Source organism: Sprattus sprattus, assembly GCF_963457725.1.
Source record: "Sprattus sprattus genome assembly, chromosome: 8".
In the NCBI taxonomy this organism is placed as follows: domain Eukaryota; kingdom Metazoa; phylum Chordata; class Actinopteri; order Clupeiformes; family Clupeidae; genus Sprattus; species Sprattus sprattus.
Window position 1 is genome coordinate 15,883,039 of NC_137927.1, and position 142,414 is coordinate 16,025,452.

The window sequence follows — 142,414 nt, forward strand, 5'->3', positions numbered from 1 at the left end:
ATATTGTTAAGTGAGTTTCCCGACTGGACCAGGATGTCTAGAGTAAATTCAGCACGTATATCAAAGAGGTGGTTTAAGGACTCATCCCCCCATTACCACGGCTACAGCTAAAGGTGAAGTGCGAGGCTTCATCCTAATCATCAGAACAGGAATATTGTGAACACCATTTTATCAGTGCTACACTGAAGTTTACAGTAAGTGTAACGACAACCCCCACATATTACTCGAACTTCAGGCTGCTGTATTGAAAGGAGTCATTCATCCTTGAGCAAACCACAAACGGCAGCACCCTAAAGCCTGCTCTGTTCAGATATCTTTGCCTTAACTGGGCTTATCCACATATTTCGAATTGTGTCCATGAGACAAAATATGGTTGGTATTTAGTTTCATGTTGTGTTGTGTTATAAAACTGAATAAGACAATCAAAGACAGAGCTGCTAATCACTAAATGTTTCCTGCATCAGCTTATATTGGTTGTTTGTGATTGGTTATTAAATATGTAGGCGGATGAATGACTGGACAGCACTCTTCCCAGCTAACACACCCCTGCACTCCTCTGATTCTCATGAACACATCTCTCCCCACACTAAATGAACCACACAGGGTAACCAAGCTTACATGTGTAGCCTACATGGGGGTTGTCCTATAAATAGAAATAGAATAGAAAAGCCTGTATTGTATTCGCATTAAACGAAACGACCGCAGAGTTAACTATGAGATACCAGCTAAGACAATAAGCCTATTGCTCATCATATTCGGACCATACAATTTAATGGTGCAACCTAGTTTTGCTTCAGATCCACAAGGATACAGCTATTCAAAAGAGCTACAAAAAACATAAAACGTCGGTTAAATAATATGTCTGTACATAATAAACTGACCCCTTTTGTAAGCTAAACACTTTAACTTAAGATTGACAACTATTAAAACTACTACAGCCCATTATAAGTTAATTATGAGGAAAAGGCTAGTAGCATTCTAGCTAGGTAACTTAGCTATCTTGACCATAAGGTATGCTAACAACTACAACCAGAGAGGATGGAAGAATCTGCTATAAGCAACTAGCTAGCAAAGTGCTCAATCTAGTCTAACAAGCTAATATATAAGGCAAGCGCAAAAATTTGCTCATACATTGTAGTGTTTGCGAAAATGTAGGCTAACACATCTATTACTATCTACTACTATTTAACTTAATACCTAACAAACAGTAAATAAGGGGCTACCGCTAGTTAAGTTGGCAAGCAGTTAGCATCAGATACTTAATTACCTAATTTCAGCGGTTGACTCACAGGGTGCATGAAATATTTGACTTGTACATCTGCAAGTGTGTAGTATACAATACTTGTTATATTTCTCCTGAACTGAAACTCATAATACCTGATAACCTGTGTTCCAAATGAGAGAAACAATTAACCCCACGCTAATGAGTTGCACCTCCAAGGTTTTCCCTACGTCACCTTTCCCTCCTAAATAGGAGATAGCCTAAAACCAACCAACCCCTAGCGGTGCTACAACGTTCCTTTGAAGTTAACCATCTATCATTTTCAGTTACTTGTAGGAATTAGTTATGATTGGGTGGATGGTCACATGTCGGTCTGAATTGTGTCATTATGTCAGCATGGAAGTATGACAGTGTGTGACAAAGAGGAACTTGTGAAGTGTTTAGAAGCCTGCCCTTTTGAGATCTAGCAGATATTAAACTAAGCCATGGCAATAGTTCTTTCAGAGTTGGATTGTGTCAATTCAGAGAAGCAATATAGTTCAAAAAGGTCCCGTTAATTAAACCAGTCTCTCTCTCTCTCTCTCTTTTTTTTTTTTTTTTACATTTACACAGGCAAAGACATAACTTGGGATAGCTCAGGAAATGGATAATAAGGCTAATAATTTCTTTAGGCAATATGGTTGCCAGGATCAGATCTGGTCTGTAAGGCTCGTGTCCTTGTAAATGTTTCCCTGTATGATAACTCCTCTCTCAACACAGATGTCGGTATCTCCATGCCCACTTTGGAATGAATAACACACTCCCTGAATCCTTTTCCGACAGTGTGGTTTATCTTGCTTTCAACACAAGCAGAAACCTGTTGAGGTCCATGGTGAGAATTACAGATTGTAATTGTTTTGAATGATTTACCCCTTTGAAGAGTATGGCAGATATTGGGCAGAATATTTACGTGGTTGTGAAAAGGACTGTGTACTAGCCCACCATGCGACTTGGTACAAAGCATATCCTCAGATTGTCATCACACTCAGACATAGCCAGAGGGTGTGATGACACGTCATTCTGTAGACATGTTTAGTCATCAGAAGCATACAAATCTAGCTTAGTTTCACTTATTGCCCTGCTGGGCCAGACTGTATCAAAGCACCTTCCCTCTTGATTGCTGGAATCCCCCCACCACCATTGAGAATCATGCAGTCGTCACATCAAAAACCTCTTGAACATACTTTGTCTGATTATGTTCTGAAAATGGTAATTCTTGACTAAACACAGACAAATCACAGTCAGATCTTCTTGAACCCTGCCTGAAAATAATGTACCAGTAATTATTATTAATATAAGTTATGAAAATAAAAACAACAAATTCCAAAAAACAGATATTTAATCACTGCCATTACATAGTTTTAAACTACTCCTGCGTAGCAAGATTACTGGAAACATCCAATTTATGAAAAACAGATACAAATATGAGGATTTTCTCTGGAAAATTGCAACATAATTATTACAAATCTTAAGGATTGTGTAAAAGTTTTGTATGGTGGCAACAGTCTTGCCCGCAATCTTGGGTAACTTATGAGTCATTTACATGTGTTCTCCATGAGACTCTGACACTGGAATAAGCGCCTTTCATTTATGGTTGTATGTTGTACAAAGTCAAGGCTTGTCTACTCTCACACAGTTCTCACACAGACCTACAGTCTGTGGCTGAAGAGCCTGTTAAAAATTAACTAACATTCAAAAAGCAAACATTGAATTTCTGTGAAAGGTATGCAAACATTGATGTCTTGCAGAATGTAGGCCTAATGGTAAAAGTAGGATGCACATTTCAGAGATGCAGGTAGCTTTGTTTAATATTATTAGATAAAGTGAAAAGTAATTTTACTTTTATTCAATGTCTTTTTGTTTGTCTCCACCATGCTAATATTAAAACCGTACATTTTCATTATAAATCTATCAATCTCTGTCTGTCTGTCTGTCTGTTGATGTGTGCTGTAAGTCTGTATCAGAAACGAGAAGCCTGTGGATGGTGTAATGGTGTTGTGACAAATGCTGTGATCAGCAACATCTCATCTGGGTGCGCATTGATTGACTTCTCTCTTCTCGGCAGCAGCCTTAAAAGCCCATCAAGGCCCAAGCGAGGCTGTTAGACTCCATGAAATGTTTATGCTTGCATAATACTCCAAACCTTGTTAGCTTGTGGAGTCGTGTTTCCATACACATGTGAGTGCCTCACTTTTTTCCCCCGATTGTCTGGCAATGTCCTTGTGCATGTTCAGATTTGTCAGGAGCAACTGAATCTGGTTACACAGGAACCCAGACAAGACCTGTCTTGTGTTGAGCTGGGCTTTTGTGTCTCTGGAATGTATGGCAGACCTTTCAACTCCTTCTAGACCAACTTAAGCCACTGCCCTGGCTGTTTGGGCTATTCGATTGTGACTCCTCTTTAGGGTAAACAGTCTACACTACCCACCTCCCTCCCCCTTGGCTAATGTGTAATGAAGCAGAGACATGAAATGGTTAAATGACAGGGCTCCAGGCTGAGGTAGCAGCTTAGTTTCAGCCCAAAAGTGTGTGCATTCCCAATGGATTGTGATGTCACAGGAGAGAGCTGCTGGGGCAGAAACCACATTAGAGGACTTTTCATAGGGGCCAATAGAGCAGGATCGTGTGAAACAAAGCAACGTGTCACCCAACTCCAAATTCCAGTTATGGGGGTGTTTCTGGGTGTTGACAACTTTGTGTGTGTGTCTGAAAAAGAATTTTGTGTGTTTTTTGTGAAGGATGTGCCTTGAAGCATTTCATAGTTTCCCGTGTCACAGCTGTGGCACTCATTCACTGATAGTTTCCCGTGTCACAGCAATGGCACACATTCACTGCAATTTGTTGATGGTAAATAATGTCCCTCAACACCCACCTTCATCCCCCACCACCTAAAGATGTACACTGATAGCTCTATTTACCTAGTCAGCAACAACAAAAGCAAGGAGGGAGTGTTGACAATAGTCCCCTGGGGTGAGGTTAGCATTTAACCATGGGTAAACTAACCACACCCTTAGATGTCTGCAAGCCAAGTGTTATTGTCAGCCTACAGTGAATGATTATGCCAGGTAAATTGCAGTCTAAATTTGCACTCTAAAAGCTTCACAGAGTAAATGTCCAGTGAACTATCTAGTGTTAGAGAAGTAGAAATGTTCTGAGGGGGAATTTTTTGATGTTGAGAGGATTAAATATGTTTTTAGGTTTAGTCAGTTAAATGTGTGAACAGTACGGTTCAATTTTGGACAGTACATTTGAAAAGAAACAGGAAAACAGCTCTGGGTGAGTACAAAGTCTCAAATGACTTAGCTGATTCAGTACAGAACAAATGCAAATTGCATGAGAAAGGTGTGTTCCCTGCCTAAGTTCCTGAACAGGTATTTCCTGTTGAGACAGAGTAAACAAGCTCAAAGATCCATTGTATAAGCCCACAGGCAAATGTGCACTTATCAGCTGTTGGTATCATATTACATACAATTAAAATGGGCTGTGTTTCACTGAAATGTGGGTCAAGAAATATACATACTAACACAAATATGAATAAATGAAAACTGTCAAACAGCAAAGATATTAGCAACAGTTGCTGGCATTTTGGCTGTGAAACACAATTTCCCTTCTTCAGAAGACAGTGACGTTGTAGTTACTGCAACAAAGGATTCAACCTGATTTGAAAATAACGTGGAAGATGACCTTCTCAAGTTCCCATTTGTCTCATTTTGTCAGAGTGGCTATATTTACATTTGCAACATTACAAATATAATATCCTATTATTGTCCTTATCTATGTCAATAGTAAATCAAGAAATTATGAATAAACAGTAGCGTGATAATGTGACCACATTGTACATGTTTTATTGGTTATTTGTATCAAAAACTCTACTCTAAACAAGAACTTGATATGGCGCACTTTGCTTTTTAAAATCTATTCAATATGAGAGTTATTAATGCCTTTACTGTCTCTAAATGATTTAATTGAATATGATTGAATACTTGGAATGTTATCTGACATGTTCTGATGACTATACTGGATTTGCAGTAGCGGAGTGTTACAAATTTAATAGAGGAGGCCCAACACATTCTTTTCTTTCTACAGGTATACGATGTTAAGCATTACCGTGGTACACTTAAACTATAATGTTTCAAACGTTGTGTCTAATCACTTTGCACCACGATAATAAGCTGTTTAATACTGTCTGTTCCATTGTCCAAATCAACTCATCACTTAATATAAAACAAAGAAAATGTGTTTCAAAGATCAAACTCAGAACGATATAATCCAGGTGACTAATTCCACTTTTTTCAATGACCCCGGTTCAGACTCTAAGAGCAGATTCATTGTGCCCACGAAATGTTACTTCCTGTTCTCCCATGTACAACACCACACTGATTAACCATTATCTCACGGTTGTTAGTCATCTGGGTAATGTGCTTTTGGACGCGTATGGCAACTGCTTGATCGGCCAGTCCTTACTAGCCAAACAGCTTTAATTTAAGACCAGTTGACGGTCAATTGCTCTGACTAAAGTCCATAAACCTGCTAGTAGCAGTTAACCATGCAGTCTTTTAAATGTTCTGTCACCATAATCACTATAAATTATGTAATAGGCCACTTAAAGTAACACTATGCAACAATTTTACACTTTTTGAGGGAAGTTTTAAATGGCAACTAGTTTTGGTACAATCCTCAAATTAATTTTGATAGCATATAGTCATGTGAAGGTCAGATAAACCCATGTGTCTTGAACACCAGCCATCCAGGATATGCCCTATGTAGTTCTGTGTTCCGGGCTGAAACAACTTGCAAAAATGGAAGAAAAGCTTTTACAGCAAGACATTGCCAGCTCTACTGCCAAAAGACACCAGTTAGTGTGTTGGCAAGTTTCTATTATTGTCAACTGGGCTGTTGGTGGTGTTTGCAAAGTTTTTGCGTGCCCTTTAGGTAGCCTGCTAGTTGTAAAACAGAACTGCTTATTGCTGCTTTAATTCAAATTGGAATATAATCACGTGATATGTTTCATTACAATTTATTTTTAGTGTTGTAATTGTTATAGAGATTTTCAAGAAGGTCACTGTGAAATCGCACTATGGTTAAAAGGAAAGTCAGTAAGTATGCTTACATGTTTACAAATACACAAAAACAGAAAAGGCCACAGAGTTATTTAGCTGATGTTGTTATTGCAGTAATTTACAGTGACAGTAGGCATTATAGTTTTCATTACAATTTCGGCTGCCTTGATCAAACCAATGAAATTGCACCATCATAGTTTAAACTACAGACTGATTTAGTTGGTGCTGCTGTTATAACTCATTTGTAAAACAGCTTAAATCGGAAACAAACAGCATCTGCAAAGGAATAAGTGGACTATACTTTAACCAGCCATATATTAGACTATTTACCTTCTTAGGCAGCATTCATACAGACTGTAGGCCTAGTGTCACTTTGCCAAGGTATTGCTACTTCCAGACCAGTTAGAAATGAATGAGGGGTCTACAGAATAGATTCAATCAAGAAGTTTAAGCAAAGACTGCCACCTTTTGGCAAAGATTGTAGTTGCAGATAATATGAGAATGCAAAAGACTAGAAAATAGCTAATTTCTGTGCATAACAAATAGCAATTGCCTTATCTAATTCAGAATAAAACGAGAAGCAAGACTTTTATATTCACATAATCCCATTCAATTCTGACAAATTATGCACAAATGAGCGTGGAAAGTAGGTTAAAACAACAGTTCCATAGGGAAATGCTACTTTAATAATTTTCAGAGGACAAAAAGACAGCAAAAAAAAAAAATACAACAACACCTGTTTAACCAACCAACAAAACATGTTAGACTCTGCTAGGAACGTGAGGAGAATTTAGCTCAATTCGACGGGAAACGTTATGGATCATAATCAACAACTAAAACTTTAAGATAACTTCTGTTATTCCATGCCTTTCCAGACCATCCGTATCTGAAATCTAAAAATAACTAAGTATAGTGACAGTGGAAGGAAATATATGAGAAAGAGAAATTGTCGATAGAAAAATAACCTTTTAAGGTGTCATTGAGCGTGGGGCACATGCGCATGCGTACAAATGTATAAGGAGTGGTATTGTGAGACTGACGGGCACAGGGACAACACCTGCATGTGGGAAAGACATGAACATGGGGTGTCCCGGAAGTCACATTTTCAGATAATTATAAAAGCAGCTAAGGAGACTTGGCATGTTGTTAGTGTTGGACATGAGAATTGCTTATGATATGTTTGGCGAGGCTGCTAGGAAATCCAATTGAAGACAGTGTGACTAATCTTGTGTGTGGGTCAGGAATTACTGCGGTAAGTGCCGAATAGGGAGTCACACAAAGCACATATACAAGCTAGCTAGCGAGCTAATCCATTTAGTAATGTGGGATGCTACCTAGCTGGCTGTTTGCATGTATGTTAGGTAATTCAAAACAGCAGTCTAATATAAATCAAATTGCTATGAGAGAAACGAAATTCAAGCATTCTTTATAATGTGCTTCTACGTGTAAGATATGAGCACGTCAGTGTGTTGGAGTTGTGTTTAGGAATAGCAGCATTTCATACTGGTCTCTGTCAACGACAGACTGCTGACAACTAAAGGGTAAACATAACCGGTTAGCTAAGTGTTGGCATTAGACGCTAGTTCCTGTGATTTTGTCAGCTGGCTAAGTTAAGTAACGTCAGAGACACAACGTTATTTAGATTAGTGGAGTAGATAGCTAGCTAGCTTGGTCAGAGACATTATAAGGACTGGCTTGGTCGGTGTGTCTTAACTTGCCTCAATGCAACACTGTTCAGCTAGCTTGCTAGCTAGGTAAGCTATCAAAGTTAAGTTAACTGAACGTTCAGTGTATTCTTAAAAGGCTTCGGGAGTTGATTGTAGTCTTAACATTGAATACGGTTCGTGAATAACGTCACAAGAAAGATTTAACACATATTTGGTTCAAAACCCTAATCGATACATGTAGCTGATCATCCAGCTAGTTTCTGTTCATTCTCTGTGACCTGCTCATTCATGTGGTGCACCATGCGATGGACTGTTATAGGAATATACTAATTGTGATGGAAAATGTTGTCCACACAATGCGTCATGTTGAAGTTAGAATGTATGTTTGTCTGTGCGGATGAGAGAGAGGCAACAGTAAAGTGGTTAGGATTAGGCGGTTTCATCGCCACAATGTAGGTGCTTTACCTCCGGTTTCTCTGATCTGGGTCGAAACTAGCCCTTTGAGTTAAAAAAACAAAACAAAAAACAGCTGTGTTCATGTCCTTGAGACAGTCAATTTATTGTCAGTGGATACAGAACTGTGCAGTGAAATAACCTGCCCCGAAACTTTCAAACGCGCCAGCGACATATAAATAATAAGAGCTCTTGATGTAATTATTAGCAATGCCACCTGCGGGGTCTACAGGAGGCTCGAGTCAAGTGCAGGACTATCCAGCTCATAGTAAGCAACATGTTAAAATCCTTTTACCTGTGCATACTTTGCTTTGCCTTTAGTCCAAAGGTGATGTATTTGATCTCGAGCACACAAGTTGTTATCTTGTCGGAACAAGTTTAGCCGATCTTGTGCGCAAAAGATGATGGCAATCAAGTTATAAGATAACAACAATGACCTCTCCTGTCATAAAATGCACAGGAGTGTGGAGATGAACTTTCCTTTTTTAGCCTTACAGTCAATGACATGGATTGAACGTTCCCAAATTTGGCTTCCCTTTACAAAATGCATGTGAGAGTACTGCACTCAACATTAAAACTTTTCCATGCCGCCATGTGAGGAGTGCCTCGCAACTTGCACTACTTTTGCGCTGTAAGCGTCTACAAGTTTGTGGGAATGAAGTGTCAACATGTTGATGTTGTCTCAGAGCCTATAGCACACTGACTTTGAATTTGAAATAAAATACTGGCTGTTAGCCTTTTTAAGAATCCATCTGTTGTACAGTCATGGACTAAAATATTGGCACCCCCGCACTTTTCCTTTAGATAATGCACAATTTCTCCCCGAAAATTGTTGCAATGACATGCTTTGGTACTCACATGTTTGCATTGGAAAAACATAAAAAATCTGAGAAAAAATGCCAAATCTGACTTGATTCCACACAAAACTCCAAAAACGGACTGGACAAAATGATTGGCACCCTCAACTAAATATTTGGTAGCAAACCTTTTGGAAAAAATAACTGAGATCAATCGCTTCCTGTAATCATGAATGAGAACTTTGAACTCTACTTGAATTTTGGACCACTTTTCTTTTTCCAACTACTCCAGGTCTCTCATTTGAAGGTCTCTCATTTGAAGGGTGCCTTCTCTCAACTGCTGTTTTGAGATCATGACACAGGTGTGCTATGGGATTAAGATCTGGACTCATCTTGGCAACTTCAGAACTCTCCAGTGCTTTGTTTTATCCATGTCTGGATGCTTTTTGTAGTGTGCTATGGGTCATTGTCCTGCTGGAAGACCCATGACCACTTACGGAGACCCAGCTTCTGACACTGAGCCCTACATTGCGCTTAAAAAAAAAAAAAGCAACCCAAAATTCTTCACTCTTCTTTCTTTTGTCCATGCTCAGTGTGGTATACACAGACCCATAACACAAAGGTTGAGTCAACTTTGCTCCATTTGAACTGGTTGCAAATGTGATTTTATATGGTACCAGCATCTGTGACTTGCCACAGGTGAGTTTAAATGCAAATTTAAGGAGCGTTACATGCTTGAATTACAATTATTTCTTACAATTTTGAAAAGGTGCCAATAATTTTGTCCGGCCCACTTTTGGAGATTTGTGTGGAATCATGTCAGATTTGGCTTTTCTTGTCTGCTTTTTTGAGTTGTTCCAAGGCAAAAAAAAATAGAAATCAGCATGTGAATACCAAAACATTTGTAATTGCAACAATTTGGGAGAAGTGGTACATTATCTGACAGAAGTGGGACATTTCTGGGAGAAGTGGTACATTATCTGACAGAAGTGCAGGGGTGCCAATATTTTTGTTCATGACTATGTTAACAGGGACGCAATTTATTGTAAAAAAGAATTGTCATGTTAACGCAGTTTATTAATACAATGCATTTCTACAATTAATATGTTGAAAATGTAATTGGTTTTGTATATTTACCTTTGTCCTATGCCCACAGTTCAGTTGGTTGTCATTTAGTGGATCATTGATTTAATTTCCCACCAAACAAATTGAACTTAACCCAAACTTAGAAATGGCCTACTTCAGTGTACAGGTTTTTCTAAGTAAACTATCAGGGGCAGCGCCCTTTTCCACTGACTGGCAATTATCACCAAAGACTGTAGTCTCTACATACTAGGGTCAGGAATCTCTTTGCACCTCACGATTCGATTCCGATTCAGGGGTCAACGATTCGATTCCAAACCGATTATCGATTCTAAACCGATTATCAATTCTAAACCGATAAAGCGATTATCGAGGCATTTCGACTTTTAAAACATTCGAGTTTGATACTCGAGTCTAAAATCACTTCCTACTTTGTGTTTGATAATCAAAGAAAATCAACAGAAGAATTACCTTCTCTATTTAAAAAAAAGCTTTTCCCTGTCACAATTTGTATTTTCTATGAACAATGCAACAATCGATACAGCTTGCATTTCAACAGAAAATTGAAAGTTTGAATTTTTTTTATTCCAAAATCAAATATGAACTTTTCTTAATCGAGACATAATCGTTTTTAGAAAGAATCGAGTAAAATCGAATAATCGATTCCCCCCCACCCCTACTACATACAGTCAATGATTCGCACACATCAGCAGGAAAGCCGAGTACGGCCCCTGACTGTAACACTTCTAGCACACAACTGTCCTTTTTGTGTGTCAATTCAAATGTCATCCATCCACGGTGATTGAGCACGTTGTTTGACAAGCTCTCTATTCATTGTAGTTAGATTTTATCAAAGTGGTGGGTACAAAATTGGGGGACGTGTCCCCAGCGTAATTGACGCCTATGATTTAAGTCACTGAATTAGAACAAAAAACTGTGTGTGTTTGCTGTCCTGGGTCTTACTCACTGAACAGAGCGGAAAGTGTTCGCATCTGATTGATATGGGGATTTTTCACGGCATTAACCTACATTGTATTCGATTCATTTTAATAAGTATATGAAAAGAAGTGACTACGTAATTGAATAGGTTCGTTGCGTCGTTCTCAAAGTGTGGTCCGCCAGTGCCCCATAATGGTCCGCGACGGCCAAAAGCAAATTATTGCGACATTTCTAACATACAACTCTGAACGAAGAGAACACAGCCAGTAGCCTAATCTAATAAACAGTTGCCTTATCTATTAACAAGGTCATGAATTGGTGGCTAAAGACAGGGACTATGAAAAGAAAATTAAATGAGAAAGCCTCTGACATGCACAGACAAGGAGAAGGTGCAACGACGAGATGGGTCAGCCTTATTATCCCGCCGCGGAGCTGCATTCAAACAGCGTTTATTTCTCCCGCTGCGGAGACAACAAGATGATAACTATATTTTGTGTTGTGTGACGTTGGATAATGACAGCTCTTAATTCCGAAATGATGTCTACTTGGATGCATGTATTAATTCCAGTGGGCTAGCCTGTTGGTACTGAATTACTGCGGTCGGTATGCGCATCGTTTTGTTTTGTGATGCATTGGCCTGTCTGAGTGTGTGATGGGAGTATGAGGAGGCTGTGAGCGAACTATAGTTTGTAACATAAGTCACACATGGAGCAGGCTTCCAGATGCTTTGCCTTGCGCATTGTCATATCTATAACCAGCCTACCGGTACGTAAAAAAGGAGAAATTCATGTGCCGCTAACAATTGTCTGGCGCCAGGTCTGTTGTTCCGGGGATTTATATTTAGTTAGATGGTCCGCGAGTTTTTTTTTATTGGCTAAGTGGTCCTTGGTCTGAAAAAGTTTGAGAAACACTGCTCTATTGTTACGTGTCAATTAGGGATGTCATTTATCTAATCACAACATTAACATAACAAGGTTTTGACTTTGGTCATTCTGCTAACTCCAGTTTATGATACCAAGTTTATCGGTTTTTTTTTCATTCTGAGCAGTTTGGGTGTGTACATACTGATGTTGCACAATGGCTGGTTCCTTGTCAGTGTAAAGGTTCAGAAGTGACAGTTGAAAATCAGAACTGACTTAGAGTTTGTCATTGCAATGCATTTTTCATTCTGATCACACCTACAGTAACTGTGCTCTAAACTGCATGTCAAAACTACTGTTGCATTAGACATGTTCTCCCAGAACAGTCTTATTTACATTTTGCTTATGCATCATTTTTGACAAATTTCTTTCCCATGATGCTTTGAGTCAAGAACGGAACAAACTTGTCATAATTCCTCATATGATAGTGCTGAGCCTTAAGTATTTGTAGTTTACAAGATACAAGATCTTCGCTATTATGTGTCTGTTTATGTGACTGCATAAGCAAAGTGCGGGACCTCATTTTCAGTACACTGTGTGTGACTGGGGAGTATAGTTAATGCTGATTCTGGTCACTCTGATCTGTCTAGGGCATTTTTGCCAACCCACTTATGTAGGTAGGGCGCTACACTGTGCTGCAGTGGTGTAGCCATTGACATAGTTTCTGCAAAAAAATGTTTAACCATGCGTATTTTTAAAATGTGCGCTTCCACATCTCATGCAGGTGTCTCCGAGGAAGGGGGTGGTGCCACACGTGTCCCCACCAATGAAGACGTGAGGATCATAGGCGAAATGCTACTGTAGGGTAGATAGTCAAAGGTGAGTAAACAAGAAAAGAAGAAACCTACATAAAATACTTTTGTTTTCTATTTTGGTCCATTTTTATTTGAGTAAACTGAGGAGTCTACTACTATTAAATTATCACTAGATTGAATCAGATTTCATGGCATGTAATTTATATTGAATATAAAAATATTTTATCCCTAATCATTCACGTGTCAGTACAGTGTATCTCTGCCAGAGGTGTCCTAAGAAAAGCACAGCCAGGAGAACCAGAGAGGAACATATAGCAGGATGGAGGTGCACTACCCCTAAGTAGAGTGCTTTTAAACTTTTATTTTTGAAAATCATGGTCCTGCATTTTAGCCATCAATGGAATTAATGGGCATGCTGGATAATTCATAATGGGCTGTATTCTCCCATCCCATTCTCCCAAGTAAAAAAACTAAATACTAACATTGTGCTATTTATGTTATGTAGGTAAATGATTATAAACTGATTTGATTCAAGTAGGTTATGAATTCTAAGACATGTTGAATGCCTGGACCTGTTTAGAAGGGAGTTCCTGTTTTCCCCTTTTTTCCTCTTGCTGAGTCTTGGCTTGGAGTGCAAGCATAGCAAGTTGTCCCAGTTTCCTCCAGGCAACATTTACTTGTCTTTTGATTCAAATTTGCATCTGAATCGCTGTTTGAAAAGTGAACGCCCTGAGTTGAAATGAATGGAAAGCATAATTAAAATTGACCACCATACTCTCAGAGAGCATTTGGCATTAGACATCAAAGGACATTGCAGTGTTGCCAGATCTTTGGTGGATTTAGAATATAGTTTGGTGTTTCATCTCTTCAATGACACTTATCTTTGACAATTGCTCACCAGCTCCCATAGTCTTCAGGATTAAAATAAGAATAAGGCTTGAAGGTTAGATTTATAGTTTTGTCCACTGCAAAAGTGAATAGCTTGCTTACAGGTTTTTTTTTTAACACACTCTGTTGTGTGGGAGAAATATATCATTTTCCTGTACATATACTGAACAATTATGTGAGATGTTGGCGTTATCAATGCTTTTTTTCAAGTTTGTGATAGACCCTTATAAACCCATCAATGTTCTATTTCTAATGGGTTATTTATAATCTCTGTGGTGTTCATTTCCAGAGCCCCAGGATCCATATCCTGGAGGAGCCATTCTGTTATTGATTTGTGTTTCATGACGTCTGCCACTCTGGCGGAGAGTGTTTCCTGTGCTCTATTTGTTCTGTCGGGGTCTCTGTCAGTCATGGCTTTCTCTCTCTCTGTCCCTGAAGGAAATAATGCCGTCCACAGGCCATCGGCTACGAGATGTGGAGCAGCATCACCCCTTGCTGGCCAGCGAGGAGGAGGAGCACATTAAAGGGGTGTGTTCGGCATCAGGGGGGCGTCTCTGGTTCATCCAGGACAGCTGTGGCATCGTGTGCGCCGTGATGACCTGGTTCCTGGTGTTCTACGCCGGGTTCGTGGTCAACTTTGTCATGCTGCTCCCTTCTAAGAACTTCTGGTTCTCGTTGGTCAATGGGGTGGCATTCAACTTCCTGGGTGTGCTGGCGTTGTCATCGCACATACGCACCATGCTTACAGACCCGGTAAGACAACATTTCAAGCCACCAGTCACAAGCTAAAGTAGGCTAACCACTAATGTAAACTTTGCATGTCATTAAAATGATGACATGTCACCCAACCATCATCACTTTCTACGTCTTTTTTTTTTCCTTTGTTTTTTTTGGAATCCATCCTGGTTCGCACACCATATTTTGAAGCATTCAAATTTTGAACAAAAAGAATTTTGAACAAAAAGAAATTTGTTCGGAACTTGAAAAGTTGGTTCCCAGCTGAAACAAAAAGATAGCTGGCTTTTCCAATGTGAAGCAGTTCAACAGTGACAACTGTGAAACAAAACTTTCACAAACCATTTGTCAAAGTAAAAGTCTTTGACGTCTTCTTATCATTAGTAGTTGGTCCATGCTTGTTTTTTAGAGTAAAACGGATATCTGCAATAGCAGAACAAAAGCTTGTAGTTAATCAATGCCATCCGCCATCTTTGCAACTACTGTTTACTTCTGTTGTGCATTGTGCAGAAACCTTTTTTGATGACTGTTTTTATTCCCCTGATGGAAATGGTTTCGCTCAAAACTTGTGGCTGGTTCTTTAGATGGCACCAAGGTTCAAAGAATCCTGAACGGAAACGCAAATGCTATGCTATGCAATACAATATCTAATTACCCCCGATATCTCTGACCCCAATGCATTTACAGCTACTGCCACACTCTGCCTCTCCTGTTTTCTGTTGTTATTAATGCCAGATGACAAATTGACAAATACAATTCAGATTCAGATTCTTGCCTTTACATCAGATAAGAGCACTTCCACCTAATTTGGTTTTTAGGTTGATTTGCTGCTTGCTTTTGCTATTACATTGCAATCTGAACATCGGGGTGGCCAAGGCCTATTTATTTTCATTAGCATATTCAAATTAGTGTTATTGAAATAGGCTGGAGTGAGGTGTGTAAACAGCTTTCCAGTGGTTTGTGCACATGTCATGTTTTGGTATGAGTTCTACCCAAGGCTTTGTGCATGAGACTCCAGGACAGTTGAGCTTTAACCATGGCAACTAACAGAGATAAATCACAAGATTACTTGGTACCTGCAGTAGCTGAGCCAAATATGCTGACTCACAACCACATCATGTCTTACATAGACCCACTACTATGACTCCTCTTGTCCTCTGCAGGGAGCAGTCCCCAAGGGCAACGCCACTAAAGAGTACCTGGACAGCTTGCAGCTGAAGCCTGGCGAGGTCATCTACAAGTGCCCAAAGTGCTGCAGCATCAAGCCTGAAAGAGCCCATCACTGCAGGTACTCAACTTGCCATATCCTGAATTTTACCATCTTGCATGTAATAGAGACCAATCATGGCAGATGGTGAAGTTTTGTCCCTAGAAGGGGAAGAAGATTTAATCCAACAAAAAATGACTTCTTCCGTAATATGCAGGTGGTTCAGTTATAGAAGACCAGATGTGAATCACACGTCTGTGATTTTGTAAAATGTGTCAAAAAACCCATAATAACAAAGGGTGGAAACGCATCAGATTTGTTCTAGCACCTCAAGCAAATACACTGATTAGAATATAAGGAAAGCCAAAAGTTGCGTGAAGAAGTTAGCAAATTCCTTTAATTAAAAAAGTAAACGCTGGACTAAACTGATGGAGGTGGTGGCATTTTACTTAGTCAAAGACCAAACTGTTGACAAGTAGGATTCAGACTAATAATCCAGAGAATGGACAGTAGAGACAACATGTATGTAGTTTATGAATAAAGGCAGAAAAGGTGTTTACATTTCAAACTTGACTTTTTTGCACTTTTACTGAAGCATAATATTTAGTTTTTCCTGGGGTTAGATTATGAAGTATTGTTATGTTCTGCATTTTCATTGGAATTTGAATTTGTGAAATAAAATTCATATTTTTTTTTAGCCAACTGAATTGGTACAGTATTTGATGATGGTCAGGATTAAGTTTTACTTTTATGGATCTATGGTTGTGTTTGCATGGCCTTTAAAGGGATAGTTCGGTTTTTAAGACATGAATCTGTATGGCTTCCCCGTCACCAGTGTCATGCAATCATGCATCACTTACCCCCGACAGCGTCCTGTGAGCAGAGTTCTCGTCCGAAAGTAGTCCGGCAGGTTTGCTAGACCCAGCAAAATAAAACGTTTCTCTTCACAAAACATTATGTGTTCAAAAGAGTGATATATTTGCATCCCAAAAACATTGTAGTGGAAAAAGTCACACCTCGTTATCACTTGGCCCTATTTTCAATACGCTTGATACTGCACCCTCACAGCTAGAGTCTACCTGTTTGATTCGCGAAAGTTGATTCGCGAAAGTTTGATTCACCAAAGTTGCCTGAGAGAAACGTCCGTCACAGGAAAACGATGAAAACTGAGACAACATTTGATAAAATTGACATAAAGCATCGTTTTCCCGTGACGGACGTTTCTCTCAGGCAACTTTGGTGAATCAAACTTTCGCGAATCAACTTTCGCGAATCAAACAGGTAGACTCTAGCTGTGAGGGTGCAGTATCGAGCGTAATGTTTTGGGAAGAGAAACGTTTTATTTTGCTGGGTCTAGCAAACCTGCCAGACTACTTTCGGTTTGGCCAAAACTGGACGAGAACTCTGCTCACAGGACGCTGTCGGGGGTAAGTGATGCATGATTGCATGACACTGGTGACGGGGAAGCCATACAGATTCATGTCTTAAAAACCGAACTATCCCTTTAAGACTGCATGCTGATGTGAATTGTGGCCCAAAAAATACCATGAAATACCGAGTTCTAGTTTTAAATCTATTTCGCCCACCCCTACTACATAATAATGTGAACTTCTACCTTTGTTTGGATGGTGTTACTTGTTTATCCTCTATTATTCACCCGAAGAGAGAAACACGGACAGTGAGTGACTGGATGTAGTCTACTTGTCAATCCCTCCCATCTGCATTAGTCACTCCGATATGCACATTTCCCAAAGTGTAGAGCAGTTGGGAGCAGCCCATCGCCAGGCTTGGTTGGGTGTTCTCTCTGTGGAGGGCCTTATGATGACAGTGTCTCTGTGAATTCTTCCCCTGCAGCATTTGTAAGAGATGTATCTGCAAGATGGATCACCACTGTCCCTGGGTGAATAATTGCGTGGGCGAGAAAAATCAGCGCTTCTTTGTGCTGTTCACTGTGAGTATGTGGTGTTTATTTCAATAATCTGTCTTCTAGTTTATCTAGGGTGTTCAGCGGTTGGTTGGCTGGTTTCTTTTTTACAGCAGGTGCTAAAACACTACCCATTGTATGAAAATTGCAGGTACTTCCTTGCTCTATTGTCTAATGGTATTGGATACCCTGCCTGGGGTCTTAAAGGGCACTCTTTTGCAACCACTTACAGCAGTCAGATGTAAGACAAGCTAGCCTTGGGAATGTAGCCCTTTTGGTAAGATGAGATCAATTGGCCTACAAAGGGAAACGCACAGGAATGAGTGCGGACCGGCCAGGCTGCATTCTTTTTCTGTTGTCATGCCAAACATTATTTGAGTTTATCTGATGGCCCATGATGGTGAATACAGGAGCATTCCCAGCATGTGATGTGTTCACATAATAGAGGCCACAAATGAATCTGTCTGCCACAGACTAATAACCCTCTCCCTCTGTCCTCGTAGATGTATGTAGCCTTGATCTCAGCCCATGCACTGTGCTTGACTGGCCACCAGTTCTATGCCTGTGTCAGAGTCCAGTGGAATGGTAAGTTGGGTGACATGAGCCATCTCACCCAGTATAAATCAACATAAAGCCTTCTGTGCCTATAATGTTGTACTACTCAGTATATAATTCAATGTGCTGCCATCTCCAGCACTGTAGTCTTACTGCTATTATATTCAAACATTTGGAAATGTCACAGTCACAATGTGACACACCTGAAATATTTGACAGAGTGGGATGTTTTTGGAACATTCCGGTCCGAAGCTCAGTCCTTCTCCATTTTCCTTCCCTTGGCAGAGTGCAGTGACTTCTCCCCTCCCGTGGCTGTCATGCTCATGATCTTCCTCTGCCTAGAGGCGCTCCTCTTCCTCACCTTCACCGCTGTCATGTTTGGCACTCAGATCCACTCCATCTGCAACGACGAGACGGTAAGTCACACTCAAGGATTTTCTGTGTGTTCTGTAGTAGATAACGAGTCTTTCTATGATCCATCTGATGTTTTGGGTTATTACTGACAGGTTTGGACTTTTATGACCAATTGCATAGATCTTAATTGAGAAGGATGGGCAGTAGGTCTCATAACATATCCAAGGTGCTCTATGTGTTTGGCCTCTTGGCCAATGGTACGTTCAAGTGAAGTTCACCTCTGTGCCTGTTTGAAAAACTGTTACATTGATGATTTTCCTACAAATTCATTATGCTGATATTTCATGAATGAGGCTCATTTAGCTCCCTGAAGACCACATTAGTGGAGTGGTGGGGTGTAATTCAGTTCATAACTGTACATGTCTGTAAGTTATGTATGTATCTAGGCTGACCTACTGATATAATGTCTGTATTTCTAACATTTTGGTTCATGCTGACCTCCAATCCCTACCTCCTCTGCGTGTCCATCAGGAGATCGAGCGGCTGAAAAATGAGAAGCCCACGTGGGAGCGGCGGGTGAGGTGGGAGGGCATGAAGGCAGTGTTCGGCGGGCCTCCTTCACCCATCTGGTTCAACCCCTTCGCTGGGTTGCAGCTGCAGCGCCTCCTGATGGTCAGAGCGCGCAAGGGCGGAGCAGAGTTCTCTGTCTGAGGAGAGAGACCAATCCTGCTCCTCCCCCTAAACGCAACACACTATCAGCGTGTCATGCCTCAGAGACTGTACCATCAGACTCTGGGAGATTCTTGTGGCATGTCCCTAAAGGTTTTAAACTGGGGGTAGCTTTATTTGTTTTTGTTGAGAAAAATTGTCAGGACTACAGGACAAAAGAGCCTATTGCTACGGTGGGACTGGAGTGCAAAAACAAAAACAAAAACAAAAAGGAAACATGAAACCAAAAACTTGCAGCCTGGAGGTGCAGATATCACATGCAAAAACAAGAAGCGGTGGTCCTCAGGAGCAGAGGGAAATGTAAAAAAAAAAACTAAAATTTGAAATCTGAAGTGCAGCGGATGACATTTTTATGTATTCTTTTTTTTCATGCATTTGCACCTCAGGACTTTTACTTTTTTCTTGTTTTGCACTTCAGGGCTGAAAGTTTTTGTGTTTGTCTGTTGCATCTGCTCCCCAGGATCACAGGTTTTGGTTTTATATACTATATCTGCACCTAAGTTTTTGGTTTCATGTTTTTTTTTTTTTTGTGCTTTGTACTGTACGTTTGCCTAACCCTAATGGAATTCATCTAGCCGTCCGGTCGCCTCACTGTTACAGCTATGCTGACCTGGCCCCAGACGAGCCTACAGTAATGGGAATGTGCGTTTCTCTCCCCCTTTTAACGTCTCTTTTTTTAATTTATTTTTTAAGTAAAGCCTGCGGTGAACAGGTGTTCCATCAAAACTAAAGCTGTAGAGTCCTTGATGCTTAAGTGTTGATTCAAAGGTTGTCTGGAGTTGCCATGAGGTTCAGACCAGTGCACCTCTTTGCTGGTTATCATGAGGGAATGTTAAACCATGCAGGGTGTTGGCACGGCACAGCTCCTATTGGTTGCCCTGGATCTAGTCATGCATTACTTCATAACAGTGTAGGTTAGCTGTGGTAACTCAGTCACCTGAGCTCCAGAAGACAAGTATTTATGCAGATCTCAAACTACAGATAAACCATTGCTCTATGGACGCAGTGATTCTGGCAGTCACTTTTTGTTGAAAAACTAACTGTACTTTTTGTGATGACCACTAATGAATGACTAAGAATGATGATAGATTATAACTGCATCACCCTCCACACCTGGGTGAAAAGATTTTGTACAATTGCAGAGGCTCATTATGCAATGCTAGTGGATGCATTTTGAATACAAAATGTGGTGCAGATCCTTTCCTGAAAAAACTACTGCCCAGCTTATTTGGGTCAAATCCAAAGTGGCCAATATCCCTGTTATTTTCTGTCTAGGAACTAATTGAGAAACTGAGCAATCTTAACAGGCCCTCGTACACCGAACGCTTAACTCCTTCTTATTCTTTTGTCATTTGGGCTTCTGGCTGTGAATGGTCTTGTTTTGGTCTTCAAAAATGTCATAGCAAAAATGACTTTACAGCCTAGAAAAAACAGCTAAGATCTAAAATAGTATTTAAAGTAAGCCTCCTCTCATCCCACCTCTCACTTTTTCTCTAAATACTGCATTTCTTACACACTAACTGCTTGCACAAATACATTCAAAAACACATCAGCTCATGATTTACTGTGTTTGTTTTCAGTGTAAACAATCCTAGTTTTATATCTGCACAATCATGCAGACATAGAGGGAATCTCAGTCTTGCACAGAATTTCCCTTTTTTTTTTTAAATAAGGAAAAATACGATGTCAAAACACTCCAAAGCAGTGCAGAGATCAAATGTTGAGATGCTGACTCCCCCACATATCTGTATGCATCCACACCTCAGATCCACCCAGTTATATTAAACTATTGAAGAGAAAATCTTTAACTGATTTTTTTAAAACTTGCCTTTAAATTATTGTACTACGAATGTATGATTTGAACATTTGGTCTCTTGGTTTTCCTGAGCTCATGAAGGGATATGTCTAAGGTTGAACAAGCCTGAACTGTTTTCAACACTACAAGCAGTATTCGTAACTTCCTGTAATTGAGAGAATGTGTGTAAGTCTTAGTTGCTTGGAAATGCTTGCAGAATGGTAACCTGTTTACCATCTGCATATTACTGCACCTCAGTGGATTAAACTGTACATGCTGGCAAAGTGTGGACTTGGGACAATTTACCCATTCCAAAATCATGACTTGCATCATAGTGGTGATTCTATGATGGTAAGCCTTCGCTGAGCAGCGATAAGAATTCAGGTCCACAAATTGTTATTTCATCAACATTAAACCTACAGAATGGATTATTTGCGCTTTAAGAACTTAAATGGCCAATTGCTGGAATTTGTGAACATATCTAGTGTGTTCCTGTCCGGATCTTACTGAGCTTAACTCTCAGTAATCAGGGTAGAAACAAAGAGAATGTGTAAACATAAATAAAAACCGTTACAATTTGTTACTGGAAAGCATAAAGGTTTCTTATTTACAGTATATGATGAATATAATGATATTATCAAAATAATTTTTTAACATGTTAAATTGTGCATTGTCTTTTGAATGTGTAGTTCTTTTGCATAAATACATTTCTTGAAAGTGATGACAGAATTTTTTTTATTACAATCAGTGTTTATGAGAATCTTCATATTAAATGTATTACATTTTCACATGTTTGACAAGACAATAGAATACAAGTATGAAAACTACATTTAGATTTTAAGGGTTTTGAGGGTACTTTGCTTAAATGCGCAGAGGAGGAACACTACTGACATCTGCAGTAAATTTCAACATGTTTACAAGTGATAGTCAAGTATTGACTAGCCAATGGTCACATAATGGGTTGTGTGTAATGGTGGAACAACACAATTAAGCCTTTGGTCAAAGACCTCTGAGACGGTCTCCTGAAAGTACTTGCGGTCCATGGTGGTCACAACCAGAGCTGCAAGCGAGTCCGTTTTATGTTTCAGATTCCATCTTACGTTAGCACGTCCTCGTTTCTGATGTAGTCGCCTATGTCTGCCTGATGAAACACAACAATTGCCATGGGGTCCACTCGCCGACATTCTTGTGTAGTCTTGGCCGCAACACCAAAGCCCTGCAGAGAATCAGAGGTTAATAAAGGTTATAGCAGTTCAGCTGCATACAGGAAGATTTGCATTTGATGATGGACAGTTCCAAAGATGTTTATGTTCAGTACCCTAAACCTTCTACCTAGTGCGGATATACACATTTGACTGATGAAGTATTCATGCCAAGGTCTAGGGTCTTTTTTTTCAATTGAATGAAAGGCCTAGAATCTTTTTTCAATTAAATGATTCAAAAGCTTACCAAAGGAACATCAGCCATAGAATACACAACCACTCCCTGGTACTGAGCAGTGTTTTCTGTGATCCTGCCCAGACCGGACTTCATGATATGATTTCCATAAAGAAAAGATTGTTCTCCTCCAGGTTTCACCCAAACCTTGAACTGGTGTTGGAAAGGGACAAGACAAAATTAATTGTAAGGAAACACTTAAAACACTGTCAATTATGGGCAAACAAAAAGTCTGTAGCAACCACAGAGTAAGACAGACATGCTTACCTTAGCATATGGCGCAAGGAAGTCCAGAGCAGTGATGGCCAGTCTGAACAGTTGTGTCTTAGTGAACTTTCCAAAACATGTGCCGACGGATATCAGCTTGTCTCGAGAGATGTTTGTAGCTAATTTCAGAATTTTCTCACTAACATAAAAGAACACGGCGTAGTTAGGAATGGGGTGGCATGGCATGACATGGGTAACAGAAGCGTCTGGTGGCTTAGCATCCCTATAAAGGGGAAATGAACTTACCTTATATAATACACGCGGTCATTATGAAGTCTGAAACAATAGGTTCCGTCTGGCCGTTCTATCAAGAGTTTGATATTCTCTCCAATGCTGCTCGGGAATAACAATGCAAATAGAAAAAGTCAGATCATCTAAATCGGTATACTGGGTAAACCTCGAAACAAACATGAGCAGCGAACTAACTAAGTTAACGAACACGTTCCCCTTATTTTACTGGCGTAAATGATTATTTGTGTACTTACTATTTTGAGAGCTTCTCAAACATTGTCTTGGTTTCTTCGTCCGTTAAAGGTCGCATGGTTATATCAAAGTAAAATCTTTAACGTTAAAGAAAAATACAATTCATCACAGAGAACCTTAGCCACGTGAAAGTTACTCCACTAACAGGAAGTCGCATGTGTATGACGTATGACATTTTTTCCTGGGCCAACGTACTTCCGTCAAAGAGTTTCTACTGACATTTCGAGATGGCAACCGTAGACGTGGAGGATGAAAGTATTCTGGCATCTATCTTCAAAGATAGTTTCCCAGACAATTGGAGAGAAAATCCAGACTTCACAGCTTACTTAACAGAGCTCAGCTCGTATGGTGTGGATACGTTAAATCGAGAACCTGAGAGGTTGGCAGAAGAAAGAGCTCAGATATTGCAGCTGACTCGTGAACTCGCTTTCTCAAACTACAAGACCTTCATTCGCACAGCTGACTGCACTGAAGAAATATACCGAGACTTCGGACGTGTTGAGAGAAGTGTTTCCAAGCTCCTTGACAAATTACCGAGCTTTGGCGAAAGATGCAGGTTTGTTGTTGTATGTTTTAACCAATTATCGAAAAGTGTCAGTGAATGACTCATGTAAAGCGCCAGATTGTTTGCAGCAATATGCAGTGATGAATTATGCGATTAAGATGCGTTTAATGGATGTATGTTTTATATATTCTTCACCTCCCATTTTCATTGTATCTGTAGAGGCTTTATGAAGGAGGCGGAGGAGATCGGGGCCAGTCGGCGCATGAACAGCTTGACACTGAACCGACACACCGAGATATTAGAGATCTTGGAGATACCTCAGCTAATGGACACCTGCGTCCGCAACGGCTACTACGAGGAGGCTCTGGAGCTCGCAGCGTACGTCAAAAGGCTAGAGAAAAAGCACTCTTCAATACCTGTTGTTCAGGTAAGATACAATTATATTTGAAAGATTTAACTGTCTGTTTTACATTCTTAGTGACTGAATTTCTGTTAACAGATTAATAACTTCGAGAGACTGTAAACTATGACCATTTTAAATGATTTATGCTTGTACATTATTATTGGTTCACTTGAATTCATAGGGGATTGTCAATGAAGTGCGTCAGTCTGCCCAGCTTATGCTCAACCAGCTCCTTCAGCAATTGCGCAGCAATTCTCAGCTTCCTGTATGCCTGCGTGTAATTGGCTACCTGCGCAGGATGGATGTCTTCACTGAGGCCGAGCTGAGGGTGAAGTTCTTACAGGCTCGGGGCAGCTGGTTACACTCCATGCTGGCAGCAATTCCTGATGACGACCCGTACTTCCATATCACCAAAACGATTGAAGCATGTCGAGTCCACCTGTTTGACATCATCACTCAGTATCGGGCCATTTTCTCAGATGAAGACCCCCTCCTGCCACCAGGAGGGCAGATGGTCAATGAGAGCGCTATCTTCCACGGCTGGGTGGTTCAGCAGGTCGCACAGTTTCTGGAGACTCTGGAAAGGGATCTTCAGCGGGGGATAGGGTGCCGCCTGGACTCCCTCCTGGGACAATGCATGTATTTTGGCCTGTCCTTCAGTCGAGTTGGTGCTGATTTCCGTGGTCAGCTGGCGCCGATGTTCCAGCGGGTAGCCATGGATACATTCTGCAAGGCGGTGCAGGAAGCTGTGGAGAAGTTCCAGGAAGACATGAATATGTACACGCTCATCTCTCTGCCCTCTATGCTGGGCAATGCCATCCCCCCTGTTGCACCCAGCACTCAGCCTGGCACCCTCCAGCCTCCCATGGCGCTGTTGAATTTTCCTCCACTTGCTTGCTTCCTCAATAACAATTTGACAGCCTTCAATGACCTTCGACTCTGCTGCCCCATTGGCCTAGCCCAGGATGTCACCAAACAGCTAGAAGATGCACTTCTCAAGGTACGTAAGGCAGAACATCTCAAGATGCACAACATCATCATGGGAAACAGTATTTATCATATTTGGAATTTGATGCAGTAGTGTTGTGCATTGCTTACATTGCTTTGTGTCAATGTATGTGTATCCATTCTTTTTTTCTGACACTTGCAGGTGACCAAGCTCATCTTGGTGTTCCACCGAGCAGAGGAGTCGGCTTTCAGTAGTAAGGAGAAGGAGTTATTCGTCCAGTTCTGCTCTGCATTTGCAGAGGACATGGTGCCTTTCCTGAACCGCTGTCTACAGGTCCTCTTCCCCCCTGCACAGCTGGCAATGATCCTAGGTAATTATTCCCACCTTTTTTCCTTTGTTAAAACAAAAAGTTCACCTATTCACTATTATGTGTATAGGGTTCATTGCATGGCAGCCATAGTGACATGAAACCAGTATCTATACATGTTGGTGAATACAAAGTAAGAAAGTTGAATGCCAAAAACAGAATCTTATGGTAGTTGTTGGGGCCATGACCCACTTTTAGCTTCAAAGTTTATGTACCACCTTAAACATTTTTTGAGCTGTAAACAAAATAATATGACTGATAAATCAGTGGTGGTGGTGTTAACATTGACCATTCATTTATAGAAAAAGTGTTGTGTGTTGAAAATGGCTCAACACCATCTACTGTTTAAAATGGTCCTGAAACTTGCAAGACCGACAATGACGTAGTGTCAGCCGCTTGGTACATCTCTACGTCATGATATACATAATCTCTTAGACCCTTGACGCCTTTTTAGAAAATATGAAGTGGGTGGAGTTAGGCTCAGAGCTGTGGGTAGACTTAATAACATGAAAATGTAGAGTTGTTTTTCACTAAAGTATTTTTAAAAATGTTTAATCTAGGTATTCCTCCAACACAAGTGCACAAGTATGGGAGTCTGGGTTGTATTGATGTGAAAAATATACTGGAGCCTCTGGAGTTTGTCTTACCCAAAAGAGAAGTGCCCATCCCTGTAGAAGACCTCAGTGATGACCTAAGCAGCCTGACCACAATGGAGTCAGAACTTCAGGAGAAACTTTCTGAACCTTTGCAAACCTCTGAAGAAACCAAACCACCTCCTGATCCCAAAGTAACCATAGAGCCTTCATCAGACATACCAACTGGAGATCAAACAACTGACACTGCAGACAATCCTACAGAAGATGCTAACTTAATGGACATTGACAAGGAGTTTTTATCTGGTTGAAGAAAAACATACAGTTTGAATGCATTTGGGTAGGGGGATCTCATCACGTAATCCATCATACATACAACAGATTTAAATCTCTGAAGAATTACGTACAGTACAGTTCTAATTACAAATTATAGTATGGACCAATCTACCAATGTTACTGTAAGTACTTGTACATATGAACATATTGGGTTTTAAATGTTTAATAAATATTGTTGTCTTGTTACAATGGAAAAGGGATAATCTCCAGACTTGAAACAATGATGGTTTTGCCTTTGGATGCCATGTCTACATTTTTCTTTCCCCTCTTTTTGATATGTTACATAACCACAAATCTTCTAATATGTTTTAATAATCCTTGGATCCGAAGTCAAAATGTTGTATAATCCATTAAAACCTTGTAAATCTTGCATTTTATGTTCTCAAACTTGTCTCAAACTGTAATACACTTAAGCTGTAATATCGATAGAATAATGACATTTTACACCATGATACCAGGGAAATACACCCATTGAAAAACATTGGATAAGTCCAAAGGTTGAGTTTTAAATGAAAACAAATATTGAATCTCTACTCATCCAGGTTATGTTTCCAATTGTAGTTCTCATTTCTTTTTGACAAACTTCTTGTGAGCAGCATTGGGGTTAGCACGACGGCGGCCACCACCAACACCCTGGGTGTCCCTAATTTGCAAGTTGGCAGAACGGCTGTAGACATCATTTTGAATGAATGGAGAGTTGCCAGCCAGGTAGTCTGGGTCGAAAGCCTCCGTCTTCTGCCGTGCCTTTCTGGACACCCTCTGCTGGGGAAACTGCTGGTCCTCCACCAGGTGGGGATTACTGGCGTGTTTACCACCTTGTGGCTTTGGCAAGGAATACTACACAAAAGGCAATCAACAGGAGAGACATTAGGATTTAAAAGTGCACATCATACTAGGTATTGCTGTTGACATGGATTTTTGAGAGAGGAAAAATAGGAGTAAAAACATTGAAGATGTGGCCATTGAGGGTTAAAATATTTCAGTGCAACATCTTAATAATCACAGTCATAGATCCTTAAATCTCTGAGCATTGATTGGATATTAAAAGTAATGAATTCTCGTACCCTCAGTCCTTTTGGGTTCAAAACTTTGGGGTTCCTGGAGAAATGCATCTGCGTGCTCCCATCCTCATTGATGGTAACAGCCACCTTCCTTAATGTGGTGTTGCCACAGTGTGGACAGAACGCCTTGTTCATGTTGGTTGTAGTCCTTCAAATAACACCAGAGACATGAAAATATATCAGGTCACAGAATAAGTGGAGATTGCTCATGAAAAGTATCCAGTTACAGATCACTCACTTGAAACATGCATGGCAGCGCAGAATGTAGTTCCTCGTCTGCTTGATGAGCATGCCATTCACAGACAGGACATTCAGTCCCATCTGAATGAGAACATTCTGACAAGAAAATAAATATTACAACATTATCTTCCTTGGCTTGCTGATGCAATGGGCATCAACTGCCTTGCATACATAAACAACAGACCGATGGAATGATTGAAGAGGCTGAAACAAGCAAACAGGTAGCTAACTTGCAAACCAATGTTTTGGCAATTCATCACTGCTGCAAAGGCGGTGAATACATTTTTACTGGGTTCTGTACACTGAACACAAAACTGCATAGGAAATAGCCTGGGTGGCTAGTAGTGATGCATTAATCGACCCCTATCCCACAGGTTGCAGGTTTTGTATACAGCGTTTGAGGTTGAAGCCATGGTATTTATTATTACTTTTCAGGATTTATGGTTAAGAATCCTTGGACCTTGCTTGACATGGGAATTGTGTGAGTTCGTCTTTAGCTATGTGCTTCTTTGCACTGAGGTGGAAGTTTGGAGCGTGACTCATTACAGAAAAAGGATATGCAAACTATTGAAAGTAGAAAATTGTATACAGCAAAACTGAAAGACAGTACCTCAGTAATAACCATAGATCAATAGTTTTTCCATTCATTTCATAAATATAGAGTGACTTTATTGTAAGTGGACAGGTTAAGATCAGTCAACAAGCCAAGACTTTGAACATCTCTGCTTGAAACTTGGGTTTGAAGTTAGTAATGGCTCTCATATTTAGAAGAGTTCTAATATTCATGTAATTTATATTCACATTTTGTAATGTAATTTTTTATTTTAAGTTATTAGTAAGATTCAGAATTTAATTAAAGCTCGCTATATGAAGGCAAATGTTAATATTGCCTAAAGTTATAGATGGCAGCACATAGTGCTAGAAAAAATAATTGAGTTGTTCTTGACAGATGCAATTATTGTAAAGTAATACATTTTTCTTTAAAAAAAAATATATATAATAAAGAAGGCTAGTCCGTGGTGGTAGCTCCAATTGTTTGTGATGACATTTAAATGGACATTATTTCTCTTGAAATGTTAGTACAGTTTCCACTGTAAATATTTTTGGTCCATGTTCACCTATTGATGCATTTGCCTTTTCTCATTAAAGCGATTATGTTAGTGCAGGGGTTTTCAACTGGTTTTGTCCCAGGGACCACCATTCTGACTAGAAAGTAATCCGCGGCCCACTTATGTGCCAGTGATTCTCAAAACATTTTAGCCCTGTACCCAGCCTTCTTTTTCATGTTTCTAACCGCCGCTGCCACACCCCCTCCCCCGCACACATATTCTGTCTATAACACTTAAATATGCGAAATTATCCAGGAAGGTCGCTAACCGCCACACCTCCTCCCCCCGCACGTATTCTGCCTATAGCACTTGTCAGTGTAATTTCTTCACTGACTTTAGGTCAACATCAGTAATTTTGGCAATGTAACTTGGCTATTCAGACTATTTAGATTGATATAAATATGTCTACAGGCCCAGGTATATTTATAAAAATATATGCCATCGCCACGGCCACGGACCCCGGTTGAAAACCCCTGGGTTAGCGGAAACATTTTCAGTGGACTGATTAGACTTTATGTTAATTATCCGTGCCGTCAGGCAAACCCATCAAGTTTTATCCTTGAGTGTCAGATTTTTCATGTCTCACGTATGTCACACTGAATCTCACAGATTTTTACACTTAGTAGTATTAGTCCAAAGATGAACTGCTGCACAGTGCTAGTAAGAGACTGCCTTGTCCACACTGTGCAGCTCATTATATCTGGGTAGCAGCTATATGCTACAAATCAACAATGACTCAGCACCACTTACATCACTTACATCATATCTCTATGGGGTCAACACAGACCTGTTTCTGAAATGCCGCACAAATGTAACAACAGGGTTGCATGTGTTGTCTCTTTATGTGTGTGTGTGTGTGTGTGTGTGTGTGTGTGTGTGTGTGTGTGTGTGTGTGTGTGTGTGGGCAGTAAGGGGTGGCTCACGGATTCCAATCACTGACCTCGCACGTTTTAATCATGCCAACTTGACAGGTATGCAGGTGACAAAAATGTGATAATTTTTATGATCACATTATATCATATAAAATAGTTTCATTACAACTTCAATTTAGTTGAGCAGACTATATATTTTAGAGAATTCCTGCAGCAAATTCAGTCACTTTTGGCCGCAACAACTACAACAAACCCTTGCAAGACCCTGGAAGGACTGAAACATTTGAAAATTGTACCTGCATTGCGAAGTCAGTGGTCACACAGCCCACTTTAACATCTGCTGCAGGTTTGCCATGGCTACCATCAAATTTGAGCTGTCGGATGTTGCTTGGAGTGATCCAGCCGCCACCATCATCCTCATCATCAGCCTCCTCCCTCTCTTCCTCGCTTCCTTCTTGAGAGCCAGTGCTGACTATGTCTAAGTCTTCCCCCTTTCCAGAGTCAATGGAAGTGTTTTCCTCAGACTCCAGCGTCTCAGACACCTCACCGCCTCCAGCAGAGATGGCATCTGCACCCTGTACCACGGTAATAGCAAACGGCTGTATTATAAATCCTTATTTAATCGTTTTAAGTATGTGCAGATTTCACACACAGTATTAAGAGACCCCTTTAGATAAGTGACATCTGATTGACTACATTTTACTTACAAGTAGTTCCAAAAGATCAGAGTCAATGCTAGGTAGAGGAGCTCTCCAGAACTGAAAGCTGTTAAACGCTACAGTCTCAGAGGGCAAAGATGTCACATCTTGAGTCTGGGCTGGACTCTGGACATTTGGCTCTGTAATGTCTTTGATATTCTGTTTCAAAGAAAATAAACAGACACCAACTTCTGAAACACCAGCAGCTTCTACAATGGTCTGACTGACAGCCATCTGCATCGTGTTTAGTATTAATACTCTAGATGTGGGAGGTATGAAAAATCACAGTAAGAATTCTCCCTCACCAGCATCTCCAAGATGTCAGCTTCAATGTTAGGTAAAGAAGTCCTCCAGAACTGGGCGCTGCTAAACTCAACATTGTCAGAATCCTGAAAGTGTGCATAGGTCTCTCTGTTGGCTTGGCTATGGACATGTGGCTCTGAGGATTTCTACTCCAGGAAAAAAGACAAAATATCAATGCATTTTAAAGCATTAGAACAATTATTATTTCAATACTGATGTGAAAACTACTATACAAAAAGCAACCTTACCTTTTGGGGAAAGTGAAATCCAGCAATGTTATCTGGAGCCTCTGGATGTCGCCGTGTGCTGCAAACTTGAACCTGTATGCATCATCATGAGTTTAGATTCACATGAAATGCAATTTTGAATCATTGTGTATATCTTTGTTATTGCATTACCTTTACAACGGGTTCAGATCTTAAGTGGCTGGAACCGACTTTCTCCAGTTCAAGCTGGTAAGTCAAAGCCAAAACTTTGATGTCTGTGGCGGAGAGGCTAGGGTAGTCTCCAGTCTTTTTGGCGAATTCGGTCACTGTAACATTACACAAGGAACACACAAAACATATAAACTATTGTTACAATACCTTCCTGGACTCTAGAAGGAAATGAGAAGGTTATGTTTGAGTGTGTGATTGTGCAGTAAAACAAATAAATCCAAAATAGTCTGGTGTGTCAATCCCCTACCGAATCGTATGTGCTCTGGAAAAGGGTCCTTGAAGATAAGGGTGTAGGGTAGGAAGGATAAACTTCTTTTCGTTGGTTTGTCCCGAATTTCATCCACGACATCCTTCAATGTGTAGATGTTTTGCCCAATTTCCTAAAATGTCACAAACATTCAGTCATCCAGTGAGGACCAGAGGTCCAAAGCGAGTAACAATAAACACATGCGTCATTGACATTAGCCGCATTATCCCGCTGCCATAAATAGTTGCATTAACTAATTATAACATTAGTAAACACGGAAAAGGTGTTGACGATCGCTTAGATAGGTATGGTAACTGGCTACTTCTGAGAAACAGTTTAATGATGGATACGAAACAGTTTAATGATGGATACGAAACAGTCACGTAGGTAACGGCCATTTTTATAATGACAGAGCAAATAATTACATAAAGCAAATGTCTCTGCTTTTTATGCCTACGGCAATGTGGAAGCTCTTAAATGCGGCGAAATACATGAGGAAACAAACACCTGAAGTGGGGTCTTTTTCAAAAACGCTCCAGCATCTGCGACAACATGCTCCACCGTGGCGGCGTCCATCTTGAAATGAACTGACTTCTCACGTCTCGCGTAACTTGAGATAATGCAGGATGTTTTGGGATTTTTTTTCTTGAAGCTCTATGGTTATTTTCAACCTCGTGACTTTGTTGTTATTGTTAAAGTGAAAGAAATATGGCGGCCCGCTGGAGCAGTGAGAATGTGGTGGTGGAGTTCAGAGATGCACAGGTAGAATACTTTTGTTATAATGGCTTATTTGTGTATGATCCGAAGGGTCAATGAATGCACAGCAGATGCTGTACAAGTTTTATTACAGCTCAGCAGATGCTGTACAAGAGTTATTGTCGTTACAAGGACCGCAAAGGTTGCAAATCCTTTCGTGGAAGAACATGGGTAACTTAGCTCCTTGCAAATACTTTAGCTACTTAATGTTATTTTTGCTAAACACCGTAGCTAAGTGAGTTAAAAGGATGGTTGGCATAATTGCAGTGTTTTATCTGTGCTTTGAATGATATTGGCAATGGCATGCAACTAAAGCCACCACACTTCACGTAGGCTATAACCTACCTGTATATAGCTACATTTCATATCTTGTCAGTAGTCGTAGATATAAGTAATAATCATATCCGTAAATGGAACTAGCGTCCATTTGAAATTCAGATGGTGTCCTTATCCTGTGATACGCATACTTCATGTTGTTTGCAGAAATAATGACAAACATAAATGGTTCAGATTAACCTAACTCCGTGTAAATGGTTGAGCAGGCATTTAACTAACGCAATACGTTTTGCGTGTATCCTAGACTTTATTTTTTTTTATTTACTATCGAAGGCTGTATTTGTGGGGTCCATATGTAACAGTTGTTGCATTGTTAAGTTACTAGTTATTGAAAGAATGCAGTCATGTTTGTAATAGTACAAAATGGGCGGTAGTACTTAAACTCTGAAGTTGTTGTGTTTTTATTTTTATTGTTTATTGTTTAATGTTGTTGTTTTACCAGTGGCTTAATTTAATGTAAAGCAAGCCTTTCTGATGTCTTTTCAGGCTACCGCCATGTCAGTGGATTGCCTTGGTCGCCATGCTGTACTGTCAGGGTGTGTACCTACAGAATCTAACACCATAATGTGAAAATTACTCTCAATATAGCTGAGGGAAAGTTTTAAGTAATTCAGTGATTGGAGTGATGATTTATACGAGATTTGTTTGATTTGGAATGTCATTCAGTACTCGTGAACATAATTTCACTTTTCTGGTTTGGAAATCAGTTTACACTGAATTGTTTTATTCTTTAAAGTAATCATGTTGTTATAATTCTAGTCCTTCTTATGGGTCTCTCTTGTGAGGTTTTAGTGATTGAGCGTGTGTTTCTCTCAGACGGCGTTTCCTCTACATGGTTAACTTGGAGATTCCTTCAGAGACCCCACGGAAGATTGGGCGACAGAGCAAGTGGGACGTGGGCACTGTGCAGTGGAATCCACACAAATCAGAGGCACATCTTTTTGCTGCATCTGTAAGTTTGAGACCCACATTCTCTTTCAGTAAAAAACCCTCTAATGTGTTAGGAATCTAAGGAAACCAATGGTATTTTGATCTAAACAATTTAAAATCATAATAAAGTTGACTGTGTTTAACATTATCCATGCCTGTTGTTAGTCTGTTCCAGAACTTCACTAACATGTTGATTGCACTAGGATGATGTCAAGGAGATTTTTGCAATAACCCACCATTGTTGTTTTTAGAGTAACCAGCGTGTGGACCTCTATGTCTGGCGTGATGGGTGTGGGGAGGCTAGCACATCTCTACAGGGTCACACACGTGTAATTAGGTAACACAGGCTGTTGGGCAGGTCTCCTTATTTGACATGAAATCATAATATTTTAAATTGTTTATCTATGTTGAATCAATTACTTTAATTTCACAGTGATCTAGACTGGTCTTGGTTTGAGCCAGAATATCTTGTGACTAGCTCGGTTGACACATACATCTACATCTGGGACACAAGGTATGACTAAGAATGTCTGGGAACAAAGGCAGGTGTGTGTGTGTGTGTGTGTGTGTGTGTGTGTGTGTGTGTGTTTGCGTGTGTGTGCGCATCCTGTAATTTATTTCCTCACTGAACCATGAAATTGGATTATAAAAATGCCATGCGATTTCAGAGACACTCGGAAGCCAACTGTGGCCTTATCTGCAGTGGGTGAGTGTCCTTTTTGTATGGTTCAGAGTATTTCTATCTGTTAGATATAGAGTATCAAAGTGAAGTGTCAAATAATTGCATTTCCTCTGTTATCTGTCTGGTTTGATTAGCTGGGGCATCCCAAGTGAAATGGAACCGTCGAAATCCAAGCTGCCTAGCTTCTAGCCATGATGGAGACGTAAGAATCTGGGATAAAAGGGTGAGTGTCACACACAGCAGTATTAGCATTGTCCTCTTTATGATGTAAATGTAACAGCTTTGTTGAATTCACAGTAAGAACGAAATAAACAACAGGCTGAAGAAACATTTTTAATCTTTAAATAGAACTATAATTAAATGTTAATTTCATTTGTCACAGATTAAAATAACCCAAATGTTAGATCTGTATTATACCCAGTTGTTACACTTTAATGTGTAAAGAGAATTTCTTGATGTGTTGCAAACTTAGATGTTATTTGTATCCATAGAGTGGGCATGGCAAATCTTTTAGTACTCCATGCAAGACATGGCTTCCCACTGTCTATGTCTGAGAGTATATGTTAATTCCCTTTAGAAACCAAATACTGCTGTGGAGTATGTTGCAGCCCACTTGTCAAAGATCCATGGCCTGGACTGGCACCCAGACAATGAGTATATCCTGGCAACATCAAGCCAGGACAATTCTGTGCGGGTAGGGACCTCTTGTAGATCTTGTACAGATTTGACGAACATTGATATGGCTTGCGTGTCGGGCAGGTTTGTCATCTCTTCTATTTCATTCTACAGTTCTGGGACTTTAGACAGCCTCGGAAGTACCTCAACATCCTGTCTTGCCAAGTACCTGTGTGGAAGGCAAGATACACGGTAAGCTGATTCAACTACACCATGCCTAAGATGAAGCCGTCTATATCATCTGTGGCGCTCAATATAAAGTGCATCTCAAATGTTAGTGTAGGTGTTGAAATGTGTGAACTCCTTGAAATTCTAACATTATTTAACCTACATTGTGAAATGCTGGATATTAGTGTATTTTGTGAAAAAGTGTTTTCACATCTTGTGGTATGTGTAATTGGTTGGAAATAATGCTTCCATTGTGTTGCTGCTGCTGATGCTGCTGCTGGCCTCCTATCTCCTCTGCAGCCCTTCTCTAATGGGCTGGTCACAGTCATGGTGCCCCAGCTGCGACGGGAGAACAGCTTGCTTCTCTGGAGCACATTAGATCTCAATAGCCCTGTGCACGCTTTTGTGGGTCATGACGATGTGGTGCTGGAGTTCCAGTGGAGACCGCAAAAAGAGGGTAAGCCTCAAAGCAAATAATTTCTCTGATCACTTGTATTCTTTTTCTATTAGTACTTTTGGATAGGTTGATTGGATGTTAGTGAAGTGGAGTTGTTCAGAGATGCAAAGTTAGAACTAGCTTCAACCCAAGCAAGCAAAGCAGTCTGAAGAGGATTTGGTCTTTGTTACATGATATGAGAAATGCCTCAGATTTACCCTTCTAAGGAAGTGTCTGTTTTCATTTAGGTTCCAAAGACTATCAGCTAGTCACATGGTCCAGAGACCAGACTCTGCGCATATGGCGCGTGGATCCTCAACTACAGAAGGTAGGTATCCACTCTCTTTTGGGTTACATATTCTTAGCATAAATGCACCATTCATTCATTCATTCAATTCATGTTTTTTTTTATTATTATAATTTATTTTTTGGTAGAATGTCTTAAGAAAACTAGTCCCTACAAATAAAAGTGGAGGATGAAGGATTTGAGTTTTTTTTTCCTGTGCTGACTGATTCTGCAGTTGACCATGTTTAATCAAGTATCACTGTGACTAATTCTATTTTATTAATTCTAATTCTATTCATTCTATTATCTTCTGGAGCTGTGTGCCAATGACATTGTGGAGGATCTTGTGGAGGGTATGGCCCTGAACACAGAGTCAGAGAAGACCTTGCCCTCCCAGGATTCTGAGCCCCCGCTGAGCCCAGGCCTCTCCTCAGAGAATCTGCAAGGTAGGGTGTAGACATGGGCTTTCAAATGAGATCGGTGGCAGTGGAAACGGTGCATTACATCCTACCTGAGAGAAGCTCATGTCCACCACGACCCTTCAGCTGGAGTCGCTCCTGTCTGCCGGCTAATATTGCTTTATGATAAGCCACCAGTTCCATGAGCCTTATTGTCAGAACGAAATGTCAGGTTGGTTTGAATGTATCCTCTATCTCTCCCCAGACCAGCAGGAGGGCCTGCAGGCTGCAATGATGGGCGGCGGACGGCAAGATGCTCCTGGCCTGCCCCAGACCCTACAGCAGGAGTTCTCTCTGGTCAACCTCCAGATCCGCAATGTCAACGTTGAGGTGCAGTGGGATGTGCTTTTGTAAAGAGCTTGTCTGTGATGACACTCACTCCATTTTCTTCTATGTATTTTTTTAGCAACTTGTCCAGGAACAAATGGCACATAGGGCCTCTTTGGGTACTCTAGCATGAGGTGTTTGGGAAAAATGACGACATTTCCTCTATTGTCTTTTTAACCCTCTCATCTCATGATGAGGGTTTGGTGGACACCTTCTGTGGCCATCATATTCCAATCTAGGCAATGACTAGCAACCTTCCCATGCCTGTGTTTTCTTTAATTGGGCTGGACTTCATAAATGATTCAACAACATAAGTAGCTTCCACAGATGCCACTGCTCTAGTTTTGGGGAAATCTACACTGCCCTCCGCAATTATTGGCACCCTTAGTGAATGTGACCAAAACAGGCTATGAAAAATATATCTTTGCTGTTTATCTTCTTGGTCTTTCCCCCAAAATATTCACAAAAATCTTACCTTTTCATTGACGTAAAATTCTTGAAAGAATTTATTTTTTTGACATTACATAAAATATTTTTCTCCAAAACATGGGTGCCACAATTATTGGCACCCCTAGAAAATCCTATAATTAAAATCTAACTGAAGTATATTAGCAGTCATTTTTTTACATTTTTGAGTTCACCTGTTTGATTAGGAACTCTTAAGTGGTCAAACATGGTTTCTTGCTTCACAGAGGTATAAATATGAGGTGAAACAGGCCAAATACCCTTAGTCATTCATCAAGATGGGAAAGACAAAAGAACTCAGTGCAAAAGTGCGCCAAAAAGTTGTTGAGCTGCTGGAACCCGGATTAAGTGATATAAGAAAATATCTAAACAGTTGGAAATACCCACTTCCACAATCAGGGCAATAGCTAAGAAGTTAAAAGCAACAGGAGATGTAAGGAATCAGCCTGGAAGAGGACCTATCTGTAAATTGACCCCACGCACCGTGAGGACGATGGTTCGACTGGCAAAAGAATCTCCAAGGATCACAGCTGGATAATTGCAGAGGTTAGTTAAGTCCTAGGGTTGGAAAGTCTCCAGAACTACCATCAGACTGCACCTACATCACCACAAGTTGTTTTTGAGGGTTGTCAGAAAAAAGCCTCTGCTGTCAATCAACAACAAACTAAAGTGCCTACAGTTTGCCAAATGTAAGTCAGACTTATATTAGAGTTATATGGTCAGATGAGACCAAAATAAGGCTTCTTGGCAACAAACATCAAAGGTGGGTTTGGCATAGACAGAAAGATAGCCATACAGAAGAGCACCCCATACCCACTTTGAAGTATGGTGGCGGATCTCTGATGTTGGGGGGCTGTTTTTCTTCCGAAGGCCCTCTACATCTTGTTAGGATACCTGGTATCATGGACTCCATCACATACCAGCAGATATTAAATGAAAACCTATCAGCCCCCTCTAGGAAGCTTAAAATGGGCCGTGGTTGGACCTCCCAGCAGGACAATAATCAGAAGCACACCTCAAAATCAACACAAAAATGGTTCACCGACAGCAGAATAAAGGCTTTACCATGACCATCACAGTCCCCAGACCTAAACCCCATACAAAATCTGTGGAAAGAGCTGAAACCTATTGTACCAGCGTTGACCTAAGAATCTGAAGGATCTGGAGAGATACTGTATGTAGGAATGGTCTCAGATCCGTGCCATGTGTTCACCAACCTCATCACGCATTATAGGAGAACACGGAGCTGTTATCTTGGCAAAGGAAGGCTGCTCAAAACATTAAATTAAGGGGTGCCAATAATTGTGGCACACCCGTTTAGGAGAATAATATTTATTTAATGTAAAATTAAAATGTTTTCTTTCAATAATTTTATTTCAATGAAAAGGTAAGATTTTTGAGAATATTTTGAGTGAAAGACCAAGAGGATAAACAGCAGACAAATATTTTTTCATAGCCTGTTTTGGTCACATTCACTAAGGGTGCCAATAATTGCGGAGGGCACTGTATGTTTATAAAATACAGGCAGTTAGAGGAAGGTGGCAAATGACTGGATCTCACAAAAATTCAATGTCATCCATGTCATGCAGAGCTTGACCGATACATTTGGAAGTCACACTGCAGTGTCACACAGAGACAGGGGGACAGAGCAGCTGGCCATTCTCAAATCATCCGACTAATGTCAAAACTAATCACAGCATGCCATGATAATGTCTTCCCTTATCTCTGACACCCACTGTAAATGAGAGAAGTGAAACAGAATGTTTGGAACCATGTCAAGTATTTATAAAATTCTGACTAAGGTTCATGGTAAATGTAGATTCCATCGGTGAATGAAATAGAAAAAAGAACTGCTAGGTCTTGGTAGATTAAAATGCCATTAATTATTTTCTTCCAGAACATCATTGTTGTATATCTGATGCTGACCCAATTCCTTTCCCGCTGTCCTTAGCGCTATGCCTGAAATTTGCATGCTTTCTATGCCTGCAGATGGATGCTGTGAATCGGAGCTGTTTTGTGTCGGCACATTGTGGTGCCAACCGAGTGCGGCTGGTGGTGAAGTTCCCGGCTCAGTACCCCAACAATGCAGCACCCACCTTCCAGTTTGTTCCCCCAACCACCATCTCATCTTCCATGAAGATTAAGATCCTGAAGGTAGTAATGGTTGATGTGCGCCATCTTAATGGCTTGCTGTGTTGAATCTAGTGTTACCAATGGGAAAGTAATGGTTTGGTTTTACCAGTATCGTTTAACCTCTGCATCAAGCAATGTATTAAGTACTCCCCCGCAGATATCCCAGTCATACTGAACTCCAAGAGATCCCTACAGTACTATTTAATAACTACAGTACTATTTAATAACTGTTATAAGCAAACAGTATGAAAACTCTGCAATGTACTACTGTGGTTCATTTGTGGTCTTATTTGATGTATTTTATCGGTGTTGGTACTGAGTCTTTTTCTTTCTCTCTTGTACAGATTTTGACAGACACATCTCTGCAGAAAGTCAAAAGGAACCAGAACTGTCTGGAACCATGTGTCAGACAGCTGGTATCATGCTTGGAGTCAGATATGGTATGTATGCCTCACAGTGGACTCAGTGGAGTCTACACTGTCTGGTAGGCACCACACTCCTAAATGCACTACTTAAGCTGTAACCGTTAGGTCAAGTTAGGTCACGTTAGGTCACGTAGGTCACGTTAAGTTCTCCCCACTTTTATTCAAGTCATCCTCGATAAGTTTGGGCTGATCAGATATGGCCTCCCTGTCATCCCACCCCACAGGAGGACGGCACAGCAGCCAACCCTTATGTGCTGTCCAACCCAGTCACTCCTGCCCTGCCTGCCTTCCCTCGCGTCACCAACACCTACGGCTCCTACCAGGACGCCAACATCCCTTTCCCACGTACCTCCGGAGCTCGGTTTTGTGGAACAGGTGAGTGACCTTCACAGCTCTTACAGGCGCAAGGCAAGGCAAGGCAAGGCAAGGCAAGGCAAGGCAAGGCAAGGCAAGGCAAGGCAAGGCAAGGCAAGGCAAGGCAAGGCAAGGCAAGACAATGTGCTTCACATACAGTACATAAATACACAATGGCATAACAATGTGCTTCACATTAATAAAAGCAAAAGGTCAGTACATGATCATAAAAACAGTAAATTATAGGAAATAAAAGCATAAGAAAATTTATGGAATAAAAACAGTAAAAGATAGGAAATAAAAGCATAAAAAATAAAAATTAAAATCACTAGTCTACTACAGTAAGCAATAATGCTTAAATAATAATAATAATAATGCTTACGGGCTCTGTAGAGAGCCCGTACGACTGACAGGAGAGAAGTTACCTTTAGCCCCTGTCAGCCGTATATGCAAGTTTTGTTGCAGCGAGAGTTGCGCTCTCTCCCACAGGTTCCCTGGTGTATTTCACTCGTCCCACGACTATGCATCGCTCACTTCCTCCGACAGAACCAACTCCCAGGTACATCTTTTTTTCTCTCTGTATAAATATCCACAGCATTCACCAGATATGCCATTTTGTTCACATGAGTCACATCAATGTCATGAGGAAGTTGACACTAAATTGAAAAACTAAATGTATTACAGTTCTGCTGTTGACAATCCAGTGAGGTACACATAACAGACAGAACTGCAATATTATCCTAGAAACAGTCTTGCATATACAGTGCCCTCCACAAATATTGGCACCCCTAGTGAATATGAGCTAAACAGGATATAAAAAAATATATCATTGCTGTTAATCCTCTTGGTTTTTCACCCAAAATATTCACAAAAATCTAACCTTTTCATTGAAATAAAATTATTGAAAGAAAACGTTTTTTTTTTTCATTAAATAAATACTTTTCTCCTAAACAGGTGTGCCACAATTATTGGCACCCCTTAATTTAATGTTTTGAGCAGCCTCCCTTTGCCAAGATAACAGCTCCAAGTCTTCTCCTATAATGCGTGATGAGGTTGGTGAACCCATGACACAGATCTGAGGTCTGACACTTGCAGATTCAGCTTCAGCTCTTCCCACAAATTTTCTATGGGGCTTAGGTCTGGGGACTGTGATGGCCATGGCAAAACCTTTATTCTGCTGTCGGTGAACCATTTTTGTGTTGATTTTGAGGTGTGCTTCGGATCATTGTCCTGCTGGGAGGTCCAACCACGCCCCATTTTAAGCTTCCTAGAGGGGGCTGTTAGGTTTTTATTTAATATCTGCTGGTATGTGATGGAGTCCATGATACCAGATATCCTAACAAGATGTCGAGGGCCTTCGGAAGAAAAACAGCCCCACAACATCAGAGATCCGCCACCATACTTCAAAGTGGGTATGGGGTGCTCTTCTGTATGGCTATCTTTCTGTCTACGCCAAACCCACCTTTTATGTTTGTTGCCAAGAAGCCTTATTTTGGTCTCATCTGACTATATAACTCTAATAAAAAAGTCTGACTTACATTTGGCAAACTGTAGGCACTTTAGTTTGTTGTTGATTGACAGCAGAGGCCTTTTTCTGACAACCCTCAAAAACAACTTGTGGTGATGTAGGTGCAGTTTGATGGTAGTTCTGAAGACTTTCTGACCCCAGGTCTTAACTAACCTCTGCAATTATCCAGCTGTGATCCTTGGAAATTCTTTTGCCAGTCGATCAATCCTCCTCACGGTGCGTGGGGTCAATTTACAGATAGGTCCTCTTCCAGGCTGATTCATTACATCTCCTGTCGCTTTTAACTTCTTAACTCTTGCCCTGATTGTGGAAGTGGGTATTTCCAACTGTTTAGATATTTTCAGCATTTTCAGCAGCTCAACAACTTTTTGTCGCACTTTGACACTGAGTTCTTTTGACTTTCCCATCTTGATGAATGACTAAGGGTATTTGGCCTGTGTCACCTCATATTTATACCTCTGTGAAGCAAGAAGCCATGGTTGACCACTTCAGAGTTCCTAATGAAACAGGTGAACTCAAAAATGTAAAACATGACTGGTAATATACCTCAGTAAGATTTTAATTATAGGATTTTCTAGGGGTGCCAATAATTGTGGCACCCATGTTTTGGAGAAAAATATTTTATGTAATGTCAGAAAAAATAATTCTTTCAAAAATTTTACTTCAATGAAAAGGTAAGATTTTTGTGAATATTTTGAGGGAAAGACCAAAATGATAAACAGCAAAGATATATTTTTTCATAGCCTGTTATGGTCACATTCACTAAGGGTGCCAATAATTGTGGAGGGCACTGTAAGTAGTGAATTACATGATAACGAACACAGTCAAATCAACAGAACTTAATACACTCACACATTAAAATTATTTGGAAAAAGCTTTGTTTGTGAGTGTATGTAATTGTCTTGAGTGAGTAGTTCAGGCACGTGTGTTCTGAAGGTATCTACTGAGATCCCTCTCCTGGAATTGGCCGCATGCCAACTGTGTCCTCCTCTAGGTCGCTGTCGGCGCTCTCAGCCTACCACAGTGGGGTGCTGACGCCCATGAAGATGCGCACTGAATCGCAAAGCTCTCTCCGGCTGTACAGCGGCAGCCCCACTCGCTCCGACAAAGAGCAAGTTTCCATCTCCTCTTTCTACTACAAGGAGCGGGTAGGGAATCACGTGCGCAAGTCTGACTGACTGACTGACTCAGTGCCAGTTGACAAATTGGTGTTTGAGAGGAGCTCCAGGCTGGTTTCTTTTTTATTCAATAGTTTGGGTGTCGCCCAGTTTGTTTGGCTTGCTTGACTTCTTGGTGTGTGTGGGTTTTTTTTGTCTGTTTGTTTCCTGTTCACACCCATGCTTGTTTTTTATCGTGTGTTCTCACAGTTTCTCCTCTCCTCTGTGTGTGTGTGTGTGTGTGTGTGTTTGTGTGTGTGTGTGTGTGTGTGTGTGTTTGTGCATGTGTTTGCATGGCGGCATGCGCCCCTCTCCCCCCTCTTGTCTGCTCCTGTGGTTTTGTTCCTTCCCTGTCAGCAGAAGCCTCCTCAGTCCATTCTTCGCCGCTGGTCTGTGCAGGCTATTCATGACTGTCCGGTACTGACCGCCCCCTTTCTCTTTCCGTATCTCCCTCTCCCTCTTTTTATCTGTCTTTTTTTGATCACTCCTTCATCCTTCATCTCACTTCCCTTAACCTGCATCAAGTGAAAATGATTCCTTTTACCTCAATGTGCTTGTTTTTTTGTGTTGCCTAACTAACAAACCATGTTGAAGGTGGCTGAATGAATTGAAACCATGGTGTTCCATAACTTTTATTTTTAGTTTAATTGATTTGTAAAAGATTTCATGTAATTCCTAACTTTTCCATTCCTTGCAGTTTAATGTCTAATTTTAGAGATTAAATTGTAGGCAGAAATAGACTAACCAATTAATTTCTTTTAAGTACAGTTTTAAGTCTGGGCAGCGTTTCAATTGGTATATTTTCTTTGTAGTTGGTTAATTAAAAGGAAATAATTCATAATATTTTTTTTCACAGGGTGGAATGTAGACTTGGGTGACACATATTCTGAGATAGATTTGGGGGAATGCCACATTTCCAGTTTCTTACAGTATTCCCGTCTTAGATCAGGGTTCAAATAAATAAAGTATTTTTATTTCCGGGTTAAGTCACAAGTCTGGATTCAACTCTTTTAATGGCAAACTGTTTTCTAATGTTCAATTTGCTAACCTCCATGCAATCAGCTTCTGAGTAGACTGTAACTTAGACAGCTGACTTGGGCACAGTAATTCTGGTTCCTATGTGTTATTTACCCAGTTATTCTCAAGTTAATTTAAGATGCAGAAAAGTGCTTCAAGACCTGCAATGATTATGTTGTTTAGAGATCTTGACTTACAAGAGTGTCCCAATGTTCCTGTGCATTCTATGCATTCTGTTTAATTACATGTATGTACATTGTTCTATGTCTCAAAACTAAAACGGCTAAAATAAAGAATCAAGGTGCATAGAACACATAGGGTTTTTGGGGACCATCTTATTTCAAGTTCCTTTAGAATTACATCCGTATTGTAGGTGACGAAGCACTTTTATGTTTTTGATAACAAAATCTGGAAACGGCATCTTTAAAAGCGTGTCTGATTTTCTCCACACAATGTTTCGAGAGAAAATGAGTTAACTTGAGCCAGAATTTAATCGGGCATTTCTGTTGCCAAAATTCCAGTGGGGACTCCAAATGCCGGTGGAATGGAATGAAATGGTGTCCCCACCCAACCCGCAGTGCTCCCTGTAGCATAGAACAGAAACATTTGTGAGAAAATGAGAGTCCATTTGCTGGGCCTCCGTTTTGGAGAAAAGGCACGTGTACGTCACGCATACCTGCAGTATGGGGAAATCGGCACAGCTGAGATTAGTCAGAAACAAAGTGGAAACCTGCCTCAGTCCCAATGTCATTTTGTTCTTTCTGCTCTTCCTCTATTTTCTCCACTCTGGCAATCTTTTCCTGCAACAGAAATCACGCCGCTGGAAGAGCAAGCGTGAAGGTGGCGACTACGGCAACAGGCCTATTAAGCCGGCAGGCAAGGTCATCATCCAGGAGATCTCCTGCCTGCTGCCCGTCCACAAAGCCCTGGGGGAAACTTACGTGTGCGTGTCCATATCTTCAAACCTTTTCAGTCAGACCCTTTTAAGCCTGTGACTCAGCAACAATCAGATCGCCTTGGTCTTATTATCAACCCAGAATAGTAACATAACCCATTTTTATACCACTAATAGGAATCCTATTTCCCTTTTTGTAAGGCACAATAATGGCCTCTGCTTACGTCTTTTCTATGCTTTTTCTAGCCTTTATGGTAATGTTCCTTTTGTTTGGTTATTGGAAAGATAGCCAATTTGATTTCACTAAATTCTGGGATAAGAAAATTACCTAATTTTGTGCTTGATAAATTGATAAACATTCCCTGAGGATACATTGTAATGTGATGCTGATGTGACTCTCTCTCTCTCTCTCTCTCTCTCTCTCTCTGTGGCACTTTAACTTCTATACACCCCGTCTCTTCCTCTTCAGTTTGAATGTGAATGACATACAGGACACGTGTCAGAAGAATGCAGCGGCTGCGCTGGCAGTGGGGCGGAGAGACTTGGCCAAGGTACAGACTGTCACCACCTTACTCCTTTGTCATCACACTCAAACACACAAACATGATCTCACCATCCACTTATATTGTCTATGATGTGTTGTTCATGAAATGTATGAGAATGTTTAATGCTCATTGTCTGAGTTTTACATGAGATGCTCCCCTCTGTCTCTGCAGGTGTGGGCCTTGGCCTCTGCGGCCACCAGTGTGGACCTCAGTCCAGATTCTGACCCAGATGCTGACACCCCCTGGGCCAGACACCCCTTTGGACGCCACCTGTTGGAGACATTGTGAGTAGCAGGCCTCATTCTTAGCAAAGTGTTCTCACTCAATTGAGATGGTGTTGTCCAGCTCTCTACCTCTCTCATTTTTTTCTCCCTAAACCTTTTATCTATATTTCACACACACACACACACACACACACACACACACACACACACACACACATACACACACACACACACACACACACACACACACACACACACACACACACACACACACACACGACAGACTGGACCACTACAGTCAGATGAGTGACGTGCAGAGCCTGGCTATGCTGTGCAGTGTGTTCCAAGCCCAGGGCAGCCCACAGGACTACTTCACTCTGTATGGACACCACGTCCCTCGCTCCGCCATCTTCGCCCCCCACCACTCGCGCTACGTAGGTGTTCCACTCCCACCCCACCCAACCCCACTGCTCCAAGTGGCCAAATGTTTGCGCTCTCCGAATAGAACCTGGTTGCCAGGAAGAGTCTATTTATTCACATTTATGCATGCATCTCTGTCTGTGTGGGGTGCAGGAAAAGCAGTAAATAAGGCTAATGTGAAGCTGCAAAAAATTAGCTTACATTACAGCCTACAGTTATAGCTTACAGTTAGTGTCTTCTGAATAGGTTTGGTGGTGCACCAGCAACACCAGTCATACAAACTTGTCATACTTTGCCGCACTCAGTTTTTGGCCTTGAATAGGACCACATTTCATTCATATAATTTAATACATTTTCATTCACTTTGGACTGAATTGTAAGTTTTATAGACACTTACTGGATTTGTTTTTCTTTCTTAGTCACTGTGCATCAGTTGACTATTTGATATTCACAGTCACTCCAAATGCAGCTTTGGAGTTTCATACATTGAGCCATCATCTGATTAGCAGTGAAACTTGGCATATCTCAGGATCTGAATGATGTTATACTTGACAAGCAGTCATTTTAGGCTATGAATAGATGATGCCGCACGATGAGTAGAGATACAGAATGGCTGCTTGGAATTAAATTATTTAAATCAGAAGAGGAGGTACATTATGTTGATAATCTGATTATTATTCAGATCAGCGAGTATGAAAAGCCACTGTGGGGGAGAAATGAAATTGGCACAAAAATAGCCCAGAATACATTTTAGCTGGAGGAGGGAATTTTGGGCTCAATTGTGAGTTCATGATAATAAATGTATGCCACATTACCTTCTATAGTGCTTTTCTAAACCTCATTTTAAAGTGGATGTTTTTCACTCTTATTTTCTTTTTTGCTTTATCCCTTTTCTCTCCCTCATATGTGTATTCCTTGCCACACCTCTTCTCATCCGTAATGTCCTTCCTTCTCCTCCTCTTACTTCCTCTCCCCGGTTCTCTCCTCCATCAGCCCAGCTACACCTCTAGTTCAGTCACATCTGGCTCGTGCTCCAGCACAGTCTCAGACTCCACCACCACTGCCTGGAATATTGGTAAGAACTCTGCATGTTGTTAACTAGTGGTTTAAGTTCAAATTGTCAAATGTATTATTATACTGACAAATTATTAAAACAAATAGTTATGAAGTCATTTGTGGTGGTAGTCCTAAAGTCACAATATTTTTATGATCATCATGAATCTGTTGCACTCAGCTGGTCGAGACCCTGAACATGCTCCACCCTGGGGAGAGTCATCCCCAGACGATTATCGCTATGCCAACCAGGTGTACAGTGACCCGCGTGAAAGGGAGAAAGAACAGCATGACATGAACAAGAGGTGATCAGGCAGCTTCAGATGGACCGATGCACCATGTTACCTTGGATACAAAAGACTCTTGACTTGACGCTTTTCTTCTTGCGCATTATTTTTTGCCCATCGACAGGCTCCTTGATCCAGCCAATGCATTGCAGTTTGATGACTTTAAGAAGTGCTACGGTGAAATATTGCATCGCTGGGGTCTTAAGGAAAAGAGGTCTGAGGTCCTCAAGTTTGTATCCTGTCCACCAGAGCCACACAAGGGCATTGGTAAGTCTCAGAAGCACATCACTTAATAGCCAGGCTATGTGGGGATTGCATCTGTTCAAGATCTCTTGAACGCCCACTGTTACTTATTGACATTGTTTGCAATAATGTTACCATTCAAAGATAATTCATTTCATAGATTTTTCTGGTGTCCAACATCTGCCTTTTTCATCTTGTCCTCTCTCCCTCTCTCTCTCACTCGTGTGCCCCCCAGAGTTTGGTGTGTACTGCTGTCACTGTCGGAGCCAGGCCAGAGGCACCCAGTGTGCCGTGTGCAAGCGCTTCACTTTCCAGTGTGCTATTTGCCACGTGGCAGTGCGTGGCTCCTCAAACTTCTGCCTCAGCTGTGGACATGGCGGGCACACCAGCCACATGATGGAGTGGTTCCGTGTCCAGGAGGTTTGCCCTACTGGCTGTGGGTGCCATTGTCTGCTGCAGAGCACCTTTTGAGAACCCCCCACCACCACAACACAGCTGGGTCTCTGCCTCATTAGAGCCTGTTGGACTCCCATCACACATGGAGAAAAGGCCGTGGAGATGACTGAATGTCGGATTGGTCATACAGAGTTTAGTGTTTGCGTGACGGAACCACGCAACTGCACTGCTTGGTGAGCGGTCACATTAGATGGCATCCCACTTTGTGACCTCAAAGGCCTATTTAATTTATATCTTGAATTCATGGTTTTCTGTGGTGCCAAGATGTTTATTTATGGAATAAGTGGCATTGATCTAGTGCCTACGATGTTTGTTTGACTCTACTTAATGCCTATTGTTGGCAGATTGTACCTAACTTTTAGAATCACTCACCTTTTGTGACTAAAACTTTTAAGAATCAGACCCCTATGTTGGGGGTTGCTTGAATCTTCACATTTTCATAAAGGATTGCCCAGCATACAGACTGTCTGCCATAAGACGATTAAAACAATGTTCAAATGCATGTTTGTCTCCTGCTATTTGAAAACATTCAAGAGCTGATTTACTCCAGAGTACAAATATACAGAAGAGGTATACCAAAAGAAGATTTACTAATTGTTTTTTCAGGGGATGCTTTTGAATTCCATGTCAGTATGGGGACATGGTATTTCACTATAGATGGTGGGGAGGCTATCTGAAGAATAGATTATCTCTTGTTATTTGTTTTCTATACAGTGGCTGCTCTGTTGACTCATTTCTCATGGTCACGAAGATTTCCTTCATATCAGTCGTAGACAAATCAATTCTTAACTGGATATTTAAAATTTTATCCATAAAACAGATTTTCATTTGCTGTTTAATGCCTATGAAGATACAATGTGTGTATATACCATCTCTAGTATGCACTTTGAAGAGGGATCCTGCTAAGCAGTACCATTGCAAACTGCTTGGAATGAATCACCCCACTGTAGCGCTGAGTCAAGCCAAATAGAAGCAGGTGTTTTATAGTGTAATGATGATAAAACAGTTAAATTCACAATTGAAAAATTCTGGAGACTAAGAGTAGCAGTAACTGCTACTTATTTTGTTTATGAGGTAATTACTAGCTTATGGCAGGACACCGGACTGTATCCGTCAGTATTAGGAGCCTTTTATACACATTACATTTGTATGTGTACAACACCAGCGCATGTTTAGTTATGTACAAAGTCAGAAAACAAGAATAATCAGTTCAGACATATTTATGTAATGACTGGTCATTTATCCTAAAACCTCATGCCAACAAATGCAACGAAACAGACCGACAACATGTGTGATGGAATCAGCATGCTTCGTACAAATTTTCAGTTTATGTCATAGTTGGAGTATCCTCTGCATCCTTAAATCACCCACAATCCTATGTGCACTTACCAGAGTAGTGCGTAATTTGAAGGTGGGACCATTTCAGTGACTCACATCTGCCACGTCATGATTAGACTGTTACATTGTTTGCTCACTGAATACTAGGAGGCAGTCTTGCCTTGCCTCTGAGGGACCTGACTTGGAAGGACTCAGAAGGACCCATCCTCCTTCCCTAAGGGAATTCAACCAGCATTTACTATGGCTGACACTTAGATACTTATGGGTCATTTCACTTAGTAAGGAACCTTTCTAAGCGAGAAAAAAAAAACGAACCGAATGGGCCAAGGGTTAATCGGTTGTTGTTGCTGCTGCAGGGAATTGTGAGGCGGCATTATCTTCATTCTTCTTTTTACCTTTTTTTCTTTTCGTAAAGGACGGTCCAGTGTTCCCTATGCTAAAGGAGATAAGTTAGGAAGCTTTGAAACACCTTTCCTTAACATTAAATTTTGAGAATTCAAACAGCACTTATCATGGCTGCTACTAAGATACTTTCAGGTCATTTTCACTCATTCACGCTGTGACCACAGCCTTGAAACACATATCTAATCTGATTTCCTGTATGATAGGATCCTAGTCAGGTAGCCTACACTCTCAAATCACACAAAGGACAAAACATGCAAGGGGTTAGCAAGGCTTCTGCATTGCTTAGTAAAGAGATTATGAGTGATCTAGCATGCTATGTGGTAAAAGAGTTGGAACGGAAATTCTGTGTTTCATGCCTCCCTTTTGTGTGCAGTGTTAGCGTGTGTGAGTTTTGCTGTCAGTGACATGTACCATTTAAAGGCACCCAGTGCAACTTTATGTAAACATTCAATGAAAAATAAACATTCAATTTCTAGTCTTTTTTACACGTAGTAAGTTTCAATAACTCCATACCATTACATATCGTCATTCAAGGAGCAAAGATGAGACGTCGTTGTGTGGTGAGAACTGATAGAAAATCGTAAACAACAACAATCGCCGGTGGGGAGAGGCCATTTTTCCATTGACTGGAAGCCTGCTGTATTTATTGTAGGTTACAAAAAATAAAGAAAATGGCGGCGTTGTTGTTGTTATCGATTTTCTATCAGTTCTCACCACACGACGACGTCTCATCTTTGCTCCTTGAATGTCGATATGTAATGGTATGGAGTTATTGAAACTTACTACGTTTAAAAAAGACTAGAAATTGAATGTTTATTTTTAAGCCTCGAAAGTTGCACTGGGTGCCTTTAATGCCCGAGTTAAGGCCTGTATTAGTTAGAGTTATTGTTTACTGTATGTAAGTCACCAAATCATTTGACAGAAATCAGCACCATAAGCAGTACCATCTTAAATGAAAGTATCTTAGAATTCACCTCCAACAATGGCTTAAATAATGTCTAGGGGTTTCAATATTGGCAATGTATCAGATGAATCAGCAGGACACACAATACAGTGTGTCTGTATATGTGTAGAGTGAGCCAGAGATGAAGGCATGGGTGCTCCCTATATACTGAGCATACCTAATCAGGTGACCAATTAATCAATAATCTCTCCCTGCCAGACCCACAGGCTCTGTACTACCACTGCAGGACCACTGGGGGAGCAGGGGGTCATAACACCTCCCTCCCTAAAAGAGCTCCTTCATGGAGACAAAAAAACACACACACACACACAAAGACCTCCTGAAAACTCCTAGCACATTGGGCCAACAAGCTAGGCACAAGACCATATATAACTCCCATAGGGACCTTTAGGACAGGGATCAGACTGAGAAACATCACTCACCACCTGACCACCATGTGGATTGAACACACTCAAAAAGTCTCAAAGTGACACAATTGTCAAATAACTAGGCATTGGTCTCAATGTAATGCAGTATCTCACCAGCTAACTCTGATTCCACCAATCCTTACACATATAATGAACACACATTTCTTGGTTGAAATATACAGCCGCGGAAAAAATTAAGAGACCACTTCAAAATTATCAGTTTCTCTGGTTTTACTATTTATTGGTATGTGTTAAAGTAAAATGTACATTTTTGTTTTATTCTATAACCTACTGGCAACATTCCTACCAAATTTCAAATAAAAATATTGTCATTTAGATCATTTATTTGCAGAAAAATGACAATTGGTCAAAATAGCAAAAAAGATGCAGTGTCTTCAGATCTCGAATAATGCAAAGAAAACAAGCTCATATTCATTTTTAAACTACAAAATACTAATGCTTTAACTTAGGAAGAGTTCAGAAATCAATATTTGGTGGAATAACCTTGATTTAAAATCACAACTTTCATGTGTCTTGGCATGCTCTCCACCAGTCTTTCACATTGCCGTTGGGTGACTTTATGCTACTCCTGGCGCAAGAATTCAAGCAGCTCGGCTTCTTTTCATGGCTTGTGACCATCCATCTTCCTCTTGATCACATTTCAGAGTTTTTTTTATGGGATTCAGGTCTCGAAATTGGGCTGGCCATGACAGGGTCCTGATCTGGTGATACTCCATCCACACCTTTACTGGCCTGGCTGTGTGGCATGGAGCATTGCCCTGCTGGAAAAAACACTTCTCAGAGTTGGGGAACATTGTCAGAGGCTGAGGTTTGTAAAAGACCATAAGGATTGAACCAAAGCGGACTGGAGGGTCTCCTAGTTCGTCTTCTCTGATGAGTCCAATTTTCAGCTTTGCCAACACATGGTCGTCTGATGGTTAGACGGAGACCTGGAGAGGCCTACAAGCCACAGAGTCTTGCACCTACTGTGAAATTGGACTCATCAGAGAAGACGAACTAGGAGACCCTCCAGTCGGCTTTGGTTCAATCCTTATGGTCTTTTACAAACCTCAGCCAGGCAAAGTACAACGTTGTCCCGGAAGAAAAACTTGCTTCCTTTTGCTCTGACAATGTTCCCCAACTCTGAGAAGTGTTTTTTCCAGCAGGGCAATGCTCCATGCCACACAGCCAGGCCAGTAAAGGTGTGGATGGAGTATCACCAGATCAGGACCCTGTCATGGCCAGCCCAATTTCGAGACCTGAATCCCATAAAAAAAACTCTGAAATGTGATCAAGAGGAAGATGGATGGTCACAAGCCATGAAAAGAAGCCGAGCTGCTTGAATTCTTGCGCCAGGAGTAGCATAAAGTCACCCAACGGCAATGTGAAAGACTGGTGGAGAGCATGCCAAGACACATGAAAGTTGTGATTTTAAATCAAGGTTATTCCACCAAATATTGATTTCTGAACTCTTCCTAAGTTAAAGCATTAGTATTGTGTAGTTTAAAAATGAATATGAGCTTGTTTTCTTTGCATTATTCGAGATCTGAAGACACAGCATCTTTTTTGCTATTTTGACCAATTGTAATTTTTCTGCAAATAAATTATCTAAATGACAATATTTTTATTTGAAATTTGGTAGGAATGTTGCCAGTAGGTTATAGAATAAAACAAAAATGTACATTTTACTTTAACACATACCAATAAATAGTAAAACCAGAGAAACTGATAATTTTGAAGTGGTCTCTTAATTTTTTCCGCGGCTGTATGTACCACCACTATTTCTGATTTAATATGGCAATATAAATCCCGGTGTTTCTTTTTTTGACTCTTATTGAACACGGAGAACACTCACCTTGACACCACAAACCGGTCCTTGTGTCTGAACATGTAAAGGAACAGGCAAGAGATTCACAGGGTGAGTAAAAGAGTTCAAGTCACTTAATAAAAAACACAGCTGTCTGAGTTGAAAACAACAGTTATTAAATTAAAAATAAAAGCTTGGAGTCCCTGGGAAGATGTTTTCCTCAGGTGAGAAGATCATATCGCTTCTGTGCCATAGAGGTGGGTGATAAATCCTGGTAATGGCTCATGACAGTCTCACCAACTGTAATCTATTAATTAAACTATTTGGTCACATTTTATTTGCATGGCCCCCTATAGACTATCTACAGATGCTCAGATTATAAACCAACTATTTGTTGTAACTCTATTTACCACAAAGGGTTAAGGTTAGGGGTTAGGTTTGGTTAAGGTGATGTTCAGTGAAACAATAACAAAGACTGAACTTGAATTTCAACCAACCATTTATAAAGTCTCTGTAGGCTGACTATCCAAATAAAATGTTACCAACTATTTTGTATGACTATATAAAACAATCATACAATTTATATTTTTAGGCAAAGAGCTTGATAAATACATTGGAAGCATTCAGAAACACAGTGGTTTACCCTGTTCTCTATTGCCTACCTATATCAGGTCAAGGGCTCAAGATTGTTCTTCTGATATGTCTGAACAAGCTATGGTGCCTCTCCAGAAGATGGCATGAGCTGACCAAAAAAAAAAAACAGTTAGATGATTGCATTATGAAGGTTTTTTTTTTTTTGTAAACACCTATGGCTTATTTTGTTATAGGCTTGACTGCATCAATGTTGGACTGTGAGACTATTGCCTCCAGTGACAGTTGGGAGAAAGTTAGAGAAAATCTAACCAGCAATGGGTATCAGTGATTTATTTCTCTACCTCCTGACTCTGAGACAGGTTCATTTCCTCCAGAGGTTTTAAGATTACGTGAAGCACTAAAACAATTGACTGCCCAGTAGGTCACTGTACAATGCTTAATTGGCTAATTCACTGCCTGATTTCACTAAATCCTTGTGGCACCACTGCACTGAAAAGCTGCCAGTGACGGCGTATACTCTGATAATTGCTGTCAGAACTCAGAGTGGGACGTTACAGTGAGAGTGCACTTGAAATGCAGGAATCCATTACCAAACAGCAAGCAAGTCATGACTTTCAAAAGAGTGCATTAACAGTCACTAGAATGTTTGCAGTAGAAACTAAGATAACTAACAACACTGCCTTTTCTCTCAAACACACACACACACACACACACACACACACACACACACACACACACACACACACACACACACACACACACACACACACTTTCATTTATTTTGGCACAGATAACTCTTCCACACAGCCGGTCTACATCTTTATTTACAGATAAACTCACAGGCAATAAAAAAACAAATAAAAACATTTTCTGACCTTCTATTTTAGAAAACAGCACTTGGGTTCACGTTGTCCTTACGGGTCAATTCTCTAAGAGTAGCCTATTACTATTAGTAAAATAGAGGGAAATACAGCAATGTGGAATGCTATGAATAAACAATTGTGACTAATGTATTGTCCCCAAATATAAAACAAAGATATGTTTGATGCATATACCGTTTCAAGAATAAACGGGAACTTATAATAATCAAATCATGAATTGAGAAGGACATGCATCGATTCTCTGAAGGGGGCAGGGTCATAAAAAGTTTTCGGTGAAAGGAGGTCAGATTATCATGAATGCTTTAATTCTAAGCGCACACGTCCTGGAGGTTAGAGTGAAGGCCTTTTTTGATTATAAAATAGGCTAAATTGTCCCTGAATGATCATAACAAGCGTGTCATAAGAGGTTATCCTAAAACACGGTCCTTCCTTTTTCTCAGTTTACGACCAGTCTGTAACCGTTAGATCTATCCTATAACCCAGACTGCCCACAAGGCGCACGCAGGCGTTTAAACAGGAGTGGCGTACCGCTGCTGTACCGTTCTGTCTGTAACAATTTACCCGAAGATGGCGGCGTGTAGACGTGTGCAGCTGCTCTTGCTGTTGATGTCCGTGTCATACTTTGTGTGTTCGTATCAAGCACTTAAATTGCCAAGCAATGGCAATGCAAACGGAGAGGTTCTTCCGAACCAACAACTTAAAAGTGCAAATGTCCCTGCTGCAGCGGCCTCAACGCTTCGCAGGGGCACCAGTTGGAAGCTGGCCGATGAAGAGGCCTGCCGGGAGGACGTTACCCGGCTTTGTCCGAAAAAACAGTGGCCCAACAATTTGGCTGTGTTGGAGTGTCTACAGGATAGAAAAGAGGTGAGAGAGATTTGCTGCATATGCTACGTGTCTTTGAAAAATAATGGGTGTGCCAACAGTCATCGTGGATGACACGAAATAACTATTGGTAGCTAGCTTAGCGTACGTAGCTAGCGGATGGCTTATTCGCTAAGTGAAGAGCTAATTGACAAGCTAGCTGACTTGGTAACTTGGCGAATTTAAACGAATTCTGCTGTTTTAAGTTTATTTGCACAATATGACAATACCAGCAAACAGATAGCTCCCTTCTTGGTGTGAGGTTTAACACGTATCAATGCTACCCAAGAACTTGCCAACGCGATGCTGGCGCGGTTAACTTGGGGAGGTTGGTTCACGAAATGCGACAACGAAGTCAGCCTCAGGTCAACACGAAATGTTAAACTAACTTAACCGCAGTTTAGCAACGTTAATTTAGAGTTTTTTCGCGTTATCTACAGACTTATAATCTATAATTTGTATTGTAACGTAAGTCGTTGTTTTGTATTGCTGTTAGTTTATTATTTAACTGACATCAGGACAACGTTACATTTAAGTTGGAGCAACTTGACAGACAACGTTATATCGTTAGCTATTTTGAAGGCACCAAAACAGACAAGTGAAATGTTGCTCTTTTGCTCCAACGCTTTCCGATATTGGTTTGTTGACGTTTCGTAAAATACGAACTCTTTGAATGTTGTTGATTTACCGATTCCAGAAGGGTTGACCCTGTCAGACCCCCTGACCAGCTAACGTTACTCTAGTCTAGTTCGTGACGTGTTGTGGTATCACAGGTTGTGAAGTTCGCTAACTTGTAAGCAGCTGAGTGCACTCAGGGATATGTGCATCCAGATTGACAGTATGACGCTATATTGGTCTAAAGCTGTGAAGTTTCCAGCTAGTTTTTTAGTTTATGCCATCAAACAAGCAGTGTTAATTAAGTCACCGTCATGGGCTTCCATGTTTAGCTTCGTGACTGGTGATCCCTGATTTTCTTACTTTAATATTATTGTTTTTAACCGTATGTTTTCTGCATGTAAGACAAAAGACCATGCATGTATAAGGAAATTCCTTAATACTTGTCCAAATATCTCTGCAGTTCAGTTATATGTGTTTTTACTTTTAATTTAAAGTTCTTTTTGACCAATCAAATCGTAAAATGTAATTTGATAAAACTATTAATATACGTCAGCCTGCTTTGTCAGGGCCCACTAAATTCTAATTATTCAGGCATTTGAATGTTCGCGATGGGGTTTATTGCTTTATCGCTCATTATTAGCTTGTAATGACTTTCTCATGACAAAACTTGTACTGTATGGGCAGTTTGTCTGTACTGAGAAAGGAAGTATTGTTCTGAAGGAGGCATTTTTGTTGACTTGTTGCCACGGCACCCCAGTTCTATCTCCTACATGGCATGTTGTTTTAGGTGTTCCATAATGGAAACACTCTTTGAAGAGGTCCTTATTTTGCTCCTCTCAAACATGCCCAAGAAGATTCCTTGGGGGTTCCTTTCAGGCATGGTCATGTCAAGAACCTCAGTTACAGCAGCGGACACACCTTTCAAAACAATTTCTTTCCAATGTCCATTTTCTTATCTGTTTATCTGTTTAAGTAGTACCAGCTTCTTTTATCTATCTGCCCTTGCCTGTTAAATTTCATGCTATAAATTGATCCAGCATAAACAGGGTTCTGTTGGTACGGTTGTGGCCAGAATGGGTTACCATGAGATGTGAAATCCATAATTAAAGTATTGGTTATGGAATGCGAGTAGCTGAAGTATTCATAGCTCCCCTTGCAGTTCTTGTCTTGGCACATTGTTGACCTTTTCTTAACGCATGGGGCAAAGGTTCAGCTCCTGTGTTGAACAGATTCATTAGCCTGAAAAAAGTCATAGAACAGCATTTTGACTGAGCTTGGTTGGCAAGTGCTCTTAAAATTGGTAAAGGAACATCCAACTGAAACAGAGGTTGCTGGTTGGATGCTGTGGTTAATCCCCTCTGCACTGGCCCATCTCCCAGTCATAAGGTCAAATCACATGGCATGCAACCCGTCTGGGTCCGGGGCAGTGGCCACTATATCCTGCTTCACTCCTGCTTTGTAATGCCGTGCCGTACGCCTCTCATTACAAGAAGGGAGCTCTTCTCCCTCAGGCGGCCTATTTCATGCACCTTAGGGACAATTCAGGCAGCTCTGTCAGAAAAGAGGCCTATTATGTGTACTGATAAGCCTCATGACCCATTTAGTGAGTCCAGCCTCTCGCCTTTTTCCTCTCTCTTGTCTGTGATGCAGTTGGATGTACGCTTTTCATCTCTGCATAATTGCCCTCATGATCCCTCTGTCTGTGTCTCCTGTCTTGCTCTATGAGAGCTGCCAGATGAAGTGTGTTGAGTCTCTGGTTATTGGGTCTATCATGTTCAAAGTGTGAAGCGCACAGTCTCTGCAGTGTGTTAATTTCAAACAGATCTGCAGGGAGGGAATGTTCCCATCACGTCACAAAAAGATTTGGTGGGTTTTTTTTGGGGGGAGGGGGGGTATTTTGGTGTGTGTGTGTGTGTGTGTGTGTGTGTGTGTGTGTGTGTGTGTATTTGAAGACCCACCCCAAAAAAGGCTTTTACCGCTAGTCCTATCAGTCTTCTGTCCTGTAGGTGTTGGTTACGTTTTTTTCCCTTGCACACATTTTTTGATGACTGGTGACTGAAAAGCACGGTTGGCTAAGCTCCAGTGTGCACCTCAGTCCTGTACCAAGGGCTCTATTTTAATTACGACCACTGCCTTTGGAAGTTAGCCATTTATTTAAATTGGAAGGGACTCTTGTGATTTGGGTATTGAGGAAAGCTCTAATGATTAGAATAATTACTTTAGCACAGTTTTGAAACAGCTGTGGCCTTCTGAAAGAGGGAAATGCATCTAAATTTCTCTCTGTCTCTTGTCATACCCTCCAGACGAGACCCTCTAGATTGGCCTCTCTGGCCAGGGGTAACAGAGAGAGACGGGCAGCTTGAGACGCAGCTGTGCTGTGTCAGTTTCTGGCAGCAGGGCACTCATCTCCATCTTTCCATTTGCATTTTGAGCAGGTCCCCCTCAATGGACTAGTAGTTGTCACAGGGTTGTCGTCGCCCAGATGAACACCATGACTGATAGGTTGCTGTTGCAATGGTAGGGGGGCCCCAGTGTGTGAGGGAGAATGGTGCGATAGAAATATTCATGAGGGGAGAAACCAAAGGATTTGCTGTGTTTATCGGCCACAACAGATAACCTTTGGTTTACTGTGTGCAGAGGGCCTCCATTGCCTCTGAATGACAGGTCTCTCTGTGAGCCTGTGCCTGTAAGTGTGTTTGATAAACTGCAGGCACAGAATTCGGTCACTGATTGGCACAGATGGGGCAGAGACAGAGCGACTGACTCTCTGCCATAAAAGCGTTTCTTTGTGATCCCCCCCCCCACACACCTCCACACCCCCCCTGACAGCAGGTTTTTCTCAATCAGAAAAGGGCCCTTTTGTTATCACCTAGCACACCTCTGTAACCCTTTTACCCTGGTCCTGTGCGAGCAGTAACACGTTTCGAAAAGCAATGCAGAACGCCGTGGCTTTGCTTAGAATACACTCTGTGGTCAGCCAAAACCCTGCTCTTGAATCCCTGTAATGGGGATTTGTGCTCGTGGCAGAGAATGTCGATGTGTCATCATGACGAGTATCTCTTGGCTCTCATCTGCTGCTGGGGCTGTGACCTCTTGTAAGAGATGTGCTTTGACTGCAAGGGTGGAGCTGGGTTTAAGACAGGTCCTTTTATTGTGATGTAAAGCACTTTGAGCGGCATTCCTGCTATGAAAAAGTGCTACTACATAAATAAAGGGTTACTTACTTTTGTACTTTTTACTAAAGTTTTTTTGTAGACAGCTTGAGCCTTATTTAGGGCTAAGTGTTAAGCTGAAGTAATTTTTGTTTCAGTTTTGAATTGTATGTGTTTGCTCTTAGCAGATGAGCCAGGTAATCTAGAAAGAAAAAAATCCAAATGTAATGTGAGGGTGTGAACCCAAATTGTGCCACATCGCATTGAGTTGTCTGCTTTCATGTCGGGCTGATGAGGAACAGGTGTAAAAGGCGGATCTCTCTGAATGATTTATAACTGTTTTGCTCAGTGATTTCCACCATGCGTTTGATCAGAGTGCAAACTTGAGTGACGAGGGACATTGGGACCTCAGTCTGACTAACGATACATGGCAGCCACAAAAGCAAAAGGGAAGGCGCTTGTATTATCTCTCTCTGGCTCGAGGAAAGCAATGCTGACTTGGCGGTGAACGTCCTCCCCTTCGCACCCAGTTGAACCATGAACCATATGTGCAAAATGCCGCCATCACATCCATTTGCATGATTACAGGCTCTCACTGGCTTGCGTAGGAGTCCACAGAAGGTGTGAAATTAGGTTAGGGTAAGGCTTTGCAGTTGCTCTTTGAAATGTAATGCGCTTTTTAATCACATTGGCGAAAATTGAGACGTGACAGTGTTTGGGGACTCTGTCAATCAGAGTCGTTGCCAGCGTTGGTCGTGTCAAAAGTAACATGAATTTGAAAATGTTTCGTTTTTATTTCACTTCAAGCTTCATATGCTCTCTCAATGTGTCACTCGGAGTGACTCACTCCCTGTGTTTAAATATACAAAAGGGTACAACTGCTGGTCAAGTGAAGTATGTTTTTATTAAGTTAGGCCTATGTTTAGAAGTTAACATGTCTGTTTTACAAGCTGCAAAATGTTTACATTGTAGACTTTAGCAGACGAACAACAGACAAATGACTCGGTCAGAAAACTAAAATGATCGCATTTCTTAGGTTATTCTTCTTTTCCCAAGAATATGTGAAGCACAGCCTCTGTGATATACCTATTGGAATTTCAAGCTGAAGTAGCTGGCCCATAATCAGGAGCTCCAAGTGCTGGAGAACTTCTGATCTATTCAGCCTTCGGTGAAAGGGCACTTTAGGATAAAGATGCAGTCCTCTGTGTTGTGATATTTCTGTGTTATCTTGCAGTCGCAGTGCTCCCCCTCACACCCGAGGATTGATGGTTTTGTGGGTCCGTGCCAGATAAGGCCTCCCACTCAAAACAGGTTGCCAAAGATCCATCTCAATCTCTGTACAGAAAAGCCAAGTTCGATAAAGAGACTGAATAGGGCCTTATTTGTTTTGCTGTAACATCCAAATCTTAAGAGTTGGGTGGGTGGGTGGGTGTGTAGGTAGGTAGGTAGGTCGGTAGGTAGGTTCACACAAGTGATTTCATGACGTCAAATTTTAACTGACAGAAATAGAAACTGTAATTTTGCACTTGTTGACGTGCCAGAATACATTTTTCTATGTTTTGTACTAACATTTTAATAGCTACTAGGGATTCGAACACCAGACTCTTGCATGATCTAATTTGGTCTACAGGCACTCCCACATCATTGAAGACATCCATAAAGTGATGTCGTTCTGTTCTGTTCTTGAATGGTGTCTAGATGCAAGAACTTGTCAAATAAAAGGGGCTTGTAAGACTCCTTGTCAATCTGAACATCATAAATGAAGCAGCATTTTGACTTTCTTGATGTTCCCTCAAAATGTCTGATGTCGACATGCTCAGCTAGTTGTCTTACAGGATGGCAAAGAGTGGCACACTTGTTGAGTCATGTATCATATATTTTGTGAGGAATTGTACTATTCGCTTATAGTCTTAAGCAATGAGTCTAGTCGCTTATGGATGTGGTGCTGATACATTAGAGTCCAGTACTTGTGCCTTAATATTCTTTCTCATAGCAAGCAATACAACATGTTGTCACAATATGGCCAAAAACTAAAAAATATGGCAAAATTATAAAAGCAGAATAATGGCAACTATAAAATAGTATTAAATCGGATTTGGTCACTAGGGTGGTACGGCTATCAGGGAAAAAAAGTTACGTTTTGGCGCAGCCTACATGCAAAGTTTTGACCCACAGGTCTCCATCAGGCATTTGCTTATGTGGCAGCTGCATGGCATGCGATAGATAAAAAAAATTGGGAGATGCGCGACCAGCCAAAATGACACCAAAGCGCACAAAGCACAAGCGGAAATTGCATCATTTTTGGTGCTCGTCCCAATGTGCAAGGACTATAATGGTAGAAGTGAATTCCATTTAAGAGACAACGCATCTGGACACACAATATTTAGAGCGTCTTAAGAGCGTTTTTTAGATGCACAAAAGTCCCTTGTTTCCCCCTTCATACGGTTTACATTGACAACATACATTTTCATTGTGGTCAGGATGGGGGCAGCCATATCGTTATACTGGCATCTTGCAACTCGTGTGACTTTGTACATAAAACCAAAAGTTACCTGCAACGACAAATTCTGGGTTATCAAAAATATCCTTTCATTCATTTTACTCACGAGCAGTTCAAGGTGGATTTGCATATGGCGGTTTGAGAAGGTGGAAAAATACTGTAACTGTATCTGAAAACATGTACATGGTTGCACAGTTAGCAGGTCAGCAGAAAAAAACTTTAAAAAGTAATTGGTTGGCTAGTTTATTACCAACACGTATGTTACGGTGCATTTGAAAACTCTGAATTCAGAATGTCATTTGACATTTCCCAGCTCTAACTTTAATGCGCTTGAGCCAAATATAAAAACAATAATGTGGTGATGACTTATATCTGCTGAGAATCAATAATTATGTACAACTTTTTTCTTGTTCATTTTGCAACACTGCCTCTTCATGCATCTTCTCACACTTTTAAAAAGGTTTCTAACATTTGATAAAGTCACCATATTGATAACAGTCTTAAATGTGGTTGAACCTGGAGGTCAAGCTAGATGATGTTAAACGTCACGCCTCTGGTTCCGGAATGCCATCATGCTATCTAAAAGCACACACGCTGTTTGGTTCAGTGTAAGCACGCAAAGGTGGCAGTATAGTGGGATTCTCTGTTAAACAAGGAGAGGTTGGCATTTAAAGGGTTAAATACTATTGCAGAAGACCAGTGATGAAGCATGTGTTGTAATGTGTCATTGTCAAGTCTTGGGCAATATTTGGCATGTCAGCAACTTTGTGCTGCCTTTTGCCTTTTGTCATTCTCCAGTCATCAAAAAGGATGTTCAGACAGACATTTCATTTTGCCATCTCTTTTAGAACAGCTAGGCACTCTCGTCTCAGCCTCTGGTCAGCTTTATTGATGTGTGGTATGGATTTCACTTGATACTGCAAGGTTAGGGCAAGGCTGTCTACACACATAAAGAGTTCTGCCTCTTACTCTCTCGTTCGGGTTGTCATTGTTCCTCCCCTTCCACCCTACTGTTTATTTAATGTTGGCCGTTATCTAGCATTATATCTCTCATCAGGGCTCCAGATGACCACTAAAATGGTCGCCAATTTCTTCCGTCAGTTGCCAGACCAAGCCTATATTTCATGATATTTTTAGGTAAGATTGCCCAAGACCAGTAATGGGGGCCCTTGCTAGGCTACAGAATTCAGTGCTGTCGGCAGACAAAAGGGAGAAACTGACACTACAACGCACTGGACATGTAAATTCTGGCTACTAAAAACTAAATGAATACTAAACCGTGTGCTTCCTAGTTTGTTTGCAATGCGCGCCAGCCTCCAGTGCTCCTCCCAGGATGGAGCATTGCTCCAGATGCTCTGGAGCCTGTCCTCACACTTCAAGCCTTTGATTCGTATGGTCAGATAAAACCTTCACTGGCGTGCACCGATTTTAGCCTCTTAATTGCTTTTTGAGACAAAAATTGATTTCTTGTGCTCGAGCTGCACATATTACCCTTTTAGGACTGGAGTCCAATTTTAAAGGCGGCTTCTCACCTCTTGCTCATTTCATCTTTCACCGATTGGCCACATAATCACTAATGAAATGTTAATTTCTTAGTTTTAAAAGAGAGGGTAAACATATCCCTCCCCCAACCCAGCCTTGTTTGTCCTTTGTTCAGCTCTGTAGGACTCAGACAAAACACTACAGAGGGAACAGTTCAGACTGGTTCATTTGTAGTGGCAGAGTGCTCTGCTTGCAATCTTTTTGCTTGATTTGGGAAAGCTGTGGAGTGTTGTGCTTCTTCCTCTGTGTAAGCAGCCCCAAGGCTCTGGCTCTGTGTATTCTGAGTGACTGCAATGAAGAGCACAAATATTAGACCCAATCCTGAAAAGGCTCAATAAAACCTAGGCTTCAAGAGGTATTTGTGAAAAACAAGACACACATTGGTTCCAAAACAGTGTTCAGTGTACATTTCTGCATGGTGAGTTCACCAGCAGTGCATAGTTTTCCTCAATAGTCTTTCTACTGGGTTCTCTCTCTGTCTCTTCCCTGGTCTCTACTTAACTTTTGGTAGGAGCACTATTGGAAGACTGTTGAAATGTGTTGGCTTGAGCACCGCTGCTTTGTTTCCACAACACTGACCATCTCCATGGGTGTGGCGGTTCAAGTAATGTTATGCTATCTTGAAGCCAAGAGTGCATTCCCAACTGTGTTGTTAAAAGGAAAGTCATTGAAGTCTTTGAAGTGACATATTGAACATTGAGGGGCACTGCTAATGGATTGGAGAAAAACTGATTGATTGCTCTCAATTAATAGGGTAAATGATGCTCTTAATAACAAGGCTACCTTTTTCTGGAGAGGAAGGATCCTGCATGTCCATGGTGGAGTGCATGCTTTAATCATTGAACAGCTGGCTGCCTCCACGAGTGCCATCTCCTGGGATGCTGCACATGCATTTCCCTGGCTGTCCACCTGTAGAGGTTGGTAATTAGGCATCAGCCTGTGGCACTGGATGATTTCTTAGGTAAGGTATCCCCCCAGCCATTAAGGTTTGAGGGTGTGGCCTCCCTCTGTCACATCTGGTGATTGGCTCATTTGGGTGTGTCCCAAATTCGGTCTCCTCTATGGAATCCCTTCTTCCTGGGGAAAGGAGCAGTCTTGGCACGTTCCGCCTGCAGCTATCCCTGGCCCTTAAGCAGATGGTGTGGATACACGAGGATGCAACTGTGTGAGAGAGGGTGTTGTGCGCTTTGGAAGGAAAACATTGGAATGGAATATTGTGTTGGAGCTCTGTGTGATCTGTTCTCTTCTGTGAGAGTGGATGATCTTTTGTTGTGTGTGAATCATCTTCAAAATATCCTCCCCAAATTTGCAACTTGTACTTGTAGCCAGAGCTTGGGTAATTATTAATTTAGGTGGAACAAAAATTAATTCAGGTCATTGCAAATGTTATGCTTTTCTCCAACCTGTCGTTGTCTCCATTTTCCATACAGACTCAGAGACCACCTGATCAGGCCAAGATCAGCCCATAAAATCTGGTTTGCAGCAGTAATTTTCCACTTTGCTGCGAACTAAGCTGTGATTTCCTGTGACTTCCCCCCACTGAGACACTGATATCCTGTTATTCACCTAAAGGAAACATACAAGCATGTCTTTTGGGGATGGCCAAATTGGTCTCTTCCATTATAGGGGGGGCTATGTTTGGCTCCGGTCTGTAAATCTGAGACTGCACCGCTCGCCAGCTCTCGGAGTGCAGCTGTGCATCTCAGGGACTTTAGGCTTGATGAGTGTCCAGTGTGAGTAACAGGTCGATGAGCTGAGCCATCTTGACCCACTCGGCAAATCCCCACTCAGTGTTGAGAGTGTCCTGCATTACTGAAACACGGGGTATTTTCCCAGCCCTGTTGAGTTGGCTTCAACCGCTACTGCAGAGCCGAGCAGCCATAAAATAAAATAAACCGTTCTTAAGAGTTATAGAAAAGAACGGTGAGGAGGATTTAGTTTTTTGGGTATGTGAGCCTTTTTGCTGCCGTTTTGCTGTTCCTCCGCAGTGGACACTATCACTGTGTGAACACCCACTGAACACCCACTGTATCTTCTCCTCCTATCTAGCACTTCTGGCTAAGTCTGAGTCTGGGCTGGAAGTGAAGTCCTTGTAGACCTTTGCGGAGCGTTTCCAGGATCAGGCCCTGTGGGGGGGCTCAAGCACTGCCCGGGTGCCAGCAGCTGTGTGTGGTTAAGCTCCACTGGATGGCCGGAGTGGCATTTCACTTGTGTTTGCCTGGGCAAATAGAGCCCGTTTGCTATCAGTTGCCCATGTTTGCTCAAGTGTGTCTGTCACTTCAGATCTTCTGTTTTCCTGTCAAACTGCCAGTGGAATTAGGCAATCTTGCTCCTTTGACCTGGTCAGGATGTTTGGGGTTATTTCTTTGTAAGTTTCCTTCTGAAGAAAGGATTAGGCAATTAGTCCAGTCAGGCAACAAGTGCTTTAATCAATGTCCATAATCACAAAAGCCAGGGGTGGATAACAGGGGTGTATAACAGGCTTTTAAACTTTGTTGGTATTCTTGTATATCCTAATGGTGGCATAAGATACCACTACTTTAGTACAGGGTTTGAAAATACATCTCTTTATTTGTCCGTTTTATCTTTCCATTATCCCTTTTTATGTCTTTATACTGTTGCTCAGTCACAATGATGAGTCACCTTGTTCACGGAGGGAGTGTCTGTCATCCTGGTATCTACTGGCAATGAAATAAAGTAATGTATACTGAAGGTTTCTTTTAACTTGTGGTCACCCATTTCTTCTGATCTTAAAGTTTCTAAGCACTACATCTCAGAGACAATGAAGGCTTTAAACTTTAACTGTTGATTTGTGTTGATCAGTAGGCTATGTTTTGCATGCCTTGAATGTGGTGAAAGTGTAAATAATGGAAGGAAAGGGATCCACACCAGCATGTGTTTGCTTGATTGCAGCTGAACCAGCACCACTAATAAGTAAGGGGGAAGAGGGGACTGTCAAGAGACAGAAGAGGACAGGAGGGAGGGAGAGAGAATGAGAGGAGGCAGGCAGGGGGGAGAGCGAGGGACAGCGGAGGAGAGACTGCAAGATGCATGATTCTCTAACAGATGGGCTCAGGCAGCAAACGCCATCTCATTTGCATGATGGGAGCTAAGCACGGTGACATTTTGAGAAGGGTGTGTGTGTGTGTGTGTTTGTGTGTGTGTGTGTGTGTGTGTGTGTGTGGGGGGGGGGGGGGGGGGGTTGGGGTTGGGGTGGGGGGTGGTTGAAGAGCTTTGTTCTGTGTGGCTGCTGGCAGGCAGTGATGGAGAATGGTGGGTGGTGGTCAAGGTCTGATTTATCCTGCTCAGCAAACCCCTGCAGCTCCCAGACACCCCCTGGACTGTGTTCAGTTCCACCCGTGTGCTCTTGTTAGGCCCACACACAGACCCCTAGGCTGTGGAGGGAGCCATGTAGAATTACGCCAGCGTTGCTCCCAACATCGGTCCTCATGTAATTGTTGGGAGCACAGCATGCAAGTGGGAATGGAAGCCTACCTCCTGTTTCGCTGTTGTAGTGTAGGGAAGAGACCGTTATGGAACTGTCAACATTTATCCAAATCATTTATGAATAGAACACTGAAATGACTGAGACATCTGAAATGTTGTTTTTTGTGGACTTGACTCCGTGTGTGTTATGACTCGAATGTGAGTGCGTTGTCTTGTTGGCCTCCAAGTCTGCTTGGGTTTCTGTCATGCCTGGGCAGAGAAGAGTAAACCCCTTGCTTTATTCTCTTCAACACATGTCGTCTTTTACCTTCTCTGGAAAAGCCACAGTTGTTGTCTTTAGCAGGTAGCCTAAATTTAACCGTGGCACTGCGTTTGGCTGGATATCATGAAGTCGTTTAGATGATGCCTGTAGGAACAGGTTATTTTGCGGAAACCTGGGTTTGTTTTACAGGACAGAATTTCCCACCACTGGATGTATTTATCCATGTTCAGCCATCCTTTGCCAGGCTCTTAGTTGCTGCGTGTCCTTCTGTTGCTGAAGTGCATGTGTGTTGGCATATGTTGGGCTATATGCTCACCAGCTGTCTCATTCTCTGCCGTAATTGCTTCAATTACTCATGTTTAAACTTGGGTATTGTTTGCATCATCAGGGTCTTTGCAGGTGGCTGATTTGGTTGGAGGTTTCTGAGAGGCGAACAGAAATATCCTTATTTGCATGTGAGGAAAGGGGAGTGGTGTGATAATTAAACTCTTCTGTGTCACGTCGGGTTAACCATTTTATAAACAACCTTTGAATGAAATCAAATTTGGGGGTGGATTTTGTTTCAAATTATTCCAATTTTCAGTGATTATGGAGTATAGAGTATGATAAGACCATCTGATTCCGTCTGAAGCATTTCTGAAGCATTTACAGGTTTAGAACATATTGACGGAATGATGGAAGACCTCATGGATTTCACAGCCTTTTAGATTTGTTTTCTTTTGTCCTCCAAAACTACATCTGGACAAATACTGTGGGATAAGGGTGACCTAGGACTATATCTGACTGTTGTTTATATGTGGTCTGAGTGTCTTGGCCGAATCTGTCCTCAACCTCCCCAGCCCCCCACTCATGCTCCGGATGACTCATTCGGCACTTGCGTAATGGGCACGTAATGATGATGTCAGCGAGTCGGTAAGGTGCTCATGTGTGATTGGAAATGAGGATGGGGGGATCATTAGTGGCAGCAATGACATTTAGAGCCAGATGGAGGAGACGCACATACTGGTCATTACATTGGTAGACCTCACGTTATTGTGCTTTTTGGAGGGCTGTCCTGAATTAAATGTTTTGAGTTCCGGAGTTTCGGGAGTATTCAGCAATGGATATTAAAGCTTCGGAGCTGAGCATGACTCGGGAAGGACTCAGTCAGACATTTCTTTGTTCTCGGCTGACATGGATCATTTCTAATAGCACCTTTGTCTCCTGTGCGGTCCCAAATAAAACATAGTCTGTGCCCATTCGCAATTTTTTTCTCTAACATGTGCTGTCTTCTAACGTTCCAACATCTTGGCTTCACTTGATTATTTACAGTGTTACAGTCAGAACTGTGCCATCATTTCCACTAGTGGCTACTAGTGGCTACAAGTGTGCTAACAACGTTAGCAACCGTTATAGTCGAATACCTACCCAAAGAACGACTATCCGAATAGTCAAATATTAGGGTCCAGCCCATATCACCTATTCCACTTAAAACCTATGAGTTGAATGTGGCTGGTAGGGCAGGTCTGTTTAACGCTACATGTGAGCAGTGTGGGCACAAGATGATGCAGTCTGTGATATTGGCCAAGTAGAGTTGTGTAAGCCTTGCCATATTCGGTGTGCATTCAGTGTGTAATTTGATCTGCTGTTGAGCTCAAATATCTACCTTTTAGGAAACCCGAAACTGAATTGTGAACTGGATCATCATAAATGCATTCTGGTTTTATGTGAAATGCTGAAAATGGGAAAATAATGCTTTGTTTTGTGGATGTGCTATTTTTGTGTCTGAGTCTGTTAAATGGGTCTCGCGCTCGCTCTCTTTCTCTCTCTCTTTTTGCAGTTTTTTTTCCCTTCCTTATTTCTTGTCAGTCTAGGATGAGGGAGCTTGTCCTCTGGAGAGACTTTTGCGGTTTACAGCTTGCCCCATGAGTGATCATTAGAACCCTTCATGTCTTGTCGCATCTTAACCGATCTCTCTTTCTTTCTCTCTCTCCCTCCTTCCAGGATACTGAGATTGCAACAGACTGCAACCATGTAAGTACTCAAATCTCTTATTCCTATCATCAACCCTAATCTTCAGTAATGTTTGTTTCCCATGTTAGACTACCCCCCTAGAGGAAGTCCAACTGTACCCCTCTGCTGTTTGACTGCTTGTGCACTATGACGCTATTATCACTTCTACTTCATAGGCGTAAAGGGGGATCAATCAGCCTTTTCACTGTACATAAATGTAAAAGTCACACAATTAGTCAGAGGACATTCCAAGATAAGTCATTTAAGAGTAGTGATTCAGGCCTTTTTGTTTGTTTTGATTCGCTAATTTATATTCAGTAATTCAAAAAAGAGGGAGTTTTAAGCATGGAAACCTGTTTTCCAAAGATAGAACTACTAAGCAAGGGTTGGTAGAAAGGTTTGAGCCGCATTCACTGGAGTGCTGAATCATCCCCTGGCCGACCGTCTTTTCTCTGTGTGTGTGTAAGTGATCACGACGAGGCAGTGTGCCTCAGAAAACAAAACTCAAAACCGCTGCATCAAGGGCCCTAGTCCAGCAGGCAGCCTCAGCAGTAGCAGTGGCAGTAGGAGTCTGAAGGACGATGGGACGTGATTCATCCTCTTAAAAAAAAACTCATCTCAAGGCACTGGTCTGCTGCCCTTAACGGATGTTAACAGCCGCAGAGGGGTAGAGAGGTTATTTTTTGTTGAGATGATGGATCCCTGTGGGCGCTGTGCTAGCTGGGGCATATAACAATTTAGAACCTGGCAGATACACCTTATTTGACAAATATGGAGCTGTCTGCAAAGCCATGATCAAAAAATGGGATTACCAATATCCAGGACAAAAAGATGGGGCACTTCTCTCTTCTGCCAAGTAGGGTAACAGAGGGGGAGAGTTTGGCCCTCCTCATGTTCAGGAGTGGATGAGCCCAATTAAAATCTTTCTCTACACATTGGATTGTGTTCAAATGATCACGGTATTGGACCAAATAATTAGTTCCAGTCACTCTGTAAGTATTATACAAGGCTTTACGCCTAACTCCCTCAGGTGTAAATCCATTTCGACTCTGTTCCTGTCTAATTAACTGACTCTTATAATGACCGGGTGAGGTTGGCAGTGGGCTTGGGACAATGTTTTGGGTCAGGATTTTCTTTGTTGTGATGGCCTTTGAGTGCACAGGGCACAGGAAGTCATTCCTCAGTGATTTTACATGGTTTTTGCAGCAATGCTTTTTTATTGCATTTTTGTTATAAAAACACCATGGTGTATTGCATGACCTTTTGGAACCCGACCCTTCAAAGGGTGCTGAGTAAACAGAAGCGATGTCTGAAGATAAATATAGATGTTCCTTTTGTAGCTTAAGCGTACCCACCTACCAGCTTCCTTGAGTTTGCATGCCAGTAGCATGGATTCATCAGGTCTGAATCTGTGTGGTGTGGCCAGCAACCACTACATTGTTGGCCCTGCTGGGGATGAATAGTTTCATAAATAGCAAGTATTTTGTAAAATAAAATGCATGTTTGCTGAGTGTTTAGACTGAAGTCTTTGATTTTGAATGACCAGCTTTGTAAGAACTAGGCAATGGGGCATTTCACAGAACCCCTTAGGGCATTGCCTGTTTGAGTTCTAAGGCCTTGTTATATCAACCCTGTATGGAGCACGGTGTTGTCCTTGGTGTTGCTGGTCAGGAAAAAACTGCTCATAGTTCTGCAGGCTGCCTGCAGCTTCCCCTTCAGAGGAGAAACACGCTTCAGTCCAGTCAGAATCATTAAAACCACCAGTTCCTATTTCAGCACAGTGCAGAAAACACATAAACAAAACCACGATCTCCCAATATCTATGGGGAGATACCCCCCACCCCCCCCCCATCTCTCAAATCTTTTTTCTCTCTCTCTCTCTCTCTCTCTCTCTCTCTCTCTCTCTCTCTCTCTCTCTCTCTCTCTCTCTCTCTCTCTCTCTCTCTCTCTCATTCAGCTGCTGTGGAATTACAAATTGAATCTGACAACAGACCCCAAGTTTGAGTCCGTGGCTGGAGAAGTATGCAAAAGCACCATCGGTGAGGTGAGTAAGACCAAGTGCACATTATTTTTTGAATGGGTTTCGCGTCCAGGATGGTATTGACCATTGTAGATGCTCGGGATAGAAATGCTAACAGTGAGGGGCTATTGCGCCGCTTGATCTTCACTGTGAGGAGATGGGTGTTGCTGGGGAATAGCTTGTGGTTAATTGCTCATTGTGTACAGTTAATATAGCTGACTGCAGAACTGCATGGAGTCAGATGTAGGCTGTTGACTTAAGGGCAGAGTGGTGTGGAAAGTACAGTTCCCCCAAAATCAGTTGGACTTCGCCTGAAACAAAAATCATATAAAAAAACACTCTTTTGATACAAACACACACACACACACACACACACACACACACACACACACACACACACACACACACACACACACACACACACACACTCACACAGAAGAGATCGACAGACACATATACATTACATAGAAACACAGAACATTCAAAGAAATGCATATTACATCTGCTGGCCGGACACTGATCTGCTTAACCGAACAACGCAATGGTCTGTTAGGTGCCGCTGTCCTGGTGCTTTGTACCGGTGACAGAAAACCACGCTGATCAAAGAGCACACACTGATGTGAGAGTGGGCGTCCCAAACAATGGGGCCCATCACAGAATCCCAGCGCTCAAGCATCTGAGCACACAGCCTATTCACAGGCTTTGTCATGAACACACTGGTGTTTGGCTAATGACTCATCCAGTGTTACTAGTGACAGGCTGGCATGGCACCCACTGAATTGAGACTGGTGGAGATTAGTCAGGAGAAAAACTGACCTTGAGGTCCCTCATGAGAGGAGCATCAGTTGCTAAACTGATGTTCACTTACTTTGCATGGCACTGTCTCACAGTGTGAGAGGGTGACAGGAATGCTGCTGTATTAATTCAGTGGATTAAACACAGACAGTTGAGGTTGCAGCATCATTTTTCACCACTCTCTCAGTGCGTCATCTTTAATTGACAGAGCCATGCCATGTCATTGGGTATTCCCTTTGTTTCAGCTGATATCATTTATTTGAATTTAATTTAAAAAAGATTATTCCCCATGACCGCAAAGTAACCAAACTTTTAAATGGCTGGTGAGGTTTTTGTGACTGTGTTTTAAGGAGAAATATTTCTAAGATCTTCCATCGTGGCTGATGTAGCAAATTCAGATATTGTCCAGGGTTGTATAAATATTTTTTTCTGATGGGGCTCACCCCTACAGATCAAAGAATGCGCCGAAGAGGAGAAGGGCAAGGGCTTCCTGGTGTCCTGCCTGGTGGATCACCGAGGCAACATCAGTGAGCGGCAGTGCCACCAGTACGTCACCAAGATGACCACCATAATCTTCAGCGACTTCCGGCTCATCTGCGGCTTCATGGACAAATGCCGCGAGGACATTAACACGCTGCACTGTGGCAGCATCAGCACTGGAGAGAAGGTGAGCTTTATCTCAACATCGGTGTATCCAAGCCCCCCCCCCAAACACACCTATGTACACAGGTAGGAACACGTTGAGGAACGTGTGTGTGTGTGTGTGTGTGTGTGTGTGTGTGCTCGTGTGCTCGTGTGCTCGTGTGCTCGTGTGCTCGCACGCGTGTGTAAAACTGCTTCGTTTATGTGCATATATGTTTGTTAACTGCATGCATATCAGCCTCATTAGAGTAAAAAAGCGAGCGTGTGTGCTTTGTCCATACTCAATAAACTGGATTCATTATTTGAGTATTGGGAGAGACTTTCCTTTTGTCTGGCTAGTTTTTCATATTGATGAAATAATGAACATGAAGAGACATGGAGAGCGTGTTCCCTTGTGTACAGTCATATGGATGCAGTGACTTTGGCATGCTGCATGACTGAAGCCATTGATGGCATCAGAGGTTTCCTTTGAAGGAAGTCATTATTGATTTCCTTATCATTGACGAGTCCCCGGGTCATATCCCAGCACAGTCAGAGCTGCAGGCTTCACTCGGCTTCATCAGATTGGTTTAATGTTGAACTCTGACCCTGTGCATAAAGGACATGAGCCTGAGGGCGCCACACCTGAGGCCTCTGTCTCTTTTATACAGCAGCATTGTGAGGTGGAGAAGGAAAGGGCTGTGGGCTGTACTGATGTGGATGTGCTGTGCGGGGCTTAGGCTGTGGGCTGTACTGATGTGGATGTGCTGTGCGGGGCTTAGGCTGTGGTCTGTACTGAGGTGGATGTGCTGTGCGGGGCTTAGGCTGTGGGCTGGACTGATGTGGATGTGCTGTGCGGGGCTTAGGCTGTGGGCTGGACTGATGTGGATGTGCTGTGCGGGGCTTAGGCTGTGGGCTGTACTGATGTGGATGTGCTGTGCGGGGCTTAGGTAGATGGGTGTCTTTCAGCTAGTCGCACAGCATTCCCAGCACATTTTCTGTCCTCTGATCTCATAAGCTAGTTTGTGTTTTTTCAGGCTGAGAGGCTTGCCCTTGTTTAGTGTGCTGGTATATTGTGGTGATGTAGCTGTTAGAGAAGCTGTTAAGTTTTTACTCTGAATAAAGATGCTTCCTGTTTTCTTGCCTCTCCTTCCTTCCTTCCTCTCGGTGTACATTCTCTCATGACTGTGGCTGAGAGACGTTTCATACTTTGGTGCAGAAGTGTGGTTAGCCAGCCCAGCATGCTGCCCAGTACACCGGAAGCTATCAAGCTCTCTGTCTCTCTGTCTCCCTCTCCCTCTCTCTTTCCTGTCTGTCTTTCCAACTCTCTATATGTGTTTCTAGTTCTATGTTTGTCTCTCTCATTCTTTGTCTCCATTTCATGCCTCTGCCAAGCAAGCTTGTAGCACTTGATCTGTCAAATATGTATACGTGCATGTCTGCAGCAGGCCTAGAGTGACTGTGTGTGTGTGCTGATCTCTGCATGTCAGGGCATGTGTAATATATATATATATATATATATATATATACATGTATATCAGTAATGCCTCTTGCCAGCGTGTGGTTCGTCTCCCAGGCTGTCTTCACCTGTGTGAAATCCTTTCGTAATTCCCAGTCCAGTTATCTCTGTTATCCCAGTTGATCCTTGTGCTTTATCCCACTCTGTCTGGGAGCAGAGCACAATCTGGTATGGGGTTTAGACTTTCTCCAGACAGGGAGGGCCCAAATTCCTGTCTCTCCCATTCATGTCCCGTTTTTCTGTCTTTTGCAGCGACGTGGTTTAAGTAACTCCGTCCCATAGTTGGTTTTGTGTTCTTGACTTGAATTCCAACTGGGCTGAGTTGGAACTCCTGCTTCTGGTCTTTGAGTGTGTGATTATTTTTTGCCTTGTTCTCGCTCGTTCGCTCAAACGGAAGTTCTTGGAGTTTGTTGAGAGAAACTGAAAACACATTTGTCACATTTTCAGTTACAGTTTTAACTCCTCCGCTTCAACTCCGCTTTGACTTTCCCTTTTTTTTTGTCTTACCCTTGTTCCCAACACAGTGTTGTCTGTGCCGTCATCCTCTCACTCTTTCTTGCGTTCTGTCCCTCTCTCTGTTTGTCTGTCTGTCTGTCTGTCTGTCTGTCTGTCTGTCTGTCTGTCTGTCTGTCTGTCTGTCTGTCTGTCTTTCTTTGAATTTAGTTTTCTTTCTCTCCCTCTCTTTGTTATAAAGCTGTTATTGTTATTTATTTATTCTATATGGTCTACACAAGCTTAATATGACTGCTGGTGTTCATTGGCACTAAGAGATTAAGAGGGAAAAAATGTGCCAATCAAAGCGTTTTAAAAGTATTTTTCTCTCTCTCAGGACCTGCACTCTCAGGGGGAGGTTATCTCCTGCCTGGAGAAGGCCCTGGTACGGGAGGCAGAGCAGCAGGATCAGGCCCACTCCATCCAGGACGGCTGCAAGAAGTCAATCATGCGCGTGGCCGAGCTCTCGGCCGACGACTTCCACCTGGACCGCCACCTCTACTTCGCCTGCCGCGAAGACCGTGAGCGCTTCTGCGAAGACGTACGTCACCCTGCTTCTGAAATCTCAAACCGCTGGAACGCTGACAAAACTAATTTCGTGAAATCTCCTTTTTTTTTTTTCCCGAACAGAGTATGCTATCTAGTCTGCGTCAGTGCAGGTTCTGGAGAAAGGCTTCGAAAGTAGCGTCAGGTTGAAGAATGCTTCTGATATGGTCAAATTCAGGTTGTAGGGTAGGGCATTAACTGATGATATTCAATTGGTACACTAATGTAATCGTGCTCGTATCTTCACGTGTTCATATTTTCAAAGACATCATTTAGCCACAAAACATCTTCTCTTAACTGCTGTTTATTCTTAAGAATGACATTTTCTGACCCATCTCACAGATGTGTGTTGTGTTACCAGGAGCTTCAGTGCAGATTGGAGGCTCTATCATTACATTACATTGGGTTGGGTGCGTGTGTGTGGGTGGGGGGGTTGACGGCTGTTCCCCAGAGATGGGGGTGTCAACACCAGGGCAGCAGGAGGAGCAGGAGGCTCAGCTGCAGTGTGTCTGGTGTGAATATGTGAGCATGTCCTTCAGGGCCTCACACGCATGCTCCTCAGAACAAACACACACACACACACACACACACACAAACACGGGTCACATGTGCATACAGATACAGCTTAATGTTCACTGAAGTCAAACAAAAGAAACCGCGTCTCACAGGAGACCTAGTGTGATGGACAGAAATAGGCCATTTGCAATCACATGGTGACGTTTGGCTCAATGAGCTCAAGCAAACTCCCTATTGTGGCAGAGACTGAAGAATATATTTGTGTGCTGTTTGGCATTTGCCTTTCCACAGCCTGCAATTTGTATCCCCTGCACTGAGTAGGCAAGGACATGTCTAAGGATAAGTAAGGCGAGGGTGGCTGTACAGCCTTCCTCACTCCCCGACATTGACATCCATTTGTAAAATATTTGTCAGAGGAGGTGCAGTGTGGCAGACTGTGGATTTCCACATGTTGGCATGGTTACATCTATTCATGGGTTTAATTTTAGAAGAACCACAGTATTTTATCCTCCCCAGATGGCTACCCTGTGGTCAATGGCAATGTCTGTGTTTTCATCAACCCTAATACTTAGTTATAATAATATCATTGATCAGAAGGAAATTGCCATATGTTACTACATCAGTCGATATGTTTTTTTGGCGTATCTGTGAAACTGCAGATTACCTATTTTTAAAGTCCTGTTCTGATCTGGTCTTTGATCTTGGCCTCAGTATCAATTTATGAACTGAATATTTCAGTCATTTCATTTAACATGTAGAAAGAAATTGCTAGCCTAGCCGGCCTACTACTGGCTTACTGTTTCTTCCTTTCACTCTTTTGAAATCTTCTGCAGTTGCCCAGTACACCATACGCATGAAAAATAGAGCCTAGTGCCCATTTAATATGGAACGTGATTAAGTATTGTACCATAGACCTCAGGGCATTGTTTGATTATTTGACCGAATAGCCTTGCGGCTGAACACAGCCAGTCATAATTTAGCACACCCACTTGTCTGTATGCAGTGCTCATACGAAAACACCCTTTGCCTTCTGCTGGTTGAGGGGATAGGTCATTAGAGAGTTCTTCAGCAAACAAACGGAATATTCTCACTGCCTGGAGCAAAGGAAGCAATCAGACCTCCTCTCAAGTCGTGTCAGTGGAAGTGTTCGCTGGCCGCCTCCCTCCCTCACTTCAGTCTAGTCTGCTCAGGCGCACTCTACTCTCTCCCTCTCTCTCTCATACACACGTGTATACGCATGCTGAAGTCACATACACTAACGGGGCACTTGCTCAATCGTAGACCATTAAAAGATAAACAGTACAGCTTGGGATTGCAAACTTGCCCTAGGAACTGCTTCACTTTAGGGTCTGTGGATGTGTTGGGGGAAACCTAGCATTTATGGCATACTGATTGAGTCGGCGGATCTCTTGCAGACTCAAGTTGGAGAGGGCCGAGTGTACAAGTGCCTGTTCAACCACAAATTCGAGGAGGCCATGTCCGAGAAGGTATGTGCTCTAATCTGTCCTGCCTGTGTCTCTGAATTCTGTTCTGAATTTGCACATTAATGCCCAGGATGCCTGGGTTCACACTTTCTTACGTTCTAAGTTGATTCATGTATTTGGGTGTTGAGATCATATGCCTGCTACTTGTGGGACTTCCGTCCGCCTCCACAAAAATGAAGATGGGCGAAAGTGCATAACTCTGTTAACTGTGGAGCCGCACTTCTATTATGAAAACCCACAGGAATGTCATTGGCATCGGGCCTGTGTGTTTGCCTGTGTGTGTGTGTGTTAGGGTAAGCGTTGTTTGTGTGTGTTGTGTCTGAGTGGGTGAAGCCTGTCAGCCTGTCATGCCTGCGGTCTCTCTTTAGTGCAGAGACGCCCTCACCACCAGGCAGAAGCTGATCGCTCAGGACTACAAGGTCAGCTACTCGCTGGCCAAGGCCTGTAAGACTGACCTGAGGAAGTACCGCTGCAACCTGGACACCAACATGCCCAGAGCCCGCGAGGCACGCCTCTCCTATCTTCTACTGTGCCTGGAGGCAGCTGTACACAGAGGTGTGTGTGTGTGTGTGTGTGTGTGTGTGTGTGTGTGTGTGTGTGTGTGTGTGTGTGTGTGTGTGTGTGTGTGTGAGAGAGAGATATTTTGTCCTCTCTGTTTTCTGTCCATTCTTGTTCCTCAAAGTTGTGTTCATACAACCTGTCTCAAACAACCAACATTTTTCCTCATTGGGATTCCGCCGAGTTGTTATTGTCTAGATTACACCTGAGATTACTTCATTCAGAATATTCTGGCCCTTGATCATGTGAGGAATGATGGAGTGCCATTATTTGACCTGTGTGTATGTGTGTTTAACGTGTGTAAACTTGGCAGGCCGCACAGTCAATGGTGAATGCCAGGGTGAGATGTTGGACTACCGGCGCATGCTGATGGAGGACTTCTCGCTCAGCCCCGAGATTGTGCTGCACTGCCGCGGCGAGATTGAGGCCCACTGCTCCGGCCTGCACCGTAAGGGTCGCACCCTGCACTGCCTGATGCGCGTGGCACGCGGAGAGAAGGGGGCCGCCATGGATAGCATGTGCCAGAACGCGGTGAGCAGCTTGCTCCTACTCTCTCTGTTGATAGGCTGCAGGAGCTGCCGCTGTGGTCTGAGGACCTCTAGTGTGTTTGTATCTGAAGACGTTGTGAGTGCTAACACATACTGTTGCTAGACCCATCCAGTCTAGCACGTATTCACATATTTCACACTCGCAGAGACAGGCGAAGGCACACTCTCTCACTTCGCTCACCTTCACACTCAGTAGTGTTAGCCTAGATATCAAACTGCATTTATCTCATTTATCTTTATTTCTCACACACACACACACACACACACACACACACACACAACCATATGGTACACACACACACACACACACACACACACGCACACACACACCAAATGAGTTATGGTTCAGGTCTCAAAGGAGAAGTCATCATTAAAGGAAAGATGAAAAAGTGAAAGAAAGTAGAGGTCCTTCTAAGTGTTTTGTCAGCCATCTGGATTTGCATGTTGGCCTAATTTCTGGCCTAATGAGTTAAATCAGCCTGATCATGGGAGCAGAAACACTGAAGTACTGCTCCTCTCACACACTCTCCATGCCTCCTTTGTTTCCACGACATGTTCCTCCTTCAACTCTGTCCTCCGTTTCTCAGGCTGCATTGTCACATGTATCTCTGTGGCCACTAATGGTCAACACACATGCAGGGGACACATGTATTCAGCAGGGAAATCACAGGCTGCAGTCAGCACTTTGGGCCATGTCAGCTGTCACAGAGTCGAAACGACACCTTGCTTTTCTTTTTGCACCTGAGTTGTTAGTAACCACCACCACCATTAACACCACCTCATGAAGCCCTAAGCTACAGCCACAAGCCCCCCAGCTTTACCCGTGGGGAGTTGTCTCACTGTCACTCAGTCAGGCTGACCAAGTCCTTAAGGGGAATGCAGAGACAGTCTCTGTGCTTGTGTATCTTGCAGCTCCAGACTCTCATCCAGTCGGCCGACCCCGGAGCGGACTACCGCATCGACCGGGCGCTGAACGAGGCCTGCGAGTCAGTCATCCAGACCGCCTGCAAACACATCCGCAACGGAGACCCCATGTGAGTTCCTCTGTGTGTGTGTGTGTGTGTGTGTGTGTGTGTGTGTGTGTGTGTGTGTGTGTGTGTGTATGGTGTGAGTATACTAGTGTTGTTTATTCCCTCTGATGGATTTTAAAATGTCCCCTGTGTGTGTGTGTGTTATTGATGGTGTGAGTATAGTGTTGTTTGTTCCCTCGGATAGATTTGTTAATTTCTATCATATTTTTGCTGTGTGGGGGTGAGGTGGTGTTTTCTGCAGTTGAATAATCTTTTCCAATATTTTTGAGGGTTTAAATGAGGAGTGAAATTAATAGCTATTTCTGTGGTGAGGAAAACTAGTTTGAAACGGTGCTGTGAGTGTTGATTAAAGTCTCATGGCTTGAAATTAGCCAGTGGTCTTAAATTGCCGTATCACACTGCTGATATGATCTCTGCATCCTCGACCAGCTTTTGTTCTCTCATTACTGCGCTGGACTGTATCCAATTATTTGGGGTTTCTTTTTAAAGACATCCTTCTCCCATGAATACATTATTGTTGGGCATTGTAGGGGGCTGCAAAGGGAGGTGGGCAGAGAACTGAAACGGAATTCAATTGACTCGGACATCAGGCGTCTGTGAACTTTTCACAAAACTCCCTGCTGAGCTGAAGGGGCCTCTGTGACCGGCATTCTTAATGATCTGGGCCTGAGGAGACAGAGAGGCAGACCAAGCTGTCACTATCAGCAGATTACAAATGCGTGTGTGTTCGTCTGTGTGTGTGTGTGTGTGTGTGTGTGTGTGTGTGTGTGTGTGTGTGTGTGGAGGCACACAGTTCTGTGTGTGTGTGTGTGTGTGTGTGTGTGCGTGTGTGTGTGTGTTGCTTGCACACATGCAGAGTGGATAATGAGGATCCCTACATGGAGATGTATTTGCGCTGCGTTCGCTAAAGAGCTTGTCACAGTTGAGAGGAATGGGAGCAAAGCAGTGGAAGACTGCAATGCACTGTCCCCAGGGTCTTAAGGGGAGCTGTGTGCAAGTTATTTCTAATTGTCTTTGCATCAAAGCATACTGTAACACTGTCAACATAGTCAGTGATCTTTGTCATCAAATTCTGTCTGTTTTTGAGTGTGTGTGTGTGTGTGTGTGTGTGTGTGTGTGTGTGTGTGTGTGTGTGTGTGTGTGTGTGTGTGTGTGTGCATTTGCCTGTGCGTGTGTGCGCACGCATAACAACATCCTTACCATGTGTATTGCTTTGTTTGCTCAGGATCCTGTCATGTCTGATGGAACACCTGTACACTGAGAAGATGGTGGAGGACTGTGAGCATCGGCTGCTGGAGCTGCAGTACTTCATCTCCAGGGACTGGAAGTGAGTTGGTGCACCCCCCCCAATACCAGCTCTGCTAACCTCGCCTGACTCACTAAAACTAAAACTCGACTGTAGTTCCACATTTCCTCAGATTTTAATTGCTGTTGTGAGCTAGCACTTCTTCCACCCATATTCACATGCTCCTGAAGGTGCTGAATCAGAAGGTGCTGGAGCTGAACTCCCGTGGAGCTAAATCTCCTGGTACTGGTTTAGATGCACTTGTTCAACAACAGTCTCTTTTGTCTTTGTGTTTAAATGATCCCACACACTGTCAGCTGCTCATCAAATCTCCACGTGTTTGTGAATGCCTCAAATGAACCATGCTGTAACGAGTGTCAAGTGCTTAATTGTCAGTGGCGCCTCTTCAGGCTTTAGAATGAGTTGTCCGATTGGCCCGGGCCCCACCTCCTTCCTCTCCCAGCAAGCCTGCTCTCTGTAGTTGTGTGTGTGTGTATGTTAGTGTGTGTTTGTGTGTGTGTGTGTGTGTGTGTGTGTGTGTGCGTGTGCGTGTGTGTGTGCATCACTCCACTGTACTGGCCGCTAACGCTAATCCCTTTCGGCTGCCCATAACGTCATTCACAGCCCATTACGTTTAAGTAGATTTTAATATGCCGACTCTGAAGCGGCAATTCGGTGTAATTGCCCATTATGACTGACGGCACTCATCTTAATTGGTGGTCTGAATGCTGTCTCTGCCTTTGATTTTCTCTCTCTCTGTGGGTGGGTTGCTGGGCTGGCAGCCCATCTCTAAGCCGAGGTGTTGTGTCGATGTATGCGCCTGAGCCCTGGTGCAGCCTTTGGGCAGCTCCAGGTGACGGCAGTGAGCCAGCGTGTTTGGGTGTTTGAGAAGAAACATTTGCTGGGCTCCAAATAGTAGTGGTGCACCTGAGACAGACGTGTTGGTGCACCTGCTGCCGTTATGTAGAGCCTGTCCTCCCATACGACGCAGTCAGACATCATACCGGTTTGCCAGGCTTTTAGACACTGTGGTTTTCAGCGTTTGCACTTAGTTGATGCAGCAGAAATGTGGCTGCTGATTTTTATCTCTGCAAATCCTGACATTTGACAGTCTTGCTCTATTAACCACATTCTGAGATCACTGGACCGCTATATCACTGTTAAAGGAGTATATCAACGCAAAACATATTTAGTCTGTATATTTGGAACAGATGTGGCACATTTTCCTGTCAAATGCTTGATTTTAGACTTGTTACAAAAACATCTTTTAATAGATGTACATTTAAAAACTTGAATGTGCCATTGGCACTGTAATGTAGTTTTATGTGCAGTGACCTTAGTCATGAGAGGTCATATAAATGGATTTGCTGCTGAATTGTGTAGGTGTCTCTCTAGGTGTGAAAAAAGCTTTAAGTGCTCAGGTCTGACCCTGCTCCGCTCCTCTTCACCCCTCACAGACTGGACCCCATCCTGTACAAGAAGTGCCAGAGCGACGCATCCCGACTCTGCCACACCCATGGCTGGAACGAGACTAGCGAGTCCATGCCCCTGGGCGCCGTCTTCTCCTGCCTCTATCGCCATGCCTACCGCACAGAGGAGCAGGGCAGACGGGTAAGGAGACACGGCTGCCCCAATGAGCATCCAGTGGCCGCACTGCATCACCACTTAAAGCTAACGCGACTCATGTCCGTTATGGTCTTGCACACTTCCTCTGTGTAGATATACCTTATTAGGATGAGGCGAGGAGTTAGTCCATCTTGGTGAATTAACATATCCTATTAACATATTGTCCATGTTAAAGGTGATTAACATTCATTCATTAACATAGATTATGTAAGGGGTTTTAAAGTTTTTAGAAATGGATGAACTTTAACGGCTGGTGTTTTTGAATTTAACAGCCTGATCCAGATGAGAATGTAAGTGTGAAGAGCTGTTATGGTGTGGGGATCTGTTTAGCCAATCATGGTTACAATATCATAATTTGGGGCTTGTGTGAACCATGATAATGAATGATCAAGCCCAGGCAATGACTGCTAATACAGCCAAATCTGTAACGTAATATCCTGGTATGAGTTAATTACTATAAATTACTGACGATTGTAAATCTGGAAATTCAGGTTTTTTTTTCATAATTCATTCAGAATATCAGTGATTAAAAGCATTCGCCTACATTGTCCATACTAATTGGGGCATTTGTCTTTGATGACAAAGACTTTTGTGTTTGTGTGTGCTTAAATCTACCAAATAGGTCTATTCTCGCCACTCAATGATGTATGCACATTTATGCCCATGTGTTTTGTATGTGCTGATGAGTGTTTGCTGTGCTGTGTGCCCAGCTGTCACGAGACTGTAAGGTGGAGGTGCAGCGGATCCTGCACCAGAGGGCTCTGGACGTGAAGCTGGAGCCTGAGCTGCAGAAGCGCTGCATGACCGACCTGGGCAAGTGGTGCAGTGACCGCACCGAGACCGGACAGGTGAGGAGACGAGGGAGGATGAGCTAGAAGTCAGAACAGGTGACTTGCCTTAGATATGTTGGCATTAAAAGATGGCTTAGAAGACCAAAGCACCACTGTCTGTTAAAGTAAGACCACTGTATTTTTTTTATTTTTCTTCCAAGTTTGCCGTCCTAAAATTGTTGCCATTGGGTCCACTGTTCTCAGACCTATTGCCAAGTCCCTGTTGTGGCACAATGTCAAATGTCTAAGTGGATCATTACGTCACTGCTGACTGTCTGCTCACTGCTTATCGGTGTCTTTCCAAAAGGATTTTTGTGTGCTTAACCCATTTCTGCCTAAAACGCCTGCTAAAAACGCCTGTTAAATCCTATGCTATTCTATGAGAAAGTACCTCATTTCCTGAGGGTTTTCTGAGAAAACAGTAAGAATTGTCAACGTCTACAAAAACCTTAATATCTAAGCCTCTGTAGCACTTAGAAACATGAAATAAGAAGCATTGTGAAGGTAAGAACTGCAGGTTTTATTAAAACCTGCTCCCTGAGCACACAAACAACAATAACATTTGTAAAAAACTCTCAAACACACAAAAACAATATAAATCAATGATATAAAATACAATAAATACAATTTTCAAGTATGCAAACATTATGAGGGAGGGGAAGAGGGGGAGGGAGGGGGAAAGAGAAATGGGGAGGGAGGAGAGGAGAGGGATGGAGACATCCTGGGGTGGAGCTGGCCTCGCAGTTCACATGGAGCATGAAGCCATGGCGGGGTCAACGTTATCCTGGAGATGGAGATATCTGTAAAAACGTATGGCAAAGCATTCAATCATTGTATTATTATGAGACCCACCCTCTCAGCTGGTGCTAAGACAATGGCCTACTAGACTGTCTATAGGGTATAGGGGTTATAGGTGTTCATATGCCAATTGTTCAGGTCTCTTTGAGGCACAGACAGGGAGTACACATTCAAGTTGGATACACAATAAAGCTACACTAACAGAATAGTATATTTCCAGTTCCATCAATGTTATTTATAGTATTTATATTTATTCATAATTGTATTACTATTCATTATGATGTATTATGCTATACAGTTCTCCACGTTATTTTTCTTATCTAAAATCTTTGGACAAAAACGTCTGCTAAATGTAAATGCTATTTATTCATTATGCCATTATTGTATCTATAACTAACATTATTGCATGTATATATTATCAACCATCATCACCATTAGTAATCGCTATAGCACCACTATCATTACTGCCCATTCCGTTTTCTAAGAGAAGAGAACTCGGAAGATCGCACAAGAAAACAAAACATAAATAATTACCTCCAGATCATTGCCGGTTGTCCAGTCCACCTGGAATCCCTCCTCCTCTCCTTCCGTGCCCACAAAATCCCACTCCTGTGCCGTATCTAATGGATCCTCTGACACAAAGTCATTATCCTTCTCCCTCTCAGACTCAAATCCTTCAAAATCTATGTCGAAATCACTGACATCGCTATCAAAATACTCCATGTTCACTGCTACTTCTTCACTGCTACTTCTCGCTAGCCAGCATGGTATCACTGAAAACAAGCACAGAATATCGCGTGGCTATCTGATTGATTGACGTGATTTTCAGCCAACCAAAGTTCATTTTGGTGGTCATCTGATCTTTAGCAAAGCCTTAAGACCCATCCCATGTGTAATTTTAACCAACCAGAGTGAGTTATACGCTGCATTCGTCATGAAAACAGCACGTGTACAAAATGCTGCGCTACGCAGCAACCGGCAGGAAAGCCTATGCTGCGCTACGCAGCATCCGGCGCCAATGGGTTTATAGTGTGAGAGATTCCTAAGAAGCAGGTGATTTCTAATTATCTGGCGGCTTTCTGCTCATGTGTTCCACAGGAGCTGGAGTGTCTACAGGACCATCTTGAGGACTTGATAGTTGAATGCAGAGAGGTTGTGGGAAACCTGACAGAGCTGGAATCAGAGGTAGGAAAGTCACAACACTGCTCCATTCAGGCATAAGATTTCAAATATCAGTAGAGTGCTTCACTACGAACTGGCAGCTCAGTCCACACAATCAAGCAAGTTGTTCTAAACTACAAGTGACGCTGCCTGCTCCGTAACCAACAGCAGGAATCGCTGCCAGTCCTGGAGATTTACTGACACGTCACTGTCAACAATGTCACTCCGACTGTTTTATCGTGCGGGTGCAGACAACAGAAAATCTGACGTCTGGCTAATCTCAGAATGGGCAGTGACCTTCAGTGGGGAGTAGCTTTAGCGTTTGAACATCAACAGGCACCCTCTTTAAGCTTGTTTTTGAACGTTTTGAGTAGGAAAAGTACTTGGCATTGGCATCACAGAAGTATACTTTTGTGTGCTAGGTCCGTCTTGTTAGCTTCAAAAGCTTCACTTGCTCTGAATGTGGACACTGTAAACAAGTGTTCTCAGCCTATATGCATACATTATAAAGACTGCTTTAAACACCTCCAAATGACAACGCAATCTGGCAGCGCAGCACTGTCCTTTACAAGGGACTTACTAGCCCTTACCTTCATTGTGCCAGTTTCTCTTGCCCTCCCTTTTCTCTCTCGTCCTCTTCCTCTACCCTGTATTTTTTATATTTGTATGTACTTGCGATTCTTCTTCTTAAGTTTTATTATTATGTGATTGGGCAATCACATATTGTTCAGTTTTATTAAGTTATATGCCCTAGCTGTATGCTGAGGAACTTGCTTTTGTTCCATTCATTTAGTTCAAAGTTCCACAAATCTTCAGCATGTTGAGGTTACTGGCAAACAGAAACTTGTTCCAGAATAAAAAAAACTGAGATAATATCTGTGAATTTAAAATGGCCTGGTTCATCATGTCTCTAGCAGAGATATTCAGATGTGCAGATAAGAGAGAACATTTCCATTTGAGTGATTTAGATTTGGCTATAGTAACGCTGAACCAGCCATATGCTTATTGAGCTGCAATCCAAAGAACCAATGCTAACTTGGATTATATTTAGACCTGCAGTAGAAGTCAGATATGAAATTTCATGTGTCTATTAATGTCTTTTTGGTGTGCAATCAATAAACAGCCCAAAAAGTGACATTGCTTTATAAATATTTGTCAACTAATGTTAGTTCGCTGTTGGGCCCAAGCTCACTAGCAAACAGCTGTTAGTTAGTTAGCAAGCTAGCAAGATATCATTATTGTACTACCCTGCACCTTGTTGGATTATATTTATTGTGAAGGCGAAGTGTTGCAACGGCTGACTGCCGCTGTGGCGCAATCACATTTACATTTGCTGTGGAAATGCATCTCTAGTCTTTATTTCTCACTGTCTCTGTTTTCTCCTCCTCAGGACATCCAGATTGAGGCCCTGCTCATCAGAGCCTGTGAGCCAGTCATCCAGACCCACTGCCATGTCAGTACACCAGCCTCCTAATCTCAGCCTCTGTTGGTTGTCTGTTTAGACTCCGTTTATTTTTGTACTTTGTGGCACCTCCTTGTATTTAATGCTCCAGAGAATCTAGGACTGAGTCAACAGTGGCATGTTATGCCTCGTCATAAATGTAGTTTCAGATTTACGCCAAAATAGATACTTTTTTTTGCTGTTGCCTAGTGGCATGAGGTTTGTATCAGTCTTTTTTCTACATGATTCCCTTCCTCGTTTCTCTCCATCTCTGACTCACTCCTCCCCTCCCCCTCTCTCAGGATGTGGCTGATAATCAGATTGACACGGGAGACCTGATGGAGTGCCTGGTGCGGAACAAGCACCAGAGAGAGATGAATGACAAGTGTGCCGTAGGCGTCACGCACTTCCAGCTGGTAAGATGACAAGGCATTTCTACTGTGGAGAAATGGAGGCTACCTTGCCCCCATGCAGACCTGTTTCACTCACTCACACACACACCTATATATACTCCTTCATACATTCTTACACACACACACACACACACACACACACAGGCTTGAACATAGTAACACACAGTGTAGAACACTGATATACAAATACCATACTCGCATGCCATTCATTAACATTCAGAAGAATGTGCAGTGCTGTACATATATATACAGTACAGAAATAAATACATGCGCTCACACACACACACACACTACTGACTGCAGCAGTTGTCCTCTGGCAGGTTGACCTCTTGCATGAGAATCGAGTTTTCCAGCCTAATCTGAAGTGATGGGATTCAGACTGAGTTGGTTGAATTGATGTGATGGAATTGATATATTTAGCTGGGAGCAGGTGTGTGTGTGTGCGTGTGCGTGTGCGTGCGCGCGTGCGCGTGCGCGCACGCGTCTTTCTGTGCTTTTCTCTCTGTGCTTTTCTCTCAATGATACGTTCCCTAAACTGGATAACCAAGGTTAGCAAGCACTGAGGTGTGAACTATTTTTCTATCAGCATGGCCCCCTCCTCCCAGTACCCTCATCATTCACCTCTGGTTTTGTCTGACAGGTCCAAATGAAGGACTTCCGCTTCTCCTACAAGTTTAAAATGGCCTGCAAGGAGGACGTCCTCAAACTGTGCCCCAACATCAAGAAGAAGTGAGTGAGCGTTGCAGACGTGTTGTGCTGGAGGGTTTACAGTAAACTTGCCAGTCTGATTTACTTAATACTGCAAACAATCTGCTGTGACTCACCCGTATTGAGTTTATTTGCGTGGTGTGATGTTTTCTTTACTGCCGAGACTCTCAGGTGGGTAGTAACAAGCCAGGGCTTTTGTGTTGTGAGTGATGACTCACCGGTCTGTGTGAACGTTCCACTCCCGGGCCTCGGCAGTCATCAGATTGGCCTCCCCACCTCCCACCTCGTTCTGACCTCTGCACTTGTTTTTCATTCATGCTGGCTCGAGCCTTTCCTCCCCCTCATTCTTTTGTTTACTTGCTCGGTATTTATCTCACTCTCTTTATCGCACCGTCACCCCGTCTCTCTTATCACTCACTCTGTCACTCACTCTCTCTCGCTCTCTCTCTCTCTCTCTCTCTCTCTCTCTCTCTCTGACTCTGTCGCCCACCTAGGGTGGATGTGGTGGTGTGCCTGAGTACCACGGTGAGGAACGACACGCTGCAGGATGTGAAGGAGCAGCGAGTCGCCCTCAAATGCCGCAAGCAGCTTCGGGTGGAGGAGCTGGAGATGGTGAGTCCCAACTCACCCCCTGGCCCCCCTCCTTCCTGCCTCCTTCCTGCCATCCAAACCCCGCTGTACATCCCCACACAGTTTAGGAGCCTTTTTTTGATCAATTCTTTATTGATAATATAAAGGTAGAAATGCAAAGAAAGTACAGGTTTTACGTTTTAAATCAAGTTTTAGAAGCCCCTTTGATGACTTGGATGGTTGACCTTTGGATATGCAGCAGGGAGAGCTATTCTGCATTTCTCGTAGGCAGCAACAATTTTGAGGCCAATGGTACCACCTGCCCATACTTGACCCCAGGGCTCTCATGTGTCCTGCCCTGGCAGAGGAGACTGGGGCACTGGCTAGCACTCTTCACTGTAAAAATAACCTCCCTCTCCCAACACCGCTGTGCTGCAGCTGAAGTTGTCAGTCTGTCCTTGACTCAATCAAGGGCTCTAGGCCACCTCATAGCCCACCCAGCGTGCCCCTGCATGTGGGTGTGAACAGCAGCTAGACTGCCCACTCCATGAAACCACTGGTTCCCATTTTCTTCTCTTCTCACAATCACCTTCTTTTTTTTCTATCTGTTCTTTTTCTCTCGCCATCCCTTTTTTCTGTCTTTTCTACTTCCTCTCTCTCTCTCTCTCTCTCTCTCTCACTGTCACTCTCTGTCTCTCTCGCTCTCAGTCTGAGGACATTAGGCTGGAACCGGAGCTCCATGACTCCTGCCGGCACGACATCAAGAGGCTGTGCTCCGGTGTGGAGTTTGGCAATGCCCAGGTAAGACGGCATCAGTACCACACCTGTGAGTGTCTCCCACCACTCAGGGCAGGAGTTCATTCCTGTAACTGAATTTTCAGTTCAGAGCTAGTTCAGAGAAACTCATAGAATAAATACATTCTGAGCCCACAGAAATACAGGCACTTTGTGGGTGCATAGATCCTCATTATATTCTCAGTTATTGTGTGTGTGTGTGTGTGTGTGTGTGAGTGTATAAAATAATAATTTCTATTTTGAGATAATCTGCTGTGCTCCAGCGCCTTAAGCTCCTCTCATCCCCTGTCAGATGATCGAGTGTCTGAAGGAGAACAAGAAGCAGCTGTCCCAGCAGTGCCACCAGAAGATCTTCAAGCTGCAGGAGACGGAGATGATGGACCCTGAGCTGGACTACCAGCTCATGCGTGTCTGCAAGCAGATGATCAAGGTGAGCAGGGCCAACCATACTCCTGTCTCTCTGGGGAGAAGAGAGAGGTTTGAGGGTTAAGTCCACTGCTTTCTTGTCTGCCAGATTTAATCTACAGATTGACCGTTTATGAAGGTGTTGTGACCCTTTTAGAGGACAGATACACGTCATATTAAAGATCTAACGTCTACAGCTGAACTGTAAATTGACCTGGGCAGCATGAGAGGAGTGAAGTCCGTGTCACAGTGCATCATTAGTATTCACATCATAGTCTAACTGCATAGCACGGGTCATCAGCTATACGGCACCCCCTGTCATCACCTGTCCTCTGCCATAATGTCATTTAACTCTCTTTGTCCCGTCCCTCCCATATCGCCGTCTCAGCGCTTCTGCACGGAGTCCGATGCCAAGAACATGCTCCAATGCCTGAAGCAGAACAAGAACAGCGAGCTGATGGACCCCAAGTGCAAACAGATGATCACCAAGAGACAGATCACCCAGAACACAGGTGCTCACTCCAAAACCAAATGTGTCAACATGCTTTTTAACCGGTGACCTATGCTCAAATGTACTGCAGAAATGACCATGGCAATGCCCACAGATTCAACTAAAATATGTGGTAATAGCCATTAAATATGCAGTTGCTGTTTAGCTAGATCAAACTAGATTGCATGCTTAATTATTATGCAGTATCAGCTGCTGGTCAGACAGAAGTCCCTGATAGAATATTTTATTCACTAATTCAAGAAAAGCCTTGAGCTGAAAAGGTGACCCGCTATGCAATCTTAAAACTCTGCTTGTATGACACTATTCAGACTACAGGCTGAACCCGGTGCTTAGGAAGGCCTGTAAGGCAGATATCCCCAAATTCTGCCAGGACATCCTGCGCAAAGCCAGCGACGACACTGAACTGGAGGGCGAGGTCGTCTCATGCCTCAAACTCAAATATGCTGAACAGGTGAGTTACATAGATAGATAGATAGATGGATAGATAGATAGATAGATGGATCCTTTTTAATCCTGAGGGAAATTTAGGTCATCCAGTAGCTTTTACACCACTCACAGACATACATACATCAATGACATACACATAGGGAGAACATGTTCACAAGGAGTGGGGAGTTTAGAGATACAAGAATGGGTCTGGCCCTATGGTACTATATGCATTGTGACAGTAGATGACAGTGTAGATGCCCAGGAGGACAGTGTTCTTGTGCTTGTGTGGATAGTGCAAAGATAGTGTTCTTGTGCTTGTGTGTGTGAATAGTGCAAACAGAGAGTGCAGAATATAAGTGGTTAAGTCTGTGCAAGTTAGAGTATAGTTCCTATGCACAGACAGATGATTTTTATATTGCACTTATTTATAAAGTGCTTTATAAGAGAGCTTATACAAAGAAGTAAAACAGTGTTGACCAAAATGACCAAAGAAAGACCCATATAATGCAAAAGCACATATTTGCTATGTGCGTAGGTACTCTTTATATTCTAATTTTGTGTGTGTGTGTGTGTGAACAGCGTCTGTCTTCTGACTGTGAAGACCAGATCAGAGTGATCCTGCAGGAGTCTGCCCTGGACTACAGACTAGACCCTCAGCTGCAGATGCACTGTAGCGAAGAGGTGAGCCCACACATCCCACATACTCCTCAAGATGTATTGATCCATTCACTCTCACACTCACAAACACACAGACAGACACACACACACAACCAACCTCTTTTTCTTCCTGTCTTCTACTTGTTCACACACACTCCCACACACACACGCAAACACAAACCCATCATTCTTCTTACCTCTGCCTATTGAAGCGTTGTTGAGTGGAACACGAATAAACTTGGCACTCTAATAATAATGTTGACTGAGTAGCGCTGGGAAGGAGTTAGCCAAGGGACTGCTGCCCCAGTGATAAAGAACAGCTTGAAACGTCATTTTAATGGAATCTCGTCCCACAGGCATCCTCATGGGCTAATCCATTATGTCTCCCCAGAAGGGTGGCGGGCAGTGATGGGGTACTCTGAGTGATCAAAGAGCCCTCTAATCCGCCTACCCCTTGTTCGGCAGCCCTATGGGCTCACCCAGAGATCAGAGCTGTAAAAAGGGTGCACCTGCAACCTCTATGGGCTGGAGTACGATAGTCGTCACTGTCAGATCTGGTGTGAGGGGGGGGCTTCATTTTCTGTGTGTGTCTGTTTCACACTTTCTGTTCACAGCTTCGTGTTCGGTGTCAGATCCTCACCACAGCACATTAATCTCTCTGAGTCTCTCTCATGCTCGTTTTATCACAGATATGCACACACACGCACACACCTACCTGGCAGCTTATCCAGTCCCCATGACCTCTAATCTCTCTTTCATCTTTTATTTCCTGTCCCTTTCCCTTGCTTGCTTACTCTCTCACATACACAAACACGTGCTCAAACTCGCCTATAAACATTTGCTCTGCCTGTGTAATTGCTACTGTCATTGCAATTTTTTATTTGCTTATCTTTCACTTCCTGTTTTCTTCACCCCTCTCTCACTTTCCCTCTTTCTGTTCCTCCCTGCCTCCAGCATCCCAAAAGGGGTGTGGGTGGGTGTGTGTGTGTGTGTGTGTGTGTGTGTGTGTGTGTGTGTGTGTGTGTGTGGCAGAAGCCTGGGCGGGCGTGATTACAGACTGTAGATAAGGCCCAGTAGAGGACCTCCAGCTGAATACCATTTACATTAAGTGGGTCTGGGCGAGAGAGGGGAAGAGAGAGCTGTTCCATTGGGACATACCTGTCCACAGGGGCCCTATTTATGGAGCTCCAGAGCCTTGGCCCTCAGTCGGGTAATCAAGTTGTAAATGATGGGGCTCCAGCTTTATGGGCCAGTAAGGGAAACTGGCAGGAGTGTGTGATAACCTTGTCAGTAGAAGGGTGCGTGACGGATCATGCAAGTCACCACAACAGGGGTGCAATGCACAACTTCTCTTCCCTTAGATGACTAGGAACTAGTGCTGCAACTTCATGTGGATATATTAATAGCACACTGGGTTGTCTTTGTGCAATTCTTAAATGTAGACAACCTTTCAATGTCTTGTTTGTATTTATTAACCTGTGTGTGTGTGTGTGTGTGTGTGTGTGTGTAGATCACGCGGCTGTGTCCAGAGGAGGCGGCAGCTCAGGAGCAGACGGGGCAGGTGGAGGAGTGTCTGAAGGGCAACCTGCTCAAGATCAAACAGGAGGCGTGTAAAAAGGTAATGCTCTGCCTCACAGCCTCTCCCGACTGTACTGCAGCGCATGTTCCTGCTCTTGTGTGTATTTGCTGCCTTTTTAACTAACTGGCTTTGTTAACAGAAACATGGTAGCGTTTTCATCTAATTTACCTTTAGGTGTCTTAATCAAACTGTAATGTAACAATGAGGGAGAGGTCTGAGGTCCGTCTCTGTAGCAAACCATCTAATGCTGCATTGTTCAGACTAGGGATGCAACGGTTTTCGGTATTTTATCGAACCGTTCGGTTCGCCCTGTTCGGTTCGGTTGACCCAGGTGAACCGCGATATTACGGTATGGGTGACATTAAACTTTTAATTTAATATGTGGCTATAATGAATGCACGCATGTATTGGGCGATAGCATGACTGCTTGGGACCCAGCAGGGGATGAGTTCTGCGCTCCACAACCATGCAACAACCAATCAGAATTGTACTGACTTTCCCAAGAGCCAATCAGCGCTCTGAATGCAGACGCTGGAGATTCATGTGAGGAGAAACGAAACTTTCCCTGTTGCAGCACGATCATGGCGAGTCAACCAGAAACGGAGAAAAGAAAATTTGAAGAGGCACCGTCATCTTACAAATCAGCTGTATGGGAACATTTTGGGTTCAGTGTGGAGTATGATGACAAAGGGAAAAAGATCGTCAGCAAGCAAAGCACGGTGTGCAGGCATTGCTTTCCTACGATCGCCTACTCCACAGGTACATCCAACATGTTGAGCCACTTGCCTCGTCATCACCCGGCTGTAACTCTTAAGTGGCAGCACGGTTTGTCGCCGAAAACACAACCATCCATTGCTGCAGCATTTCAGCAACAATATGCTTATAATTCCGAAAAACACAAGGCAATAACCAACTCAATGGACGTCTTCATAGGGAAAGACATGCAGCCCTATTCAGTAGTTTTAGGCACGGGATTCCGTCACATGATAAAGACCATTGACATTGATCCTCGTTTTAATATCCCCTCCCGCACGCATTTCAGCAGCAAAATAATTCCAGAACTGTACGAAGTGACTAGGAGAGAGAAGGTTTGTTCTGTTGTTCTTTAAGGGTGTATTTATAACAGTTAAGTATTTTCTAGGGTTTAAGTGTGTGAATGACAATGTTTGTTGTTTGAGTTTATTGAATAATGTCAATGTTTACATTTCACATTACTTTACAGTATACTGCACTTTACTATATTTAATATTGCCTGTTTTTGACAGAAGGCCAGAATAGTGTTCCTTGTTTAAAATACATTTTGTGATTTTACTTAATATGTGCCCTTTTTACATTTAATTGCATCTTGCATTGTCTCTGCAAGTGTGAGTAGAAGCACCTTGTTGACTTGAAATAGAAAAGACAAATATAACCTAATGCGTGTTAGCGGCAGGATAATATTGATATATCGAAACCGAACCGTAACCGTGGCCCAAAAACCGTGATACAAACCGAACCGTGGCCACACTGTACCGTTGCATCCCTAGTTCAGACCCCCATCCCCTGTTTTTAAATTGAAAGCTATTATTATTGTATCGTAAATATCAGGCTACATTTCTGTGTGAAGAGCATAATGAACACTGAATTTTTGGATGTGATGCCGGCTTATTTAATGTGGGGAACACTCACCTCCTCCTCCTTCTTCTCTCCTCTTTTGTGCAGGAGGTCCTGACCATGCTGAAGGAGAGCAAGGCTGACATCTTTGTGGACCCGGTGCTGCACACGGCCTGTGCCCTGGACCTGAAGCACCACTGTGCAGCCATCCCCCCAGGACGGGGCAGACGTGAGTAACAGGGAGCACGCCATAGGCCTGTGACACCTGCCTTACTCCTAGAGATCTAGCAGACACAACAGTAGATATACAATGTAGCACACCTGGTCAAGGGGTATTTAAGAATGAAACAATATGGCTTGATCAGTGTAAGTAAGCTCTGCAGGACACAGGATCTCCTTCAGCTCCCACAGTTGGGTACCACTGCTATAGACTGTCATTTTGAGATTTCCATTCTGTGTTAGATGATTGAGTATCTGCTGACTCTACAAACTGTGTCCAGTCGGGCCAGATGCAAGGTTCAGTGTTTTGGTGTTAGGGGGGGAAGTGCCAGTTGACAATTAGTGGGAGCGCTTCTCCCTTTTGCCTCAATCACTCTCTCATTTCATCTTTTGCATCGTCCTCCCCCAGAGATGTCCTGTCTGCTGGAAGCTCTGGAGGACAAACGTGTGCGTCTGCAGCCAGAGTGTAAGAAAAGACTGCAGGACCGTATTGACATGTGGACTTTTGCAGCAAGGGTAGGTGTCCACTTTCCCTGGTTTTGAGATTCCATACAGGTGTTTTTAGGTTGGTTAAAATAAAGCAGAATGTTGTGTCCCCTGTCCACTTGCATTGAAATCACAGCTATGTATTCTGTAATGCATGACAACCACAGTAAAGAGCGACGTTAATCCCATGACCTTGTTTCCTGTCTGTCTCAGGTGGCCCCAGCTGAAGGTTTCTCAGACCTAGCCCGGCAAGTGCTGCTGTCGCCCTCCAAGAACTACATCCTGTTAATGATCGTCCTGTCCGTCAGCATGCTTTTCCTTATAGGCCTGCTGTGCGGCCGCGTTACCAAGCGCGTCGTCAAGGAAATGAAGGACAGGTAGAGAGAGAGAGAGGTGCCATGGGGGCCACCCTGATACATGACAGACTCTCTCCGTCTCTCCCTCCCTTACTCACGCACTCTCTCTCTCTCTAAAGGCCTAGACTCCTCAATCACTCCCTTTCTCTTCCTCCTACACCCTCTCGCTCCCTCTTTCTCTAACCCTGGCATGGCTCCAAAGACCCCTGCCCCACCATCACACACTGCCCTGCATCAGCCTTCCAAGTGACACCTTGGGAGACCCACAGGGAGTCACGCCGGCCTCATGGGGGCGTGGTCAGCTCCGTCCTGCTCCTTTCTACAGTCTACTACTGCTGTCCCCAACACCAACCCCTCCCCCCCCGCCCTCCGTCCCCTCTAGGGACAAGAAGCCGTATCCCAAGAGCACCTCTGCTCCTGCACCACAAGGGCCCTCACTGGACCTCTGCCTTGGCTTTTGTTGTCATCATGCGTTTTCAAATCCCCACAGACAGGGGATGACTGTTGCTACGCAAGCCATTACAAAACACTTTTTTGTTTTGTTTTCTTTTGAAAACTGGCTTGCCTTATTCTTATGTTATTCCAGCTGCATTCTTGAGCCAGGCGCATTTTTCAGATGTAAGTGAGGTTTCCCTTGAGGAAACGAGATGATATCTGGGATCAGGTTTGACTTCATGCACCATGGAACTCTGTGCATCCTCAGACATGTCACAGCCCGCTTCGCTCCTCGAGGGTAGGCCGTTCATTTGGAATCATCTCACCCAAGAGAGAGGGTCAGTTCTATCCGTGTTTTTTTTTTTTTTTTTTTGGAGGTGTGCTTTTAAAGTTTAATAAATAGTTTTGCTTATGTCTACTGGTCACCAATGAGTGAGGTGGCATGCAAATGTTTTTCACTCTATAGCCACAGGACTGCCTGTTCATAAGTGAGAGACTGAAGGTACTACCATAAGACTGATGGATGGAGCCATGGTGCACTCAAAATTAAGGAACCAATGCTTCGTTTCTTTCTCTGTCTCTTTTTTAAATTTTTCATTATATGGACATCATTTTGCTCATGCAAAGTCTATTGTATAAACCTGAAGTGATACTCCAAGGAAAGGTCTGTCCTTCACCGTGACAACCACTGCAGAGTCCACTGAAGCTGAGAGCATGGGCGATGGAGCTTTACTTTGCCTTGGATTCTGAGTGTGATCAGAAGGACTGACTAGTTTGCTTGCTAGAGGCTGTGCCTGTGCACAGGTGTGTAGGAGTGATGGGCCAGATTTGCCAGTCCTGCTTGCGGAAAGGGGGGACTGGGCTCGGACAGTGGGCACAGGCAGTGGGAGGCTGGATATGGGTGATTAGGGGTCAGCTTACCTTCTTGTTCGCGAAGCTTTCGGTAAGGGTTGGATTCGTTGTTTAGGACCAAGGCATTTGTCAAAGAGCAAAAAGAAAAACAACTGCACACCATATTAGGGCGAATTTGGACTGTATGTGCGTGTGTGATTTTTTTTTTTTCTTTCTTTCTTTCTTTTCTTTTCAAAAAGTAAGATGTACTTTCAATTGCTAACTGAATCATTGCACATTTTTTGTGATCTATGTATGTTTGTTTGGCCATAGCCTTATTTATTGTTTACAAACTAATTGGGTTTTCTTGTTTTGTTTTTTCTCTCTTCTTTTGTGAAGTGTCATGTGTAAATTGTCATGTGAAAATGTTTTCTCTTGTTGCCTTTTCTCTCGTATACACCTGGGAATGTCCCTGTGGGCTTCATCTGAACAAAGAGGAGGCCTGACAAGCAGGGCTCCGGGCTAGAGAGAAGTTTTTATATCAGTCACCTGGGGGTCGTGGAAGGAGGCCAGAGCTCAGAGCTTTGTGTATTGTAAGTCTGCTTCAAGAGGAGCGCTTCCCTGCCAAGGATGTGGTGGTGTCCACAGATAAATACAGAACACATCCTTCCCCTGTCGTTGGCTTGTAGTAGAGAACGCGCCCTGAAGGAGACCTGGATATCAAAGACAAGGGTGCCAACTCATTGAAAGTGGCAGTTTAGCTCATCAGAACCACCTTTCAGCCCATACAAGGCATGAAATGGTATTAAGCCCCATGTACCCCACCCTTTACCCTCCTTTATTTTGTACTCATTGTCTCAAGTCCACTGAGAAAATACATCCTTTGCAGTTCAATGTATTCAAACATCCAGAGATCTAAGACCTGACAATAATGCCTCTTGTAAAAGTACTAAGGGAAAATTGCATTTCAACACAAAGCATAATGATTTTGTAAATAGGTAGAGACTATTTGGAAATTGGGGACATCATCCTGCATACAAGCAGGCCGATGCTGGACATGGGACGGGGGGGGGTTGATGGAACTTATGTGGGAGTGTGACATTATGTGCAACAAGGAGATGCTACAATTCACCCAAATGGCAGATCGACTCTAGTCATTATTTCCAGATGCTATATAAAAATACAATATCATTTAAGAATCATGAATGTTAATTGCAAATATAGATCTCTATGAACTGATGTATGTATGGGGGGGGGAGAGAATCACAATTTATTACTTAAAACAAAAAAAGAAAAAAAAAGTTTCATCTACAGCTGTCACTAGGATTTTAATCACCCTGACATTCAAATCATGTTTAGTTTTTGCTCTTTCAGAGATTAAACAACCTTTTCAGCACAATACTTGCCTGAGCTGCAGTCAGCACCGGAGTGCCATCTTCCATTGTCCTGAAATGTCATGGCTTGGCATTCAGGATGCGATTTAACTTTTTTTCTTTTAATATATATAAATATATATATATATGTGTGTGTATATATATATGTATGTTTATGTATATAAATAACTGCCTCTGTGAATGATACATTCTCATGTGCTGATATGTGACCAGGTATTAGATGATTAAAATGTAATAAACATTTGCAGGGTAGTGTCACCAACATCTTAAGCTGTATTGTAGAGACATTGGTTGATACTGAGTCACTTAAGACCAATTACACATGCCAGATACCCTAAGGTATCAGAATATTTGGGAAGATAAATAGATTATTAAAATACAGCAGGTATCCATTTTGCTAGGGTTAGGCATACAGAGGCACACAGAACTCTGGTGAACGAATCAATTTGCCCCCAAGGTTGTTTTAAATTACATTAATGCATTTAGAACATTACTGGAATATCCACAAGATTGTCTGGAGAACGGTACAGCAACTGCAGTCTCAAAGTGCTTGAAACTATTCTTGGTTATACTGCTCTTCTCATCCCTTTACAGCAGCCCCTTATCAGACAGCATTACCAAGATTACTCCAAGTTCCTCACAGTTTTTTTTTCTGTACAAAGAACTGTCCTCAAAAAAGAATTAAGATAACCAATTTTGTAATTTTTATTTGTGTGGAAATGTATGGCTGTACTATTCTCTGTTCTCCAGTTATGCCATGTAATATTGAGATGTAAGAGGTTTAAATTTGTGCATTTTTCCGTTGATTTTATTTTTCCTGTACAGATGGAAAATTTGTCAATTTAATAAAATTGTCTGCAGATTTTCATATCCTGGTTTTTTGTTTAATTTAATTATAAAACATGTAGTGAATATATTTTATTGATTTGGGTGTAGTCTGTATTACATAGTATTTGTAAAGCCAGACAATTCAGTTGAAACACCTTTACTGACATCTCCTGGAAATATGCGGTACAGGTCTTAAAGGAGGCGGTGGTAGTCGGGACCCTCCCCTAGGTGTAGGCGCATAGGCACGTAAAGTTGTAGTTCTTATACAGTCTGACTGCACGGTCTAGGAGTCGAACATGCAATAGTTAGACAGGCGCAACAAAATAGTTTTAACTTTATTTTAACTGAGGACTATAGCTGAACTTTCTGATTGGTGAGTTGACCGTTGCAATTACATTTGTTTGTGGATTAGACTAGCGGTCAGTTGTTTGGAATGGCTAACCTTGGGGAGTTGGCATTAGCAAGCTAGGATAGCAGAAGTGACTAATGTGAGCTCAAGTTGCACGGGTGTTGTTGCTAGCAGGCTAACTTACCTTGCTGATGAAGTTACGGATGACCATACACAAAAAACATAACCCTAGGAGATTGGCGTTTAACTAGAGCTAGTTAAAAAAAAAAACGTAAACAGGATATGGATACCCAGACGTGAAGCTAGCTTGTTTGCTAGCTAAATTAATTCCATATCGTAGGCTGTAGCTAGCTAACGATATTGTTTTTTCTTTTGGCAGAAGAATGCCATACGTAGTCTTCTACTTGGCTTTCAAGCTTGTTAGGACGTCTTTAACATTGGTTTACCACAGGCAGGTAACCATTTTGGTTTAACTGGTTCACTTGCTGTTGCAATACCTGTAACAGATAACTAGCTCTCAGATGGCGCTGTCAAACAGTGTCCAGCATAGGCTGGCCTTGAACGCCAGCTAGGTTAGCTCACTATTTTGTAATCACTGTGTAGTCTGAAAGAATGCGCATTTTAGGTGCTTCTTATTCTTATATTTCATGAAGTTGTGGTACTTCTTGCGATAACGTATTAGCCCTAAGTATTAATTTGCTATCTGACCAGCTAACGTTAGCTACATGTAGCTATAACTTACATCTGGGATGGTTGAGTTTAATTATCTTTATCTCCTACCTATCAATGAGTACATGATAAACCCTAGCTCGCTACGTTTGTGTATCCAGTGTGCAAGATATCTTCCCACCGGTGGAAAGTGATGTCTTCTGCATTAGGTGAATTAGGGTATTTGATTTCCTGTCAAACGTCCCTGTTTCTTTACAGAAGGGACAGCCATGCGCAGCTGCGTGCGGAGTTCCAGGGCTCTGTCCCCGGCTCTGTTTCCCCGACTGCTGTCAGATGCTGGCTGCTGGGGGACGCGGCCTGCTCGCCGGGGCCTCTGGAGTACCCCTCGAAACTTGTCTTCAGGAGTGGATTCCCAACAGCAGACGCCTTTGCCCAGTCAGGCCAGAGTGGTGATCTGTGGTGGGGGTATAGTTGGCACCTCGGTGGCTTATCACCTGGCTAAACTAGGATGGACAGAGATTGTTCTTCTTGAGCAAGGAAGGTATGGAACCAACCATGTCTCTACGTGATTGTTTTTGGCCAGAGATATGTACATTAGCTCAGAAACTGAGCTTGAATAACCACAGTTATTTGCCTGTTTCTCCTATATTTGTTCATAAGGCTTATGTTATGTCTCCCTGTGACAGGTTGGGGGCAGGCACCACTCGTATGTGTGCAGGAATTGTCAGTGTTGCCAAGGCCCTCTTTATAGAAAGCAAAATGGCTGACTATTCTTGTGCCCTGTATGAGCGTTTGGAGGAAGAAACAGGAGTTAAAACAGGTGGGCTATCCACTTTGCCCTCTGCCATTTAACATTTGCATTTATCATAGTTACAGAAGTATCTGGTACTGCATGAGGTCATGATGATCCTGTATTTACTGTGTGGTCGTGTATGTGTGTCTTTGTCTGTGTCTGTGTCTGTGTCTGTGCATGCATGTTTGTGTGTGCATTCAGGTTTCGTGAGGACTGGCTCTCTGTGTTTGGCTCAGAATCAGGACCGTTTCCTCTCACTGAAGCGCCTGGCATCCAGGCTGAAGTAAGTTCTTTCTCTCTCTCTGCTCGCTCCAGTTCTACAAACAGTTGTGGAATTTCTCTGTAGTAGACCTTTCCCCTCAGGAGAACTGTTGAAAAGGCCTCAGAGAAATAAAACCGTGACAAACTGATGGTTTTCTTATCTTGGGTTGATCATTGACACAGGTCTTCAGCAGTGGTCTCTGGTTTCGGAGAGAAAACATATTTCTAAACTTGCCATTACGTTATATTATATTATATTATATTATATAAAGGTTAAATATGTAATTTAAAGAATACTATTTACACATTCAGCTTAGCTTGTTGCATTTTGTTACACTCAAAAGGCCATAAATCAGTGGCACTGCAATTTATAATTGTTTACAGTGAAACAGAGCCATAAACATTAAGCCACAGAGCCATAAAGGACCCAAAATGTGAATGCAGCAATCTTACTTGTATAAGCTTGTATAAGTAGGGGTGGTTTTAGCGATCATGATTGAGTAAACCGGTCAGGATTGCTAAGTGACTCTGCTTTTATCCTTTCTGTTCTTCAGGGTTATGGGCATCAACTGTAATGTCCTCAAACCCAAAGAAGTGGCCAAGCTGCACCCGTTGGTTAACATTCATGACCTAGTTGGGGCACTCCACTTACCCGGAGACGCCGTGGTCTCACCCCCAGATGTTAACCACGCCCTCGCTACGGCCGCCGCCAGCCATGGTGAGCAACCAGCACTTCTGGTTTAAACACTGACAGACGCAAACACTCAAGATGTGTCTTTGTTAAATTGTAACTTGTCTGTAACATTTTTCCTTTCTCTGTTTCTTCTTTGTTTGTCTTTCCTATTGGGCCGTGTGCCGGTGCCCTTTCCTTGTGTGCAAATGACTCAATTAAGGAGTGCAAATCCATGAGCGCACCCATGTCAATCATATCTTAATGGAGAAGGGCCACGTGACTGGGGTGGCGACGGACAGAGGCCACATTGAGTGCGAGTACTTTGTGAACTGTGCAGGACAGGTGAAGAGCACTACTCCTCCTGGATCTCTAACAGCATTAACACAGTGGCACTGTTTTATATACCGGCAGGCCACTAAGCCTTTGTATTTTTTGTGCCCTTTTTGTTTCTGCAGTGGGGATATGAGCTTGGTCAGGCCAGTGAGCCCAAAGTGTCGGTTCCTTTGCATGGCTGCGAGCATTTTTACCTCCTCACTAAGCCGCTGGAGAAGCCTCTTGCACCAAACACCCCCGGTAAACAACCCTCACCACATACTGCCACGGGCTGTCATGAGATCCGCAGGGAATGCATGGGACTGAAAGCGTGTCCATGTTTATCGGATCTGTGTCCTCCCTGTGTTCACTTCATGTTACTTGCCCTGTCCCGTTGGTTCACTGAAAACATGCCTCCAACATGTTGACACTAGTGTAATTCTTTGCAGATGCTCACTTGGTGTGAAAGCCAAAATGAGTTCAGTCATTCCTTATGAAGCTGCCCAGACTGTTGTGTTAGTCTGTGTGGTGTATAAAGTGTCTCACACGAGTGGCATGTTGCAGTGGTGATGGACATGGACGGGAGGATCTATGTGCGAGCGTGGCAGGGGGGTGTCCTCTCAGGGGGCTTTGAGAAGAACCCCAAGCCCATCTTTACAGAGGGACGCAACCAGCTGGATGTGCACAACATGCTGGAGGACTGGGACCACTTTGGTGAGTGTTATTTTTGTGGTGAATGCATTCTATCTGTTTTTTTGGTTAGCTGTTGGTTTGCAAATGTTGCTACTGTATGAACATGACTTAATGCCATGTGTGCTCTGAGTGTGTCCAGGCTCTAGTGTCATATGGAAACTTTTGTGTATGTTGTTGAAAATATTTGGTCTGAAAGTGTAAAGTGTCATTAAAAAGTAGTCAACAGTTATTGAAGTTTAAAGAAACCAACGTAAGTTTATCCAGACTTGATCTTGAAATGATATCCGAAATAACAATTCAATAGTGATATGTTATCATCACTAACCTATTTAAATTATCTATAGTGTACAACACTTTCCTATCGTGAGGTAATTTCACCTATCCCCTTTGAGAGACTGATCGTTGCTTATAGGTAAAGGTCAGCCCTCTGCATTGTGTTTTGTACACTAAGTACAGCTGGAGTGCTGGTAGAACTCAAGAGCTGTTGAAGTACAGTGGAGTCCATTGTCCTACTCCTGCAGAAGAAGAAATAGCGTATGCCAATGTAATAAAACAACAGGAAAGAGTGGTGCATGGTGGGAAATTCTGCTCTCACAAGCTGAATGCTTAGAGGAGTGTCATTAAAAATCGATGCAGGCTGATTGCCTCTCTCTGATTGCATGCCCCTAGACACAAATGTATTGCTGCGCGCTCCACTGCTCCTCCAATCCTAGTTTGAACGGGCTACTCTGTGCTGTGCTTCAGAATAAATGTAGTGAGTGCCGCTGATTTGGTGCCTTCATCTCTTGGCTGGGCGCCTGTCGCCCAATGAAGGGGTCAGGCCTGTGATAGCCGTAACCTCTCTCATACCATTACTAGACGTGGCGCGAGGGAATTAGTGTATGTGTGCGTGCAGGCAGAAGGGCTGTAAGTGTGATTCATAATTTCAGCTCCTAGAATTACATCTAAACAATTTTGTGTTTCCAGCTTTGTGTGTTGTTTACAGAGCCAAAACATTTTATGTTGTAAATGGTAAATATCTGACCTAAAACAAAAACGTTAAATTGGGTTGTGCTGTGTTAACGTGAGTGTACTTCTGTATGGGGCCAGGTTTTGCACTGACAGACTAAGCCTGACATGCTGGAAGTTATTGTCGTTGGCAGGTGTGTTGTTAAAAAGGCCTGCTGGGTCAGTGTGCATGCTCTTTGCTGTGTGGCCGTGAGGTTGGCCTTTACCACTCCCACGCCCATGCTCGGTTGAATGCACTCTGGAACACCATCTTACACATTTGACACCTCGGACAATAAAGTGACATCTTCAAGTCCAGCCAGATAGACTGGCTCAACTGGCTTTTCACATACAATTGTGCACCCTTTAATTAATTTTGTTTGCAGCTGTGTCCAAAACCATGTCATTGATTGCAATTGGAAAAAAGGTACGTAATGCAAAACAGTGTAGTACGAGTTCAGATTATCCCCCAGTGACCTTACCTTCCCCTCCCCACACAGAGCCAATGCTGAGTGCCCTTCTGAGGCGGATGCCGGGGCTCGAGTCATGTGAGATTCAGCAGCTGGTGAACTGCCCAGAGTCCTTCACCCCAGACATGCGCTGCCTAATGGGGGAGACGCCGGGCGTGCATGGCTACTACGCCCTTGCCGGTATGAACTCCTCCGGCCTCTCCTTCGCTGGTGGAGCTGGAAAGTAAGCAAAGAAATTCATGTCCGCTGGATTTGTGTGCTTTGTTTACTGCGTGCTGTTGAAAGATTCTGTGCTTATTTCTAGTGAAAATCTTGGTAAGTGGCTCATAACAGTGTCTGCCAACAAGATTGTAACAAGATTTTTAAATCTAAGATTGATCAAAGATGTGTTTTCTACATTAGGCAAGACAAGCACTGAGTGAAAAAAGTAAAAAAAAAAAAAAATAAACAAAAACACTTTGAGTAAAAGCAACCAGTAAGTAAGGTGTTCTCCACCGTCAAAGCTCAGCTCACCACATCCATGTCTTTGCCCTCAAAGGTACTTGGCAGAGTGGATGACGTATGGCTACCCCACAGCTAACGTCTGGCCTCTGGACATCAAGCGCTTTGGCAACCTGCAGAGCAGCCGCACCTTCCTGCGCCACCGGGTCATGGAGGTGACGCGTGAGTACTGAAGGAGCGCCCTCCACCCTCATCAGAACTCGGCCTTAACAAACAGACATTTATGCATGTATGCAAAGCAGGGAAGGCAGAACAGTTTGCTAAATAGAACTGGGCAGGAGTGTTGCACTAACTTTTAATTAATGCTTCTTATTTGCCCCCCCCCCCCCACCCCCCCCCCCCCCCCCCCTCTTCAGTTGCCGCACAGCATACAGTAGTTACCTACCCATGCAACAAATGTGTACATTAAGACCAAGATTACTTCACTTCAGATTCTTAATTAAATCTTAAGGTTAAGTTGAGTTGACGCATTCAGAGGCTTTTTTAGAGATACGCACCTATGTCACAAATGTCATATGAGGTGGACTATCCAGGATGCAGTTATGCCGTTCTCCTAATGCTTTTCATTTGTGCTTACGTGTGTGCGTGTCCCTGTCCCTGTCCATTTCAGCCCTACTGTATGAGCTTAAGGTTCCGCGCTGGGACTTCCAGACCGGCAGACAGCTGCGCACCAGCCCCCTTTACGACCGGCTGGACACCCAGGGGGGCCGCTGGATGGAGAAGCACGGCTTCGAGAGAGCCAAGTACTTCGTCCCTCCAGGGAAGGGTGAGGGGTCACCATCTCTATTCTCAGCATACAGGCTCTGGGACCAATTAGTCTCATCATCCTGTGACTAATCTTTGGCAACACTATGGCTTAATTACTGTGCTTTTCTCTTTTGGACTGTGTTTCTTTCTCTCTCAGACCTGCTGTCTCTGGACCAGAGTAAGACCTTCTACAAGCCTGACTGGTTTGATATAGTGGGTGCCGAGGTGAAGTGCTGTAAAGAGGCTGTGTGCGTCATCGACATGTCCTCCTTCACCAAGTTTGAGCTCACGGTGAGTGGCGCCGCCTCTCCTGGGTGATAATTCTAGGCTTAGGTCCCTTACATTGACTTTAAGGGGTGAATATCCTTTATTACCTGCATCCTGTTTGTCTTCTGATTTTGGGTTCCCCCCACCATCTCTGCCCTAGTCCTCTGGAGATGAGGCGCTGGTGCTGCTGCAGCACCTGTGTGCCAACGACCTGGACGTGCCAGTCGGGCACATCGTCCACACCGGCATGCTGAACGAAAGGGGCGGATATGAGAATGACTGCAGTGTTGTGCGCGTCAAGAAGAACAGGTGAGAGAGAAAAAAGAAGGAGTCAGGTGTCTTTCTGTCAATTCAGCCAATTACTTAGGCGATTAGAGCACAGATGGGAGACTTGTCCAAGGTCAATCTACCTGTGATGTTACATAGTAATTGATGTTTTCTAGCTGTTTGTTGGTTATTTTGGTCTTTTGCTTATGCAATCCTGTGCATAATGGACACAGAGATCAGTCACTTCTGCAACTTTCTAAAGCTAAGAAAAGTTAGTAGAAGTCTGGGGTCCACAAAGCAGAAGTGAATTTGCTTGGTCATGTTTGTGAAACTCACATACTACCTCAGAGTTGAGTGTCAGTTAGAAAGGGCTTTTTTTCCATTAATTTTTTCTTTGCCTTGGTGGAAAAGCCTTTCTGCTTACATTCCTAACCCATATAACCATACCCTGTCAACAGCTTAGTCTTCGCAAAAACACCCTTCTCAACAGCCTGGTATAAATGTCAGATATCATCCGTGACGAAGGGCAGAGGCAGGGTAGAGGTTATTGGACAGGCTCCAGAGGCTCAGCTGTGGTATCTTTGTCCACAGCTTCTTCATCATCTCACCCACGGATCAACAGGTCCACAGCTGGTCCTGGATCAAGAAGTACATGCCCAATGACCCACAGCTCCACCTGGAGGATGTCAGCTGGAAGTACACAGGTGAGGGGGGGATCATTCTGTACTCAAGAAACTGTATACATGTTGGTGTAGTATGAAAATGTTTACATTGGTTATGTTACACTCCTGTCAACAAGCTATCTCCGATACGGCGACACTTGGCACGGCCTCTGAAAAGGAGGCAATTTATTATCCTCATGTGTTCTGAATGGGAATTAAATGTGTTTTGTATTTTTTCCCTTCTGGAAAAAAAAAAAGAAGTTTATTTTTAGCAGAAATCCCCTCGGTGTGTATTTATATAAAACAACATATGAAATGCATACAAATATTTTCATGCCTAAGCCAAGAGCACTAATGCACTGCTTGTTCTCACATCACAGCTCTCAATCTGATTGGCCCACGAGCAATGGACGTGCTCTCTGAACTCTCGTATGTCTCCATGACTCCAGAGCACTTCCCATCCCTGTTCTGTAAGGTAGGACCTATCTTCTCTGTAATCATGACCTTGGGCTTATTCATCAGTCCTTTGTTATTCTCAGACAGCTGTTCTATATCTCTCAAAGAAATCATTTTTTTAGAAGGGGTAATTTTCTAAATTATCTGTATGTGTCCCTCCCATAGGAAATGAGTGTGGGTTATGCCAATGGCATCAGGGTTATGAGTATGACACACACAGGAGAGCCAGGCTTTATGCTCTACGTACCCATTGAGGTAAGTGTCCCACCTCGTCGCCCCTGCTTAGATTCAAACATCAGTAGTAATTATTTTTCCATTGCGCTGTTCTGTCACCATCACGTCACATCACCATCTTTTGTCCCCCTCTTTCCTCTCTGCCTTGCAGTATGCACTGCACGTGTATAATGAGGTGATGTCTGTGGGACAGAAGTATGGCATCCGGAATGCCGGCTACTACGCCTTGCGTAGCCTGCGCATCGAGAAGTTCTTCGCCTTCTGGGGGCAGGACCTGGACTCCTTCACCACGCCGCTGGAGTGCGGCCGCGAGTTCAGGGTCAAATTTGACAAGGTCGGTCAGGTTGCCAAGCCTTTTGAATCTAACAGAGCCCTGCTCTTTCTCCACACGGTACTGCCCCCTCGCTGCGTCATTAAATTCAGGTGGAATGAAACAGATGTTAGGCAATTATAATTTATTGTGTTATGAATGCAACCAGTGGCAGATGCAGAAGGTGGGTAGGCCTGAGTGAAGGACATTACTGCATGCTTTTTTCAACAAGCTTAGATGTCTATATAACAAAGCCGTGTTCTCCTACCTACAGAGCACCACTAGAGGGAGCTCACACATTCAGTTATATTGACAACTGGCCGATGAATGGCTAGCTAGCCATGGAGTATTACTATAACAAAGGTTGCATAACCCTCGTCAGTGCACTGACAGGAATAGGGTTTGCTGCAAGTGACAGTCGTCATTTTGAATGCTGCAGATAAGCATTTTCTATTGTTCCAGTTTGTTTGAACATTAAAAAAAAAATCCCATAAGAGAATGAATAGGGTGTTGGAAAAATAACAAAATAACGCCCATGGTAGTTAAATTATACTTAAGATACCCCAGATTTGATTCTGTTAGATAAAATACTTGTGTATGTCGTCTTCATATAGACTAGACCCATTATATCTCTAAAGTATGTCTGTTGCTACAGGGAAAATAACAAACTAGCACTTGTAGCTAATGTGTCACCAGTTTCACAAGGTGAGCAGAAGTTAAAGGGAATCTTTTTAGCTTGTGCCCTGTTTTTTATAGAACTTTTTGGTTCAAAAAGGGCAATTAATTATCCTAGTTGTTCCAGTATTGAGTTTGAACTCTATAAACAACAACCACAGAACGTCTACCTTTTGGGTGTATATTTGTCAAAGTTATTCACTTTCTTCCACTACTGACAGACTCGCAATGTAACTATGAGTGTCTGACTACATGGAACGGATCCCTACAGAGATGTCCTCAATAAACTGTAAAGAAACTGTAGAAACTTACTGTCCAGAAATAATGATAAAAAAGGTAATTTAACTACTTGAATCACTATGCAAATATGATTGTAGTTGAACTACCAGGAAGCTACTGCAAAATGTAGTTAAACTGATTACATGTAGTTCACGAGTCCCCAACACTGATTATTAATGCATCATTTGAATGACTCCAGAGACAAATCAATTCAAATTCAAGGTAATTAGTGAAAATTTAAATGTAAAGAAATTGAATTATAAAAAATATATATATTTCCGAGAATCTGATTGGGTGGGCTTGCTGTCAGTCTGGGTGCAGCAGTATTTATCTTTCTAGTCACACTTGCCATTTAAAAACACAATTGCTGACATTTGCATATACACTTTTATCCAGTTTCCCCAGAACAAATAACTTAACTTAATTTGACCAACTCTTTGACATCCTGGGCATTCCTAAGTAGAGCTTGTAAAGCTTTCCACAAAGTAACTGTCCTGTAGCCATTTTTGCACTAGTGTGCCCTTCAGTAAGTATTTTTTTCTGCTTTTCATTTAGGACTTTAATTAACCTGCCAAATAACTATTGTCAGTTTGAGCTGTGTCTTTATCACTCCACTCTGCCACACTCCCCTCCCCCTGCAGGACATGGACTTTGTGGGCCGCGAGGCTCTGATTCAGCAGCGTCAGGCAGGCGTGACGAGGCGCTTCATCATGCTGGTTCTGGAGGACCATGACACAGAGCTGGACCTGTGGCCTTGGTGGGGCGAGCCCATCTACTGCAACGGCCAGTTGGCTGGGGTCACCACTAGCAGTGCCTACAGCTACACGCTGGAGCGCCACGTGTGCCTGGGCTTTGTCAGCACGCCCGCAGGCCCCGACGGTGCGCCCACAGCCATCACGCCGGACTTCATCAACCGCGGTGACTACGAGGTGGACATCGCCGGCCAGAGGTACCCGGCCAAGGCCAAGCTCTACCCCTTCAGCTCGCTGTTTGCCCAGCAGCGCCGGCGCAAGGATGACATGGAGCTCAGCAACTTCCAGGGCAAGTGACAGAGCTGTGGATAAGGAGGAAGGAGGACGGGGCAGGGGGTGTGTTAGGGTGGGGGTCAGAGAGAAGGATGCCACCCCTACATCACCACCACAACCATCTTTCCTGCTGGTGCCAGGTGAGGGGTGAGGGTCTGCCAGCCTTGGTGTTTATAAATCTTCCAGAGGGTTAGAAGCTTCGGGTACTCTGCAGCTGCACAATCAGTCCTTCTCTGGAAGCTTGGCAGAAGACCCAAGATGACGCGTTTGTCCCTGGTGTCAGATGGAATCCGTCTACTGTTCAGACGCCTCTTGTTCACTGGTGAACTCTTTCTCTCTCTCTCTGTTCATACTTCTCCTTTTCAAACTAAGAATCACTACGTTGAGAGACAAAGGGCCATATTCTCTCATTCGCACATAAGTCTTGTGCACCAGTTATGTGCATTTCAGTTATGCTTTTTCCCCCACATGTGCCGTTATCACACCCACATGGCTTTACTGCAGAAAGAAGGTGGACTCACAAAAGAGGTGTGATTTTTTTAAAAGAAAAGAAAACTTGGAAGAAAAGGTGGAACGTGGACATCAGAATTAACCTTGGGAATGTCATTTAATATCAATGGAAATGGGAATGGGAAACATCAAGCTAAATTTTAATTTGTAAATGAAAGCAAGGGCTGTATTATAAATAAACTCAAATTTGATGCATCACAGATGACGCATCACATTTTAAAAATGAAAGCATCTATGTATCACATAACCTCAGCAACCTAGTTAATTACCCAAACAACACGTGTGCTCGGCCGATTTGTAAAGACATGTTGGAGGTGTGGAGCAGTTGAGGACTAGGTGCATCAAAATGCATGATCCAATGTCCACCACCAATGCCACCAATGACTGGGATATCCACATCACACCAGCCACCACAACGACAGAGATGCATGGACGGACAGAGCACTTATGATTTTGATGATTTTGAAAACCGGCAGAGAATGTAAATGAAAGTTGTTCGTCGAGGGGTCTGGACAAGTGCATGATGGTTCATGGTGAAGTCAAAATGACTAGATGCACTGTGCTGCAGTGTATCAAAAACAAAGTCAGAAAACTCTCAGCGGTCTTCTCCTGGCGAGCTCTTTTCCATTTTACTGTAATTGAACTAATTATTTAATGGGCTTGTAGCATAATATTACATAAAGTAAGTTGTTACCTTTTTGGGTGGGGGGGGGGGAACAACGGCTAATGTTATTTCAGTAGTTTAAAACCAAAATTTGACACTCAAATATTGAGTCTTTGTAACATTATTTGTGCAAGTATAATCATAATAGAAATAGGCCTGCTGCCAACTTCAAACGCAATATGGTGTTTCGCCTTGTAGTGGGATTTGACTAACAGTGCATAGCTGAAAAGTGCGTCCAAATGACTTTGGCCGAGGTGAGTAACTGCCTTCATGGCACACAAATCACAGTTGTAGGTCAAGGGTAGAATATGCGCAGGCTGAGAAGTGTAGAGCTGCACGCTTTTTTGGGGAGCGAATACAGCCCAAAAAGAATAACCAAACACAAAGAGGCGTGAGCACAGCAGTCTCTGGCGTGAAGGAAAGTGAGAGTGGTGATCACTGATGAGCTCTTTCTTCTCTGCTAATGAAAAGACACTTTCTCTTGTAGATTGTCACCCCTTTGCCAATGAGAAGATGACACACCCATCACTGCTGAATTGATTGGTCGTCTGTAGATGTTAACCAGGAGCAGGATTCTCATGTCTCTCCCTCCCTCCCTCTCGGTTTAAACATCTGTCCTCGGAGACTGTAGAAGCGGCTGGAAATCCAACCAGCTTGTCTCTTCCATTTGTTGCATATTATCAAGCATAGGTTCAGTAGTCTGTCCTGGTGTGGTCAGTGTTTGGTGCGCAGATCAGTCCTGGGGGAACTGATTTTGAAGTGCTTCCACAAAAGATGGGGGAAGGAGGGGAATGCCCCATCGGTCATTGTTGCCTATGCCTGGGTGTGGTTATCATGGTCCTCTTGTCCAAGGAGCTACTGTGTTTTTGTAGAGCGTATAGTATCAGTGATGTCTGTTTCCATCTTTATTTGAGGAAACTCAGCCGAGGGGAGCCTTTGTCAATGATGATTAGAGATGCATTTCACAAGATAAAGGGATGTATTTTTGTATAATCTGTGTACATAATCTCATACAGGTTAAATCATGTACCATATATGATTCAAAGTACTTGTATTTATTTGTGTTGTGACTTGTATATCAGAAAGAACATTTTTTATCAGATATATAGTACGTTAAGAAGCCCCTCCTGCACCACAAACACACACACACCAATGCCTCAGTGTCTGTCTGTGAGAACAATCAAAACTCGAATCGCAGACATGCGTCACTGGGAATTGGCTATGTGTGTTGTTGTGTGTGTGACGGTGCCTTCAGATTACTGGCACCGTGAGATTAAGTGTGTATTTAAAGGTGTGATTAAGCCCATAACACAGTCACAAGATTGTTGTGCATTTCAGCGGTCTATGTCTTTTGATGGGAGCTGTTCTTCTGTGAAGATGCATTCGTTGTATCCGGAAGAAGTCTGAGATTGCGTTCTTAAGAGAGTTTAGAGGATTGATGGGGCTTGTTCATTTGAGGAGATTGTTTGACGTGCTGACATGTTGTTTTTACTCTGCAGTCTCTAGACTTTAAACTGTTGTCCTGGAGATCAGTTGGCTGTCAGGGTTGATCATAGCACTGAGCTGCCTTTTGAGAGGTGCTAGGCAAGGGTTGATGTGCTGTGGATTCTCCACAGTTCTTCCGATTGGAGTACAGGTTATTCTGTCCTTCTGAGGCTGGTACAACACAGTGAAACAGCCATCGATGGTAGTCTATTGTGGTAGGGAGTTGCTGCCTCTGCTTCCAATGGGTTGGCAGAATTTGTTCTGTAGGTGTGCTGACTGCAGTTGTATGCCTGCTCATAAAGTATGCGGGTAATGTGTATGCTAGTCGCACTCATCGCCCACTTTTGATGCTGTTTCAGGCTAGCTGTGTGTTCCTGTGTATATCTTAAACCAAAGGCACTACAGACTCCTCTGTCCAGTTTGGCTCTCTTTTTTTTTATACATAATCATCCCTATTGTTGTATCAGAATATTTTGCATTTGTTCTTGATAAAATGATCTAGCTTAAATCTGTTCAATACCATTAGGATCTTCCATATTAGTGATGGGGCAGTTTCATGGCCGTCGGCTAGAGCTAAGAGTTGCTCTCTTAAGGGGCAAACACCTAACCTAAAACACAAGTGCAATGCCTATAAATGTGGAAACTGTCTCTCTTAATGCCATTTGATCAGGTAATACCTCCCTTGCACAAAGAATCTAACATCATTTGCATAACATAAGATCTGCCACCAGCTCTGATGTTGATATAGTCTTACCTAATTCTCCCATCCTCTCTAGTCTGTTATAGAGAGAGAGAGAGAGAGAGAGAGAGAGAGTGTGTGTATGTGTGTGTGTTTCTTGAATGTAATGGTAGTATTGAACCTTTCTGCAGGTGCCATGTGTAGTTTTTGTTGTTAAAAACTACTAAGTCTGCTTTAGACCTGTACCCATTATGTTGTCTAATTTAGAGGTGAGAATGTTACTCAATATTTAAGTGCACTCTAAAATGTCTAAGCATTGTTTAACATTTTTTTGGCCCGTAGAATGTACATACATTTAAAGAAATGAATCACCTGAGCGTAAAAAAGATGCATCCACTGCACAGAACACCAGGAAATGGTTTTTCTTCACTGTGCCCTAGAATTACTTAATTGTTATCTGAAAAGTATTTTGGAATTTTTGACAACAAAAACTACTTTACACCATGCAGAATAAGTCACAAGATCATGCACATTCATCTTTCATATATGCTTACAGAAAGCAACACTCCAAATTTCACGCATGTGTCAGTTCTCATAAGGGGTTCTCATGCCTCTCACCTTACTCCGCTTACAAAGCATTATAACAACTTTTGAAAAATCTCCATTAATTTCTCTACAAATTGAGACCTTATTAGAAGCTAGCTTGAGAGCACTTTAAATTCATTGACTTGTGCCTTGGAATTAGGACAGCTAGGTTTCGAAGTGGTACTTTTTAGTGTTGCACAGCATTTGTTGGTTTCTCTTCGGGTTGCATTTAGTCAAGGTAGGCCTCACACTGATGGGGTTAAGAATGGAGAATGAATAGTCATCCTCCTGGTCTTCTGCTTATACTTATGTTAACCTTGTTGGGAAAACTATTGCATTTCATATAGTATCGTTGATTAAGGTTGTCATTTCCTTTGTATTGTAGTATGTTGTAATGAATAATGTTATGTGTGTGTGTGTGTGTGTGTGTGTGTGTGTGTGTGTGTGTGTGTGTGCGTGCGTGCGCGCATGTTTGTTTGTTTGACTATTTGCATGTTTTGTTTGTTTGTAAAATATTCTGTAAAAAAAAAAAAAAGGTTTTGTCCTCCTGCTGTGCACCTTTGTGTTTATACAATGTTGTACTGATTTTTGGCTGTTAGTGTTTTACTACAAATAAAAATAATACTGAAGTGTAAACTCCCTAATGAACACTGGTGAATCCCAGCCTCTCTGAATGGCTGTAGTTCTCTGTGTGGCCATCAGAAGGTGCTGTTCCTCTATTGCAGACAGTGCCGTCTCCGTGCATCGAGCTCACGGGGCCAGACTATGCAAAGAAGCAGCAGGACTCTTGTCCAGCTAAGGTAAGATGACAAGAGACTAGCTTTGGTGAGCCTATTTGTGTCTTTCTGAAAGAATATGATTGAATTGGATGATATGATTGAAAGTTTTTATATCAAATCCTAAACACACTATTGCTACCTTTAGTCAGCCTTTAGGTTAAAACAAGCCAGAGGTTCCAACTCCTTTCTTTTCTACGTCACCAGGGCTAACCTAGCAAAGGTCTATTTTCCCCCATTTCAGATTCCTACCACTCCCTTAACCCCTGCTCACATCCTGTTTGCTGAACATGGAGGGGATACCTGGCCACACCAAGGGGCGGGTGGGCACAATCAGAGCTCTGTGGCGGCAACCCTACAGCTCACAAGCCTGCCTTTGTGGCGTGGTGCGGTTTGCGAGACCCAGCTGCCATGTCGTGCCTTCTGCCCTCCTGTCTGTCTCCGAGTTGAGCCGGTGCCAGGCTACCCGTCCCTCACCGCAGAGACTGAAGGGTACTCCAATAACGACCATGCTTCTCTGTGGCGCTGGCACTTAACACACCCCACCACCAACTGAATGATGGAGCAGAGGGAGAGTGAGAGGAAAGGTATTGGAAAGTGAGAGAGATGGGAGATGAGGGTTAAAAAGGAGAGCTTGAAAGACAGAAGAAAAAAAAACACTTGAGTCCTTAATTCCCTGGTTCGTCGACATATCTACTCTAACTCTCTATACACTACAGACTCCACCTTGCTGCCTCCTTAGAAACTTGGAGAAATTTCACTTTAATAAACTCAGGCCCTTAGAGAGGCTGTGTCATCTGATGTAGCCAGAGCTTGCTGCCCTTCACGTTACCTCTAATCAGTACGGGGGAGCCAGTGCTTGGAGATCCATTTCAAAACAGGCCTGGCTTACACCCCACCTCAGTAGCCTTCTTTACTTTGCTGGAGGGGATAAGCACATCATTAGAGAAGGACTGCAGGCTGGGCTGACACTGAGGCTGGTGAAGACTGGCAGGCAGGTTCATCTTCCCTTTAAACCTGATCCAGGCCTGTGGAGGGCACCGGGCCGACTGGATCAGATCTCCGCTGACTCAGAGGGGGGGCTTCGTTCCGTGGCCTTCCAGGCAGGCAGCCGGGTGGGCCTGGCTGCGGTGCGGTGGAGCAAGGCTCGCTTGCCTTGATGTTGTGGAGAAGAATGATGGGTGTTGGGTTACCAACAGATGCAGGCCATTGGGACAGGTCTTTGGAGGCGCTTTTCTCTCACCCCGCTCAGATCTCTGGGTGAGTGGCAGGGGTACTGTAGGGAGGAGGGGAAGCTTGTGTGTATTTGTGTGTGTGTGTGGTGTATGTATCTGTCTCTGATCTGGGTTCCTGTGGGTGGTTTTGCCGTCAGCAGGACTGTCAGCCAGTCTCATCAGATGGGTACAGCAACAAGGGTGATCGCTGTTTTAGGGATGACTCACAATCACTGTTATTTTGTGAATTACTTGTCTGGTATTTACTGACTAGGCTGCCTATGATCTGTCTCTAGGCTTCACAGACAGTATGACAGGGAAGTAGTTTAAGACTACATCAAATAAAAGCTCACTGCAAACAATGTCTGAAAAGAGCCGACATTGAGTCAGACTCAATGAACCGTTCACTACTTTGAAATTCACCATATTCAGCTTCAGCCTGAGCTATCTGGCTACTGGCATTCTAATCTCCCACCCTCTTTCTCTCTTTTTTACCCTCCATCTCTCTGGAGAGTGCTCCAGGTCCCTTCATGGCCACCCCCTTCTCTTTGTATCTCTCCTCCGGAAAGATGTGTCAGGCCGGGGTCAGGTCATGTCTGTCTTGGCCCCGTACAGTGACTCAGAGGCCGGGCTGAGACTGAGAGCATCTAATTAGCACTTGTCTGTCTCCAGTGGAGCACACTACCACCTTCTGTGTCACCCCTGCGTGGTTGGGTGGTTAACCCTTTACACACACTCACACACACACACACACACACACACACACACACACACACACACCTAGAGCTCCTCACCAGCTCACTGATGCTTGCTGACACACTGGTGCATTCTCAGACACTCGGGCCATTAGGAAAAGCAGTCTCATGCTGATTACAGAAGCTGTGTGGGTCATTTGTTCGGTAATGTGCTGTTTCTGAATCAGTGGGTGGTGCTACATGTTATTTGTGTGTGTGTGTGTGTGTGTGTGTGTGTGTGCACTGTTTCATCTGGCACTGGGTTTATCTAAAAGGGCCTGAGTTTGGGAACTTGGCTTGGTCAATGAATTTGTGTGTGTGTGTGTGTGTGTGTGTGTGTTTGTTTGTGTTTTATGCAGCGTCTCTTCAGATGTGTGGAGTGAATTGAGCTGGTAAGTTAGTCTTCCATGTGGGTGAAGTATTTGAGCAGCCTCCCCCAGAACCGCTGTCTCTGCCACATGAGAGCTTTTAGACTGCTGCATCTCCACTGCCTTCATTCCTCAACTCTCCCTCCCACTGATCAGAGAGGTGTCGGCGAAATCTATGAATTCCACTCAAAGGTATCACGTCCCATTACATTAGAAGAAAGAGAGGCGGTCTGTTTTTGGTCTTTGCCACGTGTAAATATACCTGCATAGTTGACCTGTCTGAGCACAGGAGTTTCTTTCAGCGCCAGCCTCTCGAGCTGAGCTCGCTTCCTTGCTGAAAAGAGTATCTCTGTATTTCCAGATTAATGTCTTGCCCAGAACCGCCTTCACTTCTCTGCTTTTCTGCTTCTCATAAAAACATTCCGAACATCGCATTTTTTCAATCCAACAGAAGATTTTCCTCGCGTTGTGTGTTTCTTTGTCATTTATAAAATTATTTTAAGCGAACAGGAGCAGTCTATTTAAAGAAATCCACCACACAGTAGTTGAGTCATACTTGACCTTTGCCATACATTCACCTTTTTCATGAAACACTCCGAAAGATTTTGTAGAAAAGCTTTATTGATTTTCCATGAAGTGCTTGTGTTGACAGGCAACCCACAATTCTGACTAAAAATAGACTTCACATTGGCACGAGAGTCCTTTGACCTGACCATTGTGAGATAAGTACAATATCCTTGGGCTGTTTCATGTGGGTATACCTTTCAAACAGCACAATCGCCCCACACAAGTGGAGCAGGCTCTTTAATAGTTATTACCATTTCAGTCTCCCTCTCCAGTTAAAAGCAGGAGTAGAGAGATGGCATACCTGATCAAGTTCCGACAGCAGGCATGAATAGAGACAGTAGAAATAAAACACGGCTGTCAGTATATTTAGACTTCATATATAACTCAAATCTTTAAGGCAGTTAAAGGGACATTACCGTAGAATATTCAGTTGGTCTGTATCTGCAACTATGCTATGTACTATGCAGACAGCATTTTATGCTTTTTCATGCTGTTACTGTACTTACCAACCTTATATACCAGTGCAAAGTGTACAATGTTTCCTCTGAGAGCAATACAAAGAAAAAGTAACTTAAAGCCATAATGCATTGTTTTGCCTTGTTCTAATGTTATAGAATTCACTTTATGCATATTTGTAATACCTTATACGTCAATTTCTATGTAACTATAACAATACTTGTATAAAACTTATTTTCAACACTTTTTTTCACAACTGAACCCCCTTCCCTAGCAAAACACCCATGCTCGCCCCCCCTTCCCCCATCTGCGGGCGCCCGTTTAAAACTCGTGGGGCGAGACGAAAATGGTGACCTTGGTGATGTAGCGTCCCAGCAGCACCCTCTTCTCCAGCTCGCTCATCTCCACCTCGGCCTCCAGCGTGGCGGGGCCCTGCACGGAGCTCACTAGCATCAGCTGGCCCGTCTGCCGGTCCGAGCGCTGCACCGTGAAGTGGCGCCGCGCCCGGCTGCCGCCCAGCAGCGAGAAGCGCAGCGTGTCGCCCATCATGCGCACGGCCGACACGCGGAACATGACCCTCGGCGCCGACAGGTTAGACACCACGGACAGGTAGTGGTAGGACATGGAGTTGGGCGCCTGGGAGCAGGCCCTGTTGTCCACTGGGCACGGATTCCTCTCGCAGCGCCTGAGAGATGTGGAGGGAATGGAAGAGATGGAGGTAAAATAAATACGAAGCTTCACTTGCACTTGTAGGCAAGTTCCCCCATAATCCAGTACAAGAGTTTACTAAATCTCTCTCCAGTTGGCTTTATTGGTATAACAGTCAGGGAGAGCCACTTTGGCAGGATATTGTGGAGCACTTATGCAATAAAAGGATCATTATCACATAACTGTGCAGGCACCCCAGAGAGGTGCTAAAAGTAATGCTGAAATGGATCATATGGCAGAGAGGGAGAGGTGAGGATGCTGCCCACTCACAGAGGCGAGGTTTTCACATAGGTGGCATTGCGGATGCGAGGACACTCCACTTTGACACACTGGAACCCTCCATAGGTGTTGATGCAAAGCTGGTCCCTGGTGCAGTTATGCTGCCTGTTGGCACACTCATCAACGTCTAATCACACAGGAAGAGGCAAGATAGATAGATAGATATTAGTGATTTACTCATACACTTATTCCTGTTACAAGAGAGTTTTTCCTTGCCACAGCTACCTTAGTGCTTGCTAGGGGGTTCTGTGGGCCCTGTAAGCGCCTATGGACAATTTGAATTGTTATTAGCACTATATAAATAAAATTGAATTGACTTGGACTGACACTTACAACAACCATTTATTGTTACTTTTCTACACATATCTATGCTTTTTGCCTTGAACAATAATTCTCACTCAATTTTCTACACATTTTTGATATTTGTGTTGTCTTCAGGTTTTTGCAACGCTGACTCACTCACTGACAGCTAGGTCTATGGCCTTGTCTGAATGTGTTGGTTTGTTTATGTGACCCCTGTTTGACCTTTGCAGTTGCGTCCATCGCGGGTCAGATTGTAACCGACTGGGCAGGTGCAGCGGTAGCCTCCAGGTGTATTCACACAGGTGTGCACGCAGAGACGGCCCGACTGGCCCATGTGGAAGAGCTCGCACTCGTCAATATCTGGACAGACAGGGAAACAGAAACCGTCACAGCTGGTTCATCTCCTACTTCTGTAACTCGTCTTGTAAAGCACAATGCTGACAACACCAAAGACCACGGCCTTGGCCCGGATGGGCAGCAATGACTGGAAAAAAAACATCTTCACTTCAGACTTTTTTTTAATAAAAGTGCTTAGAAAATGGATCTTTAGATTTCTTCGATTTAGTTTTTGCCAGTGGTTTGGGCGCTGAACCTTAACATAAATACTTTTGGTCTCTACTCCTATGGAGTAAAAATGTGACTTATATCTGGTGAAGTGATAAAGATCTGAGCAGGCAACTATTGCTGTTGAACTCTTAAGCAAGGTGATTAAACTGCCAATTAAACTGTCTCTTGTGTCATGCCATACTCCTTTCAATTTGTGGTGCTGCCTTAAAAGTGTCATCGCTAAACTGAATGCGGTTCAGTTTATATAGTTGATATAACCAGACACATTTTTTTTTACACAAAATGTATAGGACCAGGTTCTTGCAACTTCAGGTTCCTTTTTCATAAACTCTGATGAAAATCATCCAGTCACTCAAAAGCTTTTCATTAATATTTAATAGACTTAAGAATGCAGAAAATATGAGCACCAAAAGTACAGTTGGAATTGTGCAACACTTCAATATACTAGACTTGCAATATAGTAGCTCTGATGTATAGCAAAGGTTAATCCAAAAGTTAATCCAACATATATTTAAATAATACTACTAATGCAAAAACTATGCTTAAATGCAACTAAGTAGTTCTACAATTACAATTAGAGTTGTTTGTAATGTACTTCAAGTATATTTCAACACAACCTAAATGTAACCTAAAAATGTTTAAGTCATATTAAGATGTTCCAAACTAACACATTTAGAGCATACTTATAATACGGATTTATTTGGAGTCCTTGGTGTGCCGTGTTTAGCCTCACCAGTGCACACGCTGGTGTCCCGTCCTGTGATGGTGTAGCCGGGCTCGCAGGTGCAGTGTGTGGTGCCTTGGGTCTGGGTACATTGGGACGGGCGCACCAATGGACTGGAGGTTGCCGGGGGAGACACTGAGGCGCCTGCTGACCCTGCCGACCCTGCTGCCCCAGCTGCCGTGGCTGCAGAGGTGTTGGTTATCGTGATGAAAACTGCAGAAAAAAAAAAGAGGAAAGTGTTTGAGTGGGCAGAAACGAAAGCAAGAAGTCAACTGTATTTACTGTCTTTCTATGATTCATACGGCTTTTACGATGAGATCATGCATGCTTTGGTATAAATATGAAGGGATTTTATGCAGACTATTCATGTAAAACATCCTGGCCAACTTGCTGCCTGATATACTGTATATGAAACATCAACAAGTGGGCTGCCTAATCTGGCCTGATGCTTTTCCATATCACACCAATCTAACATTTCAGGAGCAGTACTGTACGCTGTGGCTGCTCAGTATACAGCGGCAGGCTCATGGCCGTTTTATGAAGGACTTGGGCCTGTCAGGCAGGGTAAATAATGAGAGAGAGGACAGTCACAGCAGTGTTCAAGCCACTGGCTGGAAACAAACATGTCATGGTTGAGGTGCGTTTAAACCCCCATTAGGCTGTATATTTCTGTGTGTGTGTGTGTGTGTGTGTGTGTGTGTGTGTGTTTGTGTGCATGTGCACTTGTGGCTGTGTATGTGTGTTCATTTTACCTACCGCAGCTTGTGCCAAAACAAAACAGTCTGCATTTATTTTACTAGCTCTCTTTGGACCCCTGTGTGTGAGCAAACCTGCTCAGTGGTCCAGAACCTAGAAGGCTGGGGATGATTGGGCTCCAACAGTGTTTTGTGTGTGTGTGTGTGTGTGTGTGTGTGTGTGTGTGAGTGTGAGTGTGTGTGTGATGAAATGAAATGACTGCGATTCAAGGCCTTAGCCCAGAAAGAATCCTGATCAAGATACCAAAGTAATTCTAGCATATGCCACCATACCTACAAACTATATCACAGTGCCTTTGACTTTGCCATGCATTGTGGTTGGAGGTGCGGTGAACTTACATGTCGGCACAGGTGTCTGGCATGTGGCACCTCCCCATCCTTTTACACATATACAGACAAATCCATTAACCTCATTCTCACAGGTCCCCCCATTCATGCAAGGAGACGGGGCACACTCATTTATATCTGAAAGAAGAAGAAGAGAAAGCACACTCGTTTATATCTGAAAGAAAAAGAAGAGGAGGCACACTCGTTTATATCTAAAAGAAAAAGAAGAGGAGGCACACTCGTTTATATCTAAAAGAAGAAAGGGACCACAGTTCAAGCAGAAAGGTATCCATCGTGGAAGCCAAACAACTCGATCCGCTGTGTCGGGTGAGCGCTCTCAGAATGCAATGCAAAGAATGAGCGTGTAACTCTATACTAGTGATCCACAGATTAAAGCAGGGCTGTTTTCATATGTCTATGGGCCTATAGGGATTTGTTGGCAGGGGATTGCCTAACTGTTGATGGAATCTTTGTGAGGCCAAATCAAATTGCTATGTGTGCGCTAGTGGGAGGGCTATAGCCAGGGAAATTGTGAATGCATCCAAACCAAGACGTTCCCTTTTGGATAGCCTTACCCATTCAAAGAAACTTTATCAGGATGGGATGCAGACGAAACTGTAGACATCTACTGGAAGAATAGAATGCTGAGTGGTAATACTGTCAGTTATACTACGGCTTAAATACAGAGAGACACAGAAAGAGAGAGAGAAAAACAAAGCAGATGCTGACAGGAATGGGAGGCAGATGGCGGAGTTGATAATAAGATGAGTGATGAATCCAAAGGCGAGGGGAGCAGGAGAGGAGAGGAGAGGGGTGGCGCTGTCTCGGGAAGGGGCTCCAAAACTCAAACTCAAATTTAAAATGGCCTCAGGAAAGGCTGGACACGCTATGACGCAACTGGGTTTTTATGGTCTTCTCTAAGCGCGTAAAGTTTTCACCGAAAGTCATCTGCGTTGCTTCAATTCAACAAGCCATTTAAAAGTAGACCAAGTGGTAAATCTGTTAAGTAGAAGCATACCTTCAGAAATACAACTGCATGTCATGAAAGGGTGGAACAGGAAATGTAAAATGAACCCTCCATCTGTGGTTCAGCCCCTTCTCACCCTAGACATATACAGTCATGGACAAAAATGTTGGCACCCCTGCACTTCTGTCAGATAATGCACCTCTACTCCCAGAAAAGTGTTGCAATTACAAATGCTTTTCTATTCACATGTTTATTTACTTAGTTTGCATTGGAAAAACACAAAAAATCTGAGAAATAATGCCAAATCTGACTTTATTTCACATAAAACTCAAAAAAGGGCCGGACAAAATTATTGGCACCCTTAACTTTATAATGGGTAGAACACCCTTAAAAATAAAGAAATACAAATATCTGAAATCTATAGCTTCCTATAACCATTAATGAGGTGTCTTACACCTCTCTACTGGAATTTTGGACCACTCTTCTTTTGCCAACTGCTCCAAGTCTCTCACATTTGAAGGGTGCCTTATCCCAACTACTGATTTGAGATCATGCCCCAGTTGTGCTATGGGATTAAGATCTGGACTCATCTCGGACACTTCAGAACTCTCCAGTGTTTTGTCTTAACCATTTCTGGGTCGTTTTGAAGTGTGCTATGGGTCATTGTCCTGCTGGAAGACCCATGTCCTCTGACGGAGACCCAGCTTTCTGACAGTGGGCCCTACATTGCGCCCAAAAATTATTTGGTAGTCCTCAGATTTCTTGATGCCATGCACACAGTCAAGGCATCAGGTTCCAGATGCAGCAGGCAACCCCAAAACATCGGTCCAGCTCCACCATATTAGCCTGTAGGGACCGTGTTCTTTTTTTTTAAGGCCTCATTTCGTTGCCTGTAAACTGCTTTACCAAAAAGCTCTACTTTGGTCTCATCTATCCACAGGACGTTCTCCAAGAATGATTTTGGCTTCCCCAAGAATGTTTTGTCAAACTCCATTCTGGCTTTTTTATGTTTCTGTGTTAGCAGTGGGGTCCTCTGGGTCTCCTACCATAACATCCCATTTCATTCAAAAGGCGACAGATAGCGCGAGCTGACACCGTTGTACCCTTTGTCTTGAATTTATTTGGAAGTTGTTCTAGGTTATTTATCCACCATTCAAACAATCTTTTGTTGCATTCTGTCATCAATTTTTCTCTTCCTTCCACATCCAGGGAGGTTAGTGACAATGCCATGGGCTGTAAACTTGTTGAAGACACTGCGCACAGTGGACACAGGAACATTAAGATCTCTGGAGATGGACTTATAGCCTTGAGATTGTCCATGCTTGTCTACAATTTTGGTTATCAAATCCTCAGACAATTATTTGCTCTTCTTTCTTTTCTCCATGCTCAGTGCGGTATACACAGACACACAACACTAAGGTTGAGTCAACTTTGCTCCATTTTAACTGGTTGCAAATGTGATTTATATACCACCAGCATCTGTGGCTTGCCACAGGTGAGTTTAAATAAAGATTAAAGGAGCATTCCATTCTTAAAATACAATTATTTCTTATAATTTTGAAAGGGTGCCAATAATTTTGTCCGGCCCTTTTTTGAGTTTTATGAGGAATAAAGTCAGATTTGGCATTATTTCTCAGATTTTTTGTGTTTTTCCAATGCAAACTAAGTACATAAACATATTAATACAAAAGCATTTATAATTGCAACACTTTTCTGGGAGTAGTGGTGCTTTATCTGACAGAAGTGCCGGGGTGCCAACATTTTTGTCCATGACTGTATATAGTATATACAGTATATACTGTATATATATATATATGATAGATAGATAGATAGCTATCTATATATGTCTATGCTTCTCACCCTTGCAGACCGGTTGTTGTCCAGTCCAGGTCAGGGACTCCTTGCACTGACGCGTCTCAGAGCCCACCAACTCATAGCCCAGATCACACAGGAAATGAACCTCGTGACCCGGCAGCAGAACTTTCCCCATCTTCTTGCCATTGGCCGGTGCCTCCAGCTTTGGACAGGTGACTGTTGATTGAAGAACATACCACACGTACACCAAGGTTAGTTACCATTTCCACCCATCTAAAAAAAAGCAGGTGTATGTAGATTATATAATGTAGGCCTACATATAAAATTTCTCTTGCAGTATTCACATGAACTTGAATTACATTATTACTTTTTCTTGTGGTTTATAACTCAACACAGAACACACTATATGTTCATGTATACAGCAAGTATAGGTATATGTGTATGTATAATAATGTGATATTAATATTCTGGGAAACAACTCTACTATACTGCTACTTCTGTCTAAAGTGAATAAACTTCTGAAACTCCTCCACACCGTTGGTGGGTTTGGCTGGCTGGCGGGCTGTGCTTGTCTGCAGCAGGTTGATCTTCTTCCTGAGCGTGCGTAGACTCTGCACATAGGAGGTCTCATGGGCAGAGAGCAGCTTGTGAACCTGGCGCAGGGAGTTCTGCAGCTCCTGTCTGCTGGGACAATCCTGCAGGAGACAGGAAGTTCACTGCACCCAATTAAACGCCTTTGTGGACACTTATTCTTTCTGCCAGCTAAACATGCAGGCGGGCAGCATTTGTGCAATGAGCAGAAAAAAAGGGATGTTTTGGTTAAATAACCAAGTAGAGCTGCTGATTTTGTGTAGAAATATGCTTATTCTCTGTAATTTATTCTTTTAAGTTGGCCAGACAGTAATACAATGTGCCTCAATGTCCTCAGAAGACCGATAATATGCCAAAAGGATTGCGAAAAGCAAGAGCATTAAAGTGTTGTTATATCATAAAAATGTTTAAAGCTTTAGCAGTGGCCGTCGGTTAAAGCAGGTATTTGATATGCATACCAGCCCTTACAGTCAGTCAAAGTTATTTTTTCAGACGTGAGGCTACATTTCGCACTCATTATTTTCTTTCCTCCTCCAAGTGCTGAATGAGCCTATTGAACCCTGTCCTCTCCTGGTCTTACAACCTTCTCCTGAACTGATCCTTCTCTCCAGAGGCCTAAGAGTGGAGTCTTGTCTCTGCTGGTGGTGGTGCCTGATGGTTTACACGAGGAGGGGGTGTGGATGGTGTGTCAAAGCTCTGCTCAGTTCAGAGGTGTGATGTGTCTGCGTCACCTCACGCCGCACGGTAGCATGACGTTGCCTGGTGAGAGAGGTGCTATACTGTAGGTCCAGGGTGGGGGGTAATGGCCGTGAAAGCTTTGGTTGTGCATGGAAGCAGACTGACCTGCCTGTGCACTGGGGTTCACACATGCTCTCTGCACGGGAGAAACTCTCCCATGGCCACCGAAAGAGCAGAGGTGGGCAGTTCACGAGAACTGAGGTGTTTACATATCTTAGGTCACTAACACCAGGTCAGGCTTTTCACATCGACTGCTGATGGATGTGGATGATAGTATATGTTATTCTGAGGTTGGGACTAGTTATGATTTGATTGGAAAGTGTGTAAAAAGTGGGCTGGTATGATGTCACATCCTTTACCCTGATAGATGTACCTCACTAATAATATGCCAGTGAATGTCTTGAGTAGGAAGCAATTTCTTTGCATTCAGACTAACTGGCACCGATTACACCGATTACATTTCATATCCATTCCATTCATATCTACAGCCATTACAGTTTACAGTACATGACCTGACAGGTTACATAACAGGGTTATGGTCAGGACATGTAATCAACGTCTTCATAGAAATGCCCATGTTGGGATAAAAGAGGTGAAATAAAACAATGTTTAGTTATTATAACAGGTTTCATTCAGCCTCACAGGCAAAGTAACATAACCTGATACTCCTACATTCCTATGCGATGTTGCTATGTGTGCTATGTGTGCTATTGCTTCTGCAACAGTTCTGACCTGAATGAAACTGGGCTAAACTCTGCCATGCACAGAGATGGAGACATGCTGAGGCAGTAACTTACAAAATGGATAAGTTCTACTACCTGTAACCACGCATTCAAACACCTGATCATGGAGCAGATTTAATAGGAAAAACACAAACTGCATTGTGCAGTGTAAACCCTTAAAAAATGTTCAACTTACACTGGTCGTAGTGACCACCATTATTACACCATAACCCAGTACGAAGAGAGTGTTTGATGTTGTCCTGGAGGTCCGACCTCTCTTTGTGACACTGACAGACACTAAAGACAAGAATGTTTTCTCTCAGAATCCACCTCTGACTCATGTCACATGTACTTCTTTGGTTCTTTGTCCACTCTTTTATTTCAGATCCTAGAAGTTAGTTGTCTGGCACAAGCATGCAGGAGGCAATTTGAAATGGTTTAACGTTACGTAATGTTATGTAAGAAACCTTCCTTTTTCGGGTGGAAGATTTGATCATATCACATCCTCTACAGAGCTGCATTGTGCTGTGGGCTAAACATTATTTAAATCAAAAGCATCCTGGGACTTATGAAACTCACCCTCGGACCTAAGAGCTCTCTACTGAGTTCACAAAGAAACACTTCACTGATCTACAGCAGACTTGTGGAAATAATGCTCTTCCTACACATCTCAACAAAGATAGGTGAGTGAGCGAAAGCCCTCAGGCTAGCTATGGCCACTCAATTAGTCTAGTATGGAGCTGCGAGGTACAGGCTTGTTCCTCATTGGGTACAGGTGGAGGGGAGGGCATCATGTTTTTCCACAGGTTCTCAGCCTCTCGCACTTTCTAAGCTTTTTCAGAAAGCCAATTAGTGTTTGCATCTGGTGGGTGTTATGTAAGCAGAGTAAATATTGGCTCTTCCTGTAAAAACACCTGGCTAACTGATACTGAAGGAGACTGTTGGAGAGACATCAGATGAAACAGGGAGACACACTGTAGACATTGGTGGTAGTGCACACAGACAATATTCCTTTTTTTGAGTGCCACAGCAAAAACACATCATGAGGTTTACTTTCATGTGGACGTATGCGAAATTGCAGTGATGAAGCCAATAAGTCTGCACTTCATGGCAATATTTGACTTACGCAAGACAGGACCAGTGTTGTAAGACCTCAAGCAGTCCGTGCCTCAGAGTTTTACATAAGCCATGTTCTGCCAACTATGGGCTACTCGGATCACTGCTGATGTTGTCTTCACTGCTCACAGGCAAAACTATTTAATACCACAACAGCTCTCTGTGCCGGAACAAGCTCCATGCAGGAGCACAAGAGGAAATGAGGGCACTCTCACACGAGCCCCAAAGGCCTGATCTGTTATGTCACATCATGGGCAGCTGTGCTTCACTCAGAGTAGCCATGTGAGGGTAACAAAACAAAAACATGGCTGACTAGGGATTTCTTTATAACCAGTAATAATAGCAGTTCTGAGAGTATACAGCCTTGCAACAGCTGCACCATCTTCATCATTTAACATTCCATATGGGACACTCAATTTCATGCAGCTTTAGTAGTACAGGTGGTCCCACACAGAGTCCCTTCTGGGTGACAATGCAAACATCAGGTCAAAATTCACCTGATAAGAGGCATTCTGTCAACAATTAATGTATTTCACTTCGCATATGGTTTGCTAGTAATACTGTGGTGAAACACATATTGGCAGCATTCAATACTGGTAAGAAGGCTTTGTCACTGGAATCTGTGGTTGGAACACCTTAGTGAGGGATCTTACACCTCAAACCTGGCTCTCATCAGAAATAGTTATTTTCAGCCTTTAGTTGTGGTTCAGATTCCACAAAATGGTTTAGCTCACATCAACAATACATTTTTTTCTCACACAACCTTTTTGAGAAGGATGATCAGTTTGATGTTTCCTACTATAGCATATTTTAGGCATATTTGTATAACTTACAAAGTTCTTAGACATTAGACTAGACATATTCACTTTGAGCACATTAATACTATGTTTTCAGTTAAGGAACCTCAAACAACTGCATCCAATTACCACTAATAACAGTAATGACACTGGTGCACAAAGAGGGTTTAATGAGCAAAGCATCCTCTACAGTTACTTGGCAACAATGCTGAAAGATACATCACGTGAACTCCGGAAACTCACCTGACCGTGCATGATGGACAATTGACAGACACTCATTAACAGCATGACAACTTGAGACCGAGTCATCTTATTTCTACCCTTACTCTTCTGCCCAGCCACTTCACGTCTGTTCCAAAGTAGGTTCGAGTAATATCCCGTCACCAAAAAAAAAAGCGCTTCGGTATTTTATTTTGCTAAACTGAGCGGCAGGCACTATTTGAACAGGTTGAGAAGGCAGCTCCGGTGCACCTCTGTGTATACATCAATATGAAACTGCAACGATCTGTTTGGTACATTATAAGGTCTCTCCGTTTGCGCGTGTTTTTCTTCTTTTCCTTTTTTTGGAAAGCACATGCCACATTTCTCTCCTCGTAAAAAGCCACTCAGTTGTGGCATTTGTAAGCTCAGAGGAAAAATGTAATCCGCTAGTCAACAGATTTGTTTCAGGATTGGCAAACTACAGGAATAACTGCTAGTGTGACAAACTGCAGCACTAACTTTAGACGGGTGAACTGAATAAAGAATGTAGGGGCCTGTGATGTGAAGGGTTAGCAACATGTTTTTTGAAACAGACAAGATAAGAACAGATTTTGAAAACTGTTTAAAAAAAAGCTGCACACTGTTTGTCTTTGAGGAAGAGGGCTGTAAATCATGCCAAAATGGTAGAAATACAATAATATGTATCCCCTCTATTCCTGTATGATGGTAATGTGGTAGATTGCGACAGGAATGATGCATTTATTGTCAACTGAGTATGAATGGGCAGAATAAATACTAAGACACTTCTTTGGACTTAAGTCCGCTGAGAAGCCAGGAATGTAGGAAAGTTTCAGGGGACATGAGAGCAGGCATGGCAAAGGTCTGCCCTCTGCAGGGAACAGCCGCACCTACTCCTGAGTCCTGAACATTGAACTGTTTTCATCTGAAATACAGCTGTGTGTAGAATATTTTCTAATCCTGACACTAGTTCACTTACTGTAAGAGCACCTTTATTCTTTAGTAACACTTTGCTTTAAACGCAAGCAAAAGTGTTAATAATCCTAAATTAAATGACTGAAACCCAATCCCAATCATTTTATTTCCATGTCCAGCAACAAAATCAGTAAGGTTTTACACAGAGGCCTTAAAAGTGACATTACCCTATGATATGCTCATTACTCTTAAATGATCCTGTACTAGTGTAGAGAGTGTAGAGAGCCTAACCGTAACCTTACGGCTGCATATGGTTTGTTTGGATGATTGAAAGCTTTGGGTGATACAATCCAAGATTCTCCCTCATCTCCTAGGACAATTGGCTCAACTTCTCAAGTACAATAATACCCATAGTGGTATGGCCCTCTACCAATGGGTGTCTTGCCCTGGACTCTTGCCATGGTTTTCTTGATTGAAAACATCTTTTCCCTGATACCTCTGAGAATATAATACATATATACATTCAGTGTAACATGGAAGGTTTCAGTCCAGTGGGAGTTTGTGTTAATAAGAACCAGAACTCTGCAGCATGTATTGGGGCTTCGTGTCCCCCTGGCCTTGGATTCCACTGGGAGATATGCACACATGTTGAAATTCATGGGAAACCAGCTTACTTTCTGTGGCTCCACATGAAATCGTAGATGCCTGAGAATGCCATACGTTCCCCTAAAATGACTGAGGTCTGTCATTTTAAATTAAACTTATACTTATTAGTTACTAATGGATAATGGAATGTGATAAACATACAAGTTTTCCCCCTAATAACCCATAGGCCTCTTTAAAATATGGAGGCACCAGGGTTTTATTTCACTGGCTAAGATAACTATGGTTTGCTGTTGATGAAAGTACTTCTATAGTACTTTCATCTTTACGTTTTTGACTCTTTCTATGTTGTCAGTCCAACGGCTTCATCATCCAGTATTACAGTAAGCCAAAGGCACAAAGCTAGAATGTAAAGTTGCCATTCTCCCTCCAAAGACAGTGGTGTAGTCCAGGGTATACGCAGGTATACGGAGTATACACAATTATTTTTCAGTCAGCATTGCATATACCCATTTCTGAAAAAAGAGGGGTTATCCTGTGCTGTATGGGCTGCTTACAAAAATTAAGAGTATACCCACTTATTCAGGGACCACTACACTACTGTCCAAAGAGATGGGCAAAATCAAATTACAAATAACTCAAACGACACCAAAAGATTCGTCACAATAGAGTAACGATATATTAAGAACAGCTCGCCTTACATGTTTTACTCAATTTACATGTTCTCCCCTGCGATTACAAAAGTCATGATCAACGATCAATTGAGTGACACCATAGTGTCGGCTTTAATGTGTAGCATGAACGATTGGCTGTGCGACGAGATGGCCACGGCCACCATCAACAAGGTCTTGGGGTCTGTCATTCGTGAGGCCAGAGGATGCCAAAAGAAGATGCCCCTGACCCTACCTGTGCTGCGTCCTGCAACATCCATCCGCAGAAAGCCCTGGTACCTGATCACAGAGGCACCCACGTGGAGATGGAGTTCTGGCAGGCCGTGTGGCATCGATGTGTCTGGACCAGAAACGTGTTTACCTTTTTCTGGGCTTATAGAACCTTAACCCGCTAACGTTACTGTTGATGGATGGAAAGATACTTTTTTGAAACTTTCAATAAACACACAAAATAGGGTAAAGCCGACTATATGTTGTGTTTCTCTTTATGGTGAGGCTTGTCACATTTCAGTAAATAGCCTATTCAAGAAAATCCTGTAGGCCTACATTCCAATCAAAGCTTATTCCGGTAATAAATATAACCCAGAAAATAGAACATGTGGTGAGGTAATCTTTTTTATTTAGGGCCTAAAGACCTGTAAGTGGTTCGCTGTAACATAATCTCGGGTCCAACTTTTGAAGACAAATATTTTCATTCAGTGTTTCTATTCTCAGAGATGTTTTTTTTTCAGTGTCCCAGTTTTCTGATAATTGTTTATTGTTTAATTGTTTAACTCTTTTAAAGGTTGAAATAGTAACAGGTTGAGTTAATAGAATGTCTACTCTACATCAAGCAGACACATCATTTTCTGGCATATAGCCTAATATATGTCAAGGTAGCTATATGTTGGCGCTTTAAGGATGCTTTTCCGACGCTGTCATCGACAGAGGTGGCTGGTCCATCTAGACGTGTGCGCGCTGTGGACAAAAAAAAAAAAAAAACGGTTGGAGCAGACTTGTGTTGGGGGAGGAAGAGTGAGTGATTGGGGACGACTGTCAAGAGTTACAGCTTAGTGCTCACACTGTCTGCCCTACCGACAATGTTGTCAGTGAATGGACTTTCGTGTTTGCTTCTACTATTTGATGCACTTATCTCACCCTCATACACTTCGGCATCGAGGATATCCAACGACAGACCAGACGACATGAATCCACCTGCCACGGGTAAGCCATTTTTTATGCAATTCGAGGTGATCGGTCGAATAGCTCGATGGATGGTGAATGGTCGAATAGCTGTTAATAATTTAATTTAAACGCTTTTGAAACGAGATCAACCAAAAGCTAGACTTCTAAAACCTTTTATAGGTTGATGATGAAAAAGTTAACCATCATGCTGCATGTAGGAGGCTAGACTGTGCCTGAAGTTATTTTACTTTTAGTCGCCTAAAAACTTTTGCAAAGTTTAACACTGATGTTAACAGAAATAATAAATACAATTTGGTTTGTCCTGTGCGTGTCTAAATAGTGAAACAAATCAGGACAACATTCAGACAAACCTGCAGGTTAATCTTGAAAGTGTGGAGCTCTTAAAAACACAGTTAATGAATAAACACATTATGTTTGAATACCGTCACAGGCTATGCATTGCATAAACTAAACTTGTCTGTGTTTCAACTTTACATGCTTGTCGTTTCCATGGAGACTTGTCCTAGTGGTAAAGTAATTGCGCGCTTTCTTTTTATTCTAGGGCTTGGGGTGAAGGAGCATTTTCAGATTGTTACACAGCACAATAGACTGCGTAGTCGGGTCAGCCCTATGGCCGCGAACATGCAGAAAATGGTTGGTAGCTTTGCTTCTCGAACACAGAATTTAAATTGTGTCTGACGGTCTTTTCAATTGCTTGACAACTACTGCATTTGTTAAACCTGCAAAATGCTCTTGTAGGCTTCTAGATTTAACAATTGAACGATAATCCCCTTCTTTCCATTCAGAAAGAATTCAAAGAGGTCCAACAAGCAGGGAAGTGTGTAGATTTTCTATGGTTTAGAAGTGGTTTCCGGAGCTTGGGGCTTTGCTCATTGAATAAGACAAGCAGCACCAGCAGCAAGCTGAGGGAGGAAGAGTTGGGGAAACTTTTTGATACAACGTTTTAAAATAATGATGAATTTTGGCAGTCTGTGGTTGTGTTTTGCATTCATTTCCGTCTTTCCTTTTTGTGGATAACTGGCCTTGCCTCTGAAGCTGAACCTTGAATTGTGTTTTGTCACCCCACCATGTCACCTCTGACCCCCTCATCCTGCCATACTCTCCCCACCCCAACCAATCACTGCCCATGTTGCTGGGAAAAAAAATTCTGCATCAAATTTTGTATTGCCCAGACATAAATGGGAATGAGAATGTTGTGGCATTCCAGCAATACAGATGAAGAGAAGGAGAGGTGGATAATTTGCATACAGACAGAAATGATCCATATTCTCCAGGAAATCAACAGCTGTCACACGCATCTAATTTGTTCCGTTTTTTTTTTTACAAACACACACTCTCTCTCTCACACACACACATACACACACACGCACACACACTGAATTATTATTCAGAAGCATCCTGAAAACAGGAAACCCTGCTAACTAGAAGAGCTGCTGTAATAACATCTCACGCGTTTGCTCTGCTCTCAGCGCGTCAAAGGAACAAAGAGGCAACAGGGAGATTTACTGTGCCAGACATAACACGTAAGCTCAGCGTCTACTGTCACCAGTCACTATTCTGCCTCCCTGGCTGCTGTAACAGTTCAGTGAGTTCCAGGGTCGCGTCTGCCGGCAAACGCAGCAATGTCACCTGAAATAGAGCCGGGACAGAAATACTTCTTGGTGCTCTTTCCCAGGCTCTCTCTCGCTCCCTTTCTCCCTTTCTCTCTCTCTATCTCTCTCTCTCTTATTCTCTTTCCATCTGCATCGTTGGGAAGGTGCCAGATTGCCATCAGGGAGCCTTGAGGTTAATGCACCATGCCGCAGCAGACACCCCCTCACCCCTCACCTCCTCCGCCACCGAAAAGAGAAGGGCAGTTTTCCTCCAGAGACCCTGGGAAGAGTAGGGATTCGCTAATGGAATCATCTGTGTAGGTACCGATACTCAAACTCTGAAGCCGCAAACAGTTGAGCTCACAACGCGTGACAGACTCTCACAGGCGGAGGTCATTCAGTTGGCACTGGTGAGGTTTTTTTTCCCATTAACTCGAAATATGTCTTGTCCAAGTACGACAAAGGTTTTATTTTCAAATGTAGGATCCTGTATTGAAATAACCATATGCCCAGCAGTGCTATCCCTTCCATGTGATTCAGAGGCACTTAGGGCACAGCTGTGAGAGGAGGGCAGGCCAGGGTGATAATCCACAGATGGTTCATACACAGGGACTTGGAGTCACTTGGACTTTGGGGGGCCTAGACTAAAGAGGCTTCCAGTACAAACCCTGTACAAACAAATGGCAGAGATGATTGAGTCATTATTGGCCACTCAATGTCAGTGGTCAACTCTGTGCTAGGGTCTGTAGCAGGAACTGCTTAGCAAACCTAATGCTATGTCGCCATTCATAGACACTAGACAAATCTCTCCAAAGCTTTTTTTTTGTCACGATAATAATGGGTGCTAAGTGAGGTAGTGAAACATCTTCAAAAGTGTTGCTGATACAAGCCATTCCTTCAGATTGTTTCTTTATTCTCCAGACACCTGAAGCATTTTAGGTCTGAAGGCCTAATTACATTTCGCAAGTCTTTAATGGAACGCATAATGCAACTGTGTACCAAACTGATTTTGGACTAACACTTATTACTGGAGGGGATCTGCTCATGACTGATAATGGAGAGAGGCAGAGAGGGAGGGAAGGAGGATCATCATCACTTTGTATTCAAGGCTGCTGCATTTCAGGTAATTTCTGCAGAGCCCCACAGTGGCTCTCCTGGAGAGTTGAAGTGGGATATTAAAGTGCTTTTTTACAGATAACATTTTAAAAGGCTCCAGGCACGGCCCCCTCTCTTATGATTATCATTCAGGAATATTTGCACACGAATCCATAAGCGCCGTCTGATTGTCCGTGGCTATAAAAAGATTACAGACTCTCCGGGGAGCTCAAAGCGTTGCTCTCTGTGGGAGATAAGATACTCTAATTTTTATGAAGTTTCACAAATGATGCTCTTTCCTCGCCTCTTTCTCTTGCGTTGACCCCTTCTGGGGTTCCTGGAGAGGAGTACAGCGGTAGCTGGAAGAATGGTGCAGGGATGGAGGGGAGGGGGGAGGCCTTTGAATTAGTGCCTCTCATTCAAACTTCAAACGCTGAATAAAAGCACAAAAGTCCTCAGATGTATTTAGTGTGAAAATGGAAGATGGAAAATGACTGTGTTCATGTGTGTATTCACTGTGTGGTGTGTGCGTGTGTGCGTGTGTGTGTATGTCTGTATGTCGTGTGCTCTGAAGGGTGAGAGATTTTCAGCATCTTCCTCTGCTCTTGTTATATTTTGCTATCGTGACATCAAAATAAATTAGTTGTCAAAAAAAAAAAAATGAATTTTCACCCATTCTCTCAAACTTTCAGTTTTTGTTGTGTGCCTTGTCTCGTTCAATACATCAGAATCAGTTTAGCCCCGTTTTCTCCAAGCCCCTTTATTTTGAGCTCTGGTGAACATTGACACCTGAAATTGGATTGCTGTGTATGTTTCATTAGGGGTGTGACATGACTTCCCTTCGCCTCCCTCTCAGAATGACTACAGCCTCTCTCTAAGTGAGTTTGAACAACATCACAAGACAGAAAACACAAGAGTCACAAAATTGCGCCCATCCTGCTCTAATCTGTAGTTGATGTCACCACAGAGTGTTCTTTGTCCCCAGCCGCTCCTTGTCGGACAAATGTGTGTATGTGTGTGTTTAAACATGTATATCATTATCTGCTCGCATCCCCTTTTTTGTTTCCCTTGTTTGTTTTGGGGCATCTGACAGTGAGATTTGTATTTGATCAGTCATTACAATCCGTTCGCTCGTTGTCTGCCTTCAGCGCCGAGACAGGAGACGCTGAGGTGGAAACACAGAGCCTGTAGCGGTTCTCTTGGGAGGGGGAGACCGTGCAATTCCATGCAACCAGAAGAGCATCTCAGTGGAGAACAAGAAAAGAGGAGGACAGCACCCTTCACCGCCCTCCTCCGTCTCCCCGCCTTCAGCGCATTCTTCACCCGTATTCTCTTGTTATCCCTCATGTGGATCCATCAGAAGTCACTCAAGGGGAAATTGACACTGATGTGTTTTGGCTGTTTTAATTCATTTTGTGCACTGGAGGGGGTCAGCGTGGCCGCAACACACGAGTGAGTGAAAGCCGGGCACGGAGAAGGGGAGCTGAATGCGCTCTGACAGGCCCCAGCGCCTCATTGAGAGGAGTCCTCTAGGTGATGGCTAGTTGGCAGCAGGCCTCAGCTCTCCAGTGAGAGAGTGCACAGAGCTCAGGCTCTTCAACTGGGCGATGGTAGGGTGGGGGGCTGGGGGGATGGGGGGGTGGAGTGGGTCAGAGACGGATGGCTCACTCGACCATTGATTCACACTAACATGTCTTTTTCGTCTTGGACCATTTTACACGGCCCCATACCCGTCCCCCACTACACACACACCCTCTCTCACACACACACACACACACACAGACCCTTCCCGCTGCCCTCTACTCTCCCTCCTCAGACTTGTCTCCCAGGCTGCTGAAATGGGACCTGTTCTTAGGGGGGCCCCCGTGGTGAAACCACATCTGCGGGAAACTACATTCCCCTCCCCACCCGCTCCATGATTTCACACTCTTCATTGGAGTGGTGACAGGTGTTTCCATGGCGACAGGCCACCCCGAAACGTCTCACGTTGACTGGGGCCAGACACTTAGCTGCCACTCAGCAGTCAGGAGATGGGATGGGGTCAAACACATTAGCGTTTGGGACAGACACTGGCATGCTTAGGGGTGCTCTGAGGGGCTCTCGCTCACTCTTTCATCATCACAGAAGACTTTTGGACAAACTAGCAGACAAACTCAATTCACACTTCTGTGAAACTAGCAGGAAACTGGTGTTGTTGTAATTCCTATCACAGTATGTTGGTAGTGTGGTAGACTTGTGTTTGGTGTGAAATACTGGCGGAGTTGGACAGCAATTCTTGAATTGAATTGAATTAAAAAAAAAATTGAATTGAAATCAGATACATGCTTTTCTTTTTTTGTGAGGTGTTCACATCCTCACATGGCTGCTTTCTCTGTTACTCTGCTAGATCTACTCCATCACACCACCATCAGGGTGTGGCCGTGTGGCCCCATCTGTCCCATGCACCCACTCCCCCCTCCCCAGCAGTGCTCCCTCCATCTGATCTCATTTCATGTCATTTTATCTCTAACCTTCAACATCTTCCCAGTTTTGCCTCAGTGGCTCCGCCTTGCTCCCCACAGATTTGAATCTGTGACACTTCACTGGAGGAGCACAGAGCAGGAGGGGAGGGCAGGAAGTCATGGGCAAGCATTTGACTGTGTGATGAAAGAGTGGTCAATTAAGCACTAACACACAGTCATGTGGTGGGCATCAGATCAAAAGCAAGATATTTTTGAAGGCAAGACTGCTGGGGTATTTTAAAACCCGCTCACACACACACACATGCACACACACATACACACACACACACACACACACACACACACACACACACACACACCTGTCCTGTACACCACACACACTGCCATGTGTTACTGCTCTCCTGCAGTGGTCCAACTTTCAGTGTCACACTTCTCATTAGGAGGGGATGCTAACAAGACAGACTAATCTGATCCCCCAAACACGGCCATCACTCATAGACATTATGAAGGAGGAAGCTGTCATACGGGAGCTTTGTCCCCGGCAGATTGCCCTCTTCCTCTACCCCAGGGTTGGGGGGGCACTGGAGGGAGGAACGGCACCCCTCACCTCTCCTTCCATTACCACAGTGCAAGGTCTGACTGTTGCCTGTTTTTAATTAGAAAACAAATGTACGTTGACTGTTGCATAGGTTATCTTAACATTGTTTCTATATTTTCACAGCTAACAAATTCAATTTCATTTCATCAATCAGTTAAAATACCTCAAAGTACTTCAACTGATTGATGTGTTGTCATATTGAATAGACTTCTTCCTTAGTGCTTAGGTCACCTAAGTCTCACTTTGGATAATAGCATCAACCAAATGAGTAAATATGAATGTAAACTTAATAAAAAAAACAGATGTCCATCAGCTGTTGCTTTTCTTTAACATTGTGTCTACATTTGTACATGTTAAACATTCTTTATTTAATTTCATCAATAAGTTAAATTTATGTAATCCTTTGAACATTTTTTAAATCTTATTTGATTTGATCAGAGCACCTGTTTACAATGGGTTTTATCATTGGCTATGTATTGTTCCATGTTCATTTCATTTTAAGTCTGTGTCTGTTGTGTTCATAATTAGACTAGCTATCCCTTCTGATGCAACAGGCCCTGACCACATTATAAGTACAAATGGGCTATAGACTCATCACCAAACTGCTTAGTTCCAGGCTGTAAGAGCACTGCCATACTTTATTTGACCAGTAGTTGGTTGTTTACGGTTCTTGTTCCATTTTTTAGCCCTCAACCCGTCCGTGCCCCCCTTGCTTGAAACCCCCCCCACACACACACACACACTTTGGGAACCACTGAGCTATCAGCTTGCAGCCTCCCAGGAGGGTTGGCACCCTTCTTATGCAGACAGTGTGCCAGGTCCAAAATAAGGATGATAATTTGTCCAGTGTGTGAGTGAAGGGCAGCAGAAGGTGAAGTCATGACTTGGCATAGATGCCTGTCTGGTGCCTTTTATGTCGCTCAATGCAGCACTCTTCTCTCATCAGCTAAACACGCTGCATCAGAACAAGAGCCTGTTAGAGATCTCTCTCTCTCTCTCTGAATGTGTGTGTTAGAGAGGGTGTGTATGAGTGTATGCATTTGTGTGCATGTGCACATACACGTGCATGTGTATATTTCCCAATTTTCTTTGTGTGTGAGTATATCCCTTACTAGATCTACACGACTCAACAACATATATTATGTTCTATTCATCTATACATGTTCTTACACATTCTTAGCCTTTCTGTGGACACACTCCACGGGCCCCTTATACCCATGCTAATTATAGAACCCTTCTTTTAGTTTAAATGCAAGACTAGTCCTTCGCAGCACACCATTATCAGTTTTAATTAGCATGAAACACATGCAGTTATTTGAAAGAGGGTTAAGGGAATATTTTGGGTCAAATTGAGTTTAAGCATTTCCCCTCCTAAGCTGTAGGTCTTAAAACTCGAAGATTCAAAGTTAGAATATATCCTAAAATAATACTTCTCCGTTGAGAGTAAAAGCAGATAAGTTCAAACGTCACATTTTTCTGAAGACAAGAATTTCTTTGGAAGTGGAACTTTAGATGGATTCTAGATTTCAAGCAGCTGACTCAAGAAGTGAGGAGGTTTTTGTGTGGGCCCTCTTGAACACAACAGCATCCCTGGATAAAAAGACCACTTTAGGTTACAATAGAGAAAACCGGCCCGTTGGGTCCCCGCGTCCCAGGGGTATTTCCCATTGTGCCATGTTTTTGTTTTTCACGTGTATGTTATGTGACTGTGTGTACATGTGTATACAGAGTGTCCACCCAGTAGTAACCTTTCTCACCCTGACCTCCACCCCACACTTTCCTTCCCAGGAGTGGAGTGAGCCGCTGGCTCTCCTGGCCCAGGAAAGGGCAACCTCCTGCTCCCTGGACACTGCAGAACAGGAGCAGAGCTTGGGGCACGTGGGCTGGAACACCCATCAGTCAGCCCACAGAGAAGCCTCCTTCACCGAGGTCATCGACTCTTGGTTTCTCGAAGGCCGGGACTACGTCTACCTGGGCGGTCAGTGTAGGGAGAACAGCACCTGTCAACACTACACACAGGTACACAAAGCTTTAGATGAGATCTTGTGTGTCTGAGCCGCAGGACAGACTGTCTCAGCTTCACTGTGCTCTCCTCATCGCATTGAGTTGGGCAGCTCAGCCGTGTCACTTCCTGTTTACTGCATGATGAACTGAAGTCTGTGCTCTGATGTTTTTTTTTCCTGAATCTGAGGTACAAAAACAGTGCAGGTTTGGATACAGTGCACATGTAACACTAAGTGCATGCCCTGCCATCACCAAATATGGTCATATGCAGGCCCTGGATTGGTAGTCATTTCTCTCTTAGGGCCTTTGTGGTAAAAGCAATCAGGAGCTCGGGACCTTAATGGCCTTAATCGGTCATCTGATATAACATGAATACAAATCTCAGGGTTGAGTATTGTGTTGAAGTGATGACCATTCCTCTGACTATCACTGTGTTGCAGCTGGTGTGGGCCACATCCAGACACGTTGGCTGTGCTCAGCATGTGTGCAGGAGAGGAGGCTTGCTCTGGGACCTGTTTGTGTGTGCCTACTCCCCCGGGTGAGCAAACCAGTCCACAGCTCACAGGTTGGGTTTCATAGGACAGAAAAGACTTCTGTTTCTCACTGCTCCTAGTGTGGTGGTTGGTCCGATGTAGTATACAAATGCCATAATCAAATGCTGACAACTTATGCATTCATTACTTTAAATGTATTTAAAGGATGGGATTGTATACTTTCAGAAGAAAAAGTGGTTATTCAGTATGTTGACAAAGAGTTGACCTGGCACCCTCTGATGAAGAGTTCTTTGTGTAGCTTTCTGAAGAACCTTTGAAGCGTCAATTTCTTTAAATGTGCTTACATTAGTTCCACCTGAAACCATCTTAATTACATTTTCAATCGCCTGCTCAAATATGTCATGAAGCAAATAATACATGTTTTGAAGACAAGACTTTCTCCATTCTCTGCTAACTGGTTTCATGTGCAGGATCCATGTCTGTGTGCAGGGGGAACTGGGAGGTGAATGGCCGGCCTGTGGGGCCCTACAAGGCTGGAGTCGATTGCTCCCTCTGCACCTCCTCAATGTCTGGCTGCTTCAGGCTCTGGAACCATGTTGGGGGACTTTGTGGTAAGATTCCCAGATGATCAGCTCAAATCTGATTTTAATCAATATTTGTTATCCATATCTTACCCTGTTTTCAGTACACAATGGTTTACATGTATTCAAAGTGGTTAGTTTAGTTGCCCATTTCCAAACCTTCAGGTGGGTTACATTACCTACGCTCTTGTCAAGCTCAATCCATGGACTGTGTTTTGATGAGCATGTCACTCAAAACTGCAGAGACATCATCACACCCTCAGGTCCAAAGTTTAAATGAATTAGTCATCATGAACTGTCTGTGCCTCCTTTTTTAAATTTTTTTTTTTAAATGTTAAAGATTTATTTTTGGGCTTTTGGGCCTTTAATCGATAGTTGAAGTGAAGAGTGGGACAGGAAATGAGAGGGAGAAGAGGTGAGGAGTGGACAGGAGAAATGACATCAGGCCAGAATCAAACCTGTGTCCTCCATGGGCATCAAGCCCGATTCTGGTCGGGGCTGCTGGTTGCGCCACAGTGCCCCCCTTGTGCCTTCTTCTTAACCATTATCCACTTTGGCATAAGGTGTCATGTGCTTTTTAGTCACCCCCTCTTTGAAACAGTGAGTTTACTCCAACGTATTTATAGTTAATTGAGTAAGGCTATGTTTAATTTGCACACTGAGAGATGAACACATGCCTTCTTTATTCCACATGATTGCGAATGATAAATAGTGTCAGGGTATTTTTTGAAAAAGCCATGTGTGCTATGAAAGGGGCTGTCTCTTGTCCTCTTGTGACTGAGACTGACCCTGTGTTTGCTTCTGAGTGTGTGTGTGTGTGTGTTTATGGATATACATTAAATTACATATATGCAAATGTATGCGTGTGTGTATGTGTGTTTGTGTGTCCCTGCAGAGACTCCACGCAACCCATGTCGAATGAGCTGTGGGCAGCATGGTCGTCTGAACATCTCCTCGTGCCAGTGTCGCTGCTCCCCCGGCTTCACTGGCCGCTTCTGCCAGGGTACCAGCCTAACACCCCCACCCATCCCCTACCCCACACCCAAAACACCACCCTGCAAGTCTGTCAGCTCCCACTATCCCATAGCCTAATCACACTTCCCTCGACACTAAGCTGACAGTTTACCTCTCTCCATCTTCACCGTATTAGCACATAATGCCGTGTCATGACTTTATAGTCGTACAGTGTGTTGTGCAGCCAGAGTGCCGTGTTGGTGTGGTGACCTGCTTGTGTTCGATGAATAATTGATTGTTGTTGGCCAGTGCGCTGTAGTGTCCAGTGTGTCCATGGGCGGTACAGAGAGGAGGAGTGCTCGTGCCAGTGCAATGTCGGCTACGGTGGAGCCCAGTGTGCCGGTGAGTGGTACCGCTATCCCAGTCGGCGTGACGACTCTATCTTCCCACTCACTTTCCCCTCACTTTTTCATTGCTGTATTCTTTTTGGAGGGAGGCTGCGATGTTTGATGTCAAAATTCTTTCTTTACCGGAGGGCACTGTCTATAATTAAAATGGGCTGGGCCTTGTCACAGCAGTTCCATGTGCTTTGAGTCAGAAAACCCAGCTGTGCCTTCTATTTTCAAGCCATAATGTGTTTGTGGGAACTTTAACAGCACATTAATCAGACAAGACAGACACTTATTTATTATCTTCAAAAATATTGAATGTATCAAAATGTGTACTGTATGATCCGTATGATTACTTGTGCATTATAGATAAGTCTGCATATTGTGTATTACTATTTTTATAAATGGTTTTTGTGCATTATGTATATATTGTGGTGTATTACTATTGCGCATTACTATTTTTATATACTTTATCTGATATTTGTGTTTAGAGAAGCTGCAATTCCCCTACCACAGCTGTGATGTGCAGATTGATGGAGAATGCTTCATGGTGTCTTCAGAGGCTGAGGCATTCTACCCAGCCAAGCTGCACTGTCAGGTAATGTGTCTCTCACATCAGTTGACAGGCTTCTAGTGGACTACCTAAACTGGTAAATGACAAAGTAGTAAATAAAGTGGTACATGCTTGAATTCATTTGAGCATTTTTCATGTATCCTTTGTTTAAGACATATGATACTATACTATATCCGATTGGCATTATTAAAAACAATTTCACATGTATTGACTGACTGAATTTGACTAAATGGATCTTCAAAATGTATGGGCAATTGTTATTTGTGGATTTGTTGTTCTGACCCCAGGAGAGAGGGGGTATTCTGGCTCAGATCCACAATCAAAAGGTTCAAGACATCCTGGCCTTTTACCTCAGCCAGCTGGAGACCACCAATGAGGTGACAGATCCTGACTTTGAGACGAGGAACTTCTGGGTAGGTGAGTACACACACTTCCCCTTCGTCCTCCAGCTGGACTGTGTGAGTAGACAACTTAAAACATCCTTGTCCTTATTCTTTAAGTGTGTAACCCAGTTCACTTCAAGCATCAATTCTTTCAAATGTGTCCCATTTGAATAATTGCATGTTTGCATATTTCTTGTGGGTCTATTTATTATTTATTAAATTATCTTTCAATGAACGATTGTTTTTGGTGATACCTTCTATTGTTTGGTCCCATATGAAATCACTTCTGCCATCCCTTTATTTATTAAAGATGATAATGATATAAATATTTATACACAAATCAGAACAAGGTTTGTAGGAAAGCATTGTCTTCTGTCTCAGGACTTACTTACAAGACCCTGAAGGACGCCTTTCGCTGGGACACTGGAGAGAGTCCTGCTTTCACCAGCTTTGCTTTTGGACAGCCTGATAACCTAGGGTATGTGTGTGTGTGTGTGTGTGTGTGTGTGTGTGTGTGTGTGTGTGTGTGTGTGTGTGTGTGTGTGTGTGTAATAATAGGGTTATGGGTGGAGAAAGATAGAAAGCACTTGAGACGTTCAGACCTGAGGCCATTGAAGAAACATTTTCATGCTGTACATTGAAAAAAAGTTTCTTTTGCCAGTTGACTTTCCAGTTTCTAGTTC

General features: G+C 43.0%; 9 protein-coding genes across 11 annotated transcripts in view; 6 read left to right on the plus strand and 3 right to left on the minus strand.

The window, feature by feature from the left end:
- Window positions 1–7,379: 7,379 nt before the first annotated feature.
- zdhhc7 (zDHHC palmitoyltransferase 7) lies at window positions 7,380–21,702 on the plus strand. The gene is made up of 8 exons (XM_080843310.1): window positions 7,380–7,573; window positions 12,905–12,999; window positions 14,262–14,576; window positions 15,722–15,846; window positions 17,620–17,716; window positions 18,193–18,274; window positions 18,530–18,660; window positions 19,130–21,702. Exons 3-8 carry the CDS (start codon window positions 14,268–14,270, stop codon window positions 19,307–19,309), a joined length of 924 nt encoding a protein of 307 aa, XP_080699436.1. The 5' UTR covers window positions 7,380–7,573; window positions 12,905–12,999; window positions 14,262–14,267; the 3' UTR covers window positions 19,310–21,702.
- A 147-nt stretch (window positions 21,703–21,849) lies between these two features.
- On the minus strand, window positions 21,850–23,445 carry nip7 (NIP7 nucleolar pre-rRNA processing protein). Its single transcript, XM_080843311.1, has 5 exons — window positions 23,312–23,445; window positions 23,073–23,159; window positions 22,827–22,965; window positions 22,572–22,712; window positions 21,850–22,338 (listed from the first exon to the last, which is right to left on the minus strand). The coding sequence occupies exons 1-5, from the start codon at window positions 23,365–23,367 to the stop codon at window positions 22,219–22,221; spliced, it is 543 nt and encodes a 180-aa protein (XP_080699437.1). The 5' UTR covers window positions 23,368–23,445; the 3' UTR covers window positions 21,850–22,218.
- A 91-nt stretch (window positions 23,446–23,536) lies between these two features.
- cog8 (component of oligomeric golgi complex 8) lies at window positions 23,537–26,465 on the plus strand (the record flags this gene model as incomplete). The annotated part of the gene is made up of 5 exons (XM_080843304.1): window positions 23,537–23,865; window positions 24,034–24,241; window positions 24,399–25,217; window positions 25,368–25,536; window positions 26,094–26,465. The coding sequence occupies 5 exons, from the start codon at window positions 23,537–23,539 to the stop codon at window positions 26,435–26,437; spliced, it is 1,869 nt and encodes a 622-aa protein (XP_080699430.1). The 3' UTR covers window positions 26,438–26,465.
- Window positions 26,466–26,609: 144 nt separating this feature from the next.
- On the minus strand, window positions 26,610–32,005 carry nob1 (NIN1 (RPN12) binding protein 1 homolog; the record flags this gene model as incomplete). Of its 2 annotated transcripts, XM_080843305.1 has the most annotated exons (10): window positions 26,610–27,299; window positions 27,527–27,671; window positions 27,762–27,859; window positions 30,041–30,319; window positions 30,452–30,601; window positions 30,748–30,891; window positions 30,994–31,065; window positions 31,144–31,277; window positions 31,430–31,562; window positions 31,937–32,005. In XM_080843305.1, the coding sequence occupies 10 exons, from the start codon at window positions 32,003–32,005 to the stop codon at window positions 27,027–27,029; spliced, it is 1,497 nt and encodes a 498-aa protein (XP_080699431.1). In that variant the 3' UTR covers window positions 26,610–27,026. The 2 variants fall into 2 exon arrangements, with proteins under 2 accessions (XP_080699431.1, XP_080699432.1); XM_080843306.1 differs by lacking the exon at window positions 30,452–30,601.
- Window positions 32,006–32,137: 132 nt separating this feature from the next.
- wdr59 (WD repeat domain 59) lies at window positions 32,138–48,206 on the plus strand (the record flags this gene model as incomplete). Its single annotated transcript, XM_080843299.1, has 26 exons — window positions 32,138–32,191; window positions 33,008–33,057; window positions 33,338–33,473; window positions 33,703–33,788; window positions 33,885–33,965; window positions 34,120–34,157; window positions 34,268–34,356; window positions 34,711–34,827; window positions 34,923–35,000; window positions 35,277–35,433; window positions 35,661–35,740; window positions 36,015–36,144; window positions 36,362–36,486; window positions 38,938–39,102; window positions 39,426–39,521; window positions 39,731–39,881; window positions 40,350–40,419; window positions 42,383–42,536; window positions 44,372–44,505; window positions 44,927–45,008; window positions 45,174–45,286; window positions 45,510–45,660; window positions 46,640–46,721; window positions 46,881–47,004; window positions 47,111–47,253; window positions 47,465–48,206. 26 exons carry the CDS (start codon window positions 32,138–32,140, stop codon window positions 47,698–47,700), a joined length of 2,922 nt encoding a protein of 973 aa, XP_080699425.1. The 3' UTR covers window positions 47,701–48,206.
- A 6,433-nt stretch (window positions 48,207–54,639) lies between these two features.
- Window positions 54,640–97,893, plus strand: glg1b (golgi glycoprotein 1b). Its single transcript, XM_080843300.1, has 26 exons — window positions 54,640–54,945; window positions 68,447–68,476; window positions 70,413–70,499; window positions 71,722–71,937; window positions 74,240–74,443; window positions 76,380–76,451; window positions 76,817–77,003; window positions 77,320–77,537; window positions 78,467–78,588; window positions 79,811–79,912; window positions 81,328–81,481; window positions 82,207–82,344; window positions 84,223–84,309; window positions 85,676–85,738; window positions 86,029–86,142; window positions 86,780–86,868; window positions 87,342–87,459; window positions 88,126–88,218; window positions 88,505–88,642; window positions 89,006–89,129; window positions 89,437–89,579; window positions 90,137–90,238; window positions 91,725–91,832; window positions 93,495–93,615; window positions 94,015–94,121; window positions 94,305–97,893. Exons 1-26 carry the CDS (start codon window positions 54,649–54,651, stop codon window positions 94,470–94,472), a joined length of 3,402 nt encoding a protein of 1,133 aa, XP_080699426.1. The 5' UTR covers window positions 54,640–54,648; the 3' UTR covers window positions 94,473–97,893.
- Window positions 97,894–98,176: 283 nt separating this feature from the next.
- Window positions 98,177–113,117, plus strand: pdpr (pyruvate dehydrogenase phosphatase regulatory subunit). Of its 2 annotated transcripts, XM_080843301.1 has the most exons (18): window positions 98,177–98,308; window positions 99,212–99,494; window positions 99,640–99,773; window positions 99,948–100,029; window positions 100,562–100,725; window positions 100,901–101,022; window positions 101,136–101,253; window positions 101,557–101,706; window positions 103,173–103,365; window positions 103,681–103,805; window positions 104,254–104,409; window positions 104,548–104,681; window positions 104,818–104,966; window positions 105,516–105,628; window positions 105,967–106,061; window positions 106,208–106,297; window positions 106,428–106,610; window positions 108,182–113,117. In XM_080843301.1, exons 2-18 carry the CDS (start codon window positions 99,223–99,225, stop codon window positions 108,587–108,589), a joined length of 2,688 nt encoding a protein of 895 aa, XP_080699427.1. In that variant the 5' UTR covers window positions 98,177–98,308; window positions 99,212–99,222; the 3' UTR covers window positions 108,590–113,117. The 2 variants fall into 2 exon arrangements, with proteins under 2 accessions (XP_080699427.1, XP_080699428.1); XM_080843302.1 differs by lacking the exons at window positions 98,177–98,308; window positions 99,212–99,494; window positions 99,640–99,773; ... (3 more) ...; window positions 101,136–101,253; window positions 101,557–101,706 and having other exon boundaries at window positions 103,329–103,457.
- Window positions 113,118–116,924: 3,807 nt separating this feature from the next.
- LOC308368996 (fibulin-7) lies at window positions 116,925–127,321 on the minus strand (the record flags this gene model as incomplete). The annotated part of the gene is made up of 8 exons (XM_080843307.1): window positions 116,925–117,288; window positions 117,582–117,717; window positions 118,116–118,253; window positions 119,194–119,397; window positions 120,279–120,404; window positions 123,094–123,264; window positions 123,584–123,743; window positions 127,256–127,321. The coding sequence occupies 8 exons, from the start codon at window positions 127,319–127,321 to the stop codon at window positions 116,925–116,927; spliced, it is 1,365 nt and encodes a 454-aa protein (XP_080699433.1).
- Window positions 127,322–130,499: 3,178 nt separating this feature from the next.
- LOC308368997 (C-type lectin domain family 18 member C-like) overlaps window positions 130,500–142,414 on the plus strand; it is a gene marked incomplete at its 5' end in the record, with an annotated part of 14,860 nt that continues 2,945 nt past the window's right edge. Inside the window, 10 exons of the mRNA XM_080843308.1 lie at window positions 130,500–130,623; window positions 131,147–131,238; window positions 138,141–138,371; window positions 138,797–138,894; window positions 139,340–139,461; window positions 140,327–140,434; window positions 140,695–140,787; window positions 141,266–141,372; window positions 141,636–141,765; window positions 142,113–142,209. Of these exons, the coding sequence (XP_080699434.1) occupies window positions 130,500–130,623; window positions 131,147–131,238; window positions 138,141–138,371; window positions 138,797–138,894; window positions 139,340–139,461; window positions 140,327–140,434; window positions 140,695–140,787; window positions 141,266–141,372; window positions 141,636–141,765; window positions 142,113–142,209 (1,202 nt within the window). The remainder of the gene's footprint in view (window positions 130,624–131,146; window positions 131,239–138,140; window positions 138,372–138,796; window positions 138,895–139,339; window positions 139,462–140,326; window positions 140,435–140,694; window positions 140,788–141,265; window positions 141,373–141,635; window positions 141,766–142,112; window positions 142,210–142,414) is intronic.

What these genes read in the sequence shown, in the direction of transcription:
- zdhhc7 (XM_080843310.1), top strand. Translation starts at nt 14,268, where the DNA reads ATGCCGTCCACAGGCCATCGGCTACGAGATGTGGAGCAGCATCACCCC. An exon ending in GCACCATGCTTACAGACCCG is followed by an intron (nt 14,577 to 15,721) that starts GTAAGACAACAT and finishes TGTCCTCTGCAG; the next exon opens with GGAGCAGTCCCCAAGGGCAA. An exon ending in GAAAGAGCCCATCACTGCAG is followed by an intron (nt 15,847 to 17,619) that starts GTACTCAACTTG and finishes CTTCCCCTGCAG; the next exon opens with CATTTGTAAGAGATGTATCT.
- nip7 (XM_080843311.1), bottom strand. Translation starts at nt 23,367, where the DNA reads ATGCGACCTTTAACGGACGAAGAAACCAAGACAATGTTTGAGAAGCTC. An exon ending in GACCGCGTGTATTATATAAG is followed by an intron (nt 22,966 to 23,072) that starts GTAAGTTCATTT and finishes CTTTTATGTTAG; the next exon opens with TGAGAAAATTCTGAAATTAG. An exon ending in CTATGGCTGATGTTCCTTTG is followed by an intron (nt 22,339 to 22,571) that starts GTAAGCTTTTGA and finishes GATTCTCTGCAG; the next exon opens with GGCTTTGGTGTTGCGGCCAA.
- glg1b (XM_080843300.1), top strand. Translation starts at nt 54,649, where the DNA reads ATGGCGGCGTGTAGACGTGTGCAGCTGCTCTTGCTGTTGATGTCCGTG. An exon ending in GCGTCACGCACTTCCAGCTG is followed by an intron (nt 86,143 to 86,779) that starts GTAAGATGACAA and finishes TTTGTCTGACAG; the next exon opens with GTCCAAATGAAGGACTTCCG. An exon ending in GGGTGGAGGAGCTGGAGATG is followed by an intron (nt 87,460 to 88,125) that starts GTGAGTCCCAAC and finishes TCTCGCTCTCAG; the next exon opens with TCTGAGGACATTAGGCTGGA.
- pdpr (XM_080843301.1), top strand. Translation starts at nt 99,223, where the DNA reads ATGCGCAGCTGCGTGCGGAGTTCCAGGGCTCTGTCCCCGGCTCTGTTT. An exon ending in TCTTGCACCAAACACCCCCG is followed by an intron (nt 101,254 to 101,556) that starts GTAAACAACCCT and finishes GGCATGTTGCAG; the next exon opens with TGGTGATGGACATGGACGGG. An exon ending in GTGCGCGTCAAGAAGAACAG is followed by an intron (nt 104,967 to 105,515) that starts GTGAGAGAGAAA and finishes CTTTGTCCACAG; the next exon opens with CTTCTTCATCATCTCACCCA.